The 143292-nt window shown below is 36.0% G+C and overlaps 14 protein-coding genes and 2 non-coding genes across 16 annotated transcripts; 4 read left to right on the top strand and 12 right to left on the bottom strand.

Moving 5' to 3' along the window:
* Positions 1-1795: 1795 nt before the first annotated feature.
* On the bottom strand, positions 1796-2595 carry LOC109004906. Its single transcript, XM_018983613.2, has 2 exons — positions 2215-2595; positions 1796-2027 (listed from the first exon to the last, which is right to left on the bottom strand). Exons 1-2 carry the CDS (start codon positions 2537-2539, stop codon positions 1972-1974), a joined length of 381 nt encoding a protein of 126 aa, XP_018839158.2. The 5' UTR covers positions 2540-2595; the 3' UTR covers positions 1796-1971.
* Positions 2596-4570: 1975 nt separating this feature from the next.
* Positions 4571-8014, bottom strand: LOC109004905 (CASP-like protein 3A1). Its single transcript, XM_018983612.2, has 3 exons — positions 7542-8014; positions 6217-6352; positions 4571-5132 (listed from the first exon to the last, which is right to left on the bottom strand). Exons 1-3 carry the CDS (start codon positions 7835-7837, stop codon positions 4917-4919), a joined length of 648 nt encoding a protein of 215 aa, XP_018839157.1. The 5' UTR covers positions 7838-8014; the 3' UTR covers positions 4571-4916.
* A 2062-nt stretch (positions 8015-10076) lies between these two features.
* LOC109004904 (nuclear pore complex protein NUP35) lies at positions 10077-14723 on the bottom strand. The gene is made up of 4 exons (XM_018983611.2): positions 14568-14723; positions 13008-13604; positions 11860-11971; positions 10077-10701 (listed from the first exon to the last, which is right to left on the bottom strand). The coding sequence occupies exons 2-4, from the start codon at positions 13577-13579 to the stop codon at positions 10390-10392; spliced, it is 996 nt and encodes a 331-aa protein (XP_018839156.1). The 5' UTR covers positions 13580-13604; positions 14568-14723; the 3' UTR covers positions 10077-10389.
* A 1151-nt stretch (positions 14724-15874) lies between these two features.
* LOC109004886 lies at positions 15875-16724 on the bottom strand. The gene is made up of 3 exons (XM_018983592.2): positions 16559-16724; positions 16405-16470; positions 15875-16252 (listed from the first exon to the last, which is right to left on the bottom strand). Exons 1-3 carry the CDS (start codon positions 16631-16633, stop codon positions 16025-16027), a joined length of 369 nt encoding a protein of 122 aa, XP_018839137.1. The 5' UTR covers positions 16634-16724; the 3' UTR covers positions 15875-16024.
* A 20792-nt stretch (positions 16725-37516) lies between these two features.
* LOC109004901 (GATA transcription factor 9-like) lies at positions 37517-39371 on the bottom strand. Its single transcript, XM_018983609.2, has 2 exons — positions 38928-39371; positions 37517-38473 (listed from the first exon to the last, which is right to left on the bottom strand). The coding sequence occupies exons 1-2, from the start codon at positions 39219-39221 to the stop codon at positions 37772-37774; spliced, it is 996 nt and encodes a 331-aa protein (XP_018839154.1). The 5' UTR covers positions 39222-39371; the 3' UTR covers positions 37517-37771.
* Positions 39372-42227: 2856 nt separating this feature from the next.
* On the bottom strand, positions 42228-44504 carry LOC109004902 (protein transport protein SEC13 homolog B-like). Its single transcript, XM_018983610.2, has 2 exons — positions 44373-44504; positions 42228-43404 (listed from the first exon to the last, which is right to left on the bottom strand). Exon 2 carries the CDS (start codon positions 43382-43384, stop codon positions 42479-42481), a length of 906 nt encoding a protein of 301 aa, XP_018839155.2. The 5' UTR covers positions 43385-43404; positions 44373-44504; the 3' UTR covers positions 42228-42478.
* A 2749-nt stretch (positions 44505-47253) lies between these two features.
* Positions 47254-56145, top strand: LOC109004903 (homeobox-leucine zipper protein ATHB-15). Its single transcript, XM_035692387.1, has 18 exons — positions 47254-48724; positions 49036-49195; positions 49365-49465; positions 49571-49661; positions 49937-50032; positions 50126-50239; positions 50323-50406; positions 50547-50702; positions 50813-50887; positions 51060-51166; positions 51253-51445; positions 51867-52052; positions 52179-52259; positions 53191-53325; positions 53417-53742; positions 54897-55002; positions 55349-55498; positions 55799-56145. The coding sequence occupies exons 1-18, from the start codon at positions 48519-48521 to the stop codon at positions 55943-55945; spliced, it is 2514 nt and encodes an 837-aa protein (XP_035548280.1). The 5' UTR covers positions 47254-48518; the 3' UTR covers positions 55946-56145.
* Positions 56146-57120: 975 nt separating this feature from the next.
* LOC109004900 lies at positions 57121-58595 on the bottom strand. Its single transcript, XM_018983608.2, has one exon. The coding sequence runs from the start codon at positions 58436-58438 to the stop codon at positions 57863-57865; it is 576 nt and encodes a 191-aa protein (XP_018839153.1). The 5' UTR covers positions 58439-58595; the 3' UTR covers positions 57121-57862.
* A 1459-nt stretch (positions 58596-60054) lies between these two features.
* LOC109004898 (casein kinase 1-like protein HD16) lies at positions 60055-66878 on the bottom strand. The gene is made up of 16 exons (XM_035692002.1): positions 66070-66878; positions 64852-64986; positions 64681-64754; positions 64523-64592; positions 64346-64401; positions 64172-64243; positions 63206-63300; positions 63049-63115; positions 62796-62925; positions 62504-62722; positions 62269-62405; positions 61901-62075; positions 61685-61775; positions 61410-61567; positions 60546-60734; positions 60055-60447 (listed from the first exon to the last, which is right to left on the bottom strand). Exons 1-16 carry the CDS (start codon positions 66448-66450, stop codon positions 60388-60390), a joined length of 2109 nt encoding a protein of 702 aa, XP_035547895.1. The 5' UTR covers positions 66451-66878; the 3' UTR covers positions 60055-60387.
* Positions 66879-74513: 7635 nt separating this feature from the next.
* On the top strand, positions 74514-74586 carry TRNAK-CUU. The gene has a single exon. It is a non-coding gene; the product is annotated as a tRNA-Lys (tRNA).
* A 13180-nt stretch (positions 74587-87766) lies between these two features.
* On the bottom strand, positions 87767-87904 carry LOC118349097. Its single transcript, XR_004802090.1, has one exon. It is a non-coding gene; the product is annotated as a small nucleolar RNA Z247 (small nucleolar RNA).
* A 1346-nt stretch (positions 87905-89250) lies between these two features.
* LOC109004895 lies at positions 89251-90220 on the bottom strand. The gene has a single exon (XM_018983603.2). It carries the CDS (start codon positions 90135-90137, stop codon positions 89559-89561), a length of 579 nt encoding a protein of 192 aa, XP_018839148.1. The 5' UTR covers positions 90138-90220; the 3' UTR covers positions 89251-89558.
* Positions 90221-91233: 1013 nt separating this feature from the next.
* Positions 91234-97784, bottom strand: LOC109004893 (protein SAWADEE HOMEODOMAIN HOMOLOG 1). The gene is made up of 9 exons (XM_018983600.2): positions 97584-97784; positions 96218-96303; positions 96021-96066; positions 95784-95931; positions 94839-94902; positions 92922-92973; positions 92194-92337; positions 91805-91924; positions 91234-91614 (listed from the first exon to the last, which is right to left on the bottom strand). Exons 1-9 carry the CDS (start codon positions 97641-97643, stop codon positions 91477-91479), a joined length of 858 nt encoding a protein of 285 aa, XP_018839145.2. The 5' UTR covers positions 97644-97784; the 3' UTR covers positions 91234-91476.
* A 1059-nt stretch (positions 97785-98843) lies between these two features.
* On the bottom strand, positions 98844-101406 carry LOC109004892 (1-aminocyclopropane-1-carboxylate oxidase-like). The gene is made up of 3 exons (XM_018983598.2): positions 100773-101406; positions 99976-100318; positions 98844-99195 (listed from the first exon to the last, which is right to left on the bottom strand). The coding sequence occupies exons 1-3, from the start codon at positions 101303-101305 to the stop codon at positions 98941-98943; spliced, it is 1131 nt and encodes a 376-aa protein (XP_018839143.2). The 5' UTR covers positions 101306-101406; the 3' UTR covers positions 98844-98940.
* Positions 101407-114465: 13059 nt separating this feature from the next.
* Positions 114466-124987, top strand: LOC109004879 (ABC transporter G family member 29-like). Its single transcript, XM_035692290.1, has 22 exons — positions 114466-114609; positions 114876-115264; positions 116382-116591; positions 117532-117616; positions 117731-117890; positions 117986-118062; positions 118139-118192; positions 118646-118736; positions 119097-119398; positions 119926-120524; positions 120829-120989; positions 121106-121215; positions 121356-121509; positions 121606-121761; positions 121851-122026; positions 122150-122482; positions 122566-122940; positions 123022-123155; positions 123248-123475; positions 123600-123771; positions 124185-124439; positions 124566-124987. Exons 2-22 carry the CDS (start codon positions 114885-114887, stop codon positions 124836-124838), a joined length of 4485 nt encoding a protein of 1494 aa, XP_035548183.1. The 5' UTR covers positions 114466-114609; positions 114876-114884; the 3' UTR covers positions 124839-124987.
* A 9285-nt stretch (positions 124988-134272) lies between these two features.
* On the top strand, positions 134273-142372 carry LOC109004891 (NADP-dependent malic enzyme-like). The gene is made up of 20 exons (XM_018983597.2): positions 134273-134547; positions 134842-135125; positions 137121-137241; positions 137346-137420; positions 137731-137882; positions 137972-138077; positions 138222-138287; positions 138804-138899; positions 139019-139090; positions 139177-139260; positions 139422-139520; positions 139986-140033; positions 140150-140203; positions 140285-140383; positions 140497-140586; positions 140686-140763; positions 140943-141017; positions 141103-141193; positions 141810-141938; positions 142026-142372. Exons 1-20 carry the CDS (start codon positions 134518-134520, stop codon positions 142112-142114), a joined length of 1938 nt encoding a protein of 645 aa, XP_018839142.1. The 5' UTR covers positions 134273-134517; the 3' UTR covers positions 142115-142372.
* The last annotated feature ends 920 nt before the right edge of the window (positions 142373-143292 follow it).

Genomic DNA, 143292 nt, shown 5'->3' with positions numbered 1-143292 from the left:
GATTGAAATTCTAAATTTTTTTTCCTTTTATGTTTATATTTTTAATTTTTTTAATAAATCAATGTCACCACACGGTGGTGATGACGCATCCATGGGGCAACTCTAACGATATACTCCAAGGAGCATAATATCATTTAGTTTAGAAGAGTTCTTAAGCAAGGTTTTTGTGCCTTTTTTAATAATCAATATGAGAGATCGAATTAGAGATTAAAATCGGGGCTGGGCATGGGCAAGCAATAAACTTGAAGGAGAGAGATTATTTTTGGTTGTTGAAACTTTAGATAAACAAGGGAGTTCTTTCAAGATGTTCTTTTTAAATCCATAAACCAAAAACAAAACAAAACAAAAAAAAACATTAATGATGCCATTTCAATTTTCTTCTAATTTTATAATTTGAAGGGCAACTAGTAGTAGTCAATAACGTACGGTCAAATACTTGCCATACATGAGCATTATGAATTTCCAATTTTATTTATAAACACCCAATGGGGGGTCTTTGCACATCATCCTACAGCACATCACAATCCAACCTAATCTCAACAGAGATGGTTTTTGAACTCCATATATATATATACCTCTTCTAAAAGTTGACTGAAATTAATGATGCAGTTATTGACTAGAATTATCATGGATAAAAATATTAATCAAACTCTTTAATAATTAAGTACTTTGTGAATAACTTGTACTTCTAATTAAGACTCTCTAGAGTTCTTCTTAAATTCTAGGACTAAAGAAGAATAGAAAACAACACGCGTAGTATATGTTATGTAACAATTGGCTCTATTTGGATGTTAAGAGTATTTCAGATGATTTGAATTTATATATAAATAGTAATAAGTTAAAGATATTTGGGTGAGTTTTGTGGATCCCATTAAAATGTGTTTGGTTGTATGAAATAGGTTGAGATATATTTAACTTTGTATGAGAAGTTAAAAAGTAGTAAATCTCATCAATGACTGATTTGCTATTGTAGCGATGGAATAATAATAAATGTCTCATCAATGAACAGTGTTCATGAGTTAAGATGAAAAGGTAAGGTTATTTTAAATGAAGGAAAATAATAGGGCTACTACCCTTCTATTATTCATTTACTACTCTTTTTATATTTGATTTTTTTTTAAAATTTTTTTATTTTACTTAATGGTTAAGGAAGTGATTATTGATAAAATTATATACTTTTTTAATTTTTTCTTAATGATTAAGGATGTTAAAAAAATACTTAAAAAAAATGATAAAAAAAAAAATACATTATAAGTAGTAAATAGGTAGTAAATGAATTGTAAGTCTATCACTACCCTTAAATGAAATAAGTTGTGTTTAGATAGAGAGTATATCTATATGTACGAAATTATCTCAGATCATCTGAGATCACCTTAACACCTAAACAGCTCATTGTTGTCTGTTTGACAACTTTAAATGTTGTGCCGTATTTCCTTTTTCTCATCTCCACTTTTCTCATTATATATTATTTTTACTGATCACTTAAATAAGTAATAGAAGAGTATGGAGTTCACAAACTTAAACGGCCTCTTTCCAAGGTAAGATATATAAAGGTAGAGTATTAATATAGAGTATCTCCGCAATTATTATAACCAATCTCACCATATTTTAATTTGCAAATCACACAAACCGTATGTGATAATATTGAGATAATCTTGTAATTTCTAATATTCTTTTTTTTTTTCCCTTAATAAGTTAGAATTCATATAATTTATCTGTTCAAATGCCTGTTTCGTACTATTAGATTGTCCGCGGGTTTATGTACACAAGAAAATAAAATACACTGGACAATTCCTTGGCCTCGAGATGGCAAGTTTCTTTTTTTTTTTTCATATATATTGCATAATATAGATAGCCTTAGACAACATTCGAAGCATATGCTCCAAATAATTTGAAGCATGATTTAATTGCATTAATCATATAAGACTAATCTCATTGTCTTATTTATATTTTATTACAAGCACATGTTAATTAATTACCATTCTTCCTGCACTTATTGAAGCAGACATCCACATAATCTTCTTTATCTGCATCAACAGCAAAGAATTAGCTAGCATACGATAATAGACAACAAATTAACAAACCATGCAAATCCTAAAAATTGAAACGTTAAATAATAAATTAGTTGTTTTTTTTTTAAAAAAAAAAGGAAAAAAAGCAAATTAGCAAATACTAAGATTATGATTCTTTTGTTCTTGACCATGATATATATACCTAAGCGAAACTTGGTGGCCGCCATTGAGTCAGCACAAGCAAAGGTGCAATTATAGGTGGCATCAGAGATGGTGAACTGCTTGCAGTGTGCCTTACAAAGGTCTAAGCAAACAGCGTAATGCTTGGGGACATGTTTCCAGATCCAACACTTCACTTCGCAATCTTTACCACAATCATCACCTCCACCGCCGCTGGGTGGTGCTTCCTCTGGTGGGGAAGGGGGAGATGGGGTTGGTTCTGGTTTTTCCCAGAAAGACTCCTCACGTTTTGCCACGACTAGCACAACCATAGATAGCGCCACCATCATTGCCAGGACTCTCCCCATGCCTCTTCTCCTCTGTAGTCTCGCTCTCTTCCTCTGTGTGGAGATTTTCTCTGATTAAGAAGTTGAGTACAAGGTCCCAATTTATAGACTTTGTGATGTAAGTGAGGAGTAAATGAGAACTGAAGTTTTGTGCATTCATTGAAGCTAGCTTTATTAATAGAAATCATTAATGAGTACTACTGCTCTAGCTAGCTTTCTCAATCCATCATTAAGATGCTGATAGGGTCTTATAAATATAGCTAAGCTAAATAATTATGATTAGGATTATTTAAAAAATAAATTTACTCAGAGTTATTATCTAACTTTAAGAGTATTAAATGACCTAGAGATAAACATATGGAGTGGGTCTTACAATATTTATCACTCTACGTGAATTTTTCGGATACTATTAAATACTTAATAAATGATATGAGGTCCACCTTATATGTCTTATCTCTTTTCCATTCGAAGTCTTTAAGTTCAGAAAATTATTTTTAAAAAAAACTCAATTCATCCATAATTATACGTCCCAAATTACAAGATCAGTAATTTAAAAAAGTACACTATCATACAATTATCTTACTCTAATAATATGCCAGTTTTTAATAATTATTAGGTTCTTACTTTTTAACATAGATTGATCTAGAAGTTACTAAACATTTTCATGGTGTCAACGAAGTGATTTCTAACACATTCATTTTTTGCAATTAGGAGGAAGTTAAACGCAATATGTGGAGCTCATAGTATTTAATATTTCATGTAGTAATATGAACCTCAACAATAAATATTGTGAAATCCATGTATTATGTTTCTCTCTCTAAAAAGATCTTGAAATCCGCTACCCCGGCCCCGTCCGCCCGCCTGCATGGAGAAGGACCAACGGGGGTGGGGGGAGAGATGACCCTAGTAGGGCCCCACCCTGCCCCCCACTCCGCTCCACATATATATATATATATATATATATATTGCATATAGATATATACAATTCTTTAACTTAAAATTGTATTCAAGTTATTGAATTGCTTTGGCCTCCTGAACCAACCTTTATATAGGAGGCCAATGCAATACAATAGTCATACTTAAGCAATGTGGGATTTTATAGTATAAGTCCCACATTGCTTAAGTATGACTATTGTATTGCATTGACCTCCTATATAAAGGTTGGTCTAGGAGACAAAGACAATAAAAAAAATATAACTCTAATGATTTTAAATTTATAATTTAAATTATATTATAATTTAAAATAATTTTTTAGATCCAATGAGTTGGTTGGCCTAGACGGGGGCAGGGCGGATGGCATTTTTTCCCCGCCCCCCTCCCTACACGATGCAGGTAGCACCCCTAGAAATGAACTCACACAAGGCATATAATTGAAATATACACATTTCTTTCTCATAAAGGTAAATTAAGGAGCTGTGCATACATTTAAATTAAGGTATATAATATTATTGGGAACTTATTTGGAAATCCAAGTAATCCTTATCTCACTTCTTAAGTGTTGTAACACGATCACATGGAAACAAAAAGGCCCTATCTATAATTGTAGCGATTAAAGACCAAAATTGTTAAGGATTTTTGGTATTCTGTTAAGCCCAGTACTGTATTGACATGAGATTTGTCGTGTCAACTTGTGAAAATTGGCTTCATGTCAAGCAAACCATGCAGAGAAAAAAGAAATAAAACTACAAAAAATTATTTGAGAAGGATATGATCGTGGATGCAACCTGAGAATCGATTGGGAAAATATGCATGAGATATGATCAATACCATCAAGAAAGCCGTTTAGTATTTGATTGTATTTTCTTGGTTGTAAATATCCGTAAAATATATTGCTCAACAAAGAACGATGGGTTCCATCTCAGATAATGTTTTGAAATAAGTAGCTAGAAATCATTTTGCAAGAATGAGAATGAATGTATCTGCGTTCATATCCCACCATGCCCTTTAAGCCAAAAGAAAGGAAAGTACTAATTTGATGATTTCTTCTTTTTTTGGGAGTCAAAACTTCATTGGGTTGGAGTCAGATCTAGATATGCATTTGAAATCTCACAATTGCAAACCTATAATAGACAAATTAATGCTGTCATAAACAAGAGTCATCCATCCCCTGCCATACCAATTTCGTTAGCACAAAGCCTTTCGATGGGTTGCATATCAAATGATCAATACTAGTACACATTGATTCCCATGGCTCAAGTACCATCGAGAAGCCATGCATCTCCTTCCTTACAAAGGGCACCAAGTGCTAGATCTCGACTACAGTTGTTTTCAAAATACAAAAACATTGTTCATTTTGAAGTAAAACAAAGGATGCAGATACTATTTCCTAGAAGTCATATACTTTATAGAGGACGCATAATAACAACATCAAGTATGTGGACAAGCAAGGTGATTCAGTTCAGTTGTTGGACAGCCAAATCACACCCTGGACAGCCGAAGTGGCAAGCAAGATGCAGCTGAAGAAAGTGAAGGCTATTGAGATGGCAACATGGTCACAGAAGCTATGCAAAGGCTTACAGAAGTTTGGTAGAGCTGTATGTCGGATTCCTGTGCGATTCAAGTTGGTAACCCCTGATGCAGCTGACCCAGCACTCATCATTGCATATGCAAATGCCTGCAAGCCGAAAGTAATCAGGCACTTCAAAACGGTAGCTAGCCTAAAGTTTATACCCATTTTTGTTCTTTCCGATAAATAAATGCAGGTTTTATTAAAAACGTAAAACAGGTATCAAGGAAGTATGGCCCAAATGGAAGCCAAAATTCTGGGAGAGTGGGAGGCATGAATGGGATTTTCTTTGTAAAGAAGCTTTAAATAAAAGGCAGAGCCGGAAAATTGATACTGAAATCTATTATAATGCAAAAAAACCTTGAATACAAATCAGGTCAATGATGCTATGGTTTTTTTTTTTTTTTTTGGATTTCTACTTTATACAAGGTAAAAACATTAAATAGTTTCATAAAAACAGCAAAATGCTAGATAATATTAAACATGGATGCAATCATATTTTCTGAAGCTGACAGAGGACAGTGCTCTGAGAGAACATCATGAATTATCTTCCAACGTCTATCTAATGGGTAAGATACTGAGAAAGCATCATTTTGCTGAGAATCGATTAAAAAGAATCTGTCTATTGTATATCCTTCAAAATTACTCAGAGAGCATCAACTGCCCTCCTAAGAAACTATCCAACTCTTTTCAAATATTTTCTTTTCCACCATGCGGCTCTGTGACGGATAGGCTTATGATACATTTGGATATCAAAATGCATATATATACTTCATTCGTCTGGCAACATCACAATCTTAATGACCTAACCTATTGCAATCCAAGTGATCAATCCAAGTGGTCACAATCTTAAAACATCATTTCTAAGAGCAGTTAAATAGACACTTGCAAGTATGTTAGAACAAGTAAAATAAAATAACTTCTTTGTAAGTGTAGTTTTTGCTCGTATAAGGAAAGAATATATGGCCCCTTGAGCTTTTCTACACCTCTTCAATCTTCACTTAAGATTTATGCAATATAACTATGTCAGCATATAACACGTGCCGAGAATAAGTACATTTACGTTTCAGACTATAGCCCTTACACTCTTCAATGCGTACATTTAGCGTTTTACTCAAAGATAATTTCTCGCAACTGCTAGCTAGTTCATGAGAGACCACTAGCAAATCCATAAAAGGTGAATCACTTTTACCTGATCCCCAGCAAAGATGAGCCATGCATGATTTCGTGAGGGGATCACTGGAGTCTTCCTCAGCAGCCTTGATGCGCTAATCAGTAGCTGCAGCAAGGAGTGAGCCGCAACAGCAGCCGAAATCCCAACTAGATACCTGCCCACCACAAATTCAGAGTTCAACAACTTTTTATCATACAAATCACACCTTTAAGCTCAATGTGCCTTCAGACGCAATATCAACTTTAAACTGCACAACTAATTTTCAAACACTTCCCACGTCAAGATTCATACTTATTAGATGAATTATACCTAATTCGGTACAGGAGAAACATATTAAACTCATACGCAACCTCAAATTAAGCTAGTACCATTCAACGGCTTGTGGTGTCTAAAACTCGGCCTTAAGCACAGCAAAAGGGCCTAATGCAGACAGCAAAACTACATGTCAAGTTGCCTTCCTCCAGTGTTATTGTTTTGTTTGATGGAGTCACAAAAGCTTCCGTACTACACTCGAGGAGACCCAGCCTAAAGTGATCTATGAAGAAACAAACAAACAAGATGGGAAAGAGTAGGAAACGAAGAAGGGGAAAAAATCATTCACGGGCTGGTTCTGTTCATTCAGATGCCACAGAGAGTTCTCAAAATTAGTTGTTACATGATTACAAGCGCCAAAGAACACAAGGGGAACCACGTCAACATGTTTTTCAACCGAATCCTCACAACCTGACAAACCAGCCAAGACAACGACCCGCTTTCTCCGGTCAAGTTTTTGGTGAAAAGTGAAAAACCTAGTGGAGTGGGTAGACCAAGATGCGGACATTGTAACAAAAGAATATGAAAGAAGGGGAAAAAAAATATTGTTGGATGAACCCTGCCATCCTCTGTTTGGAACCTCAGAAAATGAAGTCAGATTTTGAAAATAAATACTCGAATCATTTAGGATACAATAAAAAGAAAAGCCTCCACCCATCATAATCTGCGTATACCGAAAAACCCAAAATGAAAGGATTCATTTTTATAACGATGATGATAATAATATAATAATAACAATAATTTTTCTTTTCTTTTTCTTTTTTTTTTACAAAGAAAAGAAAACAAATACTATAATTCGAATAATTCATGTTGGGACCCAACCAGAAAGAGGCAGGAAAAGAAAAGCTGAAGTCGACAGTGACTACAACTTTTTTGTTTTTAGAGAACAGTCTACTTCAACCAGTTCGTCCATCAAGAATCCATTTCCGACGTTTCTTAGCAACCAAACAAAGGCGACGGCAACAACAACAACAACAACAACATCGAGAAGACCAGAAGCGCATGTAGGTAATTTGAATCGGGAGGCTTACTCGAACGAGTGGGAGAAAGACCACTTGGAGTAAACGGGGAGTTGGAAGCCGTAGATGAGGACAGTACTGGCCTCCATGGCCGTGACCATGAACGATAGAGCTGCCACCGAGGTCAACACGCACAGAAGTCTGAGAACAAGGTAACCCACGTCAGACCTCCAACGAACCACCGAGACCTTCCTTTCCGGTGGCCTCCTCCCCACGAGGGGCCCACTCATGGAGCCATTCTCCGCCGCAGCAACCTTCGCCTCCGCAAGCTGCACCGCCGCCTCCGGCGTCTTCCGGTCACTTAGCATTGTCCCAGTGTGTGTGCGCGCGCGTATCTCTCTCTGTCTCTATCTCTCTCTCTCTCTCTGAGTTCAAAGGTTTTCGCTGAGGATACCCCAAGCTAGCTCGGGGAGTTTTAAAGAGAGATGGCTCGGCTCCCTCCGGTTAATTAACCTCCGGTTCGTACTAATTGAACGTATATATTGTACGTACAAATTTACAATGTCATATTACTGATATATACAAGTTTGAAATTAAAAATTGCTCTTACCTCGTACCGTCATTTATACGTGAAACCTACTTTAATTTGGTGGCCATCGTGACATGGAACCAATCATATTACTGCTTCTTGTCTTTTTCTAAACATTATTAAACTCAAACTTAACCTTAAGAGGAAGACAAAAGAGACAATAGGAAATCATGGCCGTATGTTGACCGCGTCGAGCTCATGAGATGCGAAATGAAATTAAGAAAAATTACGTGCAGTAATTGTCACATTAGAGTACTTGTCTTCTACCGAGCTGTATGCGCTCTCTGTGCATGAGTTTTCACTGTAGAACCAACTATATATATATAATATAAATCTACAAGCAATTAAAAGTGCTTGTCCCCACGATTCATTAGAGATTTCCGCATGATTTGAACTCGCGATTGGTACGTAGCTCTTATTATTTCATACGAAACTTCTTGTCCTTAAAAAGAAAACAACGAGAATTAAGCCCTCTAAATTGTAATATTTAAAAAAATGAAGAGGCATTAACTGCAAGAGATAATTAATTTGAACTGTATGGTCAAAACTATCAAATATTATATGATATTAGCTTGAAGGTGAGGGTGGGGTTTGGACTTTGGAGGGGTGTGTGTGAGAAGCGTACTGGAGATCAGAAGTAACTAGGTCAGGTGGATGAACGTAAAGAAAAGAGCTCGTGATTGAACAGTACCATGGAAAGGATGCTTTGTTTGGTTTGCTTTCAGTTCTCTCACATTTTTCTTGGAATTCTATATTGCTCTGTACCGCATGCAACTGACTCTGTGAGAGTACTCGATCACCCAGTAATTAATGATATTTGTGTTGCACAATTTTTTTTAAAAAAAAAAAAAAAAAAGTAAATACATGATTTATACGAGAAAAAATTAATTTTTTAATAATAAAATTTTTTTTTTAAATAATTATGTGACATTTGGATACTCTATAACTATACTTAACATTACTCTTTTCCATTCCACTTACAAATAACAACATTTGCCTTCCATTTAGCTTCAAGCATATGCTTGCAGATTATTTGAATTGTTCTTAAGTACTATACCATCCATTTGAGTGTGGCACTGCGTTATTTCCATTATTCCAATAAGAAAATGATCTAGACAAGCCCATTGAAAAAAGAAAATGAAATCCATTAACCCCGCTTTTTGTTAGTAGTTCTTTACTTTTTTTGTAAGAAGTTTATCCCGAATTCACACTCTCGGAGAGCTTGTATCTGATACTATTTTTCCTGGGATGCTATTGATGATGAGTATGAAGCTGAGACTACGTATCTGACACAAGATGCCTCCCTCGTGCATGGATTCAGTAGTAGATACAACACCTGAATTCTAGGTAATGAACCCCATTGCTGTTTTATCGTTACATGGAGGCACACGTGAGAGAGAGCGAGCGAGCAACCACGGCAGTGTGCAGCTTCAGAAAGAAAATTGAGTCACAATTACCGGAGGTGACAAAAGTACAAACCAATTACTGATCAACCGCGTATGTGGCCAGTCTCCATGTCGTAGACATCACATGTAGCATTTTAAAGCCTATGTTCGAGGGACACAACTTCTCCTCTCAATTGGAGGAGGTCACCTGCGCCCCTCGCCTGCCTGAGTCTTTGTGTATATTGACACGGGGAGAAGGAGAAACAAAAAATTTCCCCATAAGGCTTTAAACGAATCTAGTTTTTCTTTAAACGAGTTTGTGAATTCGTAGCGCGTCACCAACGTCCAATTTAATAGAGTTACAACAAGTCTGCTTCTTTTTTTTGTTTTCCAACAATAACAAACAAACAAACAAAGCTTTGTCGACAAGCCGGTTAGACTTGTAATGGCGACATATTTGATTGTCATTTGAGCTTTCCTTTTTCTTCCCCCAAGTTGATATCGTTCCATTAGCAAATTATTGGAGAAACATATAATTTAAAGGCCACTGCTTGTCTACTCACGTAACTGGAAAAAACAACCATACCAGTGTCGGATGTTAACCGGTACAAATTACAACAATGATAGTACATGAACTGAAAAATATAATCATGAAAATAGATAAACAAACAAATATTAGAACTCAAATGTTCATATGCTAACGCATCTGTGTTTTAACATCAGAAAATGGTGAATGTTACATACTGACACATATCCACCACGAAGTGAATGGTACATTCAATTATCATACGATTTTTAACAAAAAGACCAAACGTATCTCGCTGGGAGGAAAAGCGAGGGAAAAAACCTGCTTCAAGCTTACAAGTGCAAAAACTCTCGTATTTCAAATTGCCTGTGTTGTTGCATATTTGCTTATATCTAAACGGCACAATGCCACTTGGCTGGCCTAAACTCCAAACATCAAATCCATGATTTTGGACACCAAAGATTTTGTTGGGGAAGCAATGGCCCCTCCCGACTGTGGTACACTGGTATTGCCATTTTGAAGGTAGTAAGGACGAGTAGGGGACCTCAATGTGTTCAAGTCTGAGGATTTTGCAGATGGTGGAGGTGGTGGTAAAGTCATGAATCCCTGATTACTTAGCCTTTCATCCAAAGCCCGGCGTTGCATTGGATCCAATGTCTTGACACCTACAATTAGTACCCCATTGATTTGCATGCCATTCTTGATGAGAGCCTTCTGAGCATCAAATCGATTCTGCACCGAAAAAAGCAACCCGTAAATCTTTGTCCAAACTCCAAGCACCAGAGAAAAAGGATATGAATGAGCTTATATTATAACACCAACAGCCTAATAGGAAGGATTTATAAATAATGGCCAGCAAACAGTCAGATCATTGTCGCAGAGATGGACAATGATAAATACTCTTTGTTCAGCTTGTAAACATAATGCACTTTTTTCAGTCAATTTCAAGGCTACTTCGCTAGTATTAGCAATAAAATACTTAAAAAAATGCAAACCAAACAACACACTAAATTGTCCATATCAAGTTCCACATATAATATCTTATTTTCAATCTCACATATAGCCAATGCACGCACAATCCAATTTCATCTCAATACTATAGATATGAGAACAACCTATCAGGAGTACGCGAAGACATGTTTTAACATCACACAGTCATTACATACATGATCCTGCTTTCGTAGGAATGCATGCAATTGGAGACAGATTCAATGACTTCTACCCTACAATAAATGAGCATATAACATTTGTGCGTATTAGGGCTATGCCTATTTTTATCCTTGATGAAGTCTTTGTCTTACTGATCAAAAAAATAAATGTGCATATACAGAGAAGAGAAGAGGTCATTATTCCACATTGCTGACATTTGCATAATTCATTGGAGCAAGCACCCACCAAGAAGCCGGCATTGAACACGAGAATAGGTAACAGTTTTTCCACATTTAGCACATCTAAACCAGGAAAGTTTTTATAAATGACAATGCCTTCATAGACAGAGGTTTCAAGAGAGAACAACTACGAATTTGGCTATGTTAAGCCAGCTTTTCTTTGAGAAAATCAGGGAGTTCTTCAGTCTTTCGCCTTCTCAGTTCAAGTTCCATTTGCATCCGCTCCTTATCAATAGGACCGATAAGTATGCTTTTCAATCTCCTATTTGCTATTAAGTAAAGATACCACATTTTATTAGAGTGAGGAGCACAATCCAAGTACACTAGGGGTAATAGGGTATACATAGGAGAAACCCCCAGTTTAAGGGAAAGACATACTATATCAAATTGACAAAGTAATACTAACATCAAAGGCCCTAAGAAAAGATGGAATTAAGAGATTGCTGCTGTTGACTAAAAAACCATATTTATCAAACTTGAAACAAAAGGAAAGAAAAGAGACCTGATACAGAATGTGCATCCAGTTAGCATCTCTTGGACCAGGAATATGTTTCAAAATCACACCACATTTTTCAAACTCCCTCAATACTAAATTGGTGTCAGCTGGGGAAAACCTGGGAAGAAAAAGAAAATGGTATACTTATTAAGAGAAAAAAAGTATCATAGTCCTACAAGAAAATGAAGTAAATAAGCACATTTCATGTACTTATATGGCCAATAACAAGCAGAATATCACAAACAAAGCTTCAAAGGGTTTAAGACTCAAGTAAGATGCACAGAGGCAGACCTAGAAGCTTCAGACCATAAATTTTCATACTTCAAAGGTAGAAAACACCATGAGGTTCAACATTGAAACTAGTCTACTATGTTTCCAGAAAATAGAAGCCCTAATGATGCTTTAACTATCAGATCTAACAAGCCATATAACCTCATGAAAACATAATACAACAACAACAAAAAAATAAAAAAAAGGAATTTTTCTGCTATATTCTATTCAAGAGGGTTTATCTGAGATGGCTTGTTCATCATAGGTTTTTGCCTGGCTTTCTCCCTTGGATAGGGCTCCAAGAACCCTTTTCCACAATGATATGCTATTTCCATTCAGTATTCAAGTAGCAAAGTGACTCCAAGATGAAGGCTATTTAATATAAGATCACTAGCATGCAAAAGACTGTCTGAGATAAAGCAGAGAACACCTCCTATTAAAATTCACTTAGTAGCTCGTATAACTTAAATAGTTTTGTGGAGAACCATCCATCGAGTGTTTGTGATACATAATTGGATCTCCTTATGTAATTATCACACAGCATAAACCAAACTCTATTTTTTTATGAATAAACAACCAAACTCTATTGACCAGGCACAAGTGCTTAACTCAGTAATCACAATTAAATGAAGATGGTTTGGCCAAACTTTCAATACTGCAAAACCTTATTTCCTTTGAAAGCATTTTGTAAAGAGCTATAAATAGGGATGTGGAGATATTTTTCTGTGATCCATACGTAAGAACCTTATTAATAAGAAAAGTAGGGGATGTTGAGATATTTTTTTTTCTTATTAGTTATTATTATTTTGGATGAAGAGAGATTAAAGCCAAAAACTATATAGGTAAAATCATTAGAAAAAAAAAAAGTAGGGTTAAAACAATACCCATAAATGGTAACCCATTCCTCCTCGTTGAGGTTCCCTACAGGCACGGAATTCCTCTGCATCTCTGGTCTTGCAACCTCTCTTGGAGGTGGAAGTGTGATCAAAGCACCAGGCTGAACCACACCCTCAACAGGCGAGCCCTTTCCTTTCTCATCTTGCTCACTACCGCTCTTTGCAGGTGACCACCAACTAAAACCTGCAGAACCCTGTTGGTTTTGCTGTGGACCCATCAGGGCATAGGAAGTGCTTGTCTCTGATTTGTTTTTCCCCAGTGTTGGGAAGCTCTGACCGGAACTCTGGAATGGAGTTCTGGGGTCTGATTTGACTTCTGGAGACATTGGGTAATCTAGAATCCCAGATTCAGGGGAAAAGTCTGAGCGGTCTTCCAAGGTATAAACAGGAGGAGGTGGAAGATCTGTCCCTGCGAAATTCTCACGCCATAGAGCAGATACTGCAGCTGCCTGGCCTGGACTTGAAAACTTTCCTTTCCTGGCAGAAATGGGAGATGCCAAATCCTGGAAAAATAATGACTGTCTCCCGGATCTGGGCGTTCTCTGTACTGTGGTGTTCATAATTTTAAAATCTGAAATACAGTATCTGCAAACCAATATCGAGCTAATTACCCACTGTCAAGTTTCCATGAAATGACAAAAAGGAACATACTCGAGTAGTGTAAAACAAGGTTTTTGCCACAATTTAGAGTCGTGGATCATTCCTCAGGTCCAAATAGATAAAAATTAAAGAATTATGAGGTTGTTTTTTTATATAAGTAAGAATTACGAGCTTGTTCCTCAAACCAAAAAATGATACTATTAAAATAGTCTGTTTTTATTTTCATTTATAAATTTTCTCGGCAATGAAACATATTTTGATTTGAACAAGGATGAAGTGAAGATTATTAAAAGAGGTCAAGATCAGCTAAATAAATCCAGCTTAGAAAACCAAAATTCATTGAAAACTAAGAGAAAGCGTCGCTCCAGGATTTAAATACACCAACATTCCTAGGTAATTGATCCATTTACTTTGACTTATAAAAAAAAAATTGATTCATTTACTTTGCATGAACTATGAAATGGCAGAGAACAATCTAAGTACAACTACCAAAATTACAATTATCATCTAACTTATTTCATTTTCTCTGCAAGCGAAGCAAGTACGATATACACCAAGCATATAAAAAATAAACATTAACATAGCGTGAAAGTAACTAAGAATTAGCTGCGAAACTCTAGCTCCTTCAAGCTAAAATTCCTCAACAATGGACAGAAATTGCACTGCGGAATTTAATTCAATAGAAAATTTTAAACAATCCCTTGCTCTGGTAGCTAATAAAATAAAAGAAAAAAAAAACAAGAAAAGAATCTAGAACCTAAGAAATACTCCACTCAGTCGCTACGCCGAGAACTCGTCATCAGGCGCAATAACTAAAATTAATCATCCACGACTTTGTTTGCCCACAAAACCCAATAGAAAATGGAAAATCGCAATTATCAACGTTTCTTTTCATTTCTTGCGTTTCTCGGCAATCATACATAAATTAGAGAGAGATGGAGAGAGTACCTGCAGGGATTTGGGATTGAGCTAGGTGGAATCGAATAGGATTTTTGAAATGTGGAGGGTGTGGGGGTTTTCCCTCCCAAAAACAGCTCGATAACAGAGCTGCTCTGAATGGAACGAAACCCTAAACCTCAATCCAATTCAAAACTTCACGACGGTTGGATCCTTAAGAGTTTCAATTAAATGACGTAAATACCCTCGTTCCTCTTCCATTTTGGTCGTCATGAGCTCAGCCTTTCGCTATCATTAGCTTACTTTTTTTTGTTCAAAATGAAGTTTTTTCCTTCCATTTAAACCGAACAAAAAATATAATTTCGTAATTTTTTTTATAAATAATAATTTTCCAAAGTAAAAAAATATTAGGACCTCCACACGTCTATTATATTTCACAAAAGTTAAAATTATGTGGTCGCAAAATATAAATTCATCGTTTTGGTCCTTTTTTTTTAGTTTAAAAAAAAATAGCTTAGGGTTATATTTCTTTTAGAAAAATAACGATTCGTGTTTTATAGTTTATTTTGACATGTCTAAACAAAACTCAGATTGACGTAGCATATTAGACTAATATCGATCTTAAGGATTTTATAACGTAGATGAAATAATTTTGAGTTTTATTACTATCATAAGTTTGGTGTGTCGGCATACTAAAAGAAAACAATATTTAAAACATCAATATTTTTTGTTATCAAAATATTTTATTTCAATGGCTGGTAAAAAGGATTTAATTGTGCTCACTCTCTATATTTAAAAATAACCTTTGTATTTTGTCAAGAGTCTAATGATCTGATCGTATATAGTTTGATTCTCCAAATAAAAAATCCAAGTTGCAATTCCCCCCCCCTTATCACCAAAAAAAAAAAAAAAAACCCCTCATATTTTAGTGACGGAGGAGTTGGCTAGCTTGAGTTCATGATTTCTTTCTTTTCTCTTTTCTTTTATTTTTATATAAGCAACCATATATATTTCACTTCGTTAATTTCTGGCCAAGAAATTAAGAACTACGTACGTCGACATTTATTATCATTCCGATTTCATTTGCTATATTGAGTCGTAAACAGATTTTTATGATTAATTTATTGCGATTAAAAAATTTTTTATAATTAATTTTAATTATAAATAATTATTTTATTAAAATTAACTTACAGTAAATAAATAATTTTCTTATAACGCGTCGACGTTCTTCTTACGCAGATGCATGCATGCAGTACTTGATCGATCCTATATAATATCGGTATTGTTAAAAGGATATCAGAGCTAGATGTCTCAGAGCTAGGGTCTGGCCGGGTTTATAATTATCTCATGCCTGCCCCTCAGCAAAAATATCATCCTATAATGAAATATGGTTTTATTGCAGTACGTACGTACGTAGTACTGTATCTTACAGCATGATTTATTACTGTACATAAGAATGATGGACACCAAACAACAACATTATATGATCATACATATCATAACAAGTTTTAAAATGGGGCTGAGAGCGGTTCTCTGTGGCCCACTTGATCCGGGGATTCTACGCTAATCATAGTAGCGATGCAGGAGCATTGACAAGGTCTTCCCATAATGCGAGTCGTCTTCGTCTCCTCGCACTCAACAGGCTTGTACAGCAGCTGCTTTCCCTCTTCCAATACTTTTCTCTGATCATCTGCATCAATATCATTTCCTGGAACCAATGGCCTCGATGATGATCCCTACATACAGGCCAGGCGATAATTTTTATGAGCAGAATATTGTCTCTGTGTGTGTGTGTATGTGGCATATGGGAATTTAGATGTTCTTACAAGTCGTAGTTTCTTCAGCCTTCATGCATGCATATGTAAGCTGGTTACTAATTAAAGCTCACCTGATCAATGAATACAATGGAAGCTTCATTTGGTTCCATTTTTTGAGCAACATCTGCAGCCACTTCCTGCATTACATACAAAATAAAATATCAACCTGCAAAAGACAATTCAAATAACAAACGAGATAAAATTAAAGCAACGTAATTTACGTACCCTGGCACGGTTAAGTTGTCCTTGATTCAAGGTCTTAGGCTCCATTTCAATGGAGCAACAGATGTTAGCCGCCATTTACAGCACAGAAACCCAACTCTTTTGATCAAACAAATTGGGTAGCAAGTTCTGCCCATCACCACCAAAAACGATGAAGTCAGTACTGCCTTCACTTCACGGACAGACATCGTGTCTATATATATAGGGCCATAACATGAGGCAACGATGTACGTTGCTTTCTGTTAAATCACGGACTAAGCTTGACATTTAACTGCAGAAATATGAGGTTATAGAGCAAAGCAAGATCTCCATCTCATTCGCATCCCGTGCGCCTAGATCATCTCTGTACAAATTTCATTGTCACTCCAAACTTTAAACTGTTGAAGCTAGCACAAACATGTTGACGCCTCACGGGGTCAATAATTATTTCCCTCGATCGATCGGTTTCGATTGGTGTCTCAATCCTTTTCAGGGTAGGAACATTCACATCTATTCGATTTAATTGGCCCCGTGTGGAGGATTAGTGCCTTTTCTATTAGCTGTAAATGTAACGAAACAACAACCTTGATGGCTATTTGATTGAATTCATCATAACTTTAAACAATCCACAAGATATACACATAAATGTATCCGATTTATGGTGTTTGATTTGTGGGTTTGAGGTGGAAAATAAAGTAATAAACCCCCGCTACCCCCAAAAAACAATAAAGACACAGACAAAAATAGAAAGAATTAGCAAGGACTTGCATGGGACTATAAATTATAAACAATTTCATCTCCAAGCTTAGCCCAGTGGGCTGGCAGACTGCATAAAATGGGCTATTTAGTTGGGACAGTTTTAAATATCCCAAGGTTGGCTAATCTCCAAGCTTGGCCCAGGTCGCGACCTTTGGAAGGAGATTTATGTATAGCACTCCGATTCATGCATAATGATTACAAAAAATTATTGATTGGGGGGTACTTTGGAGCTTTTTCTCTATAAAGCAGGCTACAGCTTCGTCTGAATAAGGCCCGGTTCTGGTACAAAAATTAGGTCCTTTGATTTTATCTCATTTTATTTTATTATTATAATAATTTTTTAAAAATTTTTATATAAAATATAATAAATAATTTAATTTTTAAATAATAATAATATTAAAAAATAATATTTAAAAAATATTTTATTTAATTTTTAATTTTTATCTCAACTCACCATTCAAACTATACCTTGAAGAGTATCAACTTTAACAGGATGATGATCTGATATCCTGCCGTTGATGCTAAATTAGGGTAATATATAGCAAAACAGAAAACTTGAGATGGAGGGAAATTTTTTTTATTGCTGTTTTAATCTGTCAACATTAATGGTGGAATCGGTAGAAACAATATTTCAGAATAAGATTTTTATAGAAGTGGTTCTCATTTTTTTTTTTCATTCTAATTAGGAAGAGATGAAGATTTTTTTTTTTTTTTTTTGGAAGCTCTGAAATTTCTTTTAGTGTCTAAACATTTTTAGATGGGAAATGATATTTTCTGAAAAAATAAAAGTTTTCCACACCCAAAACCATGCATTATTACACAAAAAAAAAGGGAAATATTTCCTTATGCAAACAATGATCGATATCTTTGTCCAGTGTTAAAATTGATCAGTGGTCAATATTTGGGAGGAGAACAAATAAAATAACGTTGGAACTGATTCAAAATAGTCAAGGCATAAAAGGTGAATAAGATTAGACAAAAAAATGAACTGGAGGCTAATGATCAAATGCTAGCCCAACTGGCCTATGTGCGACCATGTGCCTACCTAATTAAGTTTAGCATATATACATACATATATATATATATATATACACACACACACATGGGGTGGATCAAGAACATATATATATATATATATAGTTCTGCTTGTGTTACTGCATGCTATTATTTTCACTCTTTCCCTGTATAAAAAAAAAAAAAGATTAATTAATTAGTCAAGATCACAACCTTTTAATCTTCTTTTTAAATGATCCAGAATTAGCTGTTGCATGCATATATGCATGCATAGCTGGCTAGCTATCTATCTCGGTTGTTTCCAACTTATATCAAGATGTTGAATACGAGACAAGAAATAAGATCTCAGCATGGATTATAAACACTTAATTAAGTAGATCGACTTCTCTCATGATCAGTAATAGCTGGAAACCTCCTATTTGTTTCTGTATAGGCTTTTCAACCATGCATGCAGGCTAGTAGGTCAAAATGCTGAAATATTTTGGGTGTCCTGTTTTAGTACTCATGATCGTCGACATTGGTGGGGCGAGTAGCTTTATAATATAAGTGAGCTATAAAAGATCATAAGTTGGACAGATGGGCAAATTCACCTAATGCTATTGATCAACCACGTACTAATTATATTATCTTTCAGGGCCACGTGAAAAGGAAGGGCACAGATCATGGGGCTAGCTGGAGCGTCGAAGGTATGTGCATGCCTTTTTCCAAGCTATGTATAAGTTATAAATTATGTATCCTAGCTATCTCTTTTGGGGGAAAACAAAGCATATCGATCCAATACCTTTGAGCTCATATTTTTTATCTCCAATACCAAAAACATATAGCTAGGTGTGCAAATGAGCATGATCACGGCCTTTAATTCCTTGGTCATGGATCACCTGCATATATGGCCTAGTGGCTCACTGTTGTCTAAATCCCGCGTTTTGGCAATTTCTTCGAGTTTGGAACCTTTAAGCCTTAAGGGATCATGGAGTGGGACACCAATATTCTTGCTTATCCCCCCACCCACCCTCCGCAAGAAAGAAATCATATATTGGAGTACGTACGTACATGTCCACTAGTATTTTTCTTGTTTAGATGGTACGCCAAAAACTTACACCGATGCATTATAAGAAAATTGTTTAATTGTAACTAATTATTTTCTTTTAAAATGAGTCTATTTAATTTCATTGTAAATAATAATTCTCGTCGTAAATAATTTATCATAAATATTTATTTTTTTTGTAGTGACATACAATTGATGAGGTGAAATTTACTTCTCCGACGAAAACTTGAACCTAGCTAGCTATATTAATATGACATCATTACCGCCTTTAGATCATATTTGGATAATAAAAAAAATGAGTAATGTTAGAGAGAAGTTATTATAGTAGTACACACTTTACACTCACTGCGTGACTGCTTCTAATTGATTGTTTTCAACACTCATTTTGGGAGATATGTAGTTTAGATGATGTCACATCATGTATACAAAATGAATGCTCCCAATAATAATTTCTATCTATATTTATTCAAAAAAAATAAAGATTTTATATAGTCAGTCAAGTGAATAGTATATCCTTGCTTTTTAATCACATAACATGACATTTACTTTATTTTTCTGAGAATATATATTTCGATCACATGATCATGATCACATCTCTCTCTCACCGTGTTGGCTGTTCCAAAATCATTAAATGGTGGAAGACCAAGACCTCCACCCAACTTTTCCATGAAAGCGAATTAGATATTGCTTGCTAGCTATGGTGTCATTACCTACCGATAAAGACCCACGTCGTACACCACGACCCATGGAAGGCGTTAAATGACCCAAATGCCTCCCTATTCATATCCCAAAACTCGAATATATTTCCTTTGAATTTGCACAGCCAGGTAACACGTACGTGCGTGCAATAACTAGGCAACCAATAGCAAGAACCCATATATATATAAATATATATATTTATATATATGAGAGGCGCTCCAGACCGCGGTTGGGTGTGAAATTAATTTTCATACCGATCAATAATCATGAAGTACCACGAAAGCATCCTCAAAAAATATAAACTAGATCTGCATACAGTGAATTGACCCTCTCTCTCCTTTCTCTCCCACTGATCCCTCCCCCATCTGCACTAGCCCCCCAAAAAAATGAGTTTTCTTAACCTCATTTGTGTTTCTTTGTATTTTTTGTCATCACTTGACTAACGAATTTATTTTTTGGGTCCCCTACATATTAAACCTGCTATTGAAAAGAAAGTTACTACAAGAAAAATAAACTTTTGTGACTAATTTATTACGACCAAAAGATTTTTTGTAACTAATTTTAATTGTAAATAGTCATTTTGCTGAAATTAACAGATCGTAAATAAACAGTTTTCTTGTAGTGAGTTAGCAAAGAACATAATATACCTTAATCCAGAATTTGTTTGGCAAGCAACTGCACCTACTTCAAAGTCGATGGAAGGTAAAAAAAAAAGGCATCCCCAGTAGAACTCTTACATTTTTACATAGGAACCTTGAGTCTTCATCTAAATTCTTAGACTATTTCCAGTCAATTCAAACTTCGAAACATACACAAAGATTGAGCCCACCCATGAAACCAAAGAATTAATCACAAATCACAAAGAGGGAGCACTCAACAAGTAACTGTATTTGCAGTTACCTATTGAATGCACTTAAATGCATTCATACGTGAGGCGAGGCGCTTATAAATTGAAGCTTCTGCGAGAGTTTCAGACACACCCAAGAAGAAAAGAAAAGAGAGAGAGTCGTGAGAGCTCTGAGAGAAAAGAAGAGAGTAGAGTTGAGTTGAGTGGAGTGTGATTCTCCTCCTTTATAATATTTTCTTGTGTTCCATTATTTATTCGTGAAGCTCTTTTCTATGGATATAGGCAGTTGCCGAACCATACTAAATTCTTGGTGTCACTGAGTGCATGAGCGTACTCTTTTATTTCCGTTTTTATTCCTTCAACTGTATTCATTTCCCCAACAAGTGGTATTAGAGTGATTGTTGGGAGGAGTTTTTTTTTTTTTTTACAAAAAAACTCGCTTTTAGTGTATTGGTCAGTAGGGGTGAAAAACCGACCTATCGGTTCGGTTTAGAGTCGAAACCGAGACCGCACCGATACACTGAAAATTCTCAATATCTCGACCGAAACCGGCCGGTGAAGGGGAAGAAAACCGTCGACGTCGGTCTCAGTTTTCTACCGGTCGGTTGGTCGGCGTTGTCGGCGGAGTGAAGAGAGAGAGAGAGAGGAATGAGAAACACAAAAACCGAACCGGAAAACTTCGGTTTGAGCAAATTTACATGTAAACTCGAACTCCATCATCACAAATTCACAAAATTACAATATATACAACAAATATCAAATGATTCACAACAAATATCACATTATCACAACAATATCGGTACCCTCTCGGAGAAAAATAAAAGAACAGTGGTCCCCATCAACAAACCTCAAAGAATCGGAGATGGAAGCTTGAAATGATGCAAATGGATGAAACGGCACAAATGGATGGAGGGAGAGAGGGACGGCATCGGAGAGAAAGGGAGCTGAGAGGGAGACGAGAGAATTTGAGAGAGAGAGAGCTGAGACGCAGAACGAGCGGCGCAAAAAGATGAGAACGAGAAAGGGGAAGGGGGATCTTAACCTAATCATGAAACGGCGCCGTTTGGTTGAGACCAAACGACGCCGTTTGCTTTATTTTTTTTTCAACTAGGTGGATTAAAACGACGTCGTTTCACTAATTTAAATGAAACGGCGTCGTTTCTTATATAGGTATAAAATGAAAAAAAAAAATTAGAATCGGTCGGCCGGTTCATCGGTTTTTCACTGGGTCGAACCGATACCGAACCGGAAAACTTCAGTTTCAGCAAATATCTATTGCACGCCGGCCGGTTCTTCACCGGTTCCGGCCGGTTCCTGACTCCAGCGATCGGTTCCAATCGGTTGCGGCCGATTTGGTCGGTTCTTGTACACCCCTATTGGTCAGTTTGAAAATTTGAGCATACCACTGTGTTCGTCTCACCGAGACAAGAAAAACGGTGAAACCCAGGGGCCGAAAGGACTCTGCACGCGCCTCCTGAAGGTCAGAGAGTGAAGTCCACTCTCGACACGTGTCACACGCGCCCAGGAGAGGACCTGGCGCATGACCCACATGCATACATTGCGCCGCCCGCACTCCAAAGAAGACCTTGCGCGTGAAGAACACGCACTTACGCGTTGTTTGTCGCGCCGCGCGCTGCAAGCGTGACAGAGTTTCTGTTTTGGTTCTTTTGCTCATCCTTGTGCTATCTGAATCCAATTTTGACGAAACAAGGCTTGTTTCCAACAAAATCAGGCTTTCCAGACACAATGGTGCTATCCGTTTTGAGATATTCGACCTTGAAGATCCTGTACTTGTATTTTGTATTTAGAATCAATCTAAATCCATGGAGGATTCAGCATCAGGCGCCATGATAAAGCTGACTGCCTCAAACTTCAGTCTTTGGAGACCTCGGATGGAGGATCTCTTGAACTGTAAAAATCTGTCTAACCCCTTGAAAGATGGAAGGAAGAAACCAGATGAAGTTATGGATCAAGTGTGGAAAAAGATGCACAAGAAGTGTGAGATCTCTAATTTTTGCTTGTGTTTTAAATCCATATTATTTTTAATTGAGGTTTTATTTTGTTATTTTAATTAAATGTGTTATTTTAATTATGTTGTTTGTGTTATTTATTGTTATTGTTGTAATTTATTTTGTTATGTTTTAATTTGAGATTTTATTTTCTTACTTTTTATTTATTTATTTTTATAATTTTATTATTGTGTAATTTTATTTGTAGTGTTTTATTTATTTTTGAGCTTGTGTTAGTGTGATTCGGAGTGTGGGCCGTGGGTGAGTGTGTGTTGTGTTAGACCCAGCCCGTGTGAAGCTTAGCCCAAAACCTTTGAGTTTTAAAAACCCAACCTATATTGAGATTGAAGCCCGTTCGGTTTTGACCCAGCAGCCCAGCCCGAAGACCCAACCCAGCCCGTGCGAGAACCCAGCCCCTCACTTACCTATGCGGCACCGTTTTGGTCAGGAGCTAGGGCTCCATCTCTTCTTCTCCCTTGTGCCGCACAGCACATCTCTCTTTTTCGTCTTCCTTCTTTTTCTTCTTCCTTTTTCTTCTTTCGAGCTCCACGCAGCAGCTGCCGACGCCAAGCTTGCGTAGTCACGCAACTCAGCTGCAAGACCGCCACCTCCACCTTGCATCTTCCTCTCTGTGTCGTTCGGCATGAACCCCGGAGGCTCGTGTCAAGCTGTGGCTTTGCACAGCCACCACCAACTTCCACCTCCAGCTTGCATGATATTCTCCGTGTCATGCAGCTGTGCTCTCCGTTTTGTTGTCCTTGCTGCCACGCCACGCTTCCGCACGAGACCATTTCCACTTCTCCACGGCTTGAGCTACCATTTTTCTCCTTCCACCCATGCTTCACGCACAGCTCCTCAACCACCATTTTTAGTCTATAAATAGGCACGGGTTCTGCTTTGAAACATACGGAGTTCATTTTTTCCCTTTCTGATTTTAGGCATCTTGCTGTTGATTCTATATTTTTGTTGGTGAAAGCATAAGCTTGTGCAGCTTTGCCGAGTGCTTTTGTTTCTAAAATTTGTGAAATTTTGATGTTAAATTCGAGAGCTCAAAGGGTTGTGTCATGTTTGTTTTGTTCTTAAATTTTGAAAATTCCACTCAGCTTCTTGGTGAATTTTTGTACTTGCCGTGAACTCCGCCGTGTGCCGCCACTTTTGGCAACACCTCCTTTCGCGCGATCTTCTAGAATTTTTCATGTCTTCGTGAGTACGTAATTTTTCAGTTTTATAATAAAATTGTTGTAATTGTATTTTGTAAACTGTTATTTCTGTTGTAACTGTTGATTGTATTAATTTGTTGGATTTGGGCCGTTGAAGCGTTGGGTTGTAACTGTTGGTGTGTTGGTGTGTTGGAAATTGGGCCTTGGGCCGTTAAGATGTTGGGTTGTGTTTATGGTTGGATTTGGTGTTGGGCCTTGGGCCGGATTGGTGGACGGGATACGCGTGTAGATGTGAAACTGTATTTCTGTATTTATTGAGATTTTGTAAAAGAAATATTTAAATGTATATTCCAATAAATTGTGAAATGTATATTTATCGTTTTATTAAATTGTGCGGTGATGTCACGTTGACTGTTGGAAATTGATACTGTTGCGTTGGTGCGTGTGTTTCATGACCCCAAGCCAAGATGGGGCATTATCTCGGTGGAGCTCCTCTGGTCACTCGGGAGCATAACAAACATGACGTGACATCCCCTGAGTTGTCGCAGGGCGACGACAGGAACGCTCTCGTACCGATTCCGTAACCTTTTGGCTGGCGAGATTAGAGGATCATTGGCCATGTACGCGTTGGGCGCGGAACTGAACATCGCTCGTTACGAAGTCTCATGCACGGACTTTACCTATGATCTGACGATGAGAGTCAGGTCGTGCGGACGGTCCATAGGGGAGACCGTGGTGCGTGCTTATTAATTAATGGTTATGACTGGACCAAAAATGAAATTTTTGGCGTGCATTGTAAAAAGGGTATTTTGGACAAAAGAAAATGAGATGTTGTTTTTCTGCATATTATGTCCGTATGGAGACGCGTGTTATTTTTATATACCTATTGGATGTTATTTTGGTTAATTACTTGCTGAGATGTCATAATCTCATTGTGGTGTTTTACCCTACGGTTCCGTCTTATGGTGCTATACAGTCTGACGCAGAGCCCAAGTATGAACCCGAGGGATCAGCTCTGCCGGAGGTTTGAGTTGCTGAGAAACTGTTCAGCATTATGGAATTTGTTTCCTTTATGTTATTTCATGTTTTTAATTTATCTGTCGGATGACTGTTTATCTTTGTAAAGTTACTTTACTGTTTTTGAACAATTGTGGTACTTAATAAAGAAAGACATTTTATTTCTTTGCTGCGAATATTATTTTGTACACTTATAGCATGATGTACACACTCTGAGCACTGGTCGTTGGGGTGCGTGATCCTTGTGGTCATCATCCCAGTGTCACGAACTCCATAAAAATAACACGTGGTGGTCGAGGGCGCCACAAGAAGACTATCGGTCAGATCAGGCAATGGATTGACCATAGTGTCTTTCACCACATGGCCCAGGAGACAGATGCATATAACCTCTGGAAAAAGTTGGAGGATATGTATCAAACTAAGACTACTCGAAACAAGGTCCTCTTGATGTGACGACTTGTTAACTTGAAGTTGAAGAGTGACACTTCTGTTGCTGAGCACACTAGCGAGTTTCAAAACCTAGTTAACCAGCTTGGGTCAGTTAAATTGAATCTTGGCGATGAAGAACATGTCCTGTTACTTCTCAGTTCTTTACCAGATAGTTGGGAGACATTGGTGATCTCCCTAAGTAACTCTACACCAGATAGGAAATTTACCATGACAATGGTTAAGGATGCCCTATTCAATGAAGAAGCCAGATGAAATGAGACGAGCATGAATCAATCTCATGCGCTTCTCACCGAGAATAGAGAAAGGCCTCAAGATAATGATAAAGGGAGAAGTGGAGGCAGAGACAGAGGGAAATCTCAGCCACGTGGAAGGTCCAGCAGTAGCAGAAACCAGCAGATGGGTAACATGAAGTGTTACCATTGTGGCAAAGAAAGCCACATGAGGAAACATTGCTGCAAGTTTTTAAGGGAGCAAGGTCAAAGCAGTAAGCTGAAGAAAAAAGATGGTGAAACCCTTGTCACTCTTTCGGGAGATGTGGCAATACTCTTCACCAGTGACGAGATGTGTCTGCACGTTGCAAGCCACGAAGTTGAGTGGATGGTAGACACAACAGCATCATACCACGCCACTTCCCATAATGAATTTTTCACTACATACAAAGTATAAGACTTTGGTACTATAAGGATGGGGAACGCCAGTTCCTCAAAGATCGTGGGAGTTGGCGAAGTGTAGATAAAAACCAACGTTGGTTGCAGCATGGTGTTGAAAGATGTTTGACACATTCCTGAACTTCGGCTCAACCTGATTTCGAGAACAACCCTTGATCGACAGGGCTATGATAGCTACTTCAGCAATGGCACTTGGAAGCTGTCACAATGTGCCATGGTTGTCGCCCGAGGACAAGTTTGCGGTACGTTGTACATGACCCATGTGAAGATTGGTTCTGATAGCCTCAATACAGTAGAAGACGAGGTATCACCGAATCTATGGCACAAGAGACTCGGATACATGGATGAGAAATGGTTGGATACGCTTGTGAAGAAAGCACTCATCAAAGTTGCCAAAAGAACAGCGTTAAATCCTTGTGAGTACTGTTTGTTTGGCAAACAATGAAAAGTCTCGTTTAATTCCTCTATGAAGAGAAGATCAAAGTTGTTGAGTCTGGTACACTCTTATGTATGTGGTCTCATGGAAAAATAGTCATTGGGAGGTAACGGATATTTTGTGACATTCATTGATGATGCTTCATGAAAGGTCTAGGTATATGTTTTGAAGTCAAAGGATCAGGTCTTCAAATACTTCAACATGATCGCGGTGTTCGACATGAGAAGACGGTCCCATATACCCCTCAGCACAATGGTGTAGCCAAAAGAATGAATCGGACCATCATTAAAAGAACAAGATGCATGCTTAGTATGGCCAAGTTACCAAAGCCATTCTGGGGTGAAGTTGTTCGTGCTGCCTGTTACCTAATCAACAGATCGCCTTCTACATCACTATAATTTGAAATTTCTGAGAATGTTTGGTCTGGAAAAGATATCTCTTACTCTCACCTGAGAGTATTTGGGTGCAAAGCCTTTACACATGTATCCAATGAGCTGAGACAGAAGCTCGATGTCAAGTCAACTCCATGTATCTTTGTTGGATATGGAGATGAAGAATTCGGATACAAGTTATGGGATCCAGTGATAAAGAGAATTGTCAGAAGTAGGGACGTTGTGTTCCATGAAAACCAGAACATAGGAACTGAAGCTTCCTCAATGTCAGTAAAGCTTAGTTCCTATACTCCACATCCTACACCATTACAGTTTGCCACAGATAGTAAGGATATGAAAGATCGAGCAGGGGGAGCAAGAACTCTCTCCACCAGTAGCTGGTGTACCACTACAAGGGTTAGATGGTGATGAACCTCCTTTGGTTGATGCAACTCAACCAAGAAGATCGGCAAAAGGCCGCTTACTGATTCCGTCGATGAAATATCTAGAATCAAACATTCTGCTTACTGATGAGGGGGAGCCAGAGAGTTTCCAGGAAGTTCAAACTCGTGCTGATAGAAGCCTATGGGTACATGCAATGCAAGAAGAGATGAGTTCTTTGCAGAAAAATCAGACCTATGAGTTGGTGAAACTTTCTGAAGGAAAGAAAGCCCTAAAGAACAAATGGGTGTTCAAGCTGAAGAAAGATGGCCAAGGAAAACTGATAAAGCACAAGGCCAGAGGGTTGTCAAAGGATTCCAGCAGAAGAAAGGAATCGACTTTGACGAGATATTTTCTCTAGTGGTGAAAATAATGTCAATCCGAGTAATACTCGGATTGATAGCCAGCTTGAATTTGGAACTCGAACATATGGATGTGAAGACAGCCTTTCTCCATGGAGATTTGGAGGAGGAAATCTATATGAAGCAACCAGAAGGGTTTGAAACTCTAGAGAAATATCACTTAGTCTGCAAGCTAAAGAACAATCTCTATGGCCTCAAGCAAGCGTCGAGACAATAGTACAAGAAGTTTGACTCATTCATGGTGAGTCATGGTTACAAGAGACTTGTTACAGATCAGTGTGTCTATGTTCGAAGGTTCCAGGATGACAAGTTTTTCATACTCCTTCTTTACGTTGATGATATGTTAATCGTTGGTGAGGATAGGTCCATGATTAACAAACTAAAGAATGAACTATCTAAGTCCTTTGACATGAAGGACTTAGGCCCAGCCTAGCAAATTTTGGGCATAAAGATTGTTCGTGATAGGAAAGCCAAAAGGGTGTGGCTATCACAACAAAAATATGTTGAACGGGTCATCAGACGTTTCAACATGGGAGATGTTAAGCCAGTCAATACTCCCCTTGCTAACCACTTCAAGTTTAGTAAGAGCTCGTGTCCTTCTTCAATGAAAGAGATTAAAGAAATGGAAGCAGCCCCCTACTCTTCAGCAATATGAAGCCTGATGTATGCAATGGTTTGTACCAGACCAGATATTGCTCATGCTGTTGGCATGGTGAGCATATTCCTTTCAAATTCAGGAAATGATCATTGGTAGGGGTGAGAATCGGGCGGTCCGGACCGGAAAAACAGACCGGACCGAACTGGGAGTGGTTCCGGTCCGGTCCGGTCCAATCCAAAAACCAGAGGACCGAATGAATTTGGTCCGGTCCACGGTCCAGCGGTTTTTCGGACCGGACCGAATTAAATATATATATATAATTTAATAATTTATATATATTAAGTATATAATTTTCATTTGACTAATTAACCTAATCCTATCACTAATTCATCATTAAGTAATTATTAACTAATACACATATTTATAATTTTATACTAATAGTAATATTTATAATTTTATAGCAATACTAAATTATTAATATTTATACTAATACAAGTATTATATTAATAGTCTAGACTCTACTTCTGGACTCTAATATGGTATTAAAAAATATATATACTAATAGTATATTAGTAAATTAGTAATAGTCTAACATAGAGTAAGAGTCTAAGACAATAGTTAATAGTTATAGACTTATAGACTTATAGTAATATAGTTATAACTTATACTAAATCACTAATACTATTAATCTATTATATAGTTGTAATTTATAACTTATATTAATTATGATTGATAATAATTAATCACTATAAGTCTATAGTATTAATGTATTATTATATAATATATAGTATTAGTATAGTAATAGACTCTAATATGGTATTAAAAAAAAATATACTAATAGTCTAGTACTAATACTATTAATCTATTATATAGTTATAACTTATAACTTATATTAATCATGATTGATAATAACTAATCACTATAAGTCTATAGTATTAATATATTATTATATAATATATAGTATTAGTATAGTAATAGACTCTAATATGGTATTAAAAAAATATATACTAATAGTCTAGTACTAAATTACTAATACTATTAATCTATTATATAGTTATAAGTTATAACTTATATTAATCATGATTGATAATAACTAATCACTATAAGTCTATAGTATTAATGTATTATTATATAATATATAGTATTAGTATAGTAATAGACTCTAATATGGTATTAAAAAAAATATACTAATAGTCTAGTACTAATACTATTAATCTAGTACTAAATTACTAATACTATTAATCTATTATATAGTTATAAGTTATAATAGTCTAGTACTAATACTATTAATCTATTATATATATTATATACACACACTATAAGTCTATATAGTATTAGTATACTAATAGACTCTAATATGGACCTATGGTATTAAAAAAAAATTATACTAAACACTATAAGTCTATAGTATTAAATTATTAATGTATTATTAATATTAATATATAAGTCTAAACTCTATAGTATTAAATTATTAATGTATTATGTAATATTAAAATTAATACGTACTGTATAACTCAAGTGCCAACACTGCCAAGTGCCACTGCCCACTGCCAAGAAGCCTAAACGGCGTCGTTTCACGCAACTCAGTTTTTTTTTTAATAAACCGTCTGTTGAAACGCCACCGTTTGGGTCCAATTTCAATCCAAACGGCGCCGTTTCAACATTAGTTTTCCCCCCCCCCCCTTTCCAGTTCCTCAGTTCGCCCCCCCGAAAGGCGATTTTGGCCTTGTGCGATTCGGAAAACCCTAGCCGTCACGACTCGCATCCACCCTCCTCCAGCCCCTCGGTCGCCTCCCTCCGTCGAGATTTTGGTACTCTCTCTCTCTCTCTCTCTAGTCTCTGGTATTTAATCTTCGCATTATCGCATATGTTGAATGTTGGTATATATCGGCGCCGGACGCCGATTTTGGTTCTGTGAGACGGTGACTCTTGACTTTAGTTGTGATTTGTGAATTGTGAGATTGTGTTATGAACTTATGTGTGTCAAAAAATTGATTTTAGGTTTACATATGGGTCACGGGGTCAGGGACTCCGAAATTTTTATTTTTTTTTTGTTGAAGCAAAATTTTGTTTTGTTGGTCGAACTGAGATGCATATAATTTGTAGAAATTTTGAGAATCTGAGATGCATATAATTTGTAGAAATTTTGGCACTCTTGGCACTCTTGTTGTCTTGCATTTTAGGCTTTGTTGGAAATTATTTATGTATGTATATATATATATGAGTTGTGAATCTGTGATGCATATAATTTGTAGAAAAATATAACTCATATAGTTGAGAACTTGATAATCTGATATGCATTAATTTGTAGAACTTGTTGAGTCGTTGACTCATATATATATATATATATATATATACACATAGTAACATAAGTTATATATATAATATATATTATATATATAATATAATATATAGTTCAGAATTTGTAGAAGAATTTGAGAAAAATTACTTTGTAGAAGAATAGCACTCATATATTTATATATGTTATATATATATGCTCATATATATTATATAGTTGAGAATCTGAGATGCATGAATTTACACGGCTTTAACATTATATATTAATGCTTGTTTTCTAATTCTTTTATTCTTTTGTCTTGTTTGTTCCGACTCCATTTTATAGATGGAGTCTTCTATAAGTGATGTGCAAGGGTCAAGACCAAACATGCCGTCACCTCCACCCCCACCCCCACCCACTATAAGTAATCAATCAGTTGGTGGGTCACAAAGAGGTAGAGTTAGGTCTTTTGTTTGGGATCATTTTACAAAAATTCCAAAAGGTGATCCAACTAAACCTAGGGCTGCATGTAATTATTGTGGTGCTTCGTATGCATGTGATACGAAGACCAATGGTACGAAAAACATGAAGTATCACATTGAGCACCAGTGTAAGAAATGTCCGTTTAAGAAGACGGATAAATCTCAGACGACTCTAGCTTGGAAGGTGGAGGGAGGAAGTGGTAGTGGTAGTGGGGGACTTGTGTCTATTGCATTTAGTGTTGAGGCTTGCCGACAAGCCTTAGCAGAGATGATTATTTTTGATAAGTTGCCCTTTAGGCATGCTGAAGGGGAGGGTTTCAAGAAGTTTATGCTTGTGGTTTGCCCTAAGTGGGTAGGAATTCCATCCCGTATGACGGTTGCCAATGATTGCTTTAATTTGTTTTTAAAAGAAAAACAAAACTTGAGAAATGCTCTTCGAGGGCAGCGAGTTTCTCTCACTACAGACACATAGACATCCATGCAAAACCTCAACTATATGTGTCTCACAGCACATTTTATTGATGATGGTTGGAAGTTACACAAGAGGATTCTTTCATTTTGTTTGGTTGAAAATCACAAGGGTGATACCCTTGATAAGGGCATAGAGATGTGTTTGCATGATTGGGGGTGACCAAAAATATTTGCACTGACACTTGATAATGCAAGTTCTAATAATGGAGCTGTTTCTTATTTGAAAAAAAAACAAAGTATAGGAAAGACACGATCTTGGAACATGAATTCTTGCATGCTCGATGTTGTGCCCACATTTTGAACTTAATTGTTCGTGAGGGGTTAAAAGAATATGATGAGTCTATTGCGAAGGTGAGGGGTGTTGTGAAGTATGTTAAATCATCCCCTCAAAGGTGGAGTACATATCAAAAATGTGTGGGGTTGAAAGATATTTAATCTAAAAGTCAAGTTTGCCTAGATGTACCGACTAGGTGGAACTCCACCTATCTTATGTTGGAGAGGGCTTCAAAATTTAAAAGGGCTTTTGATCGGTTGGAGGAAGAAGATCCATGCTTCCTTAGTAGTATTAGAGATGATGATGACGAAGATGTCGATGATGAAAATGTAGACCATGTGGTGAATACGAGAAAATCAAAGAAGTTAGGGCCTCCCAATGCATCTGATTGGGTGAAGGTACAGTTGTTTGTGAGATTCCTTGCATTATTTCATGATGCAACTTTAAAATTTTCGGGGGGTGAATATGTAACTTGTAATATTTTTTTCCCGGAGTTGGTTATTATTAAAGATGCCATTAATATGGAGTGTGAAGAACGAAATCCCGTGGTGGGATTAATGGCCACAAATATGAAGAGAAAATTTGATAAGTATTGGGAGAACTTGGAAAATCAAAATATGTTGCTTTATGTTGGTGTTCTTCTTGATCCTCGCTACAAGATGCGATATCTTGATTTTGGGTTGGGGAAAATGTATGCACATGATCATGCAAAAAAACTTGATTTTAGTTGGAAGGTGAAAAATGCATTTATCCGCACATATGATGCATACATGGAAAATGAAGAAGGGCATTCTCCTCAGCGCATAAGTTCCCAACATGAAGATGTAGCTCTTTCAGCTGACAATGTGGCTAGTAGAAAGGCAAAAATTATGGCTGAATTTAAGCAACAGTTGCAGTCAGAAGATAGTTTGGAAAGTAAGTCAGAGGTTGATAGATATCTAGCTGAAAGATGTGAGGATGAAGATGATAGTTTTGCCCTTCTAACTTAGTGGAAGGTGAATTCAGTTAGATATCGCGTACTTTCAAAGGTTGCATGTGATGTTCTTGCAATACCGGTATCTATTGTGGCTTCTGAATCTACATTTAGCACTGCGGGTCGTGTACTTGACCCTTTCCGAAGTAGTTTAAATCCAATGAGTGTTGAGGGTCTTTTTGTGGCTTCGTTCTTCTTCTACTCCAATAAGCCTTAGGACTTTAATGGATGAAGTTGAGGAATTTGAGAAGCAGCTGAATATGAGTATGTAATAAAATTACCTTTGATATATTTTGTGGTTTATTTTGTTTTATCTTTTATGTTATATAACTTTATTTAACTTGTTTTGTTTTAAATTTTTATGGATAAAACTTGTTGGGGACCCGAGCTTTGCTGATTCTGTGGAATGGTCAAATTCAATGCCTACTGGCCCTATACCCAATGATGATTAAAGACTAAAGAGGTGAGAAGATTATAATCTTTAAATTCTATCGAACTTGTTGATTATGCTAGTTTGGATGTAGCAGCTAGAATTTTGATTCCTACTTGATAATTATTTTTTTCTTTTTTTATCGCAGCCCTACTTGTCCTAACTCTTGAGTAACTGAAGTCTGAGTTGAAGATTAGTAAGCTAGATGTAGCAAGTAGCAACTAGAATTTTGATGCATATATGTCAAGTGTTTAGGTTGTTAATTTTGGATTATAATTTGTAATTTGTAATAACTTCTGTATTATTATTTTTTTTTTTTTTGATTTTTTTGATTTTATATAGATTAGTTTTAACTTTTTTTTTTATCATTGTATTTTTCAAAATCAAGTTTTTTAAATAGTTTTAGTTAAAAAAATGTACCAAATTTGAAATAGGCCGAAAATAATTGAAATTGGGCAAAAAAAAAAAAAATCACATTTAGATGGGCTGAATGGCCCATTTTAGACATGTCCAGACCGACTGGACCGACCCTGGACCGAACCAGACCGGACCTATATGTGACTCGGTCCGGTCCAGGGTGGAGAAATTGTAGACCGAATAGGTCCGGTCCGGTCCACAAAATGTCCCAAGACCGGACCGGACTGAGATCAGCCCTAATCATTGGGAAGCAGTCAAGTGGATTCTTAGGTTCCTAAAAGGTACATCGAAGATGTGCTTGTGTTTTGGGGGAGTTAAACCAGTTTTGGAAGGCTATACAGATTTAGATTTGGCAAGAGATCTAGATAGTAAGAAATCTACTTCGGGATTTCTCTTTTCACCTTTGCAGGAGGTGTTATCTCTTGGCAGTCCAAATTGCAAAAGTCTATTGCTTTATCTACAACAGAGGCGGAATACATTGCCGCAGCAGAAGCTGAGAAAGAAATGTTGTGGATGAAGCGTTTTCTCCAAGAATTAGGGGTTAGTCAAGAAGACTACAAAGTACATTGTGATAGTCAAAGTGCTATAGACTTAAGCAAGAATTCAATGTACCATTCTCGCACCAAGCATATTGATATCCGTTATCATTGGATACATGAAGCGATGAAATAATAGCTACTGAAGCTTATGAAGATCCATACGAAAGAGAATCTAGCAGACATACTGACGAAGGTGGTTACAAGTGAGAAGCTTGAGATATGCGAAGACATAGGTGGGATGGATAGCATCTAGGTAAATGTGCATGGAGGGGGAGAATTGTTGAAATCCCTGCCCAAGCAATGCTTGCTCAACCTTCAGCGCTCAACAAGTAATTGCATTTGCAGTTACCTATTGAATGCATATAAATGCATTCATACGTGAGGCGAGATGCTTATTAATTGAAGCTCCATGCGAGAGCTTCAGACACACCCAAAAAGAAAAGAAAAGAGAGAGACCCGGGAGAGCTCTGAGAGAAAATAAGAGAGTTGACTTGAGTGGAGTGTGATCATTCTCCTCTGTAATATTTTCTTGTGTTCTATCATTTATTAGTGAAACTCTTTTCTATGGATATAGGCAGTTGCCGAACCACGTTAAATTCTTGGTGTCACTGAGTGCATGAGCGTACTCTTTTATTTTCACTTTTATTCCTTCCGCTGTGTTGATTTTCCCAACACCTTTTAGTCTCCAAAAAAAAAAAAAAAGTGTAACAAAAAAGAAACGGGATAAATGATTATATTGAGAATTCAAACGGGTTCTAAACTTGTAATAGTTGTCCCAAGAACCCAGATTTCCTACCTTTTTCTGCCACTTTCTCAATTCATCCAAGATGAACATACATAAAAAAAGGAGAGAAAAACAATTAAAAGGGAAATAATGAACCACCACGAGCAAATCACGACATGTTGAAGCTTGAGTGCAAGCAAGAGAGTGAAGGAGAAGAGCAAGCCATGTGCCACAAGAACTTGAAGAGATTCGTTCACCATCCTCCAGCTCATCACCCTCCTCTGGACCATCATTTCCCAGAAGCAAGAATTGAAAGAATTGCGGGAACTGTACAGGAACGAGCTGCAAAGACCCTTCAAGAGCTACAACAATGCATGCAAATATGAAATACTCGTTGGGGCTCATCAGCTTCAAGGCTGCCGTCGGAGTTGCGTCGAGTGGGACTTCCATCGGCGTGAAGAAGGGAGAGGGAGAGGAACATCTGGATTTGGTGCAGCAAGAGGGAGAGAACGAAGTGAAAGAGAGACTCAATTCACTATATGCGGATCCAATTTACATTTCCTTGAGATGCCTACGTGGCACTTCATGATTGGCCTCAAGGTTTTTCCTATATATATATATATATATATATATATATATGCATAATAATTTAAGATACACACAAAGTCATAGTCAGAAGAAAAGGGATTGTGAGAGGAGACAAGAACCATATCATCATCTTATCAAATAACATGCAAAGATCCCTAGACAATGAACAGCAAAGACACTCTGAAACTTTGATATATTATCCGAAACAGATATAAAAGAGTAATGCACGTCACGTACTGCATGTGCTCGGTTCCATCGTCCACATGCATGTCTATATATATATATATATATATATATATATATATATATATATATATTATGCATGCATGCTCGCTCGTGTCATGTACTTATACATATATAAGTACTCGTGTATATATACAGTCTGCTAGCTCCCATGCATGCATGCCGACAATAATGTACATACATTGTACTTCTGTGTACCCTTTTTTGAAGTACTATTGTGATATTGTAGCATAATTAAACCAATATGGAACATATCATAAACCATCAAAAAGGAAAAAAGAAACTATAGAATTCAGTTCGAGTTAATTAAGAGAATCAACCTACAAAACGTAGTACTCAAGCTTTCAAATTTTGCAATAATTAAGAAATTGACTGTGATCATCATCCTCGTTTGATCACAACCTAGGAAAAATTTATATATATATATATATATATAACAGAACTGACTATATATATATATATGTAATTGCATGATATAAATTTATAAGGTGGACCCCATGGAAGAGCAAAAGTCTGGGATGGGATCATGGACAGTAATGTCACCCCCTCGACGTACAACCAAATTATTTTTTGTTTATTTATTACTCCCACATGATGACCCTGCTAGGTGTTTGCTCTGCAGTCTGCACCATTTTGCAAGCTTATAAAGCAGCAAAATTCTTCACAAGCATTTGTTTTTCTTTTTCTTGGTAAAAAAGAATGCTAATTGGTTCTCTTTCTTTTTCTTGATCTCTTCCCACATTGGTGTCATAAAACATTGTGTATAACGCACTTTCAGGTAGAGGGTACGTGCAGATCAAGACATGAATGTATAAAGTATAATTTGCTTACTAAAAAGCATAAAGATCTCAATTCGATCATGTCACTGAAATCCATGCATGCACGCACTTTCAGGTACGAATTTGAGGGAGGATTCGAAATGGAAACGGAAAAGTATTCAAAACGGTGCGTTTTTATTTTATTTTGACATATCAGCGACGCTTATCCGGCATTTACACCATGCAACTGCATCTAGAATTTTTCTAATTAATTTCTTTCTTCTTCTCCAACACGCGGGATTTGGGTCCTCAATTTTTTATTATTATTATTATTTTTAAAAAAGGCTTCATGATAGCTAAACTATCGTTTAAAAAAAACCTAAACAAAAAAAAAACCAAAAAAAGAAAACTAAAAGAAAAAGGAAAAAGAAAAACTAAAATGGGAGAATTTACAGGAGGTGGGATGATTAGCTGATGACTAATGGACCTGGTCTGACCACACAACGTCAATAATTAACCAAGTGAACTTTCAAGGACTACCAACTTCATGTGCAATGCCTCCTCACGTTTAAGACATAATATAGGTAGCAGTTGGGTCACCATACTTCCCCCCTGGCCCATCAATTGCTTCCCACCAATTATGGCGGTACTGTACACCATTTTCCTGCTTAATTCGCTAATACCCACGTTACTAATAGATCTCTAGCTACCTTTTTTTTTTTAATATAAAATAAATATGCATTTTTATTTTTCATTTATGAATTCACATCGGTTGCTAGCTGTAATATAAATTATGAAACTAAAGATGATCAAAATTCATGATTTAAACATTAACATTTCTTAAAATCAATTCCTCCTTCTTAAGTTTTTTAAACAAAGCGCATATCCAACATAGAGAAAACAAAAAAAAAAAAATAGTAGATTTCGCATTTTCCAAATTTCGGCCAAATAAGCAATTAGAATTACATTTTTTGAAGTCTTACAACCAAATGAACCTTTCCTCCTCCTCCCTTTCATATTTTCTCATCTCACATTATCCCTTAGTTCTATTTGTTTTTTTTTTTTTTTTTCCTTGGAAGGAAAAAAAAAGGACCCTAAGAGTTCAGATTCCTAAAGTAAAAAATTAGAAAAAAAAAACAAAAAGAAAAGAAAAATTCCCCACCCTAATTTCCTGACTAAACCCACTAGATCAAATGCCTAAAATCAGGCCCACTACGATGATGGATCAAGTAATCATCACCACCACCGTTTGATACGCCGAAAATTGACCCACGACTAAGAAATTGTTGTTGTTGAGTTCTATACACCTCCTTCTGCCTCCTCAGCTCCAAGACCTTCCTGTGTGAGTTGGAGTGCTTCGCCGACACAAAAGTTGGACTCGCGACGGGTCGGTACTCTGGCACTAGCCGACCCGACTTATAACGGACCCCACAAGCGTTACAAAGGGTCTTCGGGCCCATGGGCCCGGTCCGCCACTGTGGAGTCTTTTCGGCCGCACAGTGTAAACATTTCCGGCCCGACGAGTCTGAGTCGTTTTGTTTACTCTCTCTTTTCTTAGATGGTGTCGTCTTCGTGGTTGCAGATGATGGTTTCTCGATTGGAGTGTCGGCCTCGGACGGGGTGGTAAGGTGGAGGAGGCGTGTGGACCAGTCGCAAGGGGCGGCACGTGATCTCTTGCTACGGGCCTTGCCAGGCAGTGGAGTTTCGGGTTGGAAAAGGGGGACATTTCGGGTAGGAAGCGTTTCGGAGGAGGAGGACGATTCGGGTGTATGAGGTTTCGTGGCGGTGGCATTGGTGGGCCCAGTGAGAAAGTGGAGGCCTTGTTGGACCGAGAACGAGTCCTCCACGAAGTTCGACAACCATTCCAGCTCGGCCAGGTCGTCGTACTGTAACAAGACAACCCCAAACAAACAATGAATCCGTGAAATTCGAACGGAAAACAATTTCATACACTTCACGGATAAAACTGAATTTTGCTCGAACCAAATTCACGGAAGGAGCGTGAAAATATTATGCTCGATTTTTTTTAAAAAAAAAAAAGAAAAAAGAAAAGCAGTTACGGGGAGGAAATTTTATAAAGTAACGCGCCCGTAGTACTTTTTTAAGATGAATATTAGCTGGAAATCTTTTTGCAGAATGATGCTGTAATTTAATCAAATGAATGGGCCTAAGTGATTATGAAATTGTAGAAAGGACTAACGAACATGTGCAAAATTTCGAAATAATAGAAATTCCTTCTCAAGAATGAGAAAGCTTTTTTTGTTTAACTCAACATTACGATGGCGCTAAAATCGCGTAGAAATAATCAAATTTGTCATATCAGGTGAAAAGAGAAATTACCGGAACGAAGAGGTCGCCGGAGAACTGAGAGTCGCCAAAGGTCCGGGAGCCAAAGATGCCGGATAACTGAGCTCCGTTGCCCGAATTGCAGCTGTCGACAGCGGTTACGGTCGAAGAATCGTTAGAATTTCCGGCGACATTCTCAAAGAAACCGTCGGTCATCACGGCGTCTTCGTTCGAAAAGTCTAGGAGGTCGTCAACGGTGAAGTTCTCTCCTGGCTTCTGTTTTTCCGGCGACAATGGACCGGCACCCGCGCCAAAGCAATCTCCCATAAATAGCTCCGGTAGTTCCATCTCTGTGCGTATTGGTATATAAGAGAGAGTGGTGCTTTCTAGAGAGAGAGAGAGAGAGAGAGATAAAAATTGCAGCGTTTAGAGAGGTTGTGCCTGAGACAGATAGACTGAGAGCGGAGGTAGTGTGGGGTGGTTTTGAGGAGTGAAGATGAGGGCAATACTGTAAATTTGATCAAATTGGAGCATCTTCTTACATGTATCAGAGAGATGTACGAATTTGATAATAAATCATGGGAAGTGACTTGCAAGCTCTGTAAAGTTAAGTTCTCCTTCTGTTATTAGTTTAACTATACTCTTTCTCCCTAATAATAATAATAATAACATATTATTATTATTATTATTAATTATTACTATTATAGCATCACTTTTCTTTATACTCATTTATCTTTTTGTAAAATATATTTAAAGAATTAAAAAAATAAATAAAATAATCCTAAAAGACTAAAATAAAATTAAAAATAAACTAAAATTTAAAAAAATAATAGAATAAATCTTTTTAGTAAGACTTAATAATAAATAGAGTAGTAATAAATAACAAAAATCTTAATGGGAAGTGAAATGTCAACTTGTTAATTTTGTATTCTCGACACATATAACATTTAAGACATGACAGATTAGACTGTTAAAAATTTAAAGAAAGACAGACAAGAAGATTTAATTATGAGTTTCTTATGATCTAACACGTATAACATTTAAGACATGACAGATTAGACCGTTAAAAATTTAAAGAAAGACAAACAAAAAGGTTTAAACATGAGTTTCTTATGATCTAACGATGAAAATCTGTCCAAATTTGAAAACTCAAACGAGTATTTTTGCAAAAACGCTTAAAACCAGAAAATTTGTCTACAATTGATTCAAGAGTATTAAATTCTTATTGTTTCTTGTTTTGGAAACTAAAATATTCAAAAATATTATTTTAGACGTCAAGGTAGATATTTTTCATTTAAAATTTAATAATATTATGAGCAAGATGAAATAATAATAAAGATTTTTATCCTCAGTTTATAATAACTCATGCATGGTTTTGTAGTCTGTACGTTGGATGTTCAAAATTCAACCCCGTTAGAATCGCTCTCTCACAGGTTTTGTCGCCGGATTCCTCTGCTTACCTCTTCTAATTTTTTTATTCCCCGTCGAGGATTGTTCTTGCAATATATTTTTAAGCCTGTTATTATATTGCCTGCCCACGTTTAAGCACGATGGTTATAGCTCAATTTAGTCCTAATTTATTTTTATAATTTTTTTTAACTCATCACATCTCATTTCATCTAATTATTACAATTTTTTCAAATTTTCATATAAAATAAAATAAAATAAACAATTAAACATTTTTAAATTTTAAAATAAAAATATATATTTTAATAATATTTTATTTAATTTTTAACTTTAATCTTAATTTATCTTATCTTATTTATAAAAATAAATAAAATTTTAATAAAAAAATAACGGGCATGATGTAATCCACGTGGTCTCTTAGGATGATTTTTCACTTTTTATGCTGACCTTACCTGCCACATAAGATAAAGCGTAACGTTACAAACCACTTCCAGTGTTTGGTAAAAAAGTTGATAAAAATTTTGTATATCAGTGAGTCGGTTCGAGTCATTTTTTTGTTTTTTAATAGTAGAAGGGATAAGGCCTGCCTGCAGTTCATTTTAACTGTAATGTCAACTTTTCTTATTGATCTTTTAATTATTAATTTAAATTCAAATCAATTAAATAATTCATATCCCTTTTTTATTTATATATTTGTGTTCTTTTACTTTACTTCTTGCTCGCCTTTTTTTTTTTTTTTTTTCTTTAAGAGTCGGTGGGGTCGAGTAGCACGTGACAAAGGTGGAGGTGGTGTCAGCGATGCATGTGAGCGTTCTAAAGCTTTGGTCCAAAAGCCAACCCATTACCCCTAGAGCTGGTCAATTCCACGTGGCTGGAATCTATTGACCGCTTAGCCATTTTCTTTCCTTCGGTGCACCCTTCACACGTGCGTTGTGCTTAGAATGTCTAACACCAACGTGATAGCACGTGCAGGGAAGTCACGAGGATGGCACGCCCCGTACCTTCCTATCACACTGCGATGCCACTGCCACATGCGCGCCTCTAATTAAGGGCTTCCCTAATTAGGATTAAAATTATAAACTTCTATATAGAATTACGAAATTGTTTTATTTGGAGAATGATATGGTCTCATATACGTGGACGGTGGAATCTCCCATATGGTCTTTGACTTTTGCATATTGAATGATTAAACTTTTTTTTATTGTTATTATTGAAGAAACTGAAACGATAAATAATATATTTTGCTACTCCGTGCTATTGATTCCAAAACTTCCTTGGATTTATTTTTATGGCGGGGGATATTTTGGGCCCGGCCCAGATCAAGATCCAACAAGAATTCGGGTCCAGATCAAAAGTTAAATATTGAGGAAGAAAAATAAAAAGAAAAATAAGAGATCAACATTTATTTATTATTATTATTTTTTTTCCTTTCACATGTTGGTATGTTGTGTAGAAGATGATTAGTATAATTTTTCTTTACGAAAAATTGCTAAAAGAACAAGTACTTCATCATCCTCTTTGATTGCAAGGAAAAGAAAAATACGATTGGGGAAACAAAGGGAAAATACCAGTGGTGAAATCTTACCATGCCAAACCTTAAAATAAAACCAGGCATTCCATCAATATCAAAAAGTTCTCTCTATAACCACAAGCACTTTAGCTGAAGTGATTAAGGTGTGGGATTGGGGTAGTTTCTATGTTGAATCATACCAATACAGGCGTGCACCTTATTAGAGACAGTTGCCTCATCAATGTAGACTAGCCAAATATAGAACTTGACTCAAAATAATTGCAACGAGTAATTCTATATACCATGCTTTTATATCACAATATCGATGTGGTATTTATCAACAACCATTAGACCAATTCTTTTTTTTTTTTTAAGAAATTATGTTCAAACATTGATGAGCAATACCGTATCTGTATAATGAGATAGAAGTAGGATCATTGAGAATCTAGCATTCTCAAATTTCAAAATGGAGAGAGAAATCCACCATTTGTCCATTTCCAGACATCAACAAATTTCAAGAGAATTCCAACAAAACTACAAGCCACATTTGGTCTTGTTAGTCCAGTCTTTTGATAAAATCTTCCAGTTTGGAAGTTTCAACATATGTAAAGAAACAATGAGACCTATACATGTGAATAAAAAACATTCAGAACGGAAACCTAAGTGCAAAAGTTTCAAAAGATGGATTTCATGGCTCAACTGTCGTCACTTGTTGCCACTCCCCATCCACCGCTTCCCTCCACAGTATCACGTTGTTGTTTCCATCAGCCACAGCCAATAAGTTTCCTGTCAGCGACCAGGAGACCCTCCAGACTGGAGTCTTAAAATCATTCAAAACCTTGCCTTCCCACTGATCCCCCTCCTTGGCCACAGTCCATATAATGACTCTGCCATCTTCCGAGGCACTAGCAATTGTAGATTTTGGAAGCCCTAAGTTGGGTGCCCATGCAACATCATGGACCCAATCTGTGTGCATCTGAAGAGCTGGAAAGCAATCCATCTTCCAATTCCCATCATAGAGCTTCCACACCTTCACAGTATTATCACAACCACCAGAACAGAGCTTCTGAACAGGATCAAGCAGGCCGGAACCAACAAGAGCACCGGGTGCAGTTGAGGGAGCCCATGAGACAGAAGTTACGCCAAGTGGGTGAGCTTGGTCGATTCTTGATGCATCCCAACCACCATTTGGTTTTGCAGTGAAAACCGAGATATTTCCATCAGAGGAGCCACATGCTAGGCAAAGACCCAGTTCATGAGGAGCCCAAGCAATAGAATTGACAGATGACTTGTGGTCACTAAAGACATGAGCTTGAATCCACTCATTCTGATTACCCTCCTTCCATATTATTACACGCCCATCATAAGAACACGAAGCGAGTAAAGACCCAAATTTTGGGTGAGCCCAGGCCACCTGCCAAACAGGTCCTTGGTGGCCAGTTAAGGTTGCAAGATGTTGAGAGTCTGAATTGCTCACCCCAGTGATCTTAATTGAAAGGTCTGACGAGGCAGTGGCAACACGCTTTCCATAGTAGTCCATAGCCAAATCGTGCACCACATCTTGATGCCCAGTTTCAATCTTTTGTGAAGGCATCTTTCTATGATTATCCAATGCTTCAAAACAAAAAGGTCAATGAATTTAAAACCTATCCATCCTTAAACTGGTTTGCACACAAATTCAAATCTTCCTAAAAAGATTGAATTAAATAACTTAACATTTGATTGCAAAGTACAAGAAAAAAGCAAAGCAAAAAAGCTTAAAATCTGTGTTTTCCACTGTTTTCGGCCTCGTTTGGTTACACAAATGAGATGAGATAAAGTTGAAAGTTGAATAAAATATTGTTATAATAAAATATTTTAATATTTTGTTTTGAGATTTGAAAAAGTTGGATTGTTTATTATATTTTGTATAAGAAAGTTGTAATAATTAAATAAAATGATATTGTAACCAAACCAGGCTTAATTTCGATATCAACGGGCAAAAATCTTAAACAATCCAATACCTGCATTATTTTCATGTTATCCATTATTTCAGGCTGCCAAATTATAGAAATGCGAATCTAAACATCGCAATCTAGGTATGGGCTCAACTAAACGACCGAAAAAGAAAATGGGGGCACAGATAACAACGCACCAAACATAAGGTTAGAGAAAATTGGGTGAGGAGGGGGGGGGGGGGAGAGAGAGAGAGAGAGAGAGAGAGAGAGAGAGGATATATATTATATATACGAATCAAGGGGTTAGAAAATGAGAAATATGAGTGAGATCTAAAAAAAGTCGTTCACGGGTAAGTCAACTCCCCCATGAACTGCATCTACCCATCTGAAAATTTTGAAACGGACGACGCACCCTCATTTTTCAAAATTTACCCTTGGTACACAGCCTAATACCTACTGATTAAACAATGAAGAAAACGTCCCTGATTCCACATTCCAGAACCTCCCCCCCCAGCACCCGACCGCAAACACGGACAATAAGATGCAGATTAATTTCTATTTTCTTCAATTTTACAAAACGAACAAAACAAAAAAAAAAAAACAACTGCCGCTGATGAGTATTGAGTTCGAAATGAGAGGCATTACCTGATCCAGGAGTAAGACGAGGAAAACCGATTGTTCAGGTATCGCAGAGAAAGTAATCAGGGATGTTTGGGCGTGATGTAACTACCGCAGAGAAAGTGAGAGAGGAGGTCTGAGCTTTAAAAATAAAGGACTGGACTAAAGGGGCCCATCGTCCATTTCTGAAGAGGTGAAGGAACGAGGATGCGTAAGACAAAAGCCCACAATGAACAGTACAAAGTCCAGAGAAACCTACCCGATTCGTTTCTAAATGGGAATGTCGATGATTCATTTTTCATTCACTATAAATGGTGCAGTATTAGCCCCAATGCCAACATAAAGAGGGTTATTATTTTATGAGCAATACAAGTTACATATCTCAAATAGATAAATTTCATATAAATTCTTTATAAATTACATAAAAATTCTTTATAAATTTCATATTACATATCTCAATTTAATCTTTCGTCTAAATGCATCATTTCCCAGTATCGAAACTGTCAAAATTGAAAAAACTTGACACACTTAGCTTATATTAATTATAAATTGGTGTCTATGGTCCAACTGCTGTAATCACAGCCATTGACTGTGATTTTAAAAATGTCTACTTATATAGCATTGGCATTGGTTAGAAGTCAAAGTTTGGCAAACTTGTTTTGGTTAAAAGTCAAAGTAATTAAAGTATAATCCCACATTAAATTAGGTAAAAAAAACTAAAATAATAATATATATTATTTTATTAATAATTTATTAATATTTTGCCACTACACTAAACACATGTTAATTATTAATTTATAAATTATTAAAATATTAATTAACATATGATTAGTGTTATCGTTAGAATGCAAATAATTAAAAATTTAAAAATTAAATATAGATTTGATATGTGAACAGTGGTATATTTTGCACTTCACTAGCATTTGGCTAGTCCAGTTCATGCAAGTTAAGATGTATGTTAAAAGTTAAATAAAATATTATTTTTAATAATATTATTATTTTGATATTTAAAAGTATTGAATTTTTTATTATGTTTTTTTGTAAAAATTTAAAAATTGTTTTTATTATTTTTGAAATAAGATGAAAAATTGTTAAAAAAAAAAATGCAGTTTCAAGTTTTAAATGCAGCTTGCATCAGACCCAATAGTTTTTTTTTTTTTTGACTGCAGTAATACCTGGATACAGAATATGCATCCGTATTTGTCCTTTTTCAGCAGGTACTATATTATCATCCACCAGAAGAAAAAATAAATAAAGCATTGTACTTTAATTTTTTTAATTTATTTTTCTCAAGAGTCAAGCGTACTATTTTATTATTTATGGTAACATGTCTTTTTTTTTTTTTTTCTTAATAGCCTCTATTTAAAGCATTCTTATTAAATTAGTTAAAAGTTAAATCTAATGAGAATTTAACTATTAGATCATAAAATTACTTACATTGAATTAACTATATTCTAAATATTTAGAATATAGCTACAATAATATCTAAATTAATTTCTAAATTTGGAACATACTATTCATTCATAAAATCCCTTTTATATTATTTTTTTTCTCTCCTTTTAATATCAATTATTTCTCTATCCATTTTAAATGACAATTAAAAAAATATAGTTAGAATATAATTACTAATTAATATATAATATTATGAATAGTAAAATATGATAAAATAAAATAAATTCATAATTAAAAAATTTTTAAAATTATTAATTACTCATTACTATATAATAAATAAATAGATAATCTAATGTAGAGATTTGATGTGAATAGTTAAAGTTAAATTTATCTTATATTATTTTATTATCATATAATGAAAAAATAATTATTCCAATATAGAAATTTATGTAAATGTAATAGTTAAATATTAAATTTATTTTACATTTATAAAAAATATACTTTAACTTTAACTAATCTAATAAAAATGTTCTTAGAGAATATCTTAAAATCTTCCACTGATAATTTTTTACTCTTTATTTAATGTTTAATTTTTAATTTTTAATTTTTAATTTTCCTGATATCCAAGCAGACACATAAGGCACGATAAGGCCTGCTGACCCCTTTATGTCCCTACAGATAGCATCACTCACCCACCATCTCATCACTCCCATTTTCTTTTATGTCACATGTCAATCTCAGGGTCATGTCATGTATGTGGGTATATATGTTACGACTATATACCGATGGCAGTGCTATGATGACGTCGGAATTATATACATATATATTTTTTTAATTAACTGTCGAGGAAATATTTAATTAATTAATTATTATTATTATTATTATATATTGAGCTTTTAAAATCGAGGGAGGACGCATGCAAAAACCTCATCATGGTGTCCTCTGTATCCCACGCAAACTCTCCGCTCTACCCCAAAATCCAAATTGCTTTTGTAATTTTTTAAGCTCCTGATTCACCACCCACTATCTTTCTCAAATGCCCCCACTTTTACACCGAATTACCTCCTCTCAAATTGCTTTCGTTTTACAGCACTGCCCTCTGAACGGAGGGCATCCCCTGTGTCATCTTTTTTTATAAAAATCAGTAATCCTCAAGTTTAACAAAGAATATTTAGATTAAATAATAAAAAGTTCGTTAAAAAAGTTTCGATTAAAATATATAAACTATTTTTTATTAACCATTTTGTGTCATAAAATGTGAAGAGAGAGACGAGGGTTAAATTTGAGATCTCACTGAGGTTCCGGGAAACACCGTTTTCAAGTTCAGACTTCAGAGTCTTGAGACTGTCCGCAAGGGCACTTTCGTCACGACCGCATCCGCACCACTTTTGTAAAAATAATAATAAAAAAAAAAAAAAGGAAAAGGAAAAAGTACAGTAGAGAATGAAGACCTCTGAGCGGAAAGTGACGAACCAATGAAAACTCAGGGCCAGGGAGCAAACGCAACACCACCAACAACAAAGAAGGCAAATGAAACCAAAAGCAAATCAGAGCAAAAAAGCTTTTCCTCTGTCTTCAGGCTAGGTCTCACTCTTTCCTGATTATTGTCAACTTACCCCCATTCCCACCTCTTCTTTTGGTTCCTTTTGCTTCCGAAAGCAACAGATCACATGCTTCACAACATCTTCCACTAGTTTCACCCTAAGACAGAGATAGAGAAGAAGGGAAAGATATCCCATTTTCGGGAGTGTAATGCCTTTGATTTGTGCTATGTTTTTTTGTTTCTTTTCGTGAAACCTTAGGAAAATGTTTCAGGGGTAGCAGAGGAATATTTGGGGACCATGAAAATTGGTCAAACTGTGTCGTTTTGGCTGGTTTCGAGGCCGTAAAAAGGGTGAAATCGGCAAGAATATTTGGTTTCAGAGCAACTTTGGATCTTCTGGGAAAACCCTCTATTCTGGGCTTGTTTTTTGTTTTTTTTTTTTTACAGTTTCCGAGTTGGTAACTTGGTGGTTGGGACTTGTACTGAGGATTAGCTGAGTTGGATCTTGGTCGAGTTGTTGGATGGGTGAAAGAGCTTAGCTTTAAATCAGGGGGAAACATCTGGTGCGAAACGTTTCGTGGTGTTTTTGTTTTCGGTATTTTGTGAAACACTTCTTACTCAGGTGCTTCGAGTGTTTTCGCGATAATTCGTTAGGTTCAAGCTCTGATCTCGAAAGATTTATGTTTTCTTGTGTTTGGGGCTGTCTCTTATTGAGAAAACACGGGTTGCTGCGTTCTAGTTAAGGATATATATTGGTGTCCCTTCGACGATTTATCTTATCATTTCGTTTTTCAATCTCAGTATTGCAGACAGATTGTATTACTTCAAGACGTGGACACAAAATTAGAAAATGCATAACTTCTCATAAGACTTCCGTCTGTCTGTCTTATTGCCCTGGAGCTCTGGCAAGTGCTTGGAGTTGTCATTAAGGAAGATAAGCCACTTGGTTCAGTTCAGCTTTTTGTGGGTCACTTGAGTTTGAAGTTAGATTTCCATTTGTGGCTAATTTTGCTGCTTTGAAGCTCTAGGAAGTGCTCGAGATAATCGATAAGGAAGTGAATCTACTTGGGATTTCTTTCTTTTTTTGTAGGGTACTTATATCTGAAGTGCGAGTTAAATTTGTGGTTGCTTTTGTTGGTTTGAATCTCTTAGAAGTGTTGGAGATTGTGCTTAGGGAGGAGCTGATTGGTTTTGGTTCAGTTTTTTTTTATCAATAAGTTTCGTTTATCTGATTGGAGATGGCAATGTCCTGCAAGGATGGTAAACCAGGGATAGACAACGGCAAGTATGTCCGGTACACACCTGAGCAGGTTGAAGCCCTCGAGAGGCTCTATCACGACTGCCCGAAGCCAAGTTCGATTCGCCGCCAGCAGCTTATCCGCGAGTGCCCAATTCTCTCGAATATCGAGCCCAAACAGATCAAGGTCTGGTTCCAGAACAGAAGGTATGGAGGTTTGCCGGTGTACATTACGAATGTGCGGTCTTTGTTTGTTGCTAGTGAAACGATGACATGAGAGCCCCGCCATGGACTCTCCCCTCACTATGACTGACAAATGAACTTCTAGTGAAACAATGACTGATAAAATTAGTAGAATGTGAAAATGTTGAATTTTTTATGTCTTATACTTGAGCTGTATGATGAAAAATTCGCAATTTAATTGAAACGCTTTTTCTTCACCTACATTTATTTTTTCGGTTTCCAGATAGTTACCCTGCCATGCTTTTAATAACAATTTCTTTCATTCATGTCTTCAGATGCAGAGAGAAGCAGAGGAAAGAGGCTTCGCGGCTTCAAGCTGTGAATAGGAAGCTGACGGCCATGAACAAACTTTTGATGGAGGAAAATGATAGGTTGCAGAAGCAGGTCTCACATCTGGTGTATGAGAATGGTTACTTCCGCCAACATACCCAGAATGTAAGAAATTATGAAGTTTACTACTCTCTCTCATCACAGCACCGTTGTGTTTTTTCCCCTACGATCTGTCGCAACTGAAAGAACCTGGATATTTTATTATTACCATCACCGCTGTTATTATCTACTAAATTGTGTGGAAACTGAGATTGGAGGTTGACTTTTCTTTTAGACAACGCTTGCAACCAAAGACACAAGTTGTGAATCGGTGGTGACGAGTGGTCAACACCATTTGACACCTCAGCATCCGCCGAGGGATGCTAGTCCTGCAGGGTTAGTGAGAATATGGTTGTTTAGTCCTTTTCATTCATTGTGCTGTGTGACCACCTTGTTCTTTGCGCTAGTGGCTGATTAATGCATGCTTGTATTTTTTTCCAGGCTTTTGTCCATTGCAGAAGAGACTTTAGCAGAGTTTCTTTCAAAGGCCACTGGAACTGCTGTGGAGTGGGTCCAAATGCCTGGAATGAAGGTATTTTTTTACACGTTTTTTATTTTAAGTTTTCTTATTTAAATGATAGTTCTTTCCCAATGCATGGAATAAATAATATTTACTCAGATAATTAAATTACAAACCTTGGTATTTACTGTGCTCTTTAGTGCTAGACCTCTAATTCTGATGACATATTTTTCCTGGTTTATTGGGGAAACATTACAGTAAAAAAGGTTGCTGCTGTTCAATTCTGTGTTTTAGATGCTACAAATTGCTCGGTCGAACAACTAGTTCTAATCTTTCTTTGTGCTCAGCCTGGTCCGGATTCCATTGGAATCGTTGCTATTTCTCATGGTTGCACTGGAGTGGCAGCACGAGCCTGCGGCCTAGTGGGTCTAGAACCTACAAGGGTAGGTGTTTTTTCGGTTTTCTCCCTTAAATACTCTGCTCCTATTTTGAGCAGTTAAGATAATCTTGTTTACTTAATTACTTGTGCTTTTCAGGTTGCAGAAATCCTCAAGGATCGGCCTTCGTGGTTCCGCGATTGCCGAGCTGTGGATGTTCTGAATGTGCTGCCCACAGCAAATGGTGGAACCATCGAGCTGCTTTACATGCAGGTAACACTAGTTATTGTATCCTTATAGTGTCTGTTGGAGCAGTTTACTTACTTTATCAATCTTCTTTTTTGTTAATGATGTAGCTCTATGCGCCAACTACATTGGCGCCTGCTCGTGATTTCTGGTTGCTACGTTATACTTCTGTTTTAGAAGATGGCAGCCTTGTGGTACGTGGTCTCAAAGTAACTGGGCTTATGATTCTTCACGGAATTGAATATCCTAGTCGATTGACTTGGTTTACACAAGTGCATATATGTTCATACACATGAAGTCATCCTTATTGTTTCAACTTTCAAATGGTGTGCAGGTCTGTGAGAGGTCACTTAAAAATACCCAAAATGGTCCAAGCATGCCGCCTGTGCAGCATTTTGTGAGAGCAGAAATGCTGCCTAGCGGGTATCTCATACGACCTTGTGAGGGTGGTGGTTCAATCATACACGTCGTTGATCATATTGATTTGGAGGTACAAAACCAGCCCATACTGTATTTGATAATCATTGGTTGCTTGCTTTGGTTTTTGGAATATTTGTTTAGATGAAGTTTAACTTCCACTTGCTGCTCTTATTAAATAAGCCATGGAGTGTACCAGAAGTATTACGCCCACTGTATGAATCCTCGACTGTGCTTGCACAAAAGACGACTATGGCGGTAAGATTAGCTTTCTACTTATGTCATGGTACAAAGTGTGACTGTTACTACTACTGCCTGGGACAAATAGAACCATCACGGAAAACTTCTTATTTACTTGAGAAAGGGTTAATTGTAAACTATAAAGGGGAGAGTTTTTATATTCCATATGGTCTTTCTCATTTTCATACAGGCTCTACGCCAGCTGAGGCAGATAGCTCACGAGGTTTCTCAGTCTAACGTTACAGGCTGGGGCAGGCGACCTGCAGCTCTCAGAGCACTTAGCCAGAGGCTGAGCAGGTTAACATATTCTTATCATTTGACATGACTCTACATTCCATTAATATTCCGCTGCTGTTCTAAATCCAATAGATGTTTTCTGGCAGGGGTTTTAATGAGGCACTTAATGGGTTTACTGATGAGGGGTGGTCGATGATGGGAAATGATGGCATGGATGATGTTACTATTCTTGTGAACTCATCTCCTGAGAAGCTGATGGGTTTAAATCTTCCTTTTGCTAATGGATTTCCAGCTGTCAGTAATGCTGTCTTGTGTGCTAAAGCATCAATGCTATTGCAGGTCAGGGTGCTGATTGCTTGTGATATTTCTTTACCAATTGCCTGTGGAAATAAATACCTGGAGATAAAAATGTTATAGCAGTTTGTTAGTTAATTATGCTATTTGATTGTATTAGTTGTTCAGGTGAGTGGCCTTTCAAATGTACAAGCACTGTCCCATTCTTATGGGGAGAATTTTTTAACACAAGACAATCAAAACCTCTTTTATTTTTTCCGTGTTGTGATTACCAATTCCTCACTATAGAATAAATCCACAACTGTATGATTATGTTTTAGTCAACAATACTTGATTGTTTTTAAGTATCTCTGAAGCATGTAATGTTAAGTATTACAGAAAACTTATTATGTGGTTGAAAATATTTTGGACCTGAATTTTGCAAATTATTCTTATTTTGATCCTGTACTTATTGTTTCTTTTTCAGAATGTCCCTCCTGCGATTCTTCTTAGATTCCTGCGAGAGCACAGATCTGAATGGGCAGACAACAATATTGATGCTTATTCGGCTGCAGCTATTAAAATTGGTCCCTGTAGCTTACCAGGTTCTCGAGTTGGAGGCTTTGGGGGCCAAGTTATACTTCCACTAGCTCACACCATGGAGCATGAAGAGGTGAGCAATAACTCTCAAATCTGTCTTTAATGTATTCCTATCTGTTTGTTGTTGGTATTATTTTTACAAGTCATTGTTATTAGTCTTGTTATTCATGCATCTGATACTTATTTCTTTGTATTCAAGTTCTTGGAAGTCATCAAGTTGGAAGGTGTAGGCCCTACTCCTGAAGACGCCATAATGCCTAGAGAGATGTTTCTATTGCAAGTAATTTTTCTCTTTATTGCTTGTCTGCTCCACTATTATGTCTTGTCCGATTTAAACTTGTGAAGTCATACATTGTGTTTTCATTTAGCTTAGCCTGGATTGCCTTAGGCGTTGTTTTATAAAATTTCCATATGTTTGGATTAAGTTATGTGACAAAGGAGTGTATAACGAACCGATTTTGGAATTTGAATTGAGATGATAATTTTTTGGGTTGTCCAAGGCTGAAAAACTGACCTATCGGTGCGGTTCCTGCCCAGTTGGTTCACCAGTTTGCACAGGGTTCAAACTGGGAACCGAACAAACCGATGTCAGTTTTCTCCACCGGTTTCGGCCTGTTCCAGCATCCAGCTGCCGGTTCTGGTCAATTCCAGCCGGTTTTATCGGTTTCTGTCCACCCCTAGGGTTGGCAACTTTCTCAGAGTTCAATATCCATTCTCCTTGTTATCTGGTTAAATTGTAGTTTTATTATTTTTGAAAGCTATATTTTCTCTTATAGGTTGTTTGCTTTTATCTCGTGGCCTATTTGTGCAAATTGCGTTTCCTTCTGTTATAAGAGGAACCACTAGTTTTGTAATAACCACACTGTCGTATATCAGTGTTCTTCAATTAATCAAAATCATATCTGCTCTCTCCTTTTCCTTATCTTAAAGTTCCAAGTGAACAAAACCAGGCTGCCTTCTAATCTGGTGCCTTAGCAACTGCTATTGGAATAAAGTAGCTGGCTTCCTTTACCCATTTTGGTGCACATGTTGACAACTGAGCATATGGAATTAAATGGTATCAACATACATGGTTGAATTGGTCTGGGAAGTTGATATAGTGCACAAACCATCTTCTTGTTGTCTTATCTTTTTTTTTTTGGTTTCTCACACTGTTCTCATTCATGTTATATTTTTTTAATTTACTTGTCTTTACTTTTCTGTTTTAATAGCTTTGTAGTGGAATGGATGAGAATGCTGTTGGAACCTGTGCGGAGCTGATCTTTGCTCCAATTGATGCTTCTTTTGCTGACGATGCACCTCTTCTGCCTTCTGGTTTTCGCATCATCCCTCTTGATTCTGGGAAGGTTAGCTTCAAATCCCATGTACCGTGTTTTGCGAGTTCTCTCTTACCACATTCTGTTAGTTTCTTAACTGATGCACCCTAAAATATTGTAGGAAGCCTCTAGTCCAAACCGCACACTGGACCTTGCCTCCGCTCTTGAAATTGGGCAAGCTGGTAATAGAGCGTCTACCGATTATTCTGCTAATTCTGGCTCCGTGAGATCTGTGATGACAATAGCATTTGAATTTGCATTTGAGAGCCACATGCAAGAACATGTAGCATCCATGGCTCGTCAATATGTCCGCAGCATTATATCATCAGTTCAGAGGGTGGCATTAGCACTCTCTCCCTCTCATTTGAGTTCACAGGCAGGCCTTCGGCCACCATTGGGTACTCCTGAAGCTCAGACCCTTGCTCGTTGGATCTGCCAGAGTTACAGGTGTGGAAGTTATAATTTTCAAATGTATTCAAGTGACTGTTTTGCTGTGCTGTCCTTAAATTGGCCTGTCTTAGATTAAGGGTTAATGAATCACTTCAGACTTTTTTTTTATAAGTAAATGAATCACTTCACACTTGGATATTGGAAGAGCCACATGTTGCAATTTTGGCTAATCATCATGATGTATGATACTTTAAGTCAGAGCACTGACCCTTGGTTGCCGATGGTAAAGTCTCCTAAGGTAAATAGAACATTTGTAGGACCATTTCCAGATGTTTTATTTGAGGCATGATTGCCAGCATGTCACACATCCAAAGCAGCTGAAGGAGCAGATTATGACTTTGAAGTAGTAGCACATTCTAAACTTAAAAGAGTATCGGCCATCTGAAATGACTCCCTAACTGATCCGGCACATGAGAGCTCTGGAACCTCGTAGACTCCAATACTTGATGGTCAATTAGCTAATGTGAGCTACACCACATAATGGTGGCAGGGTGATGGCAGGTTGTTAGCGGATGTGAGATCTTGCATCCTGCCACCAGACTAGGCAGCATAGGTCTATTGGGTTCAGAGAGTCATTTTTCCATCATCCATCATTGATTACCACTCCAAGCTCTATTGGAAATCTGTTTTCCTATCTGATCCTGACCTTACCAATGCCAGAAACCCACCACCTTCGGTCAGGTTTGAAAGGCGGTTATTTTGCCTAGCCTAAAACATTTGACCTTTTAAGAATCAATCTCCTCTTAGTACTGTCTGCATGTGACACCTTTTTTTTTCCTTTCCCACGAAATAGGAGTGAGAGGAGAGTTGTTAACATTCGTCCTTTGTATTTCTGGTTCAATCTGTCAGAACAAGAGCATCACCAAATTTGATCTCATCTTAAAAACTTTGATTATTAACTGTTAGCATGAGATTCCTTGTCTTACTGGTAGCTAATGAAGACACGCTCAATGCTTGATCTCATCTTACACTTGACAGTATGACAGGCGAAGCAGGACATTTTTTTTTTTTTACTTTTTCTTCTGTATTAGTTGTTTTATTTGAGAATTTTTACCAATAAATTTTTTTTTTTTTTTGGAGACTTTTGAAAGGGAATCAGTGTTATGTATTCCATGGTCAGAATAGTCGTGTGGCTCTTTTTAAATTTTCAGGTGCTATATGGGTGTGGAGCTACTCAAATCTGGCAATGAAGGGAGTGAATCCATCCTCAAAACCCTGTGGCATCACTCAGATGCAATAATGTGCTGCTCTTTGAAGGTGTGCATGAAAACTACTTTGCTAAGAGCCCACCCCCTCTCTCCCAACATGAGAATGCTCAAAGTCCTTGATAATTATCTCTCAGACTAAAACAAAGGAGTGTAGAGTACGAATAGCCAAATCAAATGCCTAATCTGTAAAAGAGATTATTTTCTGATAACCATGCCAAATCAAACTTTGATTTCTATGCTTAGAATGTGAGGTTGAACAAGTATTCATGAACTGTCTTATGTTTATTGCCCTCATAATTTTTGAAGATATGAATTCCAATCCATATGTGTGCAGATTTCATTAGAGTTCAATTATTGAGTTTTTACCAATAAAATCTGACGTCCACTTTATTCAGGCATTGCCGGTTTTTACGTTTGCGAACCAGGCAGGGCTTGACATGCTTGAGACCACCTTGGTTGCATTGCAAGACATAACTCTGGAAAAGATATTTGATGATCATGGTCGAAAAACGCTCTGCTCAGAGTTCCCACAGATAATGCAACAGGTCTGGCAAAATCATCTGAAATCTGTATCTTTCTCATTTGATTTCATGTTCTTAGTAATTGAAACCAAACGTACATATGCTTAAGGGGAGCTAGCATAGGGCTTCAATGGAATTATTGTGAAGTATAGAAGCCCTCAGTAGTACCAGTTAATAAGAGTTGTGATATATTTCTTTACTCGTAATGAGGTCATTTTTGTGCTGCATAAGGCAATACTTGAAAGACTTTATTAAACTTATTTGATAAGGTCGGGATTAGTTGATTGGTTTTTAACCTATGTTTTACTTTTCTCCTTTCGGTAGGGCTTTGCATGTCTCCAGGGTGGTATCTGTCTCTCAAGCATGGGCCGACCAGTCTCCTATGAGAGAGCAGTGGCTTGGAAGGTGCTGAATGAAGAAGAGAATGCTCATTGCATCTGCTTTATGTTTGTGAATTGGTCTTTTGTATGACATTAACATATCGGAGGCAGATCAAATGAACTATGGAATTTCCAAAATCTTTATGTTCTATTGGCTTGTTAGTCTTTTTGCTAAAAAACCTTGTCACTGATCAAGACTGGGTGTGTTACCCCGCTTTAGTTTGTACCCTGAAAGTGATGCATGTTCCTTTGTATTTTATTGCTTTAATCAGTCAATTGATTTTAAGGAGGCACTCACTCAAATGCAACATATTCTTCTAGGGGCTGGACTGTCCCAAGGTCCCACACCCAGGTTTGGGTTGGTACTTAAGTAGTAGAGCAGAAGAAAGTCAAGTCTAGGGTTGAATTATGGCATTCGTGTTGTAATCTCATTTGAACAGGCAGCATCGAAGGTGGGTTGGAAGGTATCCCAAGTATCCAACATCTAAAAATTGGTCATGTTTCCCGAACCAGACCAAACTGAAGCTGCTGAGGACCAAGCCGGGCTGACCTTTGATTTATTGAATTTGACCATGTATGTTACGTGCTGAGCTTTTTCATGTACTTGTACAGATCACATGATGTAACTAGCGAATTTATTCCGATCTCCCTAGTCCCAAGTACGAACTTATCATTTATCAATGCTTGGTGTTCATTCAAAACGTTAATGATTGGTACACCTTGAACCCCGAGAACCTGACCTATAAAAAAGAATGAAACCGAGCTTTTTCAGTTGATGAGTGCAATTTGGTTTGGTCTTGGATGGTTGGGCTTCAAAGTTCAAAGCCCTTGGGGCCTCGACCCAGATCTAGAACAAAAACGAGCATAGGATGGCTATCGTATACGTCGTGGGTTTTTTTCTTTTGGTGTTTTGTGATCCTAATTGTAGATTGCCACCGTATCAAACACTTTGGTTATAATTTTATATGAGAGGGATAGAAATTCATTAAGTGGGTCGTTCACGTGGATGGTGTTTTACTAGTTACAACCATGAATTATTCAATTAATTGTCGTTTTCACCCCCATAGGAACCAATACTCCAAAAAAAATCCGCGTAGTAGATTGTAAAGAAACATGCAGAGTCTGCTTTTAATTAGAACAAGTCTATATGTACATGATCCCAGTTGGGTTATCACTTCCAATTAACATAAAAAGGGGAGTACGACAGAAAATAAACTGTTTCTCAAGAAAGTATATATATATATATATATATAGCTGAAATAATCATCTTATTTAACCCGCGTAAATATGCTGCAGAAATACATGATTCACAACCAATGAGGTTTTGCTGTATGCACAGCTGCGCACGGCTAATGCAGGATTTCATGTCAGAGAGCCAGTACCCTCAAATCCTCGATGAGGAACCCAATCGACCCTCTTTTTTGAGGAAACTAATTGACTTCAGTAGCTGGAAAACCATATTTATTGTCAACATGTCAACATATATGAACTAGCAATTTGGGAATAAAAACGACCGATGAACAGAGTGCCCATAACCCAAAAAGGAAAAACCTGGATTAATGTGAATGACCATTTGAGCCAACCCATAAAAACCCCGATGGGTGAAATATATTAGGATTTGCTACGTATCCCCGGAAGGTGATATAAGAGACGGGAGAACCCAAAAAATCCCTGTGAGAGGACAACTGAAATCAAGGCATACAGCAAAATCATCCAAGGTATAAGCTAAAAAGCCCCGGAGATGAAGATCAGGTGTGCTTAACTTGGAACTAACCCAACAAAAAGCTTTTAAGGTTGGTCCACAAAAACTATATATATATATATATATGATCAAAGAACATACTTAGGAAATAAGGGGAGACAAACATTAGCTAGGGCTTTAGTGAAAAGGTTTGGAGGGAGAACGAAATATACTTTTTAGCAAAATAAAGAGGATACATGCTCATAAGTAGTATAGATAGAATCGTGCATGTCCTTCCATAGAGACGTATAAAAGCTTGCTGGTGACTCACTTGGCCATGGTGAGATCATTCATCTCCCTCGTAATTGCCGAAATGCAACTTGAACTCCGAGCGATCCCACCCTTCTTTTGCCCAGCTCCTTTGTCCCTAGGACTAATAGACTTGGCTCTCACGCCTCTCCCTTCCAATTTGCTTTTCTTCAACATCTCTCTCATGGCCTCAGCTTGGAACAAAACTGGATAAGCCCTTCCAAATTTGTTAAACCTAACACATGCACTCATATGTGAATCCAAAGCCTCCTCTCTCTTCCCTCCATTTTTCTCCACCTCTTCCTTCACTGCCTCGGCACACAGCCCACATATCCACTTTCCGAAGAACTTGTTGCGCACCTTGTCAATGTACTCAAGCGTGCACTCCTCGCACATGCCACAGCACTCGCATTTTGCATCTTCAACCTCGGAAATTTGAGGGAGTACTGCTTCTAAATCAATCGCTTCCTTGCTAAGTTCGAATGAAATATCTGATACCGTTCGTTGAAGGCTAGCCGAAGAGAGCCTTGACGGCTTGGAGAAGTTGTTGCTCCTGCTGTAAGGGCTAGCAATAGCCTCTCCATGAGGTGCCATGATACTCGATACAAAGCTTCTAAGAGAGAGAGAGAGAGAGAGAGAGAGAGAGAGAGCCTAAGGAGGATATAGGAAAAAGTTGGTGTTTTGAGCTTTGCAGATCAGAAGTTAGTGAGCTAGAACACTTGATTGATAGAGTAACTTGAAGAGTATCTCACGGTGGAAGAAGGAAAGCAAAGCGTTCTTATTTATATTAGTTGTCCTACTTTTAAGACTCTAAGCAGTGAATTTATGTGGATCTTGGAAACTCACACGTCAGTTATCAATGAAAGCGTGAATAGTCATGAACATGCTAAATTTTTCGAGAAACTTTTGATCGACAATGCAAGTTGATCTGCTTTTTGAAGTTTGAAGTTACTAGTTGCCAAGAAAAAAAAAAAAAAAAACAGAGCTTGAAAAAACCATGCATGTAATTTTGGTTTTTATTGTTTTTTGGCCATTCATTAATAATGAGTAGCTTATTCTTGAACATTGTAACCCTTAGTCCACCTCATTGTTCCCGGCCTAGAGCCTTACTCTACCTCGTTGCACTTGTAAGAATATGTTCCTATTGATGGGATCATTAAAATCGTTAGTATAGGTTGATTAATGTAGTGACATATTTAGAAGAGGCTATTGGAGGAACACATCCGATCGTAGTCCAAGTTCGTACCTCTCATGCTTAATTTGTCCATTTTAATGAGGGGATCAGGTGCTATTCGGTGCATGAATAATGTTCAAGGGAAATGAAAGAAGTACCTCGGTAACTCATTTGTTGCAAAATAAAAGCAATTTTATTGTAAGCTCTCTCCTTCTAGGCCTAGCAAAACAATAAAAAATGTAAAGACGGAAACGCTAGCTTTCTACTTAACGAATTTTAGATTTTCAAAACCCCACTAATAAGTTAAACATATTGGCATTAAATGGCAAGAAAGGTTAAATAAAAGAAAAAGCAACCAAAATATTAAATGAAGCATTGCCTTTTGGGTATCTCATTTAGTTTAAGTGACTACAAAATGATACGGGTTGCGGAGTCACGTGTATGCTTAATGTAGCCATATGAACCATAGATGTATTAAGTATTTGTGGTTAAACCCAGAAAGAAAAGGACTGCTTGAGATGGGTTTCTTTTGCCCTACAGCCACAACCCCAAGTTCACGGGCCAAGCTAGATCATAAATGTGAGAGAGAGAGAGAGAGAGAGAACGTAGAAGTTAGGTAATAGCAAAAAGCAAATCATTAAATAAAGTACCGAGAGTCTATGCCGTAGCAACTATCAGTAAGACAAGGAAAGCTTTTAAAGTTGTGGGCTGTACAGTTCCGAAGTGATTGAGATGCATTGAGACGAATTAGCCAACAAAACCAGATATTTTCATCGTACGGTATGTAATATTGCCTGTGTCGAATGGCACTGTTCGGGGTTGGGGCAATATGAGAAATTGGCAGTGTTCATGGGCTTATGGCCCTTAAAAATAGCTGTTGCCTGCTTGCAAAACTAGATGATTCTTAACCCAAGAAAAGATAAATGCACGTACAAAACTTAATTAACAAAATGGAGAGCATCGATTAATTTACATCCCAAATTGTCGCTCCAAATCACCCAAACAATAGCAATGTCCAATTTTATCAACCTGATCCTCACCCCAAATGAGCAGTAATGTGATATTTAAGTGATGGCGTGCTGGATACAGAGCAAGGAAAAAAAAACAGATTTGAGATTTCCTGTTTTCACCAGGATGGGCTATAATGATAAGTAAACACCACCAAATTTCTACACAAACTGAGGAACACAAAATAAGAGTTTCTACAGTCTGTACCTTACTTACATTTAATTTAAGCCTTTTTAGCCATCAAAATTTCTCTAAAGCCGGGGAAAATACCATTTTGAATACCAGGGCATCCCAAATGGAGAGAAGGCAATGAGAGCAACATACTACTACATGCACATTGGCACCCTAAACAACATTCAGATCACGAAACAGTTCTTCCATAACAAACCGATGCAATATAAAGATTCTTCCCCCACTTCTCCTGCAAGACCAATTGTCACGAAAGGTACCATAAACATCTTAAAGATCACTAGCAAAGAAAAAGACCAAATCAAATATGTAAAGGAGTATAAAATTCACCTTTACATGTGAACTAGGAAAAGCTGATGTTCGGAGTGTCTCCTGTGTTTCATCTGCAGGCTTCCTCCTTGGAACACTAAGAACAAAAGCAGCCTGGTCCCAAGTTGCTGCAGTTGCTGTGATTCGATATCCATAATCCCATCTCCGATGAATACCTTCACTAGGATAAAGAAAGTCTAGCTCCACAACCTGGAATTCAATGACGTTATCAGTTAGTTATCAATGCTTCTGCACCAGAGAACATATTCTATTATTAGAGCATTAGTAGTAGGCTCAACAAAGTTTGGCCAAAATTTAGCTAGAAAATTCACTTTTATAAATTAGCTAGCCAGTTTTCAACAACACAATAACAGACTCTCCAAATCTATCATTATTCTATTAAAATATTGATTTTGACATTTTTATTTATTTTAATTCTAATTATAATTTGAATATTTATTCGTTATTAAAAAAGTACACATTAAAAATTGGCATTAATTAATCATAATATTGCAGAACTAGAACTTGAAACACTCTAGCAAGATGATGCCGCATCATTGAAATGATGACTGATGGAGACCGGCCGCCTTCTGTGGTTGAGTTTGGGATTTGGGCACTTCGTGCTTTTGAGACGAAGAAGAATTTTCTGGAATTGTGAGCTGGCGCGAAATGAATAGCACGGGGAGAGGGAATTTTTTATGCCAAAATAATATGTAGCTAGCAACTTGGATTCAACAGATTTGGCCAGTGAAAATGATCAAAGTTAAAAATACTGTAGTTTTGTTGAGTCCACTACAGTGAGTTTTTATGCAATATAGTTAAACTTTGGCCAAAATATAACTTTGTTGAATCCACTACTAGTGCTCTTAATAAAGATAAGATGACCTGGTCAGAAAATCCAGCACCACGAGACATCACAACTCCCCATCTGATCCCAGCAGTGGCCATTGCAGTAACATAGAAGCCCTCCCTCCACTTTTTGTTTATCCATTTATAAGGAAATGAATCACTAACTTTGTAAGATTGCTGCAAATACTGCGTGCCTGGTTCAACAAATAAAATCTTGGTTGAATAAAAAACAGATTGAAACTTGGCCAGTTCTGAAAACTGAATAAAACTTTCTCCAGAAAGCTAAACATAATAATAATCGTAAGACTAACCCTTGGACATTATTACTAAGGAGCTCCCATTTGTTGCTCCAGCTATTGCGCTGATATAATAGTTCTTTTCCCACTGCTCCATTATCCATTCCTATAACAGAGAGATGATACATCAAATACCCAGATAAATTGGTGACAACATAAGTATAAAACCGTTGATGAATTCATTAAATTAATTTAGACAACAGCTTCAAATTGATCAAAAGTAACAAGTACCTTGTGAAGAAAATAAGGTGAGAGTTCATAAACTTGTGAAGTGAAACCAGTACCAGCATCCATAATTAATGCCCACAGGTTCTGGCATGAAGCTACACTGCTGATAAATAATCCATCCTCATTTCCTTTTTCAATGTGCTGGGAAAGCCTTGCATCTGCCACATTATAGTGATACCTGCAATGCCAAGGCAACAAAATTTCATCCACAGCATTCAGCAATCTCAGTTAATTTCTATATGTAAAATAAAATGCTGGATTTTTTTCAGTGAAATATAATGCAGGACTACAAATCACACATACAAGAACTACACAAGGTTATAATGACGAGAATAATACATAATGCATCATGCACAGGCATGGATTAAAACCTTTGTTTCATTGGTCGACGGGCATTGTAAACACTAATCCATTGCGTTGCTGGCATTCCTAAGCGAACTTTCTTCTTCGGTTGTCCATCATCTTCTTCCTCCTCCACTGCCAATCGAGCTCTCTTATGACCAATAAGCTTCACAATAGGTAAAGTATAATCGGATTACCTTCAAACATTAGATTACCACAGCTCAAGAGTGACAACTAACAAACACAAAAGGATAACCTCATTACCTTCTGTGCACCCTCTGTGTTTATAGGTCTGATATCTAGATTTGGACAGATAATTCCATCAAAAAGCGAAATATATTTTGCATAATTGGGTTCTTCATCAAACCTCAAGTTCACCACATGTTCAACAAACTGTCTGAACGGTAGTGGACAGAAGCAACACATGGTTTCTGGAGATGTTGCCATCTTCTTCTTGCAAACAAGGAAACCTTTATTTTCTCCCTGCAAACACTGCGTTGTTAAAACATTATACACTAAAAAACGCAAATTTTATCACAAGTTGGAAAGGACAAACCTGGTACCCTTGCCAAGGCAAACGACCTCGAAGAAGGAAAACAAGTGTATAAGCAAGAGATTCTAGATCATCTCTCCTGCTACCAGTTCTCCCTAAATGAGCATGAACACTAGCGTAACGCACCGTTCCCCTATCAAATCAGAAAGTATTAGTCATGGACCAAAATAATGGGAAAAATAAAAAATAAAAGTACAGGGTAAAGCAGTTTAAATAAGCATTTTGCATGCTGCCCAGATACAATGACTGGTTGTACCTGAAAACATCTGGTCTCTGGTCATATTCAACATGCATGCCAGTTCCATTATCTCTCCATCTAGTAGCTGTAACCCTTACAGTGATAAAACAATGAGTGTATGCACACTACTATACAATGAGCACTTAACATTATCATAATGTCATTGAAAAACTACCTAATCCAAGATCAACTAGGAACAGCCTCTTCTCATCAGGAGTTCCAGGAGGACCAAGCAGAAAATTTTCAGGCTTTACATCCCCGTGCACATATCTGTTGAAAAATATAAAAGAATAATCGATTCTTCCACTGTAATTCTTCACACACAAACATCCAAAAAAGAAACCATCTTAAGGACATCACTCACATGTTCAAGAACAGTTCTACTTCCTGCTTACAACCAATTTCCATTAATGTGAAGATTCTAATACTTTTTTTTTTTTTTTTGGATAGGTAAACAAAACTATATTAATTAAAGAATAAGGCAAGGCCCGATACAAGTAAGAAAAAAGACAGTGTGCCCTAGCTAGGAGCCTAGGAAGGCACCAAAGAAATAAGAAAGTCATGAAGGTCCATGCCATTAAAATCAACAGCAATGGCCCATGTACATAGAAAGGAGTAAAATAAAACGTTAAGTTCCTCTAATGATCTCTCTCTGTCTTCAAATGTCCTGGCATTGCGTCCCTACCACAAGCACCACATGATACAAATAGGAAATACTCGTGCTGTAGAATATTCTATAATTAGTTTACTCTTCAAGTTATATGAACTAGATCTTGAAAATGTCTGGATGACCCCTCCATAACATACAAAACACCATGAACGAGAAGAGACCAACAAATTCTAGATCCGGGGGTGGAACTAACTGTTGCATTGCCAACATTTCAAAAAACACCCCCCTTTTTTATGAATTTTTATACAAAGCAAAATTGATAAATATTAATTTTACCCTCTCTCTCTCTCTCTCTCTCTCTCTCTCTCTCCCCCCCCCCCCAAATATATTATATTTCCAGATTCCGCCTGTCTGAATCAACCCTTCAACATGCTACATACATAACAAAATAACAAAAAATGGCCAAGGGAGTGTAACAATCAAACTTCAACAAGAACATAAGCCTGATTCTTGCAGAAAAAAAAATCTCACCCTCGAGAGTGCATCTTCTCCAAAATGGATATTGCTTCAATGGCAATACATGCAACCATTTCAATGGACATTCTGAAATTAAGAAATTGCTTTAATAACAATTTCATCAATAAAATGGTAATGTATTTAACAAAAAAAATGAATGAACTTAAGAGTAAGTTTCATTAAACTGACGTATGAGAGTTATTATTCCAAACATCCCACAAGCTTGGACCTAGCATATCCATAACCTGCACGCAATACAGTTTTAGGTTAAAAATCCATTCTAAGACCACTCAATGATAGATTGAAAGAGAATAGCATGAAGTCTGTCATTTGAGAATGAGCAACACAAGGAAAAAAATAGCATACCATGACATAATAGTCACCCTGTCTGCCCTTGTAGTGTACATGTGGTACTCCGTGACTGCCACCAAGAGTGCTATACAAGTACAAAAAGTCAGTAATAGATTCATAACTACTGTAAAAATTGACACTCATAAGAAATTAAGAGAAATAAGCGCACTCACTTGTACACCTGCCACTCGTATGGCGGTCCATAGTTACATCCTTTGCTACTTCTGTGCTCAAATTTTAAGGCCACCTATTTGACAAAGTGAATTGAATGGTTACCCAAAAAAAAAAGGCATGGAATGAACTCAATGAATCCAACATGTAATAACAAAGATTGAATGCCATGCCTCCACAGCTCCAGAGCCTGTAGTTCTCTCATTTGCACTTAAAGCAGAAACACGCCGACCAACATACACTTGTCCAAACCCACCCTTGCCCAACTTTCTATCTATTCTGTACATCGGGGAACCACCGACTTGAACCTGCAGCAAAAAAACCATAGAAATCAAATCATCACACTGAAAAAAATATACACACATTTATATTTATGCCGGTGCGCAAACACCCATGCACGCACAGATTTTTGCAGGGCAGGCTGACAAATCCTATTATATATTATAATCGATGCTACTCATAAAAAAATATATATTATAACGGATGCTGATCCCCATTAAGCATATATCATAACTAAGAGTTTCTAAAATATTCTTTAAATCCTATTATAATTTCTTAGTCGATAAAATGAGAGCTGCAAGAGATGAGGGTATTATCACGCAACATGGTGATTGCATTAACAAGTGTGATGATGGGAATGTCTATATATATGTGCACTATTTTTTTTTTGGTAAGTACGTACATATATGCATAATTTCCACTTGAACACTTCACATCCCTAAAAAGTTTATAAAAAAACAATTTAACAGGGGAATCTAGCAAATATGATATAAGTAAACAAATATTCTTGTCTACCTATACATACATAAAACATTATGCATCGAGTAACCACTTAATTTTCCCGTTTATTAAATCCTCACAACTTTCTGAAGCAAGCGACTGAAAAAGATAACAGAACCAAAGTTGAAGGGTTTCTAACTATTCTCATGAGCGCCATAGTCATAATAACAGGAGTAAATTAGCAAAAACACTCTTCTCCGTTGTAATGGTTCAAACAGCATAAAAGCTATACCATCGAGATACTTGCAGCAATCGTCCATGCAAATACGTTCACAATCTAACTCTACCATGAAAACTGAAAATCCATATTTCCACTAAACCAGTTCCGTTGGAATGAGTTAACTCCCAGCTCAACCAAACGACTCGAAACAGATAAACCGCTCAAGTTCTGCATCAGCATCTAAATTCCCAATTGCAAGTCTATACATTCTCAGAATCCCACCTTCCCCATATACTATAAATTTGCATCAGAACCTAACCAAAGTAAATTTACAATCACACACAGCAATTACATCCTCGTGTAATAGCAAAAGAAGCAACCAACAAAACCCAAAACAATTAACAATGTGCTGAGATATTTAAATACTCTTAATATTAGAAGAGGTCCAAACCTTCTCAGGAAGCGGGGCGGTGCTTCCTTCGTCTTCACCGGCATGCACCTTTTCATTACTCCTCCCACCGCTATCGCAGTCATCCATCTGCTTCTCCCCTATCTCCTCCTCCTCCTCCGCACCGCCACCGCCGCCACCGCCACGTTCCTCCAATCCTAGTTTCTCTTTCTCCTCCGCCCTCGCGACAACTACGTTCTCATCGGCCCCTCTTTGGTGCTGTCTCTGTTTGTTGTTATTGATGGTGTTGTTTGCTGCTTCTGCCGCCGCACGTCTTCGACGTGTCCTCGTCGCAATAGCTTCCCCAACTTCGGCCGGATTAGGATTCGGCTGCTGCTTCGCTGCTGCCCGGCCCCTGCGCGCTCCACTACGCAGTACCGGCATCGTTCATCCTTCGTATCTCATCCTCAGCTCGGAGAAAAAAAAAAGTCTCTCCCTCGCACACCCACACAAAATCACACTCTACCTCACGCTCTATTCCCCGTGGAATCAAGATTGCAGCACGAGTCCCTACCAACGACAAACATGCCCAAGTCCGATATTTTGACGGAAAATCGTTGCAGAAGAATCAGAGTGACGCAGTGGACTCGAACGATGAATGTGTACAAGTCCGTGTCTTTAGGTCAGGAAATCGAAGGATCGGAGAATCAGAGTGCCGGAGATCGTGGCTTCGCAGCAGGAAATGAGGGATTCGGACAGATCGAAAAGATGTACGGACGGAGAGAGACAGAGGCAAGAGGAACCTGAGAGAAGGGGGGGGGGCTTTGGTGTACTTTCAGGTAGAGTGAGATAAGAGAGAGAAAGAGGGGTATTTGTTTATATATACATAGAATATGATTTGGTTTTGTTTGGGAAAAACCTGGAAATTGAGGTTTATTGCGTGGGTAATTAAGAACCGTCGATGGGGTTGGAGTTGACGGTCGTTAGAAACAGGGATGTTTTTTTCTATTTTCTCTGTAAATTAGAATAGAACCAGAAGCAGGTGTAATTACGGGAAAGTGTTTGGGTTGGGATATTCTGATAAGAGCCAAAAGCAAAAGCCACGATGCGGTGCGAAGACGTACGGGTGGTGACAGTCCTGACGCCTGTGTGGGGCTTTTTTTTTTTTGGGACGATACCTTTCTTATAAATAATTATTAATATTTTTTTTAAAAAACAATATTATATATAATTATGAGTTAGTTAAAAGTTATATATTTATTTTTAAAAAATATAATTTATTATTAAAAATTAATTAATTTTTATAAATTTTATATTTACTCCTTTTCCTTAAAAAAATACACGTATATTATAACTGTAAACATTTTTTTTAATTATAGAATATAATATGAAATATAGTTCAATCCATTGTTAATAATAATAAAAAATAGACGAGATAAATTATAGATAAAATTAAAAAATTAATCTATTTATAAAAAAGTGAAAATGATATAAGATAAATAAGACTCACTTATTCCAAATAAAGAACGAGATTTTTATAAAATAAGGGAATCACTACAAAAGCATCTAGCAACCCTATACAAAAAACACTCTCGACAATTCGTGGGGCTTTCTTTCGAAGTAAAGCATCTTCATCCACTTCACTTTAATCATATTTTTTCTATTATATTGTTAGTTATAAAAGGTCAGATTGTAAAACAATAAAATATAATGAACTTTGCCCTCAAATGACTCGTTGACATGAAATTTTATGCTAAATCACATAAATTTATAAATATAGACATAAACAATAAATCATTTATTAATTATTCGATGTATGAACATTCAAGCCATTATCATGGGCATTCGATCATAGTGTTGGGTTTGGGTCATAGCGAAAAAATACATCAACATATGAATTAGATATTTAATGTTGTTTAAGGCAATAAAAAAAATGAACGTTGAATCAAAAATGCCGTGTTTCGTAATCTTAAAATAATTTAAGCTTAAATGATCAAATTTAGAGTTGTTTAAGGCAAGACTAGATGACTTGACTCAATAAAAATAAAATTCTTATTTCTAAAATTATAAATGTTTTAGGATTATATTAAGAATAAAATAAAGTCCATAAAGGGTTTTTTTTAATTGTTCATTATAGTGAAAGTTTTTTTAGATGAGGTTTTGATAATGAGTTTAGATGAAAGTTGAATAAAATATTATTTTTTAATATTACTATTGTTTTCAGATTTGAGAAAGTTGAATTTTTTATTATATTTTATGTATAAATTTAAAAAAATTGTAATGATTATATAAGATGAGATGAGATGATTTGAATTGAGTTGAGTTGAGATCAACTTTATGCTACATTTGGATGTTGAGCTGAGTTCAACTAAGTTGAGTTATTTATGAATAATAATGAGTTGAGTAATGAATAGAGTTATGTGAGACTCATCTAAACTGAGTTTAAAGTGTATTTCGACGTTAACATGAGTTTAGTATTTTTTATTGAAAATTAAATAAGATTGTGGGTCTCTCATATAAAGATGTTTTAAGTTGAAAAAAGTTATGAGTCTCACGTGTAAGAAGGTTTTGAGTTAGGATGAGTTTAATAATTTGAGAGTTGGATATTTGGGTGTTAGAATCAGCTTAAAGTTAGACTAAACTTAATTGAGTTCAACTGAATTTGAAAATCAAATGCACCCGATCCAAGATATACAGGTCAAAAGTCCAATTTGAATGGCTCTACTATGAACATGATTTTTTAGTCAAATGGCCTTTAAAAAATAAAAATAAAATTACGCCCAAATAGTTATATTTTTAGAATGGAGGGTAAAAGAAGTGGATAATAAATAACTAGGTTGGAACAACATGTAAAACACGTTTGCGTAGTTCGGTAAAATAATTATTTTGAAAAAATAGTATATATTTTATAAAAAACTTGAATTTAATCAATAATTTAAGGCATATGGAAAAAAAATGTGAAATCTAACAAATATTTATGGGTAATAATAATTAAATCGAGTATAATAATTACATATGCTACATAGTGATGTATTTCGGTTTGGCTTTGTGTGTGTGAGACTTTGAGCCCAGCCCGTATGAGAGAAAATGGGAGCCTAGCCCTGCAAAAATGGCGCCGTTTTGGCGCAGCTGAAGTGAAAACCCAAGGGTTTTATCTTTTTCTCTTTCCCTTTCTCTTCTCTCATTTCTTCTTCTTCTTATTATTCTTCTTCTTCTACTTGCTGAACCTTGTGCCGCCATACCCATCTCCCCAAACTCACCCACCCTCGTTTTTGTGTCTCTCTGTTTCTCCCACCACCACGTCCTTTCTCCGTTTTTCTTCAACTCTCTCGCCTCACTCTGAAATCTGCCCCCTCACTCTCTCATCTCTACCTCACTTTCTCGTCTCTCTTCCCCAACCTCACTCTCTCGTCCCTCAGCCCCACTCTCTGTCGCACACAACCTAGCCGCAGTCTACCAGTGATACCACGCATAGACCCTCGATCTCATCTCACCCTCTCTGTCTTCAATTCTTCTTGGTAAGTTGTTTTGTGTTTTTAAAATTACTTTGAAATCTTAAATCTGGTAGATGATATTATGTAATTGTTTTATTAGGGTTTTTGAATCTGAAATTTAAGATTTTTGTGAATGTGTTTGTGTTATTAGGATTTTGTGATTAGATTTGTGCTGTTAAAATTACTTTGAAATCTCAAATCTCAAATATGTGAAGAGATTTATAAACGAAAAAAAAAAACAATAGATCCGAACAACGTCCATTAATTTATCTACAGATTCACAATAGAAAAAATAAAGTAAAGATCAAACAGAACAAAAAATAAAAATAAAAAACAATAAATCTGGAGACAAATTCTAGATAATGAGCTTCAACGTCGCAGTTACATATACAGTAGACTCAGTTTAGCCAATTAACTGGTGAAATCTGTATATACAACCATTAATAAAAGAATATCCATGAACATACAAATACAGCAATAACAACACCAATTTGTGTAATACCATGACATTTAAAAAGTTCACTTTGTAATTTTTTCAAAACTTGGTGACAATTTGGTAGTTGTGCAAATAGAATTTATGAAAATATAAATACGATAGAGGACACGTGTCACTTTGTTATTATCTCTGGTGACGAATTGATTTCCTTCACCTAGAGCAAACAAGTGTATAGATATGTATAAGAGAGGAAAAAAAAACAAATAAATAAAAGAAAGCAGAACAAAATTTCCTCATTGGAGGAGGAGGAAATAAAGAAAAATTAAAGAAAAATTCTCTAAGGATATGCCTCGAAGGTGAAGGATTGAAAAGAGATTAATAAAGTTCAGTAAACAATCGAGGTTGCTAAGTGAAGTGTATAGGAATTCATGAAGCTGAGTAGAGGCAAGTAGATATGATCATCCCCTTACTTTCTTCAAATGTCAACAAAATATTTCTCTGAAAATTGTTTCAATAATTATGATGTAAAATAATCTGCCTTTAGTAGCCCTCTTTATGCATCCAACATTATGTCAGAAAGAGTTCAAATGTAAATGATAATATTTTATGTTAAGTGTAAACATTATATATCCAACCCTACATAGAAAGTTAAGATTTTTAGGTCACCATCAAACCACACACTACACATGCATTATTAATGAATAAATAGAATAACATATGCACTATTTTCATTAATGAAAGTGTTGCCTCATAAACAATATAAAATAGAACAACAATAAATAACATCAAACCACACAATACACATGCACTATTAATGAATAAATAGAATAACATATGCACAATTTTCATTAATGAAAGTGTTGCCTCATAAACAATATAAAATAGAACAACAATAAATAAATAAAATTGAAAAAATGAATTATATAACAAACAACGTGGCGAAAATAAATAACACTATACACTTACAAAGATAAGAGGTAGAAATGTCCAGCTGATCGTCAGCCAAGAACACCTTACAGAACTGGAAAAGCAACTGAAAACAAATTACTAGAAAAAACCAGTAAAAGAAAAAAACGGAAGAGAAGAGAATAGTTTTGCCAAAGATGAACACCGAACACTTTAATCAATTATTCACCTATGACAATTTGCTTTATCCTCAATTTCGGAATATGTGGAGCAAAGATCAGAATTTGTTTAATTAGAAGTGATGAGTAGCAAAGACCATAATTTGTTTAGTTGAAAGCGAGGCTGCATAGATGTCAGGTGGTTTGGTTTGACCTCTCAAAACACATTATCTTTTTAAAGTGCAATGTTCCCTCTCCTCCTAGGCGACCTATCACCCATAAGACTACTGCAAAATCAAGCAAAAATTGCAAAACCAACCAAGTCAGACATGAAAAAAGAAAAACTCTAAAATCAGATATGGAAAAAAAACTCGTCAAATCATGCGTGCATATGTTTTTTTGTGTTTAGCAAGGGGCACAATTTTTTTTGTACAATTTTTTTATCCACTTAGATGTATTCTTCTTAAAATATTTCTGACATGTATTTTATTTTATTTTGTAGGAAAGAGCAATAGTAGAACCATGACGATTTGAATATTATTTTTTCAGTAGACCATCTCTGGGCCAGGACCAGAAGCTAATATTGGAGTGCTAAGCTAATATTGGAGTGCTGCCTTGACAACCACACAAAATCAGCTTTTGGGCAATAACAATTTTTTTTGTATAGTTTTTTTAATCCACTTAAATGTATTATTCTTGAAATCTTTATGACATGTATTTTATTTTATTTTTAAGAAAATACAATAACAGACCATGACGATTGAAATATTATTTTTTTAGTACACCATCTTTGGGCCAGGACTAGAAGCTAATATTGGAGTGCTGCCCACAACCGCACAAAACAACTTTTGGGCAATATGCAAAATTTTTTTTTTCAGTAACGATGAGGTTTTTTTATACCCAGATTAAGATTTTTTTTTCTTAAATGGTTTTTGTGATTTTTTATTTGTCTTTTAGATTTTGATTATTTTTTATTTACATTTTTTTAATGTTTTGCGTGTTTTTTTTTGGTTTATTGTGATTTTTATTTCTTCTTCTTTTTTAGTGAGCACCTTTTTTTTTTTTTTTTTTTTTTAAATAAGCACAATTGTCTATATGCAGGGGCAGACCTACGTTGGAGGTTGCCCCCCAAAATTTTTCAAAAATATGTTTTGATATATAGTTTTTTCAAAAATATCTGAATATAAAGATAATTTGCCCCCCTAAAATATTTTCAAAAATCTCTTCTAGTATTTAGTTGTCTAGATTTCTTTTATTTTTTTAATAATTGTTTCATAATTATACATATTTTTTGTCATTAATAAAATCTTACATTTTTTTTTTTACATCTCATAAGAGGCAATAAAATATCTTGATCTTTTTTCTATAAGCTATTTGGTAAATTTACAACTTCATTTTTTCTATTTATTTACACTTTTCCTTTTAAGTCTTCTACTAGCTAACTTGTTTGGATTAGTTTTGTTAGTAAGTACATATATACTACCATCAAGTTAACAATTATAAGTGAATTCAACAAATCTCGCATAGTTATTTCTATCTATATTATAGAGACTTTACAATATTCATTCTTAGGTTCAACAAAAAATTTATCTTTGTTTACTTAATTTTTATCATTTGCTTCAAAAAATCTTACATGTCTATTTCTATCTTAATTTTTATTTTTCATTTGAGTCCAATGGAGCTCAAGTGAGAGATTTAGGTTGCGTTTGGATATTGAAGTGAGTTGAGTTGAGATAATAAAATATTGTTAGAATATTATTTATTATTATTATTATTATTTTGGGATTTGAAAAAGTTGAATTGTTTATTATATTTTGTATTGGGATTTGAAAAAGTTGTAATGATGAGTTGAGATGAGTTGAGAGGATTTTTGGTTCCAAACGAAGCCAGATGGGTGGCTTTAATAATTTAGTTTGTCCCTAAATAACAACCTTATATGGTTAATGTTAAATGTCGGTGACACACTTTGCTGTCTTAAATGTCGGTTACTATTCACCCCTACATACGACACACTTGCTAATCGCCCCCCCATGCAACAAATCCTAGTTCCGCCCCTGTCTATATGCATGCACTGATTCAACCATGCATGTACTGATTCAACCTACAGAAGACAAAAAGCATACAAAGATCAGTATAAAGAGAAAAAGTATGTACTGACACAAAAGTATCAGGTTCAGTCAGTGCATCAGAAACCCCAATAACCCTCAATAACATCACAGTCAACGAAATTAATTAAAAATTTCTGAATTATACAACCTGCATAAGAGAAAAAACAAACAGAAAAAGCATAAAAATGGTGTACTGACACAACTGGCAAAATATAAAAGATAAAAATAATAAACCCAACCTGCATAATAGAAAAAGTATATAGAGAAAAAGCATAAAAGTGGTGAACTGACACAATCGGCAAAACATAAAGGACACAAATAATAAACCCAAAATATCTTAATACTAAACAGATAAATATGTGAAAAAGTGAAAACTGACCAAAGGATAAGAAAACAACTGTTCCTAAAGTTGCAATAGTGACTTAACATTAATTTAACAAAAAGCTAATGAGAAATAAGAATTTATGTTTAGTGGCCGTTTGATAGCCACTTATATAATAGTAAAGATATAGAAGTGTAAGTTCAATATTTGTAATGATTATATAAGATGAGATGAAATAGTTTGATTTTGTGTAACCAAACCAGCGAATATACAAGAAATTATAAATATCTCAGCATTCACATTCTAAACACTATTTTACATTATAATTATTTTTTAATCTAATGTAGATCTCCGTATGTTTTATAAAGAACGTTGAAGAAATATCTCTTTCTCCATGTCGGGATGGCAACAGGGTTGGTTTTAGTAATTTTGATGTTGAGTTTGGTTTTTCGCTTGTGTATCTTCTAGATGTCTTTTTATAACTACAATTTTCTCCCTTACAAGTATGAGAGAGAGAGAGAGAGAGAGAGAGAGAGAGAGAGAGAGAGAGGGGCAGAAGAAGAAGATTGCATCAGGGATGGCCGTCCTTGGTCTTATCCCGGTATTTCGTGGCCTTTGCGGCTGGCTTTAAGACCCGTTAACACGGGGTTCAAGTTCAATTCGTTAAGAAGATGGGCAAGGAGGTGGGGGGGCATGCCTGATGCCCCAAAGGCCCAAATATCCAGTTCAGCCTCCATACCCCATATGCATATTTGGTACCTCCCAAAGGAAAGAGACGAAAGTGAGCTCCTATTCGAAAAAGAAAATATGCTCAATAATGCGAGCAAAAAGAAGTAATTGCAAGTCTCTTCGTCAATAACAAGTAGAGAGAGAACTGCTCAGTTCTTGAACACAAAAACTAACTTTTTGTGCACTATGGAATGAGCAAGAAAACAAGTGATGGAGAATTCAATGTGGCATATGAACCAAATACTAAGTCTTAGTTATCTTAAATTGATGAGAAAAAATAATAAGGCCGAATGATAAAATTATAATCAAATATTGTTGGTAGAATCATAAAATAATTAATACATAGAAGCATAAGCCCGTCTAGCTCAGTTGGTAGAGCGCAAGGCTCTTAACCTTGTGGTCGTGGGTTCGAGCCCCACGGTGGGCGCAAATAACTTGCTTTTTCTTCTGCCCTTCTTTTGTCAGTTCCCGATTCATTAAGGTCTCGTTTGGTTTCGTAGGTCATCTCAGTTCATCTCAACTCATCTCACTACTATTCATTACTATTCAGCAACTTTAACTCACAAATCTCACTACTATTCACAACTCATCTCATTACTATTCACAATCCATCTCAACTCATCTCAACTCATCTTCGAATCCAAACGTCTCCTAAATTAATGACAAAATCTTCATCAATTTGGGCTAGCTAATCTTGGGCCAAACTCTTTTGCCTTTACGGCGCAAAAGGTCTCTACCTTGGCAAGCCCGATTATTGGTTGTGAAACTGTAAAGGCATCCATCCTCCTCCCCCCAATAAACAACTGAACCTTCATAACAAAAATAAATAAATAAACAACTTAACCCATGACATTAAAGACTCGAACACGATGAGAAATGAGAAAGCAAATGTGTATGTTCGATTCATTTGATTTGTTCCACATGGGACCATATGATATGAAGTGATCCAGCCACGTGTTTCCCAGTTATCAAAAGACCTTAATTGGTTGCTCAAGGCAAAAACCTTTTCAATATTACAAGACATAATTAATAAAAAAAGCATGAAACATTGCTCCAAAATCTAAACCGGATAGACTATGATTTATTTTATTTATTTATTTTTGATATCATGTCCTTTCATCGATCCTTTGTTCATCCTTTGAAAAAGCGAAAAGTAAGATATAATTATAAGATGTTAAAAGACTGATAGATAATCTCTAGATGCAATTGATTCCTTTCTATCTAGTTTGTGCTTAAGGTATGCAAATGCATGGGCCACAACTGGCTCGGCAGAATATCATGAAGCTGATTTAAAAAAAAAAAAAAAAAAAAAAAGCAACAAAAAAGATCAGTTTCAATCTTTCAGTTAAAAGCTAGCTAGCTAGCTAGTAAAGGTACTTACGCAGCTTTAATAAATAATTACTACGGTTTGTTTGGTTTTTAATTTATGATCTGAACCTATGTTATGTTATAAATAGGTGCAAATTTATGGCTTTTCAATCAATCGTGTCATTAATTAATGTTGACACGATTTAAGGTTTTACCATAGATATTTGAAATTAGTTTGTCTTCGTGGCCTCAAACAATGAGTTTGGCCTTGAGAAATATATATAATTTGTAGCTCGTTGTTACAAATTAAAGCTGATCCCTATCTAGCTAGAGGGCGGATGATCATAATTCATACGTACGTCGAAGTCGCCCCAAAAGCCCAAAACAAAACTCAGGGACGTCGATCGTTATATATGCAAATTTATGATCTTAATAATAATTTGTAAATGATATATATGGGAATTAAAGATATAATTATTATTGATTGAATAATTAATTAATGCAGTAGTACTACTTGTTTCAGAATATGGGACCATATGACTTTTACTAATGTTTCCCACTAGCTAATTGCTAACTTTCCTTAATCAAGGGAAAAATCATGCGTGTCTAATATGATAATTTATATATATATGAATAAAAGCAGCAATAATATTATCCAATATTGCTAGCTGATCCAATTCAGAACTGGATAAGATCAATTATTAAGTAGCTTTGGTCCACAAATCCTTGTCTGTTATTTATATATATGTTATTAATTCAAGGAAGCTCTATCAATATCCCAGCAAAAAGTAAAATTTAATAATTTTAAAATTAAGAAGAAAAAAAAAAAAAAAAACTGGTTATAAACCAAAACACTCAACCTAAGTTGCTGCATGCATGGGCTGCCAAACTTCCATTGTGGAAGCGCGCAATTGATTCTTCTCTGATCTACAGCTTGTGGACATGATATATGTTTCCCCCGGCCGGCCTGCATGAATGATTTAGCATGATTGTTAATTGTTAGTGGGTGCACGTACAAGCATGAAAAAATTAATATATATTAATGAAGGTGATATATATATATATCCTCTACATAAGAACACCTGATATATAAGAACTTGAGCTAAGGCAAACCAAACCTCAAAAAATGTACATGATTGTTTAGAGGTGGATTGAATCTAGTTGAAATAGTACTCTGGTGTATGTTCGCTCGAGCGGAGGTTCATTTAGCTCGAGCGAAATGCAAGTTCGAGCGTTCGCTCGATATTGCTCGACATATAGCTCGAGCGAAATGCAAGTCCGAGAATTCGCTCGACATTCAGCTCGAGCGAAATGCAAGTCTGAGACTTCACTTGATACCGCTCGACATGCAGTTCGAGTGAAATGTCAAAACCCTACGCTCGCTCGACACCCGCTCGAGAGTTCGCTCGAGCCAATGTTCACAGAAGTAAATATGCACTGTTTTCTATAAATATCAAACGACGCCTCTTCTTTTCCTTTTAACTTCAGAAGTCATTTTTGTTTTTCAAGGTGATTTTCTAGAGAGAGTTTAGAGCAAGAGAGATAACTTCTTTGTGATAGAAGTTTTGTACTATTCTTCTGTACTCCATCTTTGTTTATAGTGAAATCTCTAATACCGACCCCACCAGTAGACGTAGGCTCACTTTGAGCTGAACCACTTAAATATTGGCGTTTTCTCTGTGTGATTGTCAATATTTTCTTTTGCTTATTTCTACTGCTATACTTCAAGTTAATCTTCGATATACAGTTATTCTCAACAATGATTAATATAGGTCGTGTCGTCTTATATAATTTGTTCACTCCATAATTAATATATATATGAATGGTGTGAATAATGATAAGTGGATGCAGATCTCGCACCTGCAGCTGGTCGGAATAAACCGTGCCCAAGGAACTTCTGGGTGGGTTCATACATGTTAGTTAAAGTCGGAAATTAATTTCCACCTCTGCACCCAACAGCTAGCAGTCCTTGGTGGCCAAAAGAGTACCATATGTTTTGGCTTTAGATGAGTAAAAAATCAATTTTTTTAGTGCACAAAAAGCATCCATGCATGAGCTTCAAAGCAGCATCTTTTAACAAGCATTATATATATATTGTTGAAACAAAAAGAGAGAGCCGCATATATGACTTTTCTAGTGCTTTTTTGGGCAACTTTTCCTGTTGTTGCCAAGTCGTAGTTTAGTTTTTTAGAGGAATACAAGAGAAAAGGTACTGGTGTTTCACGGGATCAAATTAAATTAGTGGGTTCATTACCCAAAAGAAATCGTTAGCTAGCTAGGGTGCATGGTATATGAGTTGTGGATCGGAATATTTCCAATGATATTAATATCAATTATTGGAGATCAGTACGTTACCAGGTTGTGTGCAAATAAAATATTACCACTCCGATCTATGACTGATCTTATGACCAAACCAACAAGTGCATGCTGCTCTTTAACTAGATTTTTTAAGGTTCATCATGTAGCTAGCTAGCTAGCGATGCGATTTTCCAATATATGATAAGATTATCATGATTATCCAAGTTGAGAATTTCAATTTCATGAGATTATAATATATATATAGCAAGGAGTACTTTTGCGGCCTATGGTTCGCCAATATTATAGTTAGGGTCTTATGAGAGGCTAGCTTTTGATCATTAGGGTCAAATATATTAAAATAATGACAGCCTAGTACAGCTAGCGAACGTACATTTGAAATTGTTCTAATTGGACATGAATTATATCGGAATTGTTCGAGCTTAATCTAAGTTGTTCGATCGGAGGAGATCGAGTGGTTTCGGTTCATCTACATCATGATGAATAGTTTTCTTCACTTGATTAAAGTCAGTTTGGATTGAGAGATGAGTTGAGATCATCTCATTTCACTACTATTTACAAATCTCACTATTATTCACAAACCATCTCAATTCATTTCATTTTATCTTTGAATCTAAACGGACCGGGGCCTAATTATCTAGTTTTCTCGGTTGCCAATAATTAGTTGGCAAACTTTCGATAGAACTAGTAGTACTTGCCCTAGGCCTTTTCTTTCCTTTTTGATATTTTTCTCCCCTTTGATTATAAACCAAGTGTTTTTCTTCTCACTTTTTTTAGTAGTGTTCCCGCGAGGTAATTGATGTCTTTTCTTAACTTATAAGATACGATCGAGTGGCATTAATAATGAATGGACTCCTGAATACACACACACACATACATATAATTGGTCCGGGTCGTTGTTGTTTTTGATTGATTGAATATTTAAATAAATATATAACGCGTGTATGGCATGCATGCCAAATGTCACACATCTGAAATAGTTAAAATACAATTATTTTGTGGCGTGTGGTCAACATTAATTCCTTCTAGGATATTTATGTATCCTATGGCCAAAAGATATTTATGGGGAAAGTACATATACATGTTATTGGCATGCATCTCTCAGAGAGAAAGAGGGAGAGAGAGAGATTAATTCTTAGTGGAGGAGTGAAGGGTTCATGAATTATTGAGCACCTTTTCCTGCATTTCACCAACTCTTTCTTTGGGGTCGTTTTCTAGACTTGCTTTTTGTAAGATCGATGTAAAATCAAACAAATTAAGTCGTCTTATTTAACCGGAACAAGGGCCCTTGAAAGCTATTAATTAATTAAGTTGCCACACAAAAAGGTGTTGGACGTTCATTTTATTTATTTATGCATGCAATTAATAAATTCATCCTACTCCTGAAATTCGAGTACTTCACCATATAATTCTCACTCTATTATAGAATTTTTCTATTACTATATATGTTGTTAAATTTATTTAGGACGGTGCTACCCCCGCCGAAGGTGTAGTCTGAGGATGTATCCCGATAAGACCATTAATTGGTGTTTGTTTTTTCTCCATTGTTTTATACCCTTACACATTTAAAAAAAAAAAATTCACAACATTGACATTAAAAAATATTTCTTAATCATTAAATAATAAAAAATTTCGAGACCGCCATTTATCGGGACAAAGTAGCATTATTCAATTATTTATCTATCACTATAATAGTATTCAATTATATAAGAAAAATTTTATTAATCACCCGGCCTACACCACACACCTAACAATCGAATATTCTCTTGAATTTTCATGATGAGCTGCACCTTGAAGTTTCACAGTACACGGAAGTACCATGCATGTAATATTAAAGACTTAATCATTACGTTTTAGAATGGTCGTCCAACTATTCTAAAATATTATAAGGTACATATTAAATTATTTTTGTGCAACATATAATTCCAACGTTCATCATATAATATTGCAGCTTGTAGAGTAGTAGCACATGTAAATCTTATACTAGCTTAATATATATATATATATATATATATATGACGGTCGACGTAATGAACATGATTAATGGAAGTCGTACGTATTGGGTAGGTCTTGAGTACTGTATACGGTTTGTTTAGTTTTTCAACCCGATTTTAGCCCTCGCTCTCAAAACCTAGTTCCATGCATGCATGTGTTCCCTCGTGCCGGGTCATGAAAAGACTAGATGCATCGAGTTGATCTTTTAATTATTACCCCAAAAAAGAAAATTAAAAACTTCGGTATATACGTAGAAAAAGATCAGTACGTACTGCAAGCCGATAGATATCATATATCGTTTTGTTAACTACATGCATGCATACATGTATATTTGATCATCATGTTATATATCTACATACATGCAGTATGTGTCATGCCATGTTGATTCATACATATACGTACGTAGATATATGCATATATGTGTATCATGTTAATTAACCTAATAAATTTTGGTGGCAGGTGGAAAGCACGATAGATCTCACGTGGGCAATTGTGCGTGCAGGCATGTATTAGCATTATTTGGGGAAAAGCTAGCTAGGAAAGCTTGATTTGAAATATGATTAGGAGCTCTTTATGTTAGTGGGGGACTGAAGGAAGCTTTGGCATAATGAAAGAAGCTCAGCTTTTCTGATCAAAAGCTTCCTTCCACAACTTCAAATAATCATGCAGTTGCTAGCTAGCGGCCTAATATCAGAATTAAGAGATTGAACTGGTAGATTGATCAAGAGTAATGTTAGATATACAGTTGATCTAGAATCTCACGAGTCATGCATTTTTTTTTTTAAAGTAAAGTTTATCATTAAAAAAATAATTTTTTCATCAGGTACGTATCATGCATGCGAGTTTTAAATTTATCCAATTTTTTAAAAAATGAGTGTGTGAGTAGTCTTGCACATCTTAAAATTATAAACATAATTTATTTTAATAATAATTATAGATTAATAATAACCCGGCCCCTTTATGGCAGGCAAGGACAAGCAATAAATATTAACCCAAAAGAATGTTCTAAAAAGTAGGAAGTAATATATATTTAAGCTAATTAACCACAAGCTAGCTAGTATCTTTATTAATTGATCATGGTAATCTATAACCAAATCTTCTAAATCGACCTTACCCCAAAAGATAAAGATAAAAACAAAAACGAAATATGAAAATAAAAAATCAATGGAGATGATCAGACATTTGAGTTGCCGCTTGAGATTGCTCCACGTACGTAGACCTAGAGATCATCAGACATACATGAGAGAGAGCTAGAGAGATTGCGGACAGGAATTAATTAGTAATATACTATGATGGGGGGCCTTACTACTACTAGATCAACAGAAATTTGGCCGGTTTGGATTTGGGTCCACCACACAGAATTATTGTTCTGAATATTGCATTACGACAAATTCATTGCACGATAAAAATCTTTCACGTTAAAAAAATAAAATTATATTCCTTGTCTTTTGGCGCCAGATCGATCCATATAATATCTCGATCAGGAGGTCTAGTACTGTTTTCACTGACTTTCTGCTGCCATGATTAAATCGACATATAAAAAGTCATAGGTCTTAAAGATTAATTAATTATCAAATTAAGAAACATATATATATGTACGTAATTTGGAAGATATAAATTGAAAGACAAAAATGATGATCAGGAAGTGCAATTATTGAATCGTAATCTTCTACTAAATTCCGAAGATCAGGATCTTTGAGCTTGAATGTACAGCTTGCAGAATATTCATATATAATCTGAATATCGATTAAAAGTCACCTTTGGCGCCACACACACATATATATATATATATATATATATATATACCCAGCTTAATTAAATTGCACGTATCTATATATATATATATATGAACTTAATTCTTTAATTTGCTTAATTAATGTTAATTTGTTATAATATATATAATGATGTTTTTCGATCGGTCTTTAGACAACTTGTGTGATAACGTACGTATTAATTAAACAAGTATAATTTAGAATGATGTGATGATCGGGAGAGTCAATCTATCGATCAGTGATTATCGCCATAACATATATAATTGGAACTATATAAGTAATAATAATATTTCAATTAAGTTGGATATATATACTACCTGTCATGTAATGCTGGCTAATATATACATGAATATCATGCACGTCTACATCCAATCGAGTCCAAATCATAATTACGAAAAAGGCTAGGATCAATATCACAAGGTACTAGAGCAGTCTGCATGTTAGCAGCTGTTCATTTGTTTGTTTGCTTGTCATACTAATTAATTAGTTAGATGATAGGGCACATTTTTCAGAAAAAGACCAGTTTATATATGCAAATATATATGGTACTACTGATCTTTTCATTATTCTACGTACGTACAAGGTGTATAATCTTGGGTAAGACCAACCATATATATATTTATATAATCAAACCGCCATATTTATAAGCAAGCTAGCTAGCTAGGTGTACATAAGATTGTGATCTACAGTACCCGCATACCTTGTGATTCGTTTCTAGGGTTTTAAGCTAGTATATACTGGAGGCAGCTGCGAGCGAACTATATATAAATATATATATTAATTATTTAATAAAAATACTAGCTAGCTGATTAATAATTATAATCACGATCAAGCTGATCAATCAGTGCTGATAATTATATATATATATCAAGCTTTGTTCGAGATTAATTAGACGTGATCACATCAAAGGAAGTTAAATGTAAGTTCCAAAGGCGACATCTGTCCCGCAATTTCCCTGAATTTCACACTTTTACCTAACACTTCACCTAAACTTTTTGGCTTTACGGGCGCCTTTGTGTGTTGCCAGTTGCCACCTTTCATTCTATATGAAAAAGTTAAAACGACTTGCGCGCCCCTCGATCATCCATAATGTATATATAAAAAACAGATCATCTTTTCCCTCAATTATAAATAAATAAATAATTTATATATATTATATATTCAACATGATTCAGCTCGATCGATCGATTTGTATATTATATTATATTATGGCCGTTCCCATCAACATATTGGACTTTACTACTAATTAAAGATAACTTTTCGAGAACTAAGAAAATTAGAATTTTATCGCCAATGCAGTAAGCTAGCTAGCTAGCTCATGTATATATATGTCTTTCTAGCGATCGATCCTTTCAACTCTAAAATACATTAATTTATAATTAACAATATCACGTTTTAGTACAAGTAGTAGTAGTATATATTGTTGTGTATATATATATAATCATTAATTTCTAATATATATATATATATATATATATATATATATAGGAAAACTATAATATTTTGAAATATCCAGTCTAAAGTACTAAAGTTAATATTTAAGGTCACCGAATGCACATTGCTTAATTTTTGCTTAAGCTTGATAGGGACACCAAACAAAAAATAAGATTAACTTGGATTACGCGGATCTCGTTAATACGTTAATTAATAATCACTACTACTACTGCCTTTTACAATATGTATATTTAGGTATATATACCCTTCGATCGATCAATTATATATATAATTAATCTAAACAGTAGTAAAGGGGTTTCTTATAAAACTTGGAAACCAAAAGTTAAAGGAAAAATGAAATCGAGAAGAAAAAGGAAAAGGAAAAGGTGATCAATTTGGGAAGGGGCCGGGCCAGCATTCGGTTCACTTTCACATAGTGGAATCGTATCGATCGAGAGGTGTTTGTGGAGGATACATGGTTTGGTGGTGTACAGTGTACTAGTTAGGCTGTAAAAAGCAATTACATACTTTACATGAAATGAGGATTATTATTTTATATATACTTCTTATACACTCATGTACAACATGATGAATACTTTAACCAAAAAATGGTTCTTTGAATTGGAACGTGCATGCAATATGGCTGGCCAACTAGCTAGCTAGATTCAGAATCAATGGAAATCATGATCTGCATATAGATCCAAAGGCAAGACTACAAAGAAAAAAGGATATCCCGGCCTCCTAGCTAGAAAACTATGGGCAAAATAATATATTATATAGAGAATATTACCTCTGTCTCACAATTGAAATTTCTCTGACCAAATTTAGGAAGAAATTTAAATAGTTGTGCTAGCTTGTTAAAATGGTACATTAATGTGCTTACGTAAGGTATTTATATAGTATTAAAGAGATGTAAATATTGTAATCTCTCTGATTACCATGGTGTAATTGTATTCATGTATATATAGAATTACAATGGTTGACTATACAGCTGGAGCTTGATACATAAAAGGGAAGTATTAATAGAGAGATATGAAGGCAGCAATTACAGGAGCTGGTCTGGTGCAGGGGGTCTCGGCATATCAGTAGCAGAATCCATAGTTGCCTTATTATCCCCCCTCAAGTTGAGCGGGAGGGGCTGGACGCACAACTTGGTACGAAGGGCTTGAAAACGTGCAGTGGGCAAAGCTTTCGTGAGTGCATCTGCAATTTGTGACTCACTGGGTAGGAACTGAACGTCGAGAGCCCGTTTCTGAACTTGTTCACGGACAAAGTGATAATCGATCTCAACATGCTTGGTACGTGCATGGAGAACTGGATTAGCCGATAAAAAAGTTGCCCCAAGATTATCACACCAAAGCCGTGGGCACTTAGTAGAAAATATTCCCAGCTCATGTAATAAAGACTTAATCCATAGTAATTCTGATGTAGCATTCGCAAGTGCCTTATACTCAGACTCCGTACTCGACCTGGCCACGGTAGGTTGTTTCTTCGAACTCCAGGAAATCAAGGACTGACCAAGGAAGACACAGTAACCCCCGGTGGATTTTCTGTCATCGGGGCTCCCGGCCCAATCGGCATCAGAGAAAACCGAGAGTTGAAATGAGGGACTGGGGCGCAGCAATAAGCCAAAGTCGGTAGTCTCCCGAAGATAACGCAAAATGCGTTTTACAGCAGACCAATGTTTATCTGTGGGTTTGTGCATGAATTGGCACACTTTGTTGACAGAGAATGCTATGTCGGGACGGGTAAGGGAGAGGTATTGGAGAGCTCCAACAACACTCCTATAGAGACTAGGATCAGAAAAATTTGCACCATCAAATAAAGAGAGTTGGGAGCTGGTTGACATAGGAGATGGCATGGCCTTCGCATGCAACATGTTGGTCCGAGATAATAAATCAGTAACATACCGTTTTTGGCTCAGCAAGAGCCCATCAGGTGTAGTAACAGCTTCAATACCAAGGAAGAAGTGGAGGGGGCCGAGATCCTTGACAGCAAACTCAACATTGAGAAACTTAATCAGAGAAGTAACAGCAGCTTGAGAGGACCCTGTGATAAGTATGTCATCCACATACACAAGAACAAAAAGGCGTACACCACGAGAATTAAAAATAAAAAGGGAAGTATCGGATTTGGAATTGAGAAACCCATAATCAAGCAACTTGGAACTCAAGCGGGCATACCACGCCCGGGGTGCTTGTTTTAGACCATACAGCGCCTTTTTGAGATGACAAACATGATGAGGGAATTGTTTATTCACATATCCAGTCGGCTGTGTCATAAACACTGTCTCATTCAAGAAGCCATGGAGGAAAGCATTTGATATATCAATCTGGTGGATGGGCCATTGGTGAGAGATAGCAAACGTAAGAACCAACCGAATGGTGGTCGGCTTAATCACCGGACTGAAGGTATCTGCATAATCGATCCCCGGTTGTTGATGGTAGCCCTTAGCTACAAGCCGTGCCTTGTGACGAATGGGCTTGCCACTGGAATCTCGTTTAACACAATAGACCCACTTGTTGCCGACGAGATTCATACCCTCTTGATAAGGAACAAGATGCCATGTATCATTTTTTATAAGTGCCGAGTATTCAGCATCCATGGCAGCTCTCCAAGGTTCATAAGTGACAGCACGTGAATAACTTCCTGGATCATCAGGAACGGGACTTACGTTGGCCAGAAAGGTCTGTGGTGCAGGGGATTCATCAAAAAATTTTTTCTGTTTGACAATATTGTTCTGACTGCGTGTACGCATAGGATGAATGCGTGTGAGAGGAGCACCTGCGGCGGGAGGGTGATCAGACAAAGAACTGGGAGACAGTGTATTTTCAGCGTGAACAACGGATGGAATGGCGGAAGGAGAGGAAACAGGGGTCTCGGCATGATCAGAGGAAACAGAGTTGTCAAAATTGGCAGGTGACAGTGGTAGGAATATATGGGAAGAATTATTGACCGGATCTACAGAGGGACTCGAATCGGGTAAAGCCGAATTGGTAGGAGTAGATGAGGCGTGAGACAAGGGTGCTGAATTAATGGGAGGAGATGCCGATACTGGGATGTAGGAATTTTCTTGAAGAGGAGTGACACATGGTCTGGAAGACACTGGACTCGTGGAGACTAAAGTAGGTAAGAGCTGAGGAGATATGGAAGGTAATGAAGAGACCCGTATAGGAGGGAGACAGTGTTGAGGTTGACCACTTGCGAAAGGAAAATGATGCTCATCAAAGACCACATGGCGTGAGATATAGATTTTGCCCGTAGACCTGTCCAAACACTGGTAACCACTGTGATTTTTACTAACACCCAGGAAAACACATTGTTTAGAGCGGAAATCAATTTTGTGGTGGTTGTATGGGCGGAGATATGGCCAACATGCACAGCCGAACACACGTAGGATAGAGTAGTCAGGTCTTTGGTTGAACAATTTTTCAAAAGGGGACATTTTATGTAATGGTGATGTGGGAACCCGATTAAGAATAAAAGTGGCCATGAAGAAAGCATCATCCCAATATAAGGTGGGAACGGAAGAATGAGACAAGAGGGAAAGACCACTCTCAACTATATGTCGGTGTTTGCGTTCAACCGTCCCATTTTGTTGGGAAGTATGAGGGCAAGAAATCCGATGGGTGATGCCGTGTTGGCTAAAGAAGGTGTGGAGTGTGCGAAATTCTCCTCCCCAATCCGTTTGAACACATTTAATTTTGCGGTTCAAGAAACGTTCAATGTGTTTTTGGAAAGAGATAAAAACAGGAAAAACGGATGATTTGGTAGGAATTGGAAAAATCCACGTATATTTGCTGAAGTGATCAACAAATGAAACGTAGTATTTATTGCCACTTTTAGACATTACAGAAGAGGGGCCCCATACATCAGAAAAAATCAAATCTAATGGACCATTTGACACATGACTAGAATGCGAAAAAGGAAGACGATGACTCTTGCCCTGTTGGCAAGAGTTGCAAACTCCTGGAACTTTATTTGATGAAACTGGAAGAGACGCCTTGGATGTGAGATGCTTGATAGTTTTGAAGGAAGCATGGCCAAGACGAGAATGCCACACCTCCAACGGAACACGCTGACAAGAGTAAGCTTGTGGTGGACGAAGTGGAGAGAAAGGATAGAGACCACCCTCAGTTTTTCCGCGGAACAGGAGCTTCTTGGTGCATTCGTCCTTCACAGAAAAATACCCAGCATGAAATTCAATAAAAACATTGTTATCTGCCGTAAACTGACTCACAGACACAAGATTCTTTTTAATGTGAGGCACATGCAAAATGGACTTCAACTTAAAAGTAGAGTTGTCAAGAGAAAGTTGAGAGGAACCAATGTGATTAATAGGCAAACCTGCGCCATCCCCAACTTGGATAGTATCAGTGCCGTGGAATGGTTCAGCACCAAGATTTAAATTTTGAAAATCATTGGTTAGGTGATGTGTAGCGCCGGTGTCAGTGTACCAGTTTGGGTCATTTGATGTTTGTGAATGAGCCACAAAAGCTTGCATAGGTGGCTGGGTACCCTGATAGGATAAGTCAAGTCGATGATAACACTGCACTGCATTATGGCCATTTTTCCCACAAAGTTGACAAATAAGACGTGATCCGCCTCCAGAAAAATTTCCTTGTGACCCGCGGCCTCTGCCACGGTAGTTCCTGCCTCGACTATTTTGGAAGGATCGTTGAGGAGTTCTTCCACCATTGCCACGTGAATGATCATTTCGTGTGGCTACATTGGCTGACCCAATGGCTATATCAAGAGCAGAATTTTGCTGCTCAAGTCTGAGTTCAAAGCTTAACAGATGAGCATATGCATCTTCAAGAGAAAACTGATCAACTCTAGTAGAAATAGACGTGACAATGGAGTTATAGGATGAGTCAAGACCAGCAAGAATATATGTGAGAAATTCAGAATCACGAAGTGGTTCACCTACTGCTGCTAATGTATCAGCAGAGGTCTTAATACGCTGGTAGTAATCGGACATGGACATGTTGCCCTTCTTGAGAGTGGATAATTCAAGGCGTATGCCTACCACCCGTGCTCGTGCATGGTTGGAAAACATGCGTTCAAGAGCACACCAAACATCCTTGGATGTTTCAAGGCCCACCATGTGGGTGATAATTGATTCCGAAAGAGAAGACATGAGGGCGCCAAGGATTACCTGATCCTGGTTGTACCATTGAGAAAATTCTGGATTGGGACTGGTTTTGATTATGTCATCCTCTTTGGAAGTAATCTGGATTGTTGGTGGAGGACATGGGATTGTTCCATCAACATAGCCGATCAATTGTTGCCCTCTGAGATATGGCAGAATCTGTGCACGCCATAGGAGGAAATTATCCTTAGTGAGTTTGATGGTGACAAGGTTTTGTAGGTTAAGTGGGGCAGAAAAAGACATTGTAGGGGAAGGCAGCAAAGAGAAAAAAAAAATGAGGGTGTCGGGTGAGTGACTGATCGTGGGAGCAGGATTCTCTTAGACGTTTGTCTTTTGGCTCTGTGATACCATAAAGAGATGTAAATATTGTAATCTCTCTGATTACCATGGTGTAATTGTATTCATGTATATATAGAATTACAATGGTTGACTATACAGCTGGAGCTTGATACATAAAAGGGAAGTATTAATAGAGAGATATGAAGGCAGCAATTACAGGAGCTGGTCTGGTGCAGGGGGTCTCGGCATATCAGTAGCAGAATCCATAGTTGCCTTATTAAGTATTTTTTTAAAAAAAATAGATGAACTTCTGTTTACGTTTGGATTGTAAAAGTATTTGGCAGTATTTATGAATAATAGTGAAAAAATAATGATAAAATAATGAATAATAATAAAGAGTAGATAAAAAATAATAATAAAATAAAAAATAATAATGAGATATTTGAGAGTACCTCAATTAGTTAGTTAGATCTAAAACTTGAGAAGAAGATAATTAGATTTAAAGTCAAAACTGAGGATAAGGAAAAAAGCCCCAAAAAAAAGGACAAGAGAAAGAAAAAAATCGAAGACATGCAACATGAGTACTCCCGTCCCGTCCCCAACGAAGAAGAAAGAGAATAGAATCTAGAAAATAAAAAAAAGGTTATAGCAGTGATTGTGGTAGTACTGTACTATGAATTGGTAAACCATTATATGTTGGAATATTATCATTTACAGTACCATTAAGATCGATCACTTCATTTGTGTAGCTAATTATAGTTCTCTTTATTGTATTATTTTCATGAACAGAAACGGAAAAGAAGGAAATTAATTATGCTTTGGAAACACCCTGAAGTAGCAGTATGCACATCTCTCCCTCCTTACATTACAGTCTGAAAACTTCCTTCTCTTCCTTTCAAAAAAATGAAAAAACGAAAACTTAATTCCTTCTCCTGGCTAGCTAGCTAGCTAGGATTACCAACATGACATACACATATGCTTACACATAAACTGAAACTTCGTACAATAATTTTATTGTGATCCGAACAAAGACATGGAGGTCGTCTCGTCCCAAATAGACGTAATGTCCATATATAACAAAGCTGATCTCTTGCCCGAAATTTATAATAAAGACCGACTCCTCTTTACTCCTCCCGCCATTAATCACTTCTGCTGCCTCAACTGCTTGTAAAACCTCTCTATGAACTCCTCGGCAGCCTTGTCTACGTGGGAGTCCTCGTCGGCTTCCCTCAACGGGAACGGCGAGTCCGTTATCCTCAGCTGCCTCACCATGGGGCTCCGTCCGAAGCCAGGGAGTGCCGGCGATGCCTCCACCGCCGCTTCGTTGTTCAACATCTCCATCAGCACCGCCTTAACAGCATTCATAGTGGCTAAGTCATCGTCTAGGGTCGCCGGCGCGTGGGCGCAAGAGAAGAAGTGGCTGTGGTGATGGTTGTTGTGGCTGTGGTGGCGGCGCTTATTGCTGAGGTGGAAGGTGTAGTTGGGGGTGTTGCTGCAGCTGAACTCGTACTCGCGCGGGGCCGAGGACGCGGCGTTGTGGTGGTGGTTGTGGTTGAACATGAGGTTGGTGATAGCTTTTCCGGCGATCTTGCCACGCTTCATCATCATGTTGAGGTCGAGCATTAGCTTTCTCTTGGATATGCCTTTTCGCAACATGAAGAAAGCTACACGTACTATGCTCCATATTCTCTTCGCTATCACTGGTGGCACGTTTGGTTCCATCTCTGCGATTATATTGTTCTCAGAGTGAGGTTTTTCTTTTTAATATGAGAGAGAGAGAGAGAGAGAGAGAGAGAGAGAGAGAGAGAGAGAGAGAGAGAGAGAGAGAGAGAGAGAGAGAGAGAGAGAGATGGGCTGAGAGAGGCAGTAGTGGGCACTGGATAGTGGCATATAAAGTATGGAACTATGGGTGTTAACTTTGCACTTGAAATGACCAAAAGATACACGGAATTTGATTACTTTTATGGTGTTTTATTATTTTGGTGAATTCATATGCTGGAGATGTTTAGATTCGAAGATGAGTTGAGATGACTTGAGATGAGCTGAGATGAGTTGAGATGGATTGTGAATAGTAATGAGATGAGTTGTGAATAGTAGTGAGATTTGTGAGTTAAAGTTGCTGAATAGTAATGAATAGTAGTGAGATGAGTTGAGATGAGCTGAGATGACTTGCAAATTCAAACAAGCCCTTAGTGGAGTGGAGATGGGTGAGAAGTTCACGGCAGGGTGCGTGTTTGGTGGCGGGGATTTTTTTTTTTTCAATTTCAATTAGTTGATACAGTAAAATGATCGATACATGACAAGATTTTGTATAAAGTCTCGTGCATTGAAATGCAACGGAACCACAGATGGAAGGAACCGATTTCGTAAACTTGGAAACCATCAAAAATTAAAAATTGAAAAATAAATAAAGAGTTTCCCAAATACAGATGAGTAGAGATTATTCTTATTTACTAATTATTAATTAGGATTAGGATAAGAGATGTTTGGAAAATGATATGAGACGAGAAATTTATGAATAGTAAAATATTTTATAAATAGTGGTAAAATAATTTGAGTTATAATGTTTTATGAAATTTTAAAAAAAAAATTGAATAAAAATATTATAAAGTTAATATATTATTATAATATAATTTTTTAATATTATATTTATTTTGATATTTGAAAAAACTGAATTATTTTTTATACTTTATTTAAAATTATAGAAAAAATGTAATGATTAGTTTAGAAATGTTTGTTTTTAAATGATATTTAGGAAAGATATGAAATGGAATGGGATGGGATGAAATAAAAAATATTACCACGTAGATAATATTAACTTATTCAATAAATATTCCTATCTATTTCTCTCCAAGTCTAGATTCTTTGAATTTGAGTTCAAACTTTTTTCCCACATGCATAAACCATACCCTATGGTTGAGGATCAGACATTGTTCCTAGACCACTACTTGCAATGTCGAAATAATAAGTTTTCAGAGGTCATGTCCTTAAAAAAAAAAATACACAGGTACAATTTACAATTAATGGAAATGGTAATAATTGGAGCATTGGATAATGTAGGTTAAAAAGGAAATTTGACTCCATCTGGGATATCAAAGCTGAGCCTTGAATGATATTGTGTGAGCCCTGTCTGGACATCAGAAGTGGACCCTGAATAATCTTTAGGCCTGGCGCATATCCTCTCCAGCTGAACTTTTTCCTGGGAAATCAGACAGCATAAAATGTCAATGGTTTTCGAATTTCTGAACTGCAATCATCACATACTAAAAGGATTTGCCTTTCCTTTGATTGTCTCACACACCCGGACATATGCAAAAACAATGTTCAATGCGTCACAAAATCTATGCAAATGAATGAGAGAGAGAAACAATTCATGCGTCCTGCATTACCTCAGTGCAATCGTGGTCATAACGGACAACGAAGATGCACCTGCAGCAGTTTATGTCATGTGGTATCCTTTGGATTTCCATAATATAGGCATCGCAGTAAACTGCATGGTCATCTCTTTCCTGAATGTTTGAATAAGACGTTGAAAGATAAGAACACTTAACATCTGGGAAAGTTTTTGACCATCTAACCAGGTACTCCATTTTTTTTCTTCCCAATTTATCGCTGGCCCGATAATCTTGATAGTTGATTGTTATGGACATTTCAAAAGTAAGAAGTTATCATCTCAAATGCATGATTTTTCCAGCTTAATGGACATATCAAATTTTAAAAATTATAACAAAAAACACACACACACACACACACAAAGGAAACAAAAGAAAAAGGTTACCTGGAAGCACAACACAAGATCTCCAACCTTCACCTTCTCACACTCAGATGGTTCCAAAGGAATAGACCGCTCCCGCACTCCCCTTTTCACATTGATCCACTCATCTTCATCATTACTAAAGCCAGCAAATCGTACACGAACTTCCTGTAATGTATAAACATGATTCCACACATTTTATGTAGGTTGGTCAATATCACGCATTGTGATTTTTCTTTGTTGGACAGCATCACAACTCCCACTGTATTATGTGAGAGTTTAGCATAGAGATTGATTTTTTGAGGAAATGATAGAACCCACATAAAATTGGGAGTCCAACAAGAGCCCCTTGTTGTACAGATAGAGCATGCCCATGTGCGTTCTTCAGAATATTAAGCATTTCTTAAACATCATTTTCTTACCCTAGTATTTTTTATTTTGCTAATAGTGATATACAGAGTGAGAATGATGAACAGTAAATAACCAGAAAATTTCTTTAATGGTGTTATAATCCGAATTGTAACAACTTCTTCCCAACACCTGAAATCTGACCATGCACATCAGGTTCCTATTTCCTACAGGTAGTTGCCATTCTTTTAGCACACCCAATGGAGCAACTTATTCTTTTCCTTCACAATATTTTTTTTTTTGTCTTTTCCTTCACAATATTAACAAAGGCAAGGCACTAACATTAAGAAACTTGTACTACCCAAAAGTACTTGATCAATAATAAAACTGATACTGAATCTTACAAGTTCGCCTGAGTTAATAAATCTGTAACTCTGGAATGACGCAACATCGTACCTGGAATGCGATAGAAATATTTCATTTACCACTCAATTGAAAAGGAGATTACAATATTCACAACTAAGGTTATACATTAAGGAATCGATTTCCATCCTGGACGTAAACATAAATTTGTGAGTTTCTAAGATGTGGTAAGTTTATATCATAAGCTCATGGAACTGGTAGTCTGAGGTACACTACTACTTTAATCTTTTCCAATTTTCATCATGCGTTTAAACTTTGAACATCAACAACATTTAGTCTGAATTAATTAAAAGTCAACATACAATCCTAAAAAAGAGGCAGCGATTGTACACCAGAAAACTATCTTGAAGATCATTTAGTCTATTGAAAACCACACACTTGAAAGTACAATAAGAGATGTCATTAACTTCAAGCAATATAGAAAAGGGTCAAACCTCGAAGTTTGGGGTTAGGGGGAGTGGAGGTTGAAGTTGGTAATGATTCCTAACCATATATGGGTAATAACTACAAACTATCATGCAACTGAAAAAATAAACAAAAAAAAAGTACATCAAACTCCAATAAAATCGTACCCATCACTGAAGTAGACATTGAATGGACAGAAAATGTTCTAACAGAGTTCTGTTATTTGTAGCTTCAGAAAGTTTTAATTTATGCTCCTACCTTTATCTGGATATACCAAGAAAGATACAAGGTCTAGCAAGGCCAGTTAATTAAAGTCAAAAGCTTTGTGTCCCTTGAATTGATTTTCTAAATGATCCAAAAATTCAGAGTCCAACATTTAACAAAAACCATTTGTTCCTTAGTGCCTACTTTCTTAGTCTTCTGTTTAGTTATATAATTAATATTATGACTCAATTTTTTTTTTGAAGTTCCCAACTGTCATCAAAGATTATAGGTGGCAATATGGATATATTATGAAGAAGAAATACAATAGTCTATTCCATTCATCATGTCATCTTGATGTAATTACTTCACATAGTTTCATGCAATTTCATAATGTCTTCAAGAGACCAAAGTCGGAACAGCAGCAGCTTGACTCCAACATAACTATTATAGGAGTCAAGGACAAACCTAACTACCAATGGACAACATATTTGTCTTAAAAAAAGAAGCTTCAAGCTGTGCCCATATTTCCTAAGCTAAAATTTCAAATTTTAAAAGACACGGAACTAATGGATTCCTTTACATGTGTAGTCGAAGATAGAGAAAGAATACTACTTGTTATTCATTGATGTTCAACAGCATATACATACTACATGCAAATGACAATTATACCCTCATAAGTTACACTAATTACAACCATGTCCTCTAACAACATGTAACAGACAAATCTTGGTTAATTGAAAAGTTCTCTCTAGCACATTATCCTGTTTATGATTTGTCTTAATAATTTACAAGTGGTCTCGGTTGCTCTCAATTTGAGCTGAAATATCCAAAGGAAACCCATACGACTAACCTTGGCCAATTCGATTATTTCAAGTGGGGCATATTAGAGGGAAAAAGACCAAGGAAATTGCAAACTTCAAACCAAGCCAGTAAACTTTCTCAACATATTTAAACAAAATAATGTGGACTGTATCCTGGTTGGTGAAGAGGATACACTCATTTTTACAACTTAATCGGAATCAGATTGGACAATCATAATATGCCCAGACATAAAAGTAGCTATATCCACATTCTTCGCGGGTCTCTCATCTCCCTGGAGAGCTTGAAAATGCCTCAGGATTACAAGCATTCCATACACAAACAATAATTTTTTTTTTTTTTTTTAAGTAGACACAAACAACAATTGAAGGCATATAAGTTAAAGCAACTAGTTAAAATAGCTCAAGACCAAATATATAGCATTTATATATAACGCTTTGAATTTTCTCAATTATTAGACACATTCTCACCATGCACCATCTTTTGATGATTTAGCTTCAAATGACAACTCTGATATATCTGTGATCCTTTTACCTGTATTGAAATTGGATTAAATTGCATGCAAGATTTCAGCTTTACCATAATAAGCAAAATAGTTGGGTTTTGGAATCATAGTACACCTCCATGGCTTCACATGAGGATAACATAGCATAATTACAACTGAAATTGACAAAAATATGTCACTCTACAAGTTGCCACAAAATAATCATCTCAAATGGTTATCGAGTAAGAAAAGGTAGCAGAATAATCACTCCACGATACTGGACAAGACACGGAGGAAAAGTGAGAATGCTTAAAACAAACAAGAGTTTGTTACAACAAAAGAAAATGATATAATATTCACAGTTGATTATGAATAAGCAGCAAAGATACTAAGTATAATCTAGATAAGAGATATTGGAAACTGAACCCATGCAATCCATTTGTAAATGAATTGGGATATCAATTACACAAGTACACAACCGACATAGTAAGTCAGACTGTGACTACAAATCACACAAAAGTAAACCAGTAAGCCTGTGAGTACCTTTTCATAAGCAAACAAATAGTTCCTAAATTGGGGCCCACCAGCTTATGCAACCATGCAATAAAAAAAAAATATATATATATATATATATATATTACAGAATTAGAATGTTGTAAAAGGTGTTGGGATTATCAAGCATGAAGCCATAGCAAACTCATGTTTAAATGCCAACCCTGAAGCAACATCCAAGAAAACTTTTTGGTGAGCTTTAAGCAGACGAATTTGCATTTACTTCTTTTATAAATCAAATGAACTTTTTTCTGAAAATTTATTTATATGAAACCACTAAATGAGCATTTAATTTCAAATTCCATAGAAATTCATTCAACGGAATATACCCTAAACTACTTTGTCAACAGTTCCACCCATGCTGACAAACAAAATTCACCTTTAGGACTTGGAGAACTTTCAGGTGCATTGCTTGCATTGTTCGAAATAGGTGCATCTGGGGTATCAACAAATAATTTCACGACACCATGCGAGGGAGTGAATTTAGCTAGCGGCTGCTCTTGTTTATTCTGGAACCAACTTTCCACCTACAACAAAACTAGAACAAGAAACAGTTACAATACCTTCAAATGGAAAGAAGACAATAGAGTTTGGATGAGAAAAGAAACATAAAAACCTGACGCCATGTTATGATAGATTTTCCAGCACGACTTGCTGAGGAACTGCAGTGATAAAGCAGGCCAAGGAAGATAAACATAGGATATGATGATTAGTTAAAGCCTGTTTTAAGGAAGCACATAATGTGGATATAACTGTAAAAAAGGGTTTCACTCATTTACACTAGGGATAGGATATGAATGGAATGGATTTCACCTAAAACTGGTTGCAATATCTTGGAAAAACTCTGGACCCAGTGATTGTTCTCCTACCCCCTTAAATATTTTTTCCATTTCCATAATCTGTAAAAGAACATAAAATAATAATCATTGTAGAAACTAGGCAAAATAGAGCAGTGTGACGGTAATATTAAACATAAAATGCAAATTAAAAGAACACAATATATTCCATCTATCAGGGTTCAAGAAATCGACAATTGAGCTAAGGGTGCCATATATCAGGGCAAAATGAAGGACCATGCTTATTACAAGTCTAAAAGAATGTTGCACACACTGACTATTGTCATGCACTTGAAAGCTTTGATGAACCCAAAATATATCCACACTAGATCCTCTCTTTTCCTGAATGGTTCAGCCTCAGAAGAAAGATAATATTTATGAAGGTAGGCCACATGGTTCGATCATATATCGGTTAGTAGAATGACCATATACCCATGATGGCATACAAAATTGCACTGTACGTCCATTAGTTTTTTTCATCAAAAACCATTTCTTCGGATGTCACAAGATGCTCCAGCACAGACACACATAATTCGAAAAAAATTTTGTTCAGGTGATTAGCTAAACTCGAAACTTTGTCACATGTCAAAGCGAAAAGAAACATAAACCGTCAAGTTCCTTCTGAAAGCAGAATTAGACCACTTGATATGAAACAACATGCTAAATCATATCCTTAGAAGAGGTAAGGATGTCGTTTGTCGTTGACTGTTGTGCTTGTTCACTATGTCCAATGTGCAAACAAAAGTCAGATGGTGCTGTACAAAACAAGTCCCATAACCAAAATTTTACAGCATTTTACAGACTGAGACTAGAAGTAAAATAAAACCTTGGATGCAATAATAAGTGATATTGGTACACTTTCGAGGTTTCATCCTCCACATTCCCTTTTTCCCCCTCTTTTGGAGTTGCAGATGCATTACTTGCAAGAATGCAATCATAATCTCGAAAAAATAAAATCTGCAACCGTGATATTGCTTCTGGTATATAGCGAGCACAAATGCACAATCATGCAGTGTAGACAAAGCAACAGACTCTACACCAAGCTACATCATCGATTGTAGTTCCTCCATTGGAATTCTTAAACACTCTTGTAAACGAAATGAGCAACACTAAATTTCAAAGTTTGGTAGCAATACATACATTTATGAGCTTAGATAGTTAGGATACAAAAAAGAATTGGCAAACCCACAATACCATATGAGTGAGGGGCCCATTATAAAAAATCGCATTTCGAAACACAGAACAAAAAAGTCAAAGAATACATTCACAGCTAAGTCGTTAAACTTCCTATTCTGCAAAATGACGAACCAACGAGGGGATACAGCAAGAGGCAGATGGATTACCTCAGCAAGAGTGAATTCAGAGCAGGAATCATCGGAATCTTCTCGCTTAAACCAGTCCATTGCGCAGAGAGAGTCAATTAACGGAAACAGGGACGGATAGGGCGGAATGTCACTCTATGTCAGTAGCTTCTACTAGGTTTTTGTTTCTTTCTCGGGGGGTTTTAGGATTTCAACTTTGTCGGGGTTCTGTGTTCTTTGATTCACTCGTATGTCATATTGGTGCTTTATCAATTACCAGTTAGAACTTGCCACGCTAGCATTCCAAGAACACGTGTGGATTTTTACTCCTACGTACGGCCTTTTAACTAGTGGGGTACAAAAACCGGTCAAACGGCCGTAACCGCGTCAAACCGGCCATATCGGTAAAGTATATGGACTAGCATAAGTTCTACCGTAATTCGTAAAGGATAGCTAACAATACCTTCACAATTTATAGATAATTTTAAATATAATAATATTTTTTATTATATTTAAACACATTAAATCAAAAATAAAAGTTAAAATCAAATTTAAAATAATATTATTTTATTACATAATTGTATACAAATTGTTATTAAGTAATAACTTTATTATTTTCTATTTAAAAATTATATATTTAAAAATTTAAAAAAAAAAAGAAAAAGAGAATGAACGAGGGTCATGTCCAGCAGTAAGAGCTGGACGACCGCTAGCGGGACCCATACAATTCGCATCGAGTTCTCCCCGTCGCCTCGTGCAACCACAGCATAATTACAACCCCCCAAAAAAATAAAACAAAAGTCCCAATTATAATCAAAGTCTGGTCGGCCCACCTGCGTGGTGAAGTTTCGGAAGTTGATGCAACCCAACCCAGTAGAAGCCGAGGTACTTCTCTGATCCCGAAGCCCATGATCGAGACGAGTTGTTTGGTCTTTGGGCCTCTTCTTTGCCAGCGACTAGACTTTCATTCTAATAGCCCTTGATAATACCCTCCCTTCAAATTGGTTACGTCCAAACAAAAAGAAAATTAATAATACTAATAATGGTACCCAGAAGTTACTATATATATATATATTTATTTTGAATAATATGTAAAAAAATATATATTTCAATATGAGTTTCTCTATATTTCTAATTAAAAATTAAGATTTGATCATTAAGATGATTTAAAAAATTGGTCACATGACACGAGTTTAATTTTACAAATCGGGTAATAATTACATAGAATGAGAGCTGAAGTGAGGATGATGTACTGCATGCTTAGATTTCCAACGATGAGATTTGGACGGTGGTGCAGTTAATATTAATGGTGTAGGTTGCAACTATTTGTACAATAGTGTGTGCAACCAAAAGAGGAGAGTATATATTTATAATTGTAAACAGATTTTGGATACAAACATCAAATTTTCTTTGAAAAGTAAACGAAAAATTGGTATACAAGAGTCAAAAACAAAGCCACCAAGGCTTGTTGACTCAGCGAGATAGTCTTTTCCCTTTTTGTTTTTGAGCAGCTGGTCGTGACGACGGAGGCAGCAGCAGCGGCGGCTGCGGTTGGAGGAGGGGAACAGAGGAAAGCCATTGATATACAGTCATCTTTCTCATCTTTAAAGATTGGTCTTCCTATCACATGCTTGTAGTGTCCACCACTTAATGCCTGTAAGAGGAGGAAATTAAAATAAGCAAGTATGATTTCTCATCTAGATGTTGATTTACACAGAAAAAGTGAGAGGTTAGTACAAATTGTCATCATTTTCCCCATGAACTTTGATGAATTTATTTTTTCATATGCTATGATTAGCGCACGTCCAATACAGCTGTCCAAAAATGCCTTTAGAGGTACCAAAACATCATACAAAACAAGCTGTGTTTTTTTATGATGATGGTGTGTTTGTGTCGTGGGCCGTGGCTAATCATAATCATGTTACTACTTGATCACATAAACTACTGTGTGGAAAGTATCGTAGCATTATATATGCATCAACCGTCATATTAATAATTATTTTTTAAATAACGAATTCAAATGTTAATGAGTATATAACGTTATATCAATGCAATAGAACATGTATAGAAATACGAGTAAATTATATATATATACTACAAAAAAAACAAGTATTTGTGACGGATAAAAAACAGACTCATTTCAGCAGGAAATAATCATTTTAGTTGAAAATAACTGATCATAAATAAGCAGATTTATTGTAGTCCTCGTAATATTAGAAAAAAATGGTGTTTATGCTATGTCAACGGCTCAAATTATGGCTTTTATCGATATTTCACAGCAAAAGATGAATCAATGTCATGCAAGCTTTTTGTTGCATGGTAGGCCAATCTTGGTCTGTGTTCCAATTAAAGCTCCAGAGACATACTAATAACTAAATATCTAGGTGCAACTTTAGCCTTTAGCCAAGCGGAAAATAGAGTCCAAATATTTTACCTGGATTTGGTCTCCAACAGTGATTATCAGGGCACCTTTCTCTGGGATAAAAGAAACCCAACCTTTCTTGGAGTAGACGTGAAACTCTGAAGACCCATCACATAAATGCAAACACAAGGAATGAGAGAAATCAGTACCCCTTATTAACATCCTGATCACATCATACCACTTGTCGGCCGGTACATTCTTGCCATGCTTGTAGAGACAACACACTGACCCAAGTTCTTGTTGTTGTATCATTTCATTTTCGTATATTGGTTTTCTTAGAAAACTTTCCCAGAGGGCCAATAGAATTTTCTCAGCAACTTTCTCTATCTCAAACATCAGAGCTTCCATTTTCTCGCTGCAGATCATTACAAAGAACTTTGGCATGAGATCATATGCAGGTTCCATATATATAATTGGTCGACAAACATCTTGAGGATTAATTAATGATTATGTGTGTGCATCAATGCTAAACACTACTGAATCCATAAAGATACTGATCGATTGCACGATGTTCTTGAAGCTGAAGAAATGCAAATCATGTTGTTTCCTTTATGTACCTTTTCTTATTTATACTAGCTCTATCGTATTATTTGTTTCATTTCTTATAAAACAATTACATGCATTTTTTTTAATATTATTATTATGAATCTGCTACCAGAAACTCGATGCAAAATTATTCCCATAATAAGATGGACAATAAATTTCATTAACGACACTACGACACTGACCATTCGTATGCAAAAATTACGGCCAGAAAACAATGCCGACAAATGCCAAAACACATTCAAGACGAGGTAGTTAGTAAATACCTGAAATTTGAATATCCTGCTGGCCAGACTCCCTCCATTTCCAACTTCAAAGCTTCATCTCTACACCATACAAACTCTTCAGTCAACTCACTCTCGCCCTCCTCTTCATGACCTTCTTCAAAGCCGTATGGCCTTTCCAACGACCTCGTCGCCGCCGCCTTCTTTTCTGGTGGGACATGGAAAATGCCAGAGGCGGCAGCCAATGCAGCACTCATACTTTCAGGCGGAATTCCGTAGTTCACCAGCTGAAAGCACCCAATTCCGGATATAGAATCCAGAATCTTGGGTATTGAATCACTTTCCTTGGAAGTCAAGGATTGCAAATCAATCACTGGGGGACTTTCAATGAATTTCTGGCGGGGAAAGACCTTATGGGGCAAGATGAGGTCGGGGACACGAAGGGAGTGGTGGAGGAATTCGGTGAGGATGTCATCATTGGTGACAGTCGATCGGCGTCCGGAGGCTACCGGAGAGGGAGGCGGGGCACGAAAATCAATTGGGTTTTCGGACCTGGGTTCAGGTGAAGTCGCCATGGGGATAACTCAAGCTCACTCGGGAGCTGTATATATGACAATCTACTGAGTTCAGGTTTGTGTTAAGAATATGATTTTGTCTATTTGTTTTTGATGGATTTGCAAAAGTAAAAGCATAAGGAAGCAGCAATGATGGCATGTCTTTTTTTTTTTTTTTTTGGCTTCCGAGAACCATCAAGGCATTTTTTTTTTCTTTTCTTCTTTTTTCATCTGCTTTCTTTTTATCTGCATCCTTTGCATGTCCAGTGCCATTCATCATCTCTTTGGTGGCAAGCTTTGGCCAGGACAGTATGTGGGGGCTCAGGGCTCTCTTTTCTTACAGCTGTGACTTCCTTCTTCTTCTTTTTTTGCTTTTTTTATCTGTTTTTTTTTTTTTTTTCCCTTAGTAATTTCTAATTCAAACACTAATCCGAATCTCACTTTAACTCTTCATCATGGAACTCGCTATCAACTTTGCAGAACCTTGTTAAACCTTATGATTTTCCAAACATATTATACTCTGCAGAATCTCATCAAGTTCTAACCAACATCACCTAGAATTTTTAGGAACTAATCAGCAAATTTTGTAAAATTATTTTTTTAAAATTTTACTTATATATTAATTATTCAAATGTCAAGCTAGAGGAGGATGAAAATAATTTTTCTAATAAAAGAGTAATTAGTGCAACTTGAGATGAATATGGTGGTTTATTCTTACTGAGTAATGCTAGAAAGTTAGAAACATTTCTAGGATATATAAGTCTCGCACATTCCTTTTAAAAAAAAGTTAGGCCAACTATTAAAAGAATAATTTTTTCATTTTATATTTACTCAATTATTTCAAAATAAATACGCGAGATTTACATATTCTAAAATTGTAAATATCATTTTTCATTGTTAATACATTTAATAGATTTTTACATGGAAAAAAAAATCATACTACTTAGTACAACTTGTTGACATTTCATAGCATTATTGTTTTGTATTTTGGGGTCTTCTGCTTAATTACCATAAAGGTGATTAGGGGAACCTTTGATTATGAAATTGCAGAGGGATCTGTTTCTAATTGTTTGTCATCATTTCTATCTCATGTGAAGCTGAAAATTCTGGTAGGCCTGCTTGGGGCTCTCAAGGTCTACAATGGGCCAGCTTCTCTGTATAAGGCATAAATCATAATGTTGGTGCTGGGTAGTGACTATTTAAACGCGTGAATTTTAAAACTTAATGATTAAATCACACGTGTGAACTTTGATGGATCCACTTTTGCACGTGCAGCTTTTTTCAAAAACCGAAAACCAAGCAGCCCAACTCTAGCTCTGCTGTTCTACTTGTTGGCATGACAAGTAATGATTTTAAGTAGATGTTGAATTCGAAATTTGATTCTGAATTTTATTTTATTTAATTAAATATTTCAATCAGTTATTAAAAAAGAATCGTGAGGATGAATATTAATAATATAATACAAATAATTAAATATTTTAATTTTCATCTCATCAATTTAAAATTTCAAGAGAAGTCGTTTAAAAATTATTTTTCCCTCAAAAGTGAAGGCACGTGAGGAATGTTATGCTGCTTATTGCTTGGCTGTGAACCTTATATTCTTTTGAAAAGTAAACTTATCTTGACTTATTTTTATAATTTTTTTAAATTTTAATATAAAATATAATAAATAATTTAATTTTTTTAAATCTGAAAATAATAATAATAATAATAAATAATATTCTAACAATATTTTATCATTTCAATTCAACTCAATTCAGTTCAACATCCAAACATATCCTAAATATCTTTTTCTAAGTTACTGGCAGGTTTGGGGGTGAGATGGAAATTTAATATTTTGTTTAAAAGTTTAAAATATAATATTTTAATATTATTATTGTATTAAGATTTGAAAAAGTTGAATTGAAATTTAAAAAATTAAATTATTTATTATATTTTATATAAAAATTTAAAAAATATATAATAATAAAATGATATCATTCCACCCCAAACCGCAGGTAATAGAATAGAAAATAAGCCAAAATTCCGGTGTCGGGTCACTTCAAGAGGTGAAAAGTTGGAAGAATTAGGAATATTTGGGTTGGTGTAGAATTGGACCAACTACAACTATAGATGAATATATATGATGTGGCGGTCTTTTCCATTGAATAATTAATTTCTCCATATTATTTGAAGACAAGAAACTTTCGAAATAATTTCAGAGTTTCCAGCTTAAGATATCTAAAATACCGAAGTAATTTTCACACTGGATATTATGTAGTAGAATCTAATACATTCATCATCTTATTCACATTTGAACAATTGAAAAACTATCAACCAATCACTACTGCAGATATGACCTGTAAGAAAAGTCAACATTTTCTCGACAACCTGATCCTTTTGACAGAGGTTTCCCCTAATTTGCCCGTATTTGACCTTACTGTATCTTTTTTTTATAATCTTGGTTCACAGACTATATAACCGTCATAATCATTTTTTTTTCTAACCAAGCTTCATATAAATATAAATATATATATATTAAACAGTTATAATATATAAGAGGGAGACCCCAACAATCATCTCCAAACCAACTAATACAACATGGAAAAAAGAAAAAAAAAATTGAAACCAATGGCTCCTATACATTTCTCACAAGAGGAAGTCACTTAAAGTGATTTTTGTACAATCCAATAAATGGATTGCGACACTACTACGACTAAAAGTCATAGACTCACAGTAGATTGTGTTGTGCTGTATTTTGTTAGTCCAGTTTGGTTGAAATAAATGTCCACTTCATTTTTCTCACGATCTTTAGTTATGATAAGTGGTGACATAAGAAAATAACATCTGGTAGATAGTTAGATACACCAGCAAAAAGTCATCAATGGCTTTAAATGTGCGTGACAATCATTCACCAATACTGGTGAGAAGATGTTTGTTGGATCTGCAAGATCCAACGCTGCTGATCCCACTTTTACCACGCGTGACGGCAGAAAATGCATTATGATGCGGTGACGGTTGAGACTCACGCGCTACTTAAATGGATGTGATTCTTCCATAAGCCAACAAATCGATAGCTAGGGAGTCTTGTGGAGCCATGTGTGACGATCGAAGGTGGTTGAAAATCAATAGATCGGCTCATCTTCGTGTTATTTTCATAAAACAAAGGAAAATATAGGACAAAAATTAGTTGAAAGTATTAGAAAGGGAAAGAGAGAATGAGAAGCCAAAACTCCCACACCCATCTAGAGGGGTGTGATTTATTTTAACCGTCATAATCATTTAAATATGAGTAATGTTTTTTATTTTAAAACATAAATGCGAGTAATTTTTTTTTCTGTTTATACAAAGGGGTGGGGTTTTCAAACTCAAGTTTTCTATTTAGAGAATCGAGTTATATACCATCAATCCATTAGACTCTTGTCATAATCGCGAGTAATGTTAAATAAACATTTAGAGCTTTCAAATTTGTATAGAACATATATTTTAAAAAGTGACTTTTTCCGGATGATTTTCATTTTTTTCAAAAGATTTGTACAAATCGCTTTATTAAAATATTTTTCTGTTAGCGTGACAAATTATTAATTTAAGTATATTATTACAACTAATCTACAATCTTTTACTAAGTTATTATTATCTTTTAAACTCAAACTCATTAAAAATAACATTTCATTACAGATTTGAGGAGTATTAAAGAGTTGAGTAAAATTAAGTTGTAAAATTATTGTATCTATACATTTCAGTATTATAAAATGTATTTTACAATTTATTTTTTTAAAAAGTCCAGAATTTCAAATTGAATGTTTCGTGATGCTGAGAGACTTTTATTTTTTATTTTTTTAAGAAAATAAAAAGTCGTAATATTGATATGGAGGATCGAATGCCTTCGAATCGTATCGAATTAAGCAACTCTGGATCACTAATCTTTTGCCTGCCGTCTCCTCATCTTTGCTAATTTGCTATATGCTATCATCCTTTGATAGCGAGTTGAATGAGCCATAAACTAACAATCAGCTACAGGAAAAATAATTTGGGACGACTGCCCTAGTTTGGATACTATTTTAAGAATGAGTCGGGCTACTCTGGCCCGCTCAAAGTTACCGCAACTCTTCTTCTTTTTTTTTTTTTATATATATATATATAAATATTTTTAAAAAAATTCCAATATATTTAAAATCACTAAGCAAAAATAAAAAAATAAAAAAAAAATTTGGCAAGCAGTCAAATGGAGCAGTAAGGTTCAGACGGCAAAGTAATTTTTTCCTTTAAAAATATCTTACTACTATTTATTGTTTTATTATTACTTTTCATCCATTTTTCACTATTATTCATTATTATTCAATATTTTATAATTATTTTTTATTACTTTTCTATTATTATATTTCACAAAATATTTAAAAATACCTCACTATCAAAACGCAACCAATACTAATCTTATCGATTACTCGCAATATTATTGGAAGGAGCTTAATACCACTCCGAGGCTTATTGGGCCGCTTCACAGGTCTGAGCTACAACTCAAGCCAATAACTCCCTCATTGAGAGCCCAACCCATCCCAACCATTGAAGGAATAATCGATTGAGAGTATTCCAAATAAGAAGAGCTATTTGATCATTAGATTTGATTATACTCTCCATCGTGAGACTTAAATTTCAAATAACAGATAAGTCTGCTATTGCATGGTAACACAAGTCTCATGGGCTTTATATATACATATCCTCCAGGTATGTGAATGATCTCTGATTCATTTGTCTAGAAAATGAGATTTTTATTGTGATAACTGACTTAGGCATCGAAGTCATTATTTAGAACCTCAAAGCCACACAACTCTTTGGTTGCAGGTGATCGTGTGCATGAAGCTGTGAAACACTTCCATAACAATCACAAAATACATAACGTTGTTTTGTCCACTGCTTGCCTGCTTTATAGAAGTAATGTTAGATACAATCATAAATTATATAAGCGTCACACACTCTTTTTAAAAAAGAGAAGTGTTCATTATGTTAGTCTTATATTTATTTATTTTTTTTAAAAAAAAAATACGACAATTATATTCTATGACTACAAATATCATTTATCGAAAATAACATTTAGGTAGCCAGATCATACAGAGCACCGGTTAAAAGTAGTGGCAGCACCTCCTCATTCTCCAACAAAATTTTAATTTTAAAACCTCTGACTTCCATAGTTATAAAAAATATATATTTTTTCTAATATATTTTTTATTCATTTTTTTTTATATCCTTATATATTTAAAAAAAGTTCATCGTTTAAAAAATATCTTTTTAATCATTGAGAAAAAAATCATCGGACCTAGTGAATTTAGAATTATTCTTTTTTTAATTTATGATATCATTCTAATACCCAGAAATATTTTCGGATATAACACTCAATTATTTGCAAATGCTGTGCGCATGCATCATGCACAATATTGCACTTAAGATGTTGTGTTCTGTTGAGCTAAATTAAGTTCTCTATAAATAATAATAAGTTGAGATAGTAGAGTGAGTTTTGTAGAATTCACCTAATATGAGTTTAGATATGTTTAGATTTTAAAATAAATTTAGATGTATTTATAAGAAGTTAAAAAAGGTTGTGGATCTCAAATGTAAAAATATTTTGAGTTGAGAGATGAGTTTAGTGATTTAAAAGTTAAATGTTTAGATATTAGAAGAGATCTAAATCTGAACTGAATTTAATTGATAAAGATTCTGTTTTCGGGATAAAAAGTACTATCTAGAAACCCATTTATGCTTTTTAGCACCACATTGGGTATCTAATTAAAAGAAAAATTTTATTCATCATCTTCACGTATCATATATCATATATAATTTTTTATTCCTTATCAAATATGTGGTGTATAAATAACAAATAATATATTTTAATTATTTTATAAAAAATAAATTAAAATAAGTGCAGTGTGCTAAGATGATAAGTATATTAATTTGAAGAATCATCCGGAAATAAAACCAAAATCCTGAGTCCCCCCTCCCCCCAAAAAAAACCCAAATGCAATGCAGAGTATAACTACGTAATCTGCACTTGAGCAAACCCAAAAGATGACGAGAGCATGATTGAAGAAATTAGGTGGGTGCAATGCAGACATCCGTCTCGATAGATCTAATTTTATGTCTAGAAGTTTTGGATAGGGTTAGGAAGAGGGCTGAGAATGCGAGGAAGAATCAGTGTTGATCATTGGGAGAATTAACAAAAATAAATTCTCGATTGTAATGATCATGAAATGATCAGCAAGATAGCGAAACAAAACTGTACCAAGGACTTTTTAGTTGTCGTCTGGTTGCGGTAGAATTTGATCACTCTGTCCACACGTATAAGCCACAGTCCATCCCCCCAAAGACCTCAAATAAATATATAATAGCTCACCTACTACAAAGAGAGAGTCTTCTTAAGGAGCTGAAATGGGACACCTTATGTCGAGGAATTGTTAAAGATAGCTATCATGCTTGAATTGATCACAATCTTTGGATTTCCTTTGTCCAAAACTAAAAGATAGATAGTATTTATAATTGTTCCAATAAATTTTGTAAACAATATTAAATTAAATGTTGTAACAACCCTTCATATATCTGCATTTTTTTTTAATTTAAAAATTGAAGTATAATCAAGTTTTTAAATGAGATATGATCCCATGAGATGAATTACAGATTCATTCATTTCAATGGATTGGGTGACATATCAATTAATACATAGTGAAAGGAATTTCGTCTTGTCCGACATATGAACTCGTGGTAGTCGAATGGCCTACCAACCGTACTAACAATTTCAATATAACTTGCTAAGGAATTGTAATATTGTCATTAAAAGTCAAAGCTAATAAAAACCATGTCCCTTGAAAATGAATCGACAGAGTATAACTACCACAAGAAATAAATATATTAATGCTATCACAAATATCACATTCTCAAAAGAAAATTGTTATTTTGCCTAATTAATTTGTCTCCTCATTTTAACACTTAATGTACTTTAATTTTTTTTTACTTAATAGTTAAATAAATAATTATTAGTGTATTGAATTTTTTTTATATATTTTTTAAAATGTTTTAAAATGAAAAAAAAAATTAAAAGACCAATTTGGCTTAGCGGGCTACTCTGCACCGCTCTTCTCAAAATGTCTTTTTTCATATAGATCTTAAACTTATCTTCATTTTTTTTTAAAACGCGTAGAATTTATATATTCTAAAACTACAAATATAATTTCTCTATATGAAATATAAGAATAGTTAATGTTATTTTTAATTTTAAATATTGTTAACTCAATCACGCAGCTAATTACTTGTGTAGCACATTTTAAAGAGCTTTGTATCTCAATCATTTAAATAACAACCAATTAATTAAAAATGTAAAATTAATATTAAACTGAGGAAACAAACAAATTGGTTAACGTGACTTCCAGATATGGGGGCATAAGTGGCTTCCAAGTCCATATTCTTTTATGGTGCAATCATCAGTTTCTGTGTTGCACAAGGTTGCAAGAGTTGAAGCTCTAATTGATCAACAGAAAGGGGAATGGAAAGAAGAGGTGATTAGAGCCATTTTCAGAATTGAAGAGGCTGAGAAAATACTGATCATTCCTTTGAGCAGAGGTAGACTAATAGATAAGTTGGTTTAGGGGCCTTCAAAAGAAGGGTATTTTCTCGGTGAGGAGTGCCTACTTTGTGCTTAAGGAAAAAATGGAGAAGAGTAATGGTGAGTGTTCTAGACAGGTTGAAGGTGATGAAAGATGGAGAATGATATGAGATCTAGAAGTTCCTGTTGTGACAAAAGAGTAATACTATATACAGTCGTGGAATGCATAAACTCTGTGCAGTCGCTTTGAAAAAGAGTAGGGTCCACTATTAAAAAATTAATTAATTTTCATATGAGTCTCATATTTATTCACTTTTTTCAAAGCGACTGCACGGCGCTTGCACACTCACGACTGCAAGTATCATTTCTAGTGACAAAAATGTTTTTATGGAAAGCTGGGAATGACTTATTACCTATCAAAGCAAACTTGTTTAAAATAGGAGTGGTAAAGGATAAAACTTGTCCTATGTGTGAAACTGAAGATGAAACTCTTATACATGTTTTATGGGAGTGTCATTCAGCAAATGATATTTGGGGAAGCGAGAGAAGCTGTGTTCAAAAGTGGGGCAGACATGAAGCTGACTTTTGGCTACTGTGGGAGAAGTGTATTACTTCTCTTAACAAAAGTCAACTGGAGGAAATAATAGTGACTCTAAGGAAGGTGTGGTTGAGGAGAAATGGAGTGGTGTTTGAAAATAGAATGGAAAGTCCTATGAGTTTATTGTTATCTGTCAAGGCTACTGTAAGAGACTATCAAGCAGTGAGAAACTCTGAAAAATTAGATAGACAAGTGCAAAACAGAATGGATAATAACCAGAGGTGGAAAAAACCAGAAAAATGATATTTCAAAGTGAATTGGGATGCCTCTTTGGATCAGAAAAAGACGAGAATGTGTATTGGCATCATTGTTAGAGATGAGGAAGGGAAGCTTGTAGCAGCTATTTGTGATCAGAAATAAAATGTTGAAGAGGCAGCAGTTGCAGAAGGCTATGCACTGAGGGAAGCAGTAGAATTATGCAGTACTCTTAATATTCAGAAAGCAAACTTTGAAGGGGATGCAAAGGAGATCGTCAGGGCAGTGTGCAGTGAAGAAGAAATGCTTACTTCTTATGGTTCCTTAGTTGAAGATGTTAGATTTTATTTCAAAAATAGTGCAAACTGGTCTATCCAATTTGCTTATAGAGAAAAAAATATAGTTGCTCATACTTTAGTAAAAAGAGCTTTGTTTTTAGAAAGAAAAAAAAGTTTGGCTAGAGACTATCCCAGATTGTATAGTGAGATTTTTAAAAAGAGATATTAATTTAAATTTTATTACTTGATTCATCAATGAAATACATAGGTTTATTAAAAAAAAAAAAGTTAACATGACTTTCCTAGAAAAGCTCCATGGCAAGTAACAGTAACCTGTTAGGGACCCCGGTCTAGTCCCTAAACACTTGCCTTGCTAAGCCAATAGTAACCTTGAGGTGACCGAGTCCAAGTCCTTCTCTTGCTTGGTCCACGTCCAAAAATGGTCAAGATGACCAATGTGCCAATATGGGGTTGTGTATTTCGGCTAGTAAGAGTATGGGATATTGGGGTTGGATGATGTAAGTGTAGGGTAGGATGATGGAATGATGCACGGCTATGGGTGTATTAGGGTTTCCCGAAATGGATGATGAGGTGGGTGGCTAGGGTTTGCTAGAAGTGGAAAGAAGGTGGGGCGGCTAGGGTTTGCCGAATATGGAATGAGGGTGGCGGCTAGGGTTAGCTCAATATGGTAAGAGAGTGTGGTGGCTAGGGTTTGTCCTAAATGGAAAGTAGGTGTGGCGGCTAGGGTTGTTCAAAATGGGATAGTGCCGAAATTAGGAAAGTTTCCTAATTGTTTGGAATAAATATGGAAGGTATTATGGGTGGTTAGGGTTGGCCAAATATGGAATGAGGATGGACGGCTAGGGTTTGCCAAATATGGAATGAGGATGGGCGGCTAGGGTTAGTTCAATATGGTAAGTGTTTGTGGCGGCTAGGGTTTACCAAAATGGGAAAAGGATGGGGCGGCTAGGGTTTGTCCAATATGGGAAGTGGTGGTGGTGGCTAGGGTTTCCAAAGTAGGATATGGAAGGTGATAGCTAGGGTTGCCGAAATGGAAGAGGGTTGGGATTAGGAAAGTTTCCTAATTGTGTTGGATGAAGAAGGAATGTAGTATGGTGATTAGGCAAGTCCCAATAAGGCAAGAGATGGCCGAATGGGATTTGACTTACCAAAGATGTGATTTCGGCTAGGGCAACAAGAGGAATTAAATCAACTTATGGAAAGTGACTAACACCTTTGTTGGTCGAAAATTATGGTTGCAAGGATTGAATAGCCGAAATGAATGGGGATGAAGTTAGGAAAGTTTCCTAAGTGTTTGAGCTAGAAATGGAAAGTGTGGTGAATGGATTAGGCAACTCCCAATATGGCAATGGATAGCCGAATGGGATTTGTCTTACCAACTTGTATTCGGCTAGGGCAACACAAGAGTTACTTCAACTTATGGAAAGTTGAATAACACCTTAGTTGGCCGAAAATGACAATCAAATGGATTGAAAGAGTAAAAATGAGGAAGAACTTCAAGAACAATATGAACCTCCAAGAACAATATATAGAACACTATTGCTCTTAGATAAACTAGAATCAAACAAAGAACAAATAAACAATCAAGCCTTGATTCACGTATTGCACAAGGAATGATTAAACTCATAAAATGATAAATCAATTTGGGATTCACGGATTGCACCCAAATTGCCCAAGTGCTCTTGCACCGAAAATGATAAATCAATTTGGGATTCACGGATTGCACCCAAATTGCCCAAGTGCTCTTGCACCGAAGATGATCTCTCAAACAATGTTCTCTCTCTAAGAGTTTTGCCAAAAGATGGGAATGTAATGACTAAAGGTCCTATTTATAGAGAATACAATTTGGAAACCCCCAATAGGTCCCTTGTAAAGTAAATAATTAAATAAAAATAACTAATTAAAAATAACATAGTGGCATGGGTCAAGTTGACCCATGACATGCATGAGCCCATGGGTGGGCTAGGTTGGCTGCTGGGAGTTGGCTGGCAGGGCCCTGGGCTGGTCTGGGCGTGGGCAGGCTGCCTGGGCGCTGGGCGCTGGGGCGCGCGCGCGGGCCTGTGCGCGCTGGGCGTGCGTGCAGGTGTGGGCGCTGCGCGCGGGACTGTTGCGCTCTGCGCGCTGGCGAGGCGGGCGCGCGCGGGGCGCGCTGGGCGTGCGGGGCGCGCGCGCTGGGCGTGCTGCGTGCTGCGCGCGCGCGCGGCATGCGTGCTGTGCGCGCTGGGCGTGCTGGGCTGCGCGCTGGGCGTGCGGGTTGCATGCTGAATGGGCTGGTTTGGTCACCAGCCCCCTTGGGCACCCTGGGCATGTCAAGGCAGGCCCCATGGCATGCCCCTAAGGCTATTTTGGGGTTCTCTAGCCTTGTCCCCACGTGGCTAGGGCCTTGGCCATGGGCCACTAAACATCCGGAGTGCCATCCCTGGTTCTTGGTAGGGACGGCTCAATGTATTTTGTGGCTTAAGGTGACCATTAAATACTTTAATTTAAAAATGATAATAATATTTAAATATTAAATAATAAATTTTTTTTTAAATTTTCTGAAATGCAAAAAAAATATGAATATTGTTTTGATTAATAATATCTATAAGTACTATAACAATTTGAAAGATAATTTAATTTTTCTGTAAATAAAGTATTATCTGTTATTCGTATATATATTTCTTTTAATACTTCTTTATGAAAACAAATAAGGCCATTGATATCAAAATAAACATCATATTTTATAAAATACTCCAGAGCAATATATCATCATTTTGCTACTTCTATTCCAATTTTATTAATGTCTAAAAATTTTGTATATTTTGAATAAGATTTTTTTTAGTGAAACTTCTATATTTATTGGTTTTATTTTTTATTTTTACCAAGTTTTACTATTTAAGATTGATTTTATTTTAGAAAAAAAAATTCCATCTTTTATGCTAACCAATATTTTTTTTATAATTTATTTTTTAAGATCATAAAAAATTCCATCTTTTATATTTTTTTTATATATATATATTTTCCTTTTGGGGGCCTACTCAAGGTGGGGCCTTAGGCGGTGGCCTTAGTTGGGGCCTACCCCTTGAGCCGGCCCTGGTTCTTGGCTTCACATTATATGTCAAAAGGCATGCATAGATCCCATGCAATCCAAACATTACTGTCATTGGTTTGGCACCGATTTTCTACCAAAAGCGTCAAATTGGTGTTTCAAGGTTTTTTGGCAAAGGAAGACTCCATCATTTTACTCGAATTCCAGATCAAGGAGAAAGTAAAAGTTGGTAATGAATATTAATTCATGAAGATGGTGTGAGAAAGTTGCAAACCATGATTTTGTTGTGCTTCCACTCAACATGATGTATGTTTTAGTTAGAATATGGACCTTTTTCTCAGTATAGAAATGCACGAGAAGGTGAACCTAAATACCAACCCCTCTTTTTTCCCTCCTTTTCGAAGAGGTTCCCTTCAACAACCCCCATTTTGCTCAATCCACGTCCTTTGGATGTGGAGTTGGGTAACCGGAGAAGGTTGTGGAAAGGGTCATCTAATTATATTTAATTTATATACTCCCAAAAAATAAAATTGTTTAATTTCTGATAAATTAATTTTAAAGAGCTTGTTTGTGGGTTTTCCACTTTTTAGTTAGTGCAGGTGGTGACAAGCAAGCCGTATGACACCAATTAAAAATCAGTATCATTAGCTCCATATCATGATTGTATTATTTATTTATTTTATTAAGGCTAGCCATATCATGTTTTAAGGTCTGCAAATTTAATGCATTCGTTTTTTAGAAGAAGATGGAATCTATCATTAAAAAATAATTTTTACATGTAGTTCTCTAGTTTATTATTTTTTTCATTAACTGCAAATATAATTTCTCTTTATTTTTTAGTTGCTATATAAAAAGCAACCGTTTATTACATGTTGATTATTTAATAAATAATAATAATATTAACCCACGATCATTAATATTTCCAACAAGCAACCCTTTAAATTATAACCCTTTGCATGTCAATTCGTTTTAGGCTTTAACCATTCAATTAAGATTTCTAACGATCAGCATTGAATTCAAGGCATGCTCTACTTGTAGGTACGAGCTGGGAAAGTAATTTTATTTATTTATTTATTTATTTGATGGGGATGGGGACTGGGGAGAGGTCTTACAGGGCGTCAAAATCCTGCTCGGTCATTAGCCAATATAATGCCAGAACATGGCCCGATGACCCGATTAACCCTACGATAATCCAAGTGACATGTGGCAATCAAGCATATACAGAATTAACAGAGAACCTCAAAATTTGGCCAAAACAAACAAAATCTAAAATGACATATGCATACATACAGCATACGTATATAGATATCCACATCAACGTAATTTCAAGAAAACGAAGGGATCATAGTGGGCACGGCCGATCACTCATAAAAGTTAAAACATTCTGACTATTTCTCGACCTTCTCGGCCTTTACCAACTCTGTCACATACATTTTATAAATACCATCAACTTGGTCTTAGTAGTAGTGGATTCGAAAACTCTCTCTCTCTCTCTCTCTCTCTCTCTCCAAAAGGATTAGAGAGCGGGACATTTCCAATAGTTGTTGAAGAGGAATTAAAAGCACGAAAAAAAGAAAGAGACGGTCGAGAATTCAGCTTCAATTTCGGTCCTTGTAATTCAAGGAACCCATTTTATAAGTATATGTGCTTTCTTTCATCACTCTGCTTTCTCCAATATTAATGTGAAAACTCTCCTCAACTGAATCGATAGTTCAGGGTGCTTACATTTTTAATTCTAATTACATAAGTTTCATTCCATTTCATTTCTCATCTTTTTTTCAGAAAACAAACAAAAAAAAGCGGACTTCGTTTTTTCTTTTTTACTCTACGTTTCCACTCTAACTATAGTTTCCATTCCACAAAATTATAAACTGGGCATGTTCCGGCTTCCGCAAACTCATCAGAAGAAGAAGATGGATGGAACGGAGAAAGCAAAAGGCCCGGAAAGGAGGGCGAGCCATAGCTTTAGTAGAAGCATGAGCAGGAAAAGTTGGAGCATGGAAGATGTATTTGCAGGTGCTAGGCACTCTCGCCGCAACAGTCATATTGACGAAGATGAAGAAGCTCTAACATGGGCAGCCATAGAGAAGTTACCGACGTATGATCGTCTAAGAACAGGTATCATCAAATCTTATATGGACAATGAGCCTCGTGCAAACCAAGCGTTGCACAAGGAAGTGGATGTTCGAAAGCTAGATATGGATGAAAGGCGAAAATTCATAGACAGGATATTTAAGGTTGCAGAGGAAGATAATGAGAAGTTCTTAAAGAAATTCAGAAACAGAATTGATAAGTAAGTTTTCTTTTACTTCTTTTATATATATATATATATATATATATATATATATATATATATATATGTGTGTGTGTATAGATAAGTAATGTTAGATATAAGGTCCAAATATATAGGTCTTTTAAAGTTATTTCTAAAAAAATAGATCTCACTAATAAAGAATAATTTTTTTTATATTTTTTTTACAAGGATTTGTATAGAATTTGTTTATTTGAGATCTGTACAAATCATTTCTCTAAAAATAAAATTCAAATTATTATGTTTTGACAACGTACCACTGTTCAACACTTTTTATTATAAAGTAGGGTCTAATACGTTAATTCAAACGTAATCATTTTATAAAAATAGCTTTTATAAGATTCGTGTATAAATCTAGTACTTTTAATTTATATTTTGAAAAAATAAGAGTTTTATGCGATATTGGAACAGTGAACTAAATGGAATATTGCAGTAAATTTGGGATACATTAGCGACAAATAGACGGCGAGCTTATGATCATTACATGAATCACGTTTTCTATTTATCTTGAAGTGCTCTGCCGCGGCCAAAACAATGTTATAAGACGTGAAGAAACAAAACAACTTCAAGTCATTTTCTTTGGACTGCTAGTACTAACAGGCCAGAATATAGCTTGCAAGGCAAGCAGAGAACTGATTAAATGACCTAACTCACTTTCTTTTCCCATTTATTTGTCCTAGTTGATACGCTTCATTTTCATGGTGGAGCCACTGTATTTATGTAATTGTCCCGTTCTTTTCTTCCCATATAATAAACGATCGCTCGTAGATCTTCATTTTCATGCAGTTTGATATACTTTGAAGGGAATCTATTTGTATGGTTTTAATTTGTTTCACATGCAATTAAGATAATATCTTTGACATGGTCCTAACTTCGTTGAATCCGAAGTCCAAGACTTTCACAGTACTCTTATATATGTTAAAAGTTGTCCTTTTACTGGCCGGTGACTCATGATGAGTTGCATGCAACTTGTGTGTGAACTCAGCCTAGTCGACTCGATCGAGTCAATACCACATGTGCTAATTAACTAGCTAGGTGCAATATTTTCTACCCCAACTCCTCTCTGATGTTTTACAGCTTTTCATGTAATTAATTTCAGGGTTGGAATCCTACTCCCTACTGTTGAAGTTAGGTTTGAGCATTTGACGGTTGAGGCCGATTGCTATGTCGGCACAAGGGCTCTTCCCACTCTACCAAATGTTACCAGGAATGTTGCGGAATCGACTCTTGGTTTGCTTGGGATTAGACTCGCTAAGAGAACAAAATTAACAATTCTCAAGGATGCCTCTGGAATTATTAAACCATCAAGGTATACATATATATATATTTACAAATTAAGGTTTTTAATTTTAAATATTTATTTCCATCAGGCCGGCTCAAGGGGTAGGCAACTAAGGCCAACGCCTAAGGCCCCACCTTTAGTAGCCCCCAAAAGGAAAAATATATATATATATTATGATCTTAAAAAATAAATTATAAAAAAAATATTGGTTAGCATAAAAGATGGAATCTTTTTTTTTTTTTAAATAAAATCAATCTTAAATAGTAAAACTTGGTAAAAATAAAAAATAAAACCAGTAAATATAAAAGTTTTACTAAAAAAATTTTATTCAAAATATACAAAATTTTCAGACATTAATGAAATTGGAATAGAAGTTGCAAAATGATGATATATTACTCTTGAGTATTTTATAAAATATGATGTTTATTTTGATATCGATGGCCTTATTTGTTTTCATAATGAAGTATTAAAAGAAGTATACATACGAATAATAGATAATACTTTATTTACAAAAAAATTAGATTATCTTTCAAATTGTTACAGTACTTAATGGTCATATTTTTATTATTAATCAAAACAATATTCATATTTTTTTTGAATTTCAGAAAATTTTAACAAAATTTTATTATTTAATATTTAAATATTATTATCATTTTTAAATTAAAATACTTAATGGTCACCCTAGGCCACAAAATACATTGAGTGGTCCCTAATTTTCATCTAAAACTATATATTTAGCTTAAGCATGGAAATTTAGTACCTGGTACGTACTCCTCCATTTGTGTTTAAAACCAGTCATCTTCAAGCAGGTGGGATTTGTACAATCTAGTAAGTAAGAGAATTCATTATTTCTTGGAGTAAACTTCACATGATGTGACCATAATCAATCAGTTGAGCGTACACATGTTTTCAATTCTACCAATCGTATATTTTGATGTAACCCTTGTTTGTGTTGTTATATATATAGGATGACCCTACTGTTGGGACCTCCATCCTCAGGGAAAACAACCCTTTTGTTGGCATTGGCCGGAAAATTGGACCCAAACTTAAAGGTAATAAGAACACCATCTGATCATGAGTCTCTCATGACAATTTAAAATAAAAAAATAAAACAAAATATGTAGTGGATTTCTCCAAATGAAAATTAATAATGATCCCTGGAACAGGTTAGAGGAGAAATCAGTTACAATGGCTATAGGCTCGATGAATTTGTGCCTAAGAAGACATCCGCATACATTAGCCAAAATGATGTTCATATCGGAGAAATGACTGTGAAAGAAACTCTAGATTTCTCGGCAAGGTGCCAAGGGGTTGGGACTCGATATGGTATTAAACTAATTAATCGAATATTCTTTCTTCTCATAATTAAAACTGATAACACCTTGATTAATAATTTGTATCTTTTTCTCATATATATATAGAACTCTTAAGTGAACTTGCAAGAAGGGAAAGGGACGAAGGCATTTTTCCAGAGGCTGAAGTTGACCTTTACATGAAGGTGAATACATATCTATATATATATATATATATGCAAAATAATTTATTATTCTTATATTTCTTCTCCTTATAATTAGGCTACCGCAATGGAAGGAGTTGAGAGCAGTCTAATTACCGACTACACTCTAAGAGTAAGTCATATCTATATATATGTACACGTACAACGCATGCTTCCCTCTCATATTTTCTTCCCCCTTTTGGCCTCAAGTTCTTTGTATGGTCGTAAAGAAGTTTCCAGTCTATGACTGTTGAAGTTTTGAGCCATTAAAATTGCAACAACTCGCCAAATTCTTACCAAGTTTTCAACTCGATCGTCAAGATTTTCCGCTCACCTACTTTGCAAGTAGTGTTGGTGGGGACTTGGGACCTCTTGGCTCGTTGGTTTTTTGACACTTTCCCTAGTTTTTAGCATGTTTCGAGTCACTGACTAATCAAGCAACCTCTCATGCCCGCCCTTGCACAAAGCATTAAAACTATATTTGTCCAACTTTGTGCTTAATGACATGAATTACCATTTCTAGGTAGCTTAATTAATAATGTGTCCTTTTTTTTTTTTTGGGTTCATATTGAATGGAACGGAACAGATATTAGGGCTTGACATATGCAAGGACACCATTGTTGGAGATGAAATGCAACGAGGGATATCGGGTGGACAGAAAAAACGAGTAACCACAGGTTAATTACTTATATATATATATATATATATATTTAAATCCATCAATTTTACTAACTCATTTTTTTGTAAGATATTTATTATTCATTTTAATTTAAATATTTTACATGCTGGATTCATGCAATAAAAGGATTAAAATATAAATAAAGTAATTTATTTTTTTAGATAAGTTGTATATTGTCACCACCAACCTCCTCAAAAAGCATCCAATCCAATGTGACATTTCTGTTTTTTTCAGGCTAAGGCCCAAATTAACCATTAATTAGGAATAATCAGATACTTTTCACCCTGTTATTAAAATGGGTGATCCGTAGTCCTAATTTTGGTTGTAATTATGTTATGTCACAAACTTGTAAATACAGGAGAGATGATCGTTGGACCCACAAAGACACTGTTCATGGATGAGATATCAACGGGTCTTGATAGCTCCACGACATTCCAAATTGTGAAATGTTTGCAACAGATCGTCCATCTAACGGAGGCCACCATTTTAATGTCCTTACTCCAGCCGGCTCCGGAGACGTTCGACCTCTTCGACGACATCATTCTACTATCGGAGGGCCAGATTGTGTACCAGGGCCCACGAGAGCACATTCTCGACTTCTTTCAAAGCTGTGGCTTTAGGTGTCCTGAGAGAAAGGGCACTGCCGATTTCTTGCAAGAGGTGAATATCTCTTACCAATATAATTATCAAAAAAATATTTATAATCGTGAATTATATAATTATGATATAATTATTTTAAAAAATAAAATAAAATATAAAATTTATATAAAAAAATCAATTTTTAATAATAGATTTTATATTTTTTCAAAGCGATTACGTAACGTTTATGTATTTCACTATTATATGTAGAATTATTCTATAATTATTAGCACATTCAGTCTAATTGGATTACCATTAGCCCAATTATTTTCTTCGGTACATCTATAAATAAATTATATAAAAATAATCTTATAAATCGACGTGACAGATGTTCTAATTTATAATAAAAATAACTAATTTATAATCTAACAAATCATATAAATTCATGTTAGTTTATGTGATTACTTTTGTATAATTTTTTTTTGACTAAAATATTTCTATTTTTCTTTAGAGTTATGAAATAACGAGGTTGTGTGATAGGCATAATATGAACAAAATTAAACTTAGTCGTGTCTATACCAATATGGTGCCATGTATACTGCATTCAGGTTACGTCGAGGAAGGACCAAGAGCAGTACTGGGCTGATAGAACAAGACCATACCGATACATATCGGTTTCCGAATTCGCAAGCCAGTTCAAGAAGTTCCATGTGGGCATGCAGCTTGAAAACGATTTATCAGTGCCTTACGACAAGGCCAATAGCCATAGAGCAGCGCTAGTCTTCAATAAATATTCAGTCCCAAAAATGGAACTTCTGAAGGCATGCTTCGACAAAGAATGGCTGTTGATGAAGAGGAACTCCTTTTTCTACGTGTTCAAGACTATCCAAATTGTCATCGTGGCAGTCATAGCATCCACTATGTTTTTAAGGACTCGAATGCACACTAGGAATGAAGAAGATGGGGCTCTATATGTTGGGGCACTTCTGTTTTCCATGATCATTAACATGTTCAATGGTTTTGCTGAGCTCTCACTGATCATTGCTAGGCTTCCTGTATTTTACAAGCATAGAGACTTACTCTTCCACCCTGCTTGGACTTACACGCTGCCAACTGTGTTGCTGGGAATTCCTATATCTGTTCTTGAGTCTATTGTTTGGATGGTCGTGACATACTACACCATTGGATTTGCACCCGAAGCAAGCAGGTAATTTTAATAAATTCAATATTTCATCATCTCGTTCTGGATTAATTAGTAATTGATTATCTTTGAAATCTATAGATTATTGTAATTGTACAATTGTTCCCTTCTCATTTCCATGATCTGAGCCTAAAGCAGAATTAGTATATGATTATCTTTACAAGTGTCACATTGAGAGTTCATTCAAGGATATATAATTTTTTCTTTTCTTTTTTTTACCTTTTTTTTTTTTAATTTTTAATTTTTTTTTTTGTGGGAAACTTGGTGAAACTAAGCAAGTGTTTGACAAGTGAGCTCAATTCCATGGCAGGTTTTTCAAGCAACTAATGTTAATATTTTTGGTCCAACAAATGGCCTCTGGGATCTTTAGGCTCACAGCTGCTATCTGTAGGAGTATGATCATCGCCAATACTGGCGGATCTCTCACTTTGCTCCTTGTTTTCCTACTTGGAGGTTTCATTATTCCTAAAGGTTGGTATTAAAAAAGAACAAAGCTTTGAAGCCAGATGCCAAAGTAGTCAACCTATTAAAATAGAGCTACATTACCAGTTTGATGTACTAATTCAGACTTTGTTTTACTGCAATAGGTCAAATTCCAAACTGGTGGGTGTGGGGCTACTGGATTTCACCTTTGACATATGCTTTCAATGCCATTTCTGTAAATGAAATGTTTGCTCCCAGGTGGATGAACAAACTGGTATGCTAAAACTAAGCCTTCGATGCATATATTAAGAAGCATATGTAACTAAGTTCATAAAAGAACAAGAAGTTAGGAGAGCTATGCTTATGGCTCTCTAAAGGGTGCAAGTTTTTGAGCTATACTTGATTCTGCTGCAGGCTTCAGACAATGCAACCAGATTAGGTGTGGCAGTACTTGAGAACTTTGAAGTTTTCCCTGAAAGAAACTGGTTCTGGATTGGCACAGGAGCAGTTCTGGGATTCGCAGTTCTCTTTAACATCCTGTTCACGTTTGCTCTTATGTATCTTGACCGTGAGAACAACATTCTTTTCAAGGGTCTATTTGATATTAATATTTCAATTTCTTTCGGATGACAGTTCTTACTTTTCCCCTGCTTTATGTTACTAGCATTCGGAAAGCCGCAAGCAATAATATCTGAAGATGCTGCAAAAGAGATGGAAAATAGCCAAGAACAGTCAAAGGAAGAACCAAGACTCAGAAGGCCCGTGTCAAAGAAAAAATCAATTTCTCGATCACTGTCTTCGTCTGATGAGAACAATACAAGTATGCAACAAGGCAATACATGCAATATTAACATCTACATGAATTAGCACTATTTTATTTGGTTCCTCACATGAATAAAATTCTCTCAGGAGAAATGGAAATCCGCCGAATGAGCAGCCGATCCAACAACAATGGAATAAGTAAAAATGCTGATTCAGCTCTTGAGGCATCCAACGGTGTTGCTCCTAAGAGAGGAATGGTTCTTCCATTTACACCTCTGGCAATGTCCTTTGACGATGTGAATTACTATGTGGAAATGCCCCCTGTAAGAAGCATTTATCATCTTTCATTCTCTTTATACCTTAAAAGACTTTGTGTGAACGTATATTGGTTCTTATAAGATTACAGCTAGAACTACCTTTACCACGAGCTTTTTTGTTTCTGACAGGAAATGAAGGATCAAGGAGTAGCAGAGGACAGACTCCAATTACTTCGGGGAGTAACTGGTGCATTTAGGCCTGGGATCTTGACAGCACTTATGGGAGTTAGTGGAGCTGGAAAGACAACGTTGATGGATGTTTTAGCAGGAAGAAAGACAGGTGGTTACATTGAAGGTGATATTAGAATCTCCGGATTTCCTAAGAAACAAGAAACCTTTGCAAGAATTTCTGGTTACTGTGAACAAAATGATATCCACTCGCCCCAAGTCACAGTTCGAGAATCTTTGGTATACTCAGCTTTCCTTCGACTCCCTAAAGAAGTCAGCGATAAGGAAAAGATGGTAAGAACTATAATTGCTTCAAACCATATATTTGGCAATGGTTAGGAGCTAAAACAATTTCTTCCTGGGTTTCAACTTTCCAGATATTTGTTGATGAAGTTATGGAATTGGTAGAACTAGGCAATCTCAAGGATGCAATAGTGGGGCTTCCAGGAATTTCAGGATTGTCAACAGAACAGAGAAAGAGGTTGACCATTGCCGTTGAGCTTGTTGCTAATCCCTCGATCATTTTCATGGATGAACCAACTTCAGGTCTTGATGCAAGGGCAGCAGCCATTGTCATGAGGACTGTGAGAAACACAGTGGATACTGGAAGAACGGTAGTGTGCACCATTCACCAGCCTAGCATTGATATCTTTGAAGCCTTTGATGAGCTACTACTGATGAAGAGAGGAGGACAAGTGATCTACTCTGGACCTTTGGGTCGGAATTCTCACAAAATCATTGAATATTTTGAGGTATTTTATCTTTCTTTTCTGCGTTTAATTAATAGTTACAAACAGTGGAATGCATTATGTGATTGTGTACTCATTTCGCAGGCAATTCCTGGAGTCTCAAAAATTAAGGAAAAGTACAACCCGGCAACATGGATGCTCGAAGTGAGCTCAGTAGCAGCTGAAGTCAGGCAAGGAATTGACTTCGCTGAACTCTACAAATCATCATCCCTGTATAAGTAAGTCGAGATATAAATCCTAGGAATGCTAACTATTTATGAGTGTCTATATTGATTATTGATTTTAAGCTAGGCTATGCGTTCATGTGCAGGAGAAACAAGTCCTTGGTGAAAGAGTTAAGCGCACCAAGACCTGGGGCAAGAGACCTGTATTTTTCTACTCAATATTCTCAGTCCATATGGGGGCAGTTCAAATCTTGCTTTTGGAAGCAATGGTGGACATATTGGAGAAGTCCGGATTATAACCTTGTCAGATTCTTTTTCACCTTGGCTTCAGCCCTCATGGTGGGGACAATTTTCTGGAAAGTGGGGACTAAAAGGTGTTTTTTCCGTTTCCTTATACAACAATCTGAACTACCTCATTAAATTTTATTCTCAAATTAAGTGAAACTTGATCATTCTTACAGTTAATTTTCTCATTGTCTTGAATGTTCTATGGAGTAGGGAGAGTGCAACTGATCTTTCTATGATCATTGGAGCAATGTATGCTGCTGTACTGTTTGTAGGAATTAATAACTGTGGCACAGTACAGCCAATTATATCTGTTGAAAGAACGGTGTTTTATCGAGAAAGAGCTGCCGGGATGTACTCTGCATTGCCTTATGCCCTTGCACAGGTTGGAGGGATTTCATATTAGAAAATTATCATACTTTCTCTTTTTGAGTATCGAATTAGGGATTCTTGAGCATTTCTAAATGAGTTCATTAGCCATCTTCATCTACAAAATTTCTAAATTTCCTTTCACGCAATAGATCACTATAAGCTTGAGCTTTGTATGGTAGAGCACTATAAAAAAAGTGTGGATGTCAGAAGATTGTTGCGATGTCGTAAATTGTCTTTGATGTCTATGATTCAAAGTTTTCTAGGAGAATCCACTTCGTATAAAAGTAATCAAATTTTTCCAACCAATAAAGAGCATCCAGCCCTATTTTCACAAAGAGAACTTCCTATAGGTGCCAATCAATTGGCACAACTCTGTTCACTCTTTTCAACAAAAAAAAAATATAATTCTAAGTATTTGATGTGCAGGTAATTGCCGAAATTCCATACGTGTTTTTCCAAACAACATATTATACACTTATTGTGTATGCCATGGTGAGCTTTCAATGGACAGCCGCAAAATTCTTCTGGTTTTTCTTCGTCTCCTTCTTCTCCTTCCTCTACTTCACATACTACGGCATGATGACCGTTTCCATCACACCAAACCATCAAGTAGCATCAGTTTTTGCAGCAGCTTTCTATGCTCTCTTCAATCTTTTCTCAGGGTTCTTCATCCCAAAACCCGTAAGTAGCATTTCTATTATCACAGGCACTAATGCTTTCAAATAATTTTGTGTGTAAATAAAAACTTCATGAGAATAACTTGAGCATGCATTTTGACACATATTTCGTTGGTGTTTAAAATTTCAGAGAATTCCGAAGTGGTGGATCTGGTACTACTGGGTTTGCCCAGTAGCGTGGACTGTTTATGGATTAATTGTGTCCCAATATGGTGATGTGGAGGACACCATTAAAGTACCAGGAATGGCGCCTGACCCCACTGTTAAGTGGTATGTAGAAAACCATTTCGGGTATGATCCCAGTTTCATGGGTCCAGTTGCTGTAGTTTTGGTTGGCTTCACTGTCTTCTTCGCGTCAATGTATGCCTACTGCATAAAGACTCTGAACTTCCAGATGAGATAGAAGATAATTTTGAAAGAAATTCTCGATCAAGTAGATTAATCAACTCTGTACATATAAAACAGAAGCCATCCGCGATTGAAAAAAGAATGGCAATTGTATAAGGTTTGAGTTTTCAATTTTTAGGAATCTTTAGATGTTTGTTATTTAAAGAAGCATGTGTTGATTACTAAGAAAGATGATCAATATCCGAAAGATCATCTTCCGAGGACTGAAAATTGGGGCTCAAGAGTACTAATCAAGAAGGCTTAACTCAAGCAATCTCGCCCAAGAAAATTAAGAACGCATTCTCGCTCGCCGGAAATCGCTCAAAACAAAAGCAAACTTGGAGCTATGCCACCATTGAATTGGCAGATGAAATTAAGAAACATGTTATTTATTATGTTCTTTCTGACCGACACAGTTGTTGTGTTGATAATTCTCCCACGACGGAGGCTGCGAGTGGATGCCGCTGAACCGTTCAAATGTCGAAGTCTAATTAAAGTCCAAACCAAACACTCTCTACCATTGAAATTATCCCTTTATCAGGAACTAAATTAAAAGATCATCTTGATATTCTCCCAGAGTTCTTCTTCATTGTCCTTATACACTACACGTTTTGCTAAAGAAAAAATTTAAAAAGATAAATAATAAAAGCAGGTATAAAGATCATGAGTAAGGATGATGAATAGAACTTTCTTACTCCCATGAGCTCATCGGTCGGAATACATATAATTACATAGGTAGGAGTCAAATTACAATTAATCCTTTCATATCTCGGACCCTAATACGTTTCTAATCTTTACCCACGTTGTTAGAAAGTCGTGTGCTTTTATCGAAAAGCGTGAAGATGGTTGGACCTGGGCTCAAATCATTTGGGTGCCTTTAGAATTTTCTCAAATGGTGTTAAAAGATAAGGGAGACGTGTTTGAATAATTGAATGTATTGATTATGTATTGTGCTTTACACAAAATATATAGATGTATAATGAAACAAAGTAAGGAAATTTACAAATAAGGAAAATATTCTTTTGTAACATATGCCTAAAAATAAGTAATCCCTGATTTGGTGCAATCTATAATTTTGGGAATATATGATTTTGTCAATATTCCCATTCAAGTTGGCGCATACAGATCCGTGATTCCCAACTTATGTGAGAAATGATGGAAAATATCACAGCCTAAAGCTTTGGTGAAGACATTTGCAATTTGCTAATGTGAAGAAGTGTGAACTGCTTTGAGGAGACCGGATCGAATTTTATCACGAATGATGTGACAATCGATTTCAATGTGTTTAGTACTTTCATGGAACACTGGATTATGGGCAATGTGAATAGAAAACTGATTGTCATAGTAGAGGTTGAAAGGCTCAGGGATGAGGGATGCCAAGATCAGTGAGAAGTTGCTTTAGCCAGGTGAGCTCACAGGTGGTGACAGCCATGGCATGGTATTCAACTTCAGTGGAAGAACGAGCAACATCTAGGCCAAGAAAGAACTTGAGAGGGCCAAGATCCTTGGTTTTGAAGTGAATGAATAAGAAGTTCTTGAAAAACTCAATTTGGGAAAGAGCATTGCCAGCAATTAAGATGTCATCAATATATACAAGAACAATAATGATACTGGTGTGAGTGACAAGGGTGAATAATAAGTGATCAGCTTGAGATTGACGAAAACCTGCATCAAGAAGCACAGTAGTTAGTTTGTAAAATCAGTTGTGGGAGGCTTGTTTGAGACCATATAAGGACTTTCAGAGTCGACAAACATGGGTCTCCCCCTGAGTGCAAAAACCAGGTGGTGGATTCATGTAGACTTTTTCATCAAGATTGCCGTGCAAAAAAGCATTGTTGGCGTCGAGTTGATGAATGATCCAACTTTTTATAGCAGCGATTGCCAATAAGCAGCGGAAAATGGTCATTTTGGCAACCAGAGCAAAAGTCTCATGACTATCCTTCAACTTAAGTGTAGCCCTTGGCAATCAGTCGGGCTTTATACCTCTCAATGGATCGATCGATTTTGAGTTTAGTTTTGAAAACTCATTTATATCCAATGGGTTTATTACCAGGTGGAAGATGCTCGAGAGTCCAAGTGGAGTTATCTTGTAGGGCCTGGAGCTCAGCGGACATTGCCTCGCGCCAATGAGGGTGGCGAATAGCATCAGAATAGCATGAGGGTTGAATACAAGAGGTGAGAGCATTTAAATAAGTAATATGGGAGGGAGAAAATCGAAAATATGAAAGAAATGCAAATAAAAGATTAGCAATACCTAAAGCCATGGAAGTAGATGAAGATGTAGTGGGCTCTGTATGTAAGGTGGGACATATGTAGTCATTGAGATAGGTAGGCCATTTAGTGTGGCGGCGAGGACGAGAGACAGGTGAAGGAGAGGGTGGAAAGGGTGGGGTTTGAGGAGGATTAAGAGGTGTTTGGGAAGTAGGGAGGACGAGTTCAGGGTGGGAAGAGGAATGATGGGAGATGGAGAATGAGAGGAGGAGGTGTCTGGAATATCCTGAAAAGGGAATTGTTATTCATGGAAGGTGACGCCACGAGAATAGAAAATAGACCTTGTATCAAGATTGTAGAGTTTGTATGCTTTGTGGGTACTGGAGTAGCCGAAAAAGACACATTTAGTAACGCGAGGAGAGAATTTATCATGGTGAGCACAAAGAGTTTGTGCATAACAAAGGCACCCAAACACACGAAGGTGGTCGTAGTTGGGTGTTTTGTAGAACCTCAAATGGTGATTTATTTTGGAGAGTACGACTATGAGTGTGATTGATGAGATATGCAGCGGTGGGAACACAATCACCTCAGAAAGGAAGGGGTAAGTGTGCTTGAAAACATAGACTGTGGGCAACATTAAGTAGGTGACGGTGTTTAACGCCATTTTGTTGAGGAGTTTCAACACATGTACGTTCATGAATAATGCCATGATCAAGAAGATATGATTGAAATTGATGAGAGAGAAATTCTTGACCATTATCAATTCTAATGATTTTAACAGTGGTGTTAAATTGATTTTTGATAAGAGAAAAAAAATGCGTTAAATGAGTGTAAGCTTTGGATTTAAACCGCATTAAATATAGCCAAGTTGTGCGGAAAAAATCATCGACTATTATAAGAAAGTAATGGGCTCCACATAAGGAAGAAGTATGATATCCATCCCAAATATCACAAAAAATCCACTTTTATTAGCAAAATTTGGAAAGGGTAATCTTGTGTGCTTAGAACGATCACAAACATCACAATCAGGAAGAATACAAAAGGAATCTAAAACATTAGGGATAGTAAAACTGGAGGGATGACCTAGACTTTGATGACATAGAATCTTATTAGCAGTGGATTGAGCAGCGAAAACCATAGGGGGTTCAGGACGGTACAGGTAAAGCCCATTGCATAATTCACCAGCTCCAATCAGCTTCATCGACTGTGGGTCCTAAAATAAGCAATTATTAGAAGAAAAAATAATAATGCAAGAATTTTGAAGAGTAATTTGGAAAACAAATAATAAATTAAAGGTTAAAAGAGGAACAAAGTAGACTTGAGTTAAGGTAAGAGATGAGGAAAGAATACAAGTAACGAGACTTTCGGCTGGGATATCCTAACCTGTGGGGAGCCGAATGGAATGTGGAGTGGCTAAGGGATGGAGGTCGGTGAAAGCTTCCTTGTGGTGGCAGATATGGTGGCTGACGCCACTGTCTACCACCCAATGGAGGCGCCGATTGAAGGGAAAAGCAAATTGAGGGGAAGAAATGTTACCAATGAAGTTGACTGAGGAGGATGCGATTGGAGATGGGGATGACACGAGCAAGTCAAGAAGCTTCTGGTATAACTCCGGTGACAAGCCAGGTACCGGATTCGAGGTCGATGGAGCAACGACGAGTTGGTTGATGCTTGATGGAGGCTGACCGAGGATGGAGGGTTGGGTCTTGGATCTCAAGTTATGACCAGGAGGATAACCCACTAGGGTCCAACATCGATCTCGGGTATGTCCTTCTTTGCTGCAAGTCGTGCACTTGAATGGAGTTTTTGGGCGCCCACCAGGTCAGACTGCCATGGCCATGGTTTCCGATGAAGAGGGCCGAATGTTGAGCAACCTTTGTTGCTCTTCTTGAAACAAAATAGAGAATACTTTGCTTATGGGTGAAAGTGGATCCATGGCTAAGATTTGAGTGCAGAGGGAGGCGAAGAATCGTTGAGACCGAGGAGGAACTAGAACACCCTTTCATCTTCGGCTTGCTGCTAGAAGGCTTGGAGGTCAGTGCTCTGTTGGAGATGACCAAGTTTGTCCCAGATTTGTTTTATTTGGTTGTAGTAATCATGGACTGAATTTGTTGTTTGGTGTAGGGAAGAAAGAGCCCGTTTGAGTTGATAAATTCGGACATTATTGCCATGACAAAAATGGGAGGAAAGATCAACACAAACATCACGTGGGTTGGTATGGTATTCAAGAGAATTGGCAAGAGCTGGGCTGATAGAATTGAGGATCCAGGTAAGGACCATGTCCTTTGTTTGGTTCCATTAGGTGTATTCGGGTGTGTTAGGTGCATAGGGTTTGAGAGTACCATCGACAAAGCTAAGCTTGTTTTTGGCATTGAGAGCTCGTGTCATGGCTTTTTGCCATTTGGAATTAGTTGTCGCCGGTTAGAAGGCCATTGACAAGGGTTAAGCTTGGTGAATCTGAGGGATGAAAAAGATAAGGGGAAGGGAGGGTTGGGTTGGAGGATTCAGCCATGACTTCGCAAGACCATATTAAAAGATAAGGGAGATGAGTTTGAATAACTCAATGTATTGATTCTGTATTGTGCTTTACAAAAAATATATAGATGTACAATGAAACTAAGTAAGGAAATTTACAAATAAGGAAAAGATTTTTTTGTAACATAAGCCTAAAAATAAGTAATCCATGATTTGGTGCAATTCATAATTTTGGGAAGATATGATTCTGTCAATAAATGGCAAGCAAGCAGATGAGGTCTCCCCACCGAAGGCATTGTTATAATTATTATTTAAAATAATTAAAATAATTACTATAAAAGAATAATTCAATTTAAAAGTTTTTATACTATACACAATTGACATAATTTGATTTAGAATATAAATTTTAAAATTTAAATATTACAAATCAAATTATATCATAGAGTGATGTGTAGTGTAAAGTTCATCAACAAAAAACAAGTCCAATGGACAAGGACTTGTTAAAGGCCGTAACATGCATTGATTCAAAAGACATTAAAATTTAATAAAACCATAACATTAAATTGGGAGAAGCTTAGGATTTGTTTGAGAAGATAACTATTTTCATATATATTCAGATTATTTCATTATTATTTATAAACTACTTATTATTATTAATCTTGTTACTATTTATAGATCATTTGAAATATTCTTAATATCCAAATTGAGGCTTATTTCTGTGCCCCTCTTCGTGTTTGTGTAAGGAGAAGTCTGTTTTAAGTACGTAAATGGCTGTTTTTTTTAGATGATGAGTAGGGTTCTCCAACGTGTTTCAGATGCTAAGGCTGAAAATTAAGGGAGAAGACAGGTAGAGGAAACGTGGGTCCAATTAGTATTCGGTGGACGATAGACAAAGGAAGCTTAGTTATTATCGACGTTACATTAATGCCATACATATATATATATATATATATATATATATATATATATATTATATGGTAATGCTTCCATGCACGGACAAGAAGCATTCCCATGTCGTGATCCTTCCATCCCACTCACACTCGCTGGTTTCATCCTGGAAATTAACTCCCTACGTACGTACTAATTTCACCCCTAACTATTATCCACAAAACAAAAGAAATGTGACCCACATCTCATGGCTACTCTCAACTACCATTTTGAATTCTCCCACCCACATTGTCATGATGGCTTCCCCTTCCCCACCAACCTAGAAAAGCTTTTGTGTGGCACCTTTCCTCGATCCATCTTCTCCTATTCTTTCTTCTTGGGGGTGTTGAGCATGAATAATAGATATTCCGCATACATATATATTATACACGGTGGCGAAACTAGAAATTTGTTATAAGGAGCCGAGCAAAGTTAAAATTATAATAAAATATTTTTTATTCTATTTTTGAATTAAAATAATTTATAAGATCAAAATAATTTTGTAGAGGAAGTTAAAATAATATTTTAGAGAGAAAATCAACACAATATGAGATAATATAATTCTATTAAATCATAAAAAGACTAATACATTTTTTTTTTCAAACTTTGGGAGGGCCATGGCCCCCCTGCCCTTGTGTAGGTCCGCCACTGATTATACACATAATATTTTATTCAAATATAAGAACTATGAGTAATTTCAACTACAAAAACTCATATTCATTTTTTATTTTTAAATCAAATTATAGGGTTAAAATTCGTTTGTTCGCATTTATGTAGAGTGTTCCTTAAACCATTTTACAATGTAGTGTGACACAAGACTACCACATTAATCAATAATTTACTTAACATACTATATATATGTAAGTTTTCTTATTCATAACAATTGCATGGAAAATGTTAGGTTGTTTTATTTGTTGTTTTTAACGCTTAAAAAAATTACTACTGATTAATTTGTGTATATTTTTTTAATATTTTAAAAAAATTAAAATACAGTAACAATATATATATATATATAAGTAATGTTATACACCACACTCTCATTCTATTTTGATTATACTAAGTAGTATATGACATATTTATCATCATTAGATGATAAAGAAATATACAATAAATAATAATTTAATAGTAATAAATGTATCGTATTTTATATAGTGAGATGATAGTATGATATATATATATATATTTTATATAATATATACACACACATGAAGAGACAATATGAGGAGGTGAGTAGCACTGTAGCACCACCTATGCAACTGCCACATCGATCTTGTAGTGAAGGAAAATGCTAGAGCTCCTGCTGGGAGCTCCCGCCGGAGCTCTAGTGTATTTTATTAGTGTATTTTTTATTTTTTTATATAGATTTTTTAATATTTTTAAATATTTTTAAAAAATAAAAAAAAAATTCATAATATTATTAAATAATAATTTCTTAATCACGAAATTTTATTTTACTTCATAATTAAAGAAGTATTTTTTAATATTTTTTTTACTTTTTAATTAAGAAAATATTTTTAATGATGTGTTAAATTTATTTTATTTTTTAAAATTATTAAAAAAAATTTATATAAAAAATAATTAAAAAAAACACATATAAACACATGTTACAATTCCAGCGAGAGTCCTCAAGTGGGAGCTATAGCATCATCAAAAAGTAATATATTTTAAGAGTAATGTTAGATACAATCTTTAAATAAAAATTACAATATAAGTCTAAATTATTTTAATTTTAAAATTTTTTAAAATTATAAAATAATCTCTTTTAAAAAAAATTTCTTTTTATTTAATAATATATTTACACGTACATTTTTTAAGTGAGGGTTGCCAGAATTTCTCATCTTTTAATAGCTGCAGTGAAATTGGTTCCACTTGCAATATCTTTCAGACGTCCACTATTAATTTGATTTGAAGGGTCAAAATTGTGACACCCATGAAAAGGAAGTGTGTACGTCACCTCATCCTTCATGAAAGTTGAAACCTAAGAGGCTGGGATCACCCCACGTAGATTGGTCGGAGAAAGATGCCAAATCATCAAAGAACAGAAATGTCGAAGCAGTATGCCTCGTTCGCAACGTGGGTTGTCGTGCTACTGTTTCTGGCAGTTGTCTGCTCATGCCTCGTGTTTCAATCACTGCCAAGTATGAATTTGGAGTTCACTATGTCCGCTTCTACATTACCACTCCATTTGTCGCATTCATTACTCCCTAATTATTTTTTTTGACGTAATTTTTTGTCTAAACAAATAAATATTTCTACTGTTATGGTTATTATATAACAAACTAAAGACTAATACGTGTCAGCATTTTTCTATGATAGTAACTAATCATGTCCCAAAATGCAAAAATTTCTAATTAAATTTATTCCTATTGAATTAAAGCCATAACCCTAATCAATTTATCGATTACTACTCAATATTAATGAGTAAGTAGTACGAGGATCAAATGTGAAAAAAGTTAATTTATAAAGAACAAAAAAATATAAAGAAGGGTACAGTTGAACACAAGAGCTCTCTATATATATATATATCTATATATAATAGAAAATACTTTAACTATAATTACACAAAAATAAATTCACAAATTGACATGACTTGATATGATACATCAGATTATAAATTTTTTTTATTATAAAATAAATTTAACAGATCTCAATATTATACATATAACATATCTTTCTTAAATATGGAAGAAAAATGCTGAGCGTCCCGCTCCCAGCTCCCGCTCGGAGCTACCGTTTGTATTAGTGTGTATTTTTTTATGTGCTTTTGTTTAGTTCTTTTTTTATATAGATTTTGTGTTAATAATTTTAAATATTTTTAAAAAATAAAAAAAAAATTATAGTACTTTCTTAATCATGAAGTAAAATAAAAATAAAAATTTTAATGATTTTTCTTTTTACTTTTGATTAAAGAAGTGTTTTTTAATAATGATTTAAATTTATTTTATTTTTTTAAAATATGTAAAAGTGTTAAAAAATTTATATAATAAATAACTTAAAAAAAACACTTGAAAGAACCAAGCTAAACCCAAGCGAGAGCATCCAACGGAGGCTGTAGCGTTGTCCAACATGGAAAATATAGAATTGGAGTGATTCCATTTCCCAGCGATGTTGGCAATGAAAAAGAAGACCCCAAGCCAGAGCCAGGCCTAAGGCCATGAGTTTTACGGTGGAGAATCTTAGGTGAAAGCGGCGAAGAGGACAGACCCTCTGTGCAGATCACGAAGGAAACCAATCCTACGGCAACTTAAACAGAGTTCACGTCTGTAAGGTAAGGCAAGGTAATGACATAATTATACCCTTAATTGTTAGGTAATTATTAATTTTTAATAATAAAAACATTCTGATAAAACGAGAGCAAGACGACCCAAAAAATCATTGGCTTGGGAGATAAAAAAATCATCATATTAAAAATTGAATTACCCAATGTAAAAATGCTCTGAGGACTTGTAACATAGAGAATGCTAGCGTCATCAATAAAGATGACTCTGTATCATAGTGATAGTGTAATAACTTCGATTCATAAAATGAGTCTAATTTTTTCAAAAATAAAAATAGTGATAGTGTAAATTGTATTTATTTTTTTAAATTCTTTTAAACATTTTAACAAATCACAAATACATTAAAGAACATTTCTTTCAAAAAAACGAAAAAAAAGGGCAGCGTTGGATGCACCAACACATCCCTCTCAGCATGAGCTTCCCAGATCACAACCACGACCCCGTAAGGGGACGTCGGCATTGGTGGGTCCTACGAATTGTGATTCGGTGAAAAAGTCCCTCCTCATGAACTGTAATTTAATTATTTATTTTTTCACAGCGAGGGCCAGAGAGAGAGAGGAGGTCGCACTATTTATTTTAGCTCTTTAGTTTTGCATTTCTGACCTCTTTCCCTTCCTTCGAAGAGAGAAAAGATTAGGGAGAGCGAGACAGAGAGAGAGAAGAAAGGAAAGGAGGGAAAGGGTTTGGGTGTAGCAAGGAGAGCTCGGCACTCTTTCTCGTCCTCCCGCTCTCTCTGCCTATTCTTTCTCTCTCTGAGTACAGAAAAATCAAAGACTCCATCCTTTCACATTTTCTTTTGCCAAGATGATCTCCCTGAACAGAAGCTCTTTCCTGGTAATATAAACTAAACCCATTTCTCTCAATTTCACCTACAATCAAGTTCTGGCTCTTTCACATTGAAACCCATGGAATTCTCCAGCTCTTTCTTCTTTCCAATCGGTGGTCTTTTCTTATAACAGAATTCCAAGCCAAAAAATCAGATTCCTTTTCTAGGTGTTCTTTAATTAGCTAATTCAATTGAAAAAGAAAATCATAATTTTATCCTTTTTTTGCATGGTTCTGGTCACTTTTTTCTTTTCATATTATTTTGTGGCGTTTTTCATTTTCATTTTTTATTTTTAAACGCAGAATAAGACCGGGATATCTGGGTTTCGTAGCCCTTCCTCTGGGGCGGCGCTGAGAAGACGGCCAGCTTCGGTGAGAGTGGTGGCTTTGGGCACAAATGGCCGAGCAGGGGAGAGAAACGCCGCCGTTTTGGTGGAGAACAGATTGAAGGAAATGAGAGAAGGCTCCTCCGCGATCGCTGACGTGGAGTCCAAACCTACCGTCGGCGGTGAAGTCCAGGATGAGTACGGCCACGATGCCTCCACTGAGGAGGAGTTTGTCACCCCTTGGTGTCTCTCTGTTGCTAGGTGAGAGATTTTCGATCTATATGCTAGCTAAAGATTCATGTACAACTTCTGTTTTGTAATTTGTTATTTTTTTTTTCAAATCAATCTATGCGTTTCGATGATATCCATGTTCTTTTTTTTTTTTTTTTTTTTTATGGCTTGATATATCGTGATTTATAGTTGTAGAGTTCAATAGCTTGTAAAGGTCCAAAGGATTTGTTTTTTATGTGTCCTTTATTCATATGCAGATTCGTCCATTGCGTTGTTTTATAGCAATTTTTAAATCATACCCTCTCTCTCTCTCTCTCTATCGTATAAACAGAGAGATGTGCCGCCGTGAGGGGGGCAATTTGGTATGTTTAGATTCTGCTGCATTTTTAGTTTTTGTTTTTCAGATCTGTTATTATCGTAGTTATCGATGTTCTGGTAATGGAAACAACGTATTATGATATTCTGATCTTTTTTTGTCCGAGACATAAATAAGTGAGTAATGATATAGCACAAGAATGTTATAAAATGAGGGTATTTTTGTAAAATGATGTTACTTTTATAAGATGTTTTACAAAAATACACCTTATTTAAAACATAGTTATGTAAAGTGTTGTGAAAAATGTTGCATGTAAATCATTTTCCTAAATAAATTGCCTACACTCTGTGTACTTGCTATGTACAAATATTCTTCGTACTTGAATTCATGTTCCAATAGGCGTCTAACCGGTTCAGTCCGGTTTTGAACATTTTTTAGAAACAAACCTGTATATATCGGTTTTGAAAATTTAAGAACTGATACCGGACCGATTAATCACGGAAATCGAAACTTTTAGTTTTGGTTTGATTTTTCCAGTTTTACAGATAAACAAAATTATACTCCAACAAACTTTAGCAAGTGATTGACCCCATATCCCTCATTTTATAATTTTTTACTAAAAAGTTATAAAATTAAAATTTATATGTTAATATCAAAATTCAAATGTTATATTAAAAATATAAGATTAATTTATGTTATTTCATAATCAAATGTTATATTAAAACTTTTAAGATTAGTTTTATATTATAAGACTAATAAATATGAATAATAAGATTAGAATTTCATGTATATTAATTAGCAATTTAGCATATAATATATAATATAATATAAATAATTATATGAATAATATTTTATATATAATATAAAACAATTAAAAATATATATAGCCCGGTCCGGTTTGGTCCAAACCGGTTTTCAAAATATGAAAACTGGTATTGGACTGGTTTAGAACTGGTTTCGGTTCTTAAGAACCGGTTCCGAACCAGACTGGTTACGGACCGGACCGAACATGCCGGTTTGGTCTAGTTCAACCGGTTTACCGGTTTTTTTTACACCCCTATGTTCCAATGTTTCAATTATTGTTTGATGAGGTGGCAACTAGACTTTGATAAATTTCCATTTTCACAATACTTTTATTTACTAATAATCTAATTAAGAAAAAATCCAAATATTAGCAATGTTTCTAATCCACAATTCACTCACTATCTTTATGTATTTTTGTGTACCATTTTTATCTGGCACCCAAATTTTTGTATCTTTTCTTGTCATTTCAGTGGTTGAGTAACATAAAACTGAGCCGTTTATGCTTGAGCATAAGTTATCCTGGATGCCAACTAGTATAAAAATGAATTTCTAATTAATTATCATTTGAACATTTTTTGGGCAAGTCTTTCCATATGTATCTGGGTTGGCTTCGTACATCTAGGCCTTTCCTATGCCTTGCGTCCTTTATTTTTTTTAACCTTTGACATAGTATATTTGATGGTTATGACATAAAAAAAAAAAAAAAAAAGTATGTTTGAACCGATAAAAAAAAGTATATTTGATGGTTATGCTTGTTAGAGATGGCACTTGTCCGTTTCCTACTGGAAATGTGGTGATGTGTTTGATGAACTACCTTCAAGTCCAAATAATTGGAATATAATTTTGTTTAATGATGTATATGTATTTACCTTGCTCATAGGATGTTTTTTTCTCTTACTCTGCAGTGGTTATTCTTTGCTGAGAGATCCGCACCATAACAAGGGGCTTGCCTTCAATGAAAAAGAGAGAGATGCCCACTTTTTGCGAGGTCTTCTCCCCCCAACAGTTGCTTCTCATGAGCTTCAGGTTAGCACCAAGCATCTAGATCCTTCAACCCCTTTCACATGGCTATGTGGTTTTCTTTTTTATTGCATAGTACCTACTTATTGTTATTCCACTCCACTCCCCAGGTGAAGAAAATGATGCATAATATCCGCCAATATCAACTTCCACTACAGAAGTACATGGCCATGATGGATCTCCAAGTAGGCATCTACACGATCCATTTTTTAGTTGGAGTCTTTGCCACATAGTTGGATTCTCATAAAGTATTGGATTATACTTAATCATCTGATTTTCATATAGCTCAATTAACTGTCACTTATATACTGGCTCTCATATTGTGCAAAGTCTAATAGAATGAGAACATGTGTTTTAATATAAATTACGCATTGTTTTATCTGTCTGTTGCCTCATGAATTTATTATACAAGTGCTCATTATTTTCTCTCTGATTATTTATTAATTTCCCGGTGATATTGCAGTCTATCAAATTGTTGCTTTGCTGATTTTTCAGGAGAGAAATGAAAGACTATTCTACAAACTTCTTATTGAGAATGTTGAGGAGTTACTCCCAATTGTATACACTCCCACTGTTGGTGAAGCTTGCCAGAAATATGGGAGCATCTTCATGCGTCCTCAGGGTCTCTTTATTAGTTTGAAAGAAAAGTATGTTTGGTTCACTTGTTTCTAGTTCCCCACATTCATGGTCACTTATAATGCAATGTTGTCTTGAAACTGAAACTAGTTTTTTGCAGGGGCAAGATTCGTGAGGTTTTGAGGAATTGGCCTGAGAAGAATATTCAAGTTATTGTTGTCACTGATGGGGAGCGGATTTTGGGGCTTGGAGATCTTGGCTGTCAGGTAAACACTATCAAGACATTGTTATCCAAGAATCGCGTGAAATGTGTTATTGAAGTGTGAGACTGGTTAAGAGTATTGGTCATCTCTCTCTCACACAACACACACATACGAATCAATTGTTGACGCATTATTAACTGTTTTCAGGGGATGGGAATACCCGTTGGAAAACTTTCATTATACACTGCACTGGGTGGAGTTCGTCCTTCATCTGTAAGTACTTGCATAACCTGTTATTTTTTTTTTACATGCTGAGTTGAAATCCTTGTTTGAACAAGTTAACACGAGAAGCTCCTTTGTTTTGCAATCTATCATTAGACTCGTTCCCCAGCTGAGCTCTGCATTGCGGTCTTTCAAAGGAGAGAAAAATGTAGATTGCATACTTGGCTTCCACCAAATAAAATGCTCCTTTGTTTTGCAATCTATCATTAGACTCGTTCCCCAGCTGAGCTCTGCATTGCGGTCTTTCAAAGGAGAGAAAAATGTAGATTGCATACTTGGCTTCCACCAAATAAAATAAAATAAAATCCTAATACTCGGGTGGGGGGAGCTATAACTTTTGGTGGAAGGTTGTAGATGATCATAGGATCTGCACTAAAAACAAGGATCTGAACTTTCCTAAACCTTATCACCTAGTTAATTTGTCTATAACCGCTGTTGAGATTTGCTGCTTCTCTTTTTCTTGTTACACTAATTTAAAGGAATGTCAAACTTGTTGATTGTTTTCAGTGCTTGCCTATAACCATTGATGTGGGTACAAACAATGAGACACTACTGAATGATGAGTTTTACATTGGGCTCAGGCAAAGGAGGGCAACTGGGCAGGTTCATAATTGCTTGCTAAAATTCTTCTGGCACTCATTTAATTTTTTGAGTTTTATGCAAGATATGCAATTATCCACCATGCTAAAATGCGCCCTCTCTCTTTCTATGTTTTAATTTAGGAATATGCTGAACTCCTAGATGAATTCATGACCGCAGTCAAGCAAAATTATGGAGAAAAAGTCCTCATTCAGGTAGTTGGCCTAGAAGACAGGTTTGCAGGGCTTGTTATTTATTTGTAAGTTAATGTTTCTCTAAATCTGCTGGCAATGTCTTGCAGTTTGAAGACTTTGCAAACCACAATGCTTTTGATCTGCTTGCAAAATATGGCACAACGCATCTAGTTTTTAATGACGATATTCAGGTAAACTACTACTATTTTTTATGATGATACTGTACCTTTAAGTGCCTTTTGCTTTCATGAGTGAAGTTCCATTACTTATCAAAAACAGAAATTATAATGATGACATCTTGGAAATTGAGATAAACATATATCTAATTTTTTAGTACTTCATTTCATTTCAGGGGACAGCATCCGTGGTACTTGCAGGGCTAGTTGCAGCTCAGAACTTAGTTGGGGGAACCTTAGCTGACCACAGGTTTCTATTCCTCGGTGCTGGAGAGGTTAGTCTATATTACCCTGTTTTGAGCCACTAATAAAGAAAAGAAAGGGAAATGAATTTCTGGATTAGAAAATTTAAGTTAAAGGACGAATAGGTGAGAAAATAAATCATGTTATACAATTTTATGGCCCTATATGTGCTTGTGTGCCGTAAAATTCCTTGATCTTGGTGTGCTCACTCCAGACCTGTCTTTTTTCAGTCTTTCTTAAAAAACAATGTTGTTGTATAACGGGCAAAATTAGATCATATGCTATTTCAAGTGCATTTACCTCCTGGTTCCCCATCTTTCACCATCCTTTCTTAAAAAACAATGTTGTTGTATAACGGGCAAAATTAGATCATATGCTATTTCAAGTGCATTTACCTCCTGGTTCCCCATCTCTCACCATCCCGTCTCTTCCCCTATTTCACTACTGTTCATTCCGCTGCTTTGTTGTTGTGTCTCATTCTTGTCTGATGGTTACAGGCTGGTACTGGAATAGCAGAACTCATAGCCCTTGAGATATCAAAACAGGTTATAAACTGTTATCAGTGTCATTCCTTTCTGTTTATTTAGGGTGATATGATTTGTGGAATCCTTCAATTTAAAATATACATCTAAATACAGTATTATACCTGATATTTGTGCAGACAAACGCCCCATTGGAAGAGACCCGCAAGAAGATTTGGCTTGTTGATTCAAAGGTAGTAAAGATCCTGATATAGCTCTTCGCTGTGTGAAGTAGAGTTCCATCAGTTAAAACTTGCTTACAAATCCTTTAACAGGGGTTGATTGTCAGCTCCCGGAAGGAATCGCTCCAACATTTCAAGAAACCTTGGGCTCATGAACACGAACCAATTAATGAACTTGTAGATGCTATTAAGGTGTGAACTATCTCATTCTTTCTTTCTCTCCCTCTGTAAAACACACAGATCCAAACATGCTTCGAGCATAGGTTTCATAGTCTTTATTCACAAAGTTGTCTTGTGTTTATTAGGCAATCAAGCCAACTGTGTTGATAGGAACATCAGGAGTAGGAAGAACATTTACTAAAGAAGTGGTTGAGGCCATGGCCTCCATCAATGAGGTAATTTTTTTTTTTTTGTCCATTTATCTGCCTTTATGTTTGGGAAATTGTATTTACACCCTAAAGGAGCTGACCATTGTGCATGCCTACTACTTCTAGAAACCTATTATTCTTGCTCTTTCCAACCCAACTTCACAGTCTGAATGCACTGCCAAGGAAGCTTATACATGGAGTCAGGTAACACAAGCATGCTTGAGTGTTTTCATGTTCTTCATGCCAAATATATCATATGTACAGCTTCTTTTTTTCGATATAAAGAATCTTTGATTGTTTTGCTTGGGATCGTTAAGCTATTGTTTCTCCTCCAGATAACCAATGATGACCTTTTTCTGTTTATTCATCTTTGTTCCCCACAGGGTCGAGCCATTTTTGCTAGTGGCAGCCCATTTCCTCCTGTTGAATATGAGGGGAAGCTTTTTGTGCCTGGCCAGGTCTTTAAAGAATTTGATGTAGTATGTGGTTAATAATACATGAGAGCCGACTACTAATTTTGATATTGATTTCTTTGTGATGCAGGCAAATAATGCATACATTTTTCCTGGGCTTGGTCTTGGTTTAATAATGTCTGGTGCTATCCGTGTTCACGACGACATGCTCCTGGCAGCCTGTAAGTGGGACCAAAACTTGGCCTTTAGAGTTCACATTCATTTTGCCTTGGGATACAGGATGTGGGTACTTTTTTCAGCTTACCATCTCTAAGCAAAAATTGGTCCTTTTTCAACGCAACTTTCACCTCATGTACTGTGCTTTAGGTTCTAAACTGTTTTAAAAGTTGGCTAAATTTTGGACTAAACCTAAGTTGGAATCGGGACATGCTGAGTGGAGATTGGAAAACTTGCAAAAAATATGGGGTTGGTGGGCTATCCCTTGCCAAAATGCTACGCCGATTTTGTATTTTGAAACGTTAATCCTGCTTTCAGAAGAAATGGGATGCGTAAGGGTCACTATGTAAGTTTGAAAGAATCAAACTCAACTCTAAACATCTTCCTCCAAAGGTGGAAAAAGATTGAAGACATTCTATTCACTCATGCTTAAAATCCTTGGGAACGATGAACTTTTTCCTTATTCTTCTGAATATGTTGTATCGTATGATCATCCCTATTATTTTGATTACAGTTCTTGTTGAGTTTTAGCATTGGATTTTGTTTTTCTCTTGTTAAGAAATGAGAGAAAAGTTTTTCTAATGCATTACATATTTTCCTTTGGATGTTTTCTTGGAACAGCGGAAGCTTTGGCTGAACAGGTGAGCGAGGAGAACTTTGCCAAGGGACTCATATTCCCTCCATTTACTAACATTAGAAAGATTTCAGCACATATTGCTGCTAAAGTTGCTGCTAAAGCTTATGAACTTGGTGAGTTCTCTGATCGTTCAGCTCTCTAAATTTTTGTTTTCCAACACCAAAAGATTTTGCATTTAACGATGCATAATTGATATGTAGGTTTGGCTACTCGCCTTCCTCAGCCTAAAGATCTGGTGACGCACGCCGAGAGCTGTATGTACAGCCCTGTCTACCGAAGTTACCGGTGAATTGGTAGAAATTTGTCCATTTTATCGTATGAATTCACTATAATTATACAACCTCTGGTGCGATCAATTTCCTTCAAAAAAAAAAATTAAATCTTTTGTCCCCTTTCTTCTACCCTTTTAAGTCGGTTGGGTAAGGAGAATTTGGGTGGGTGCTGGTATTTGGATTACAAGTCAAATTTAGTTTGGAAGATGTTGTGTACTGTTACAATTTTCAGTTTACATGAAATAAAAGTTCACATTACTGATTTTGTATGTTAATATATGGAGTATCAACAATATAACCTGAACTATATGTCTGGGGTTATCATGGTTCCCGTGCAGTGTTAGTAGTACATTGTAGGAAACAGTCTTCCCCTCCCCCCCCCTCAAGTAGAAGATATACTAAACCATAGCTCAATCCTTTATTTTGTCATTCTTTATGGGGCTGGGGAGTAGTGGTCAACAGTAGAATTCATAGTTTTTTTTTTTTAATATATATATATATATATATATGGGATTTGTGAATTTGACTTAAAATTAGCTGATTAGAGTTGGTGGATGTGGTCCATTTGATGAAATACATCAAGTTAAGTAACCACTCGTATATATGCTTGAACTTGACCAGACTTGAATTCAGCATAAATACAATGCGAAATTAATAAATTAGAGTTCATAGTATGACTATAATCCAAATATGATTCGGTTTGAACTTTGACACTGCGGTACGTATTTGAAGGGATCGACCTATAATGCCAATGCACTTCTCTGAGGAAAATTTCAAATTTGAAGGAATTTCAAATCACAGTAAGTTGAAATGCCTTGATGGCATGGCATGACTACCTTTGTAGACTTGTAGTTCAACGTGAGGTATTCATTAAAATTTAATAATGTTTAAAATATAAAATGTTTAAAATTAAATGGAGTTAAAAAGTTCAAATAAAATGAATAGAGTCTTGAGAACAATCTTCCTTCAAAACAACTATCTACCAGGGATACACCGAGCTGTACATGCTAGGCTGCCCTAGCATTGTCCAAGTCATATTTATCTTTTTCTTTTTAAAAAAAAAATATTATTATTATTTTTTTTTTTAAACCATTTCTTGGACCTCTCGTAGTTATCAATTATAATATTAAAAAAAAAATTATTTATCATTCTTACCTTGTCCACCTACTCTTATTTTTATTTTTATTTTTTTCGA

This window comes from Juglans regia, chromosome 7 (genome assembly GCF_001411555.2).
Source record: "Juglans regia cultivar Chandler chromosome 7, Walnut 2.0, whole genome shotgun sequence".
Lineage (NCBI taxonomy): Eukaryota > Viridiplantae > Streptophyta > Magnoliopsida > Fagales > Juglandaceae > Juglans > Juglans regia.
The sequence above is the reverse complement of the archived record's forward strand: the minus strand, read 5'-3'. Positions and strand labels throughout refer to the sequence as shown.

Bases quoted from the DNA above. Each gene is read 5' to 3' on its own strand.
- LOC109004906 (XM_018983613.2), bottom strand. From the start codon at position 2,539: ATGGGGAGAGTCCTGGCAATGATGGTGGCGCTATCTATGGTTGTGCTA. The intron at 2,028-2,214 runs GTATATATATCA...CTGTTGATGCAG, and splicing joins GGCCACCAAGTTTCGCTTAG to ATAAAGAAGATTATGTGGAT.
- LOC109004905 (XM_018983612.2), bottom strand. From the start codon at position 7,837: ATGCTAAGTGACCGGAAGACGCCGGAGGCGGCGGTGCAGCTTGCGGAG. The intron at 6,353-7,541 runs GTAAGCCTCCCG...TGTGGTGGGCAG, and splicing joins TCTTTCTCCCACTCGTTCGA to GTATCTAGTTGGGATTTCGG. The intron at 5,133-6,216 runs GTAAAAGTGATT...TTCGGCTTGCAG, and splicing joins TCATCTTTGCTGGGGATCAG to GCATTTGCATATGCAATGAT.
- LOC109004904 (XM_018983611.2), bottom strand. From the start codon at position 13,579: ATGAACACCACAGTACAGAGAACGCCCAGATCCGGGAGACAGTCATTA. The intron at 11,972-13,007 runs GTATTGTTTTAA...TTTTCTTCCCAG, and splicing joins GAATGGGTTACCATTTATGG to GTTTTCCCCAGCTGACACCA. The intron at 10,702-11,859 runs GTCTCTTTTCTT...TTTTCGGTGCAG, and splicing joins GGATGCACATTCTGTATCAG to AATCGATTTGATGCTCAGAA.
- LOC109004886 (XM_018983592.2), bottom strand. From the start codon at position 16,633: ATGGCGGCTAACATCTGTTGCTCCATTGAAATGGAGCCTAAGACCTTG. The intron at 16,471-16,558 runs GTACGTAAATTA...TATGTAATGCAG, and splicing joins GACAACTTAACCGTGCCAGG to GAAGTGGCTGCAGATGTTGC. The intron at 16,253-16,404 runs GTGAGCTTTAAT...GCCTGTATGTAG, and splicing joins CCATTGTATTCATTGATCAG to GGATCATCATCGAGGCCATT.
- LOC109004901 (XM_018983609.2), bottom strand. From the start codon at position 39,221: ATGGAACTACCGGAGCTATTTATGGGAGATTGCTTTGGCGCGGGTGCC. The intron at 38,474-38,927 runs GTAATTTCTCTT...GTCTTGTTACAG, and splicing joins CCGGCGACCTCTTCGTTCCG to TACGACGACCTGGCCGAGCT.
- LOC109004902 (XM_018983610.2), bottom strand. From the start codon at position 43,384: ATGCCTTCACAAAAGATTGAAACTGGGCATCAAGATGTGGTGCACGAT.
- LOC109004903 (XM_035692387.1), top strand. From the start codon at position 48,519: ATGGCAATGTCCTGCAAGGATGGTAAACCAGGGATAGACAACGGCAAG. The intron at 50,240-50,322 runs GTAACACTAGTT...TTAATGATGTAG, and splicing joins TCGAGCTGCTTTACATGCAG to CTCTATGCGCCAACTACATT. The intron at 55,499-55,798 runs GTCTGGCAAAAT...TCCTTTCGGTAG, and splicing joins TCCCACAGATAATGCAACAG to GGCTTTGCATGTCTCCAGGG.
- LOC109004900 (XM_018983608.2), bottom strand. From the start codon at position 58,438: ATGGCACCTCATGGAGAGGCTATTGCTAGCCCTTACAGCAGGAGCAAC.
- LOC109004898 (XM_035692002.1), bottom strand. From the start codon at position 66,450: ATGCCGGTACTGCGTAGTGGAGCGCGCAGGGGCCGGGCAGCAGCGAAG. The intron at 64,755-64,851 runs GCATGGCATTCA...TTTGTCAAATAG, and splicing joins CAGGCTCTGGAGCTGTGGAG to GTGGCCTTAAAATTTGAGCA. The intron at 62,723-62,795 runs GTTTGTCCTTTC...CAGTGTTTGCAG, and splicing joins TGCCTTGGCAAGGGTACCAG to GGAGAAAATAAAGGTTTCCT.
- LOC109004895 (XM_018983603.2), bottom strand. From the start codon at position 90,137: ATGGAACCAAACGTGCCACCAGTGATAGCGAAGAGAATATGGAGCATA.
- LOC109004893 (XM_018983600.2), bottom strand. From the start codon at position 97,643: ATGGACTGGTTTAAGCGAGAAGATTCCGATGATTCCTGCTCTGAATTC. The intron at 94,903-95,783 runs GTGAATTTTGTT...ATTTCAATACAG, and splicing joins AAGTTCTCCAAGTCCTAAAG to GTAAAAGGATCACAGATATA. The intron at 92,974-94,838 runs GTGAGAATGTGT...ATCGCATTCCAG, and splicing joins TCATCAAAAGATGGTGCATG to GTACGATGTTGCGTCATTCC.
- LOC109004892 (XM_018983598.2), bottom strand. From the start codon at position 101,305: ATGGCGACTTCACCTGAACCCAGGTCCGAAAACCCAATTGATTTTCGT. The intron at 100,319-100,772 runs GTATTTACTAAC...AATGATCTGCAG, and splicing joins GCAGGATATTCAAATTTCAG to CGAGAAAATGGAAGCTCTGA. The intron at 99,196-99,975 runs GTAAAATATTTG...CTCCTCTTACAG, and splicing joins CTGTTGGAGACCAAATCCAG to GCATTAAGTGGTGGACACTA.
- LOC109004879 (XM_035692290.1), top strand. From the start codon at position 114,885: ATGGATGGAACGGAGAAAGCAAAAGGCCCGGAAAGGAGGGCGAGCCAT. The intron at 121,216-121,355 runs GTATGCTAAAAC...ATTCTGCTGCAG, and splicing joins CCAGGTGGATGAACAAACTG to GCTTCAGACAATGCAACCAG. The intron at 121,762-121,850 runs GTATGCAACAAG...AAATTCTCTCAG, and splicing joins GTCTGATGAGAACAATACAA to GAGAAATGGAAATCCGCCGA.
- LOC109004891 (XM_018983597.2), top strand. From the start codon at position 134,518: ATGATCTCCCTGAACAGAAGCTCTTTCCTG. The intron at 135,126-137,120 runs GTGAGAGATTTT...CTTACTCTGCAG, and splicing joins TGGTGTCTCTCTGTTGCTAG to TGGTTATTCTTTGCTGAGAG. The intron at 138,288-138,803 runs GTAAGTACTTGC...GATTGTTTTCAG, and splicing joins GTGGAGTTCGTCCTTCATCT to TGCTTGCCTATAACCATTGA.